Source organism: Eretmochelys imbricata, chromosome 4 (assembly GCF_965152235.1).
Source record: "Eretmochelys imbricata isolate rEreImb1 chromosome 4, rEreImb1.hap1, whole genome shotgun sequence".
NCBI lineage: Eukaryota > Metazoa > Chordata > Testudines > Cheloniidae > Eretmochelys > Eretmochelys imbricata.
In genome coordinates, this window is record NC_135575.1 from 123,012,335 (window position 1) to 123,156,513 (window position 144,179).

The window sequence follows — 144,179 nt, forward strand, 5'->3', positions numbered from 1 at the left end:
GACCAGGTCACCAGGTCTTTGCATTCCTCTACTGGCTTCCCCTTCTCTGTTCCAACAAACATAAGTTGTTTGTCTTCACTTTCAAGACCCTTGATGGTCTATACCCACCCTATGTAGATTTTCTCATTCACTACTAAAATGTTGACTCCCATCTCCAATCAGCCAATGATGCCAGCTTCCATTGCCCACTTTTTAAACTTCCAAAAAAGCATCTTCTTTCTTTCTCTCACATTGCCCTTATTCTTGGGAGGAGCTCCCAGTAGACATCTGCACGACATTTCTTTTCCTGCAAAGGTGACTGCTCCCTAATCTCAGGAAGAACCCTAAGAATACCAAGGTAGCCCCCAAAGAATAGAATGAAATTAAAAATTTGAGGACTATTTCTTAATGCATATGCAAATCATTCTCTGATTTCATATGAAATCCTCCCACATTGAGCAGTGAGCCTAGCAACAGAACTGAAACATGGATGGACAAGGCTGTAGTAAAGGCCTAGATTCCAAAGTATACAGGGAAAAACACAGTAAAATGGGCATGTCTGATGTGGGGAAAGCTCTGTGGCCACTTTATGCTATGCCTACCTCTAGCCACTACAGGCATCCCATTACGGACACACAAATTACAATTTACTTTCAATGTTTTTTTTAAATTCTAGATATGCATATTTATATAATAACCTGCACCAATTTTGAAAGTATTGAATTGTAAATGTAACCCTTCTGTCTGCAGTTTCAAGCAATAATGGCCAGGTTCAGGTGAAAATTCAGGTGAATTCGTGGTACCATGAAGGGGAAAGTGTGAAAACTGCCTAATATGACTTAATAAATTAGTTTAATCTGGGACTACAAACACTAATATGCATTAATATAATTGTAGTTGTTGCATGATATCGCTACAGGACAGTGAGGGTACCTTAATATGTTTACTGTCTTTTGTGTTTAATGTTAATGGTTTATAAGTACCTTCCTGGGGTGAAAATACTAGGTACTAAAGAACTTTTAATCTAGTGGAGACGGGCATAACAAGTTAAAGCCAGATGAATTCAAATTAGAAATAAAGGTAAATGTTTTAACAGTGAGGGTGATTGATTAACCAGTGGAGCAGACCACCAAGCGTGGTGGTCTCCATCCCTTGATGTCTTCCGATCAAGACTGGAAGATATGCATTAGTTAAACAAGTTATTGGCCTCAGTATAAGGGCAACTGGATGAAATGCTCTGGCCTTTGTTATGCAGAAGGTCAGACTAGATGATGGTCCTGTTTGGCCTTAAATATGTATGAAACCTTCCAAGCTGAATTTCCTGGGTTGATAATGCTTGTTTTGGTGATAATTACATAATTCCTATAACGTTTTTTCCTCTTGAATCAGTGATAAGCACTCCCAACCATAACTCCATCTAAGCTAGGGTTTTTTTTTTTTTGTTTGGTCTAGGAATATATCTGGGTCCCTATAGTCTTGATCCAGTTAGATGTTAGGAGGTGTTTGAATCCATAACAAAGAGCAAGTTCATTTCACAAACAGTACATCAATTAAAAAACAGGAGTATAGAGCATGGCAAGAGGAGAGTCCCTCTCGTGAATTATTCTGGTGGAGCAGACACTTTGAGCCCTGCATGGATGCAAAATTTGTGTCCACATCCAATCTGCAATCTGCAAAAATGGTCTGTGGATATCTGCAGATAAAATGGATACCTGCAGATTTGCAGGGCTCTGCAGATGCTGTCCTTTCTCTGCTCGCATTTTCCCTTTCCTCCTGGAGAGAGACAGACAGGACAGTCCTGCTGCTGAGAGGCAGGTATGTTCCTTATGTGACTCTCCAAATAAAAAGCATGGCTAGACTCACTCTCCTGATCATACTAGGCCAGATAGGAGGGGTTGGTTCTCTCCACTGCAGTGGTTGCTGGAGCAGTTGGGGGAGAAAGGGTGAACTGCGTCAGCGCATTCACCCTCCTGTATCTCCTTTGACTCCATGTGATCCATGTAAATGAAGCTTCCTAAAGCAGTGCAGGAGAGCTGCTACTTCCTGCGATGCTCCATTAAAGTTCAGCCTAGGATTTTTATATATATATTTTGGTTTGTTCTTCTCCACCATGGATACCACCATTGGCTGAGATGATTATGTACTGTGCGAAGTTGCACATAGTGAAATTGTGCTTCTCCCGTGGTGCATAGAGACACACAGAGCAAGTCAGAATCCTGCTTGGGCCATGCTTAGAGCAACACCCATTTACTGAAGCAGACACCCATCATAGAGAGAGTTCTAGGTGGAGCCAAAGACATGTATCTTTCATCAGCAATGTGCTATGCAAAACACATGTATCCTACCTACCTTATAGGAGTAGCTCACTTGCTGTGGCTAGCATGCAGAGTGGAGCCACCATTTTCTTACCCATGTACCCTCAACTCTTGCCTATATCCTCCCTTTCCCTGGTGCAGATTGTGATACCCTCACTCATGTTGAACAACAAGTTACTCCGAACTGCATCAACAGACATATTCTGTGAAATCCTTACTCCGACTATCTGGCGCTCAGCGATTACAGTTGTTGTATTTGGGAACAGCTGTTTATGTGGCATGACTCCTTTAAGAAACCAGAAAGTAGAGCCCAGAAGGGGAAGGGGAGGAGCCCTGGGGGTCAGGGAGAAAAACCTATAAAGACGGTCAGACCCTTGGAATAAAAGTTTGTTCTTGTTTGCATGTAAACCTGAGCAGCATTCAAATTAATGGAATATCAAAGTGAGATTTGTTCCCTAACTCTGTGTTGGAACAGAGCAACTTCTGTGTAACCTGGAGGATGTTCTCTTTCTGAGGGTTTTTGAAAGGTCAAAACAAACAAATTTTGAGTTCTCCCCCTTTGTGGGTCAAAAAGAAGTTTGCAAGTGGGAATATTCTCCAGCACACTGATATGTTTTTCCTGGCTGCTGCCTTGGAGTCACACTAATGAAATCCAGCCAATGCTCTGTTCTTAACTTCTAAATGTTTGAACATTTACAGTTGATAAGACAATGAAAAAGCCAAGTGTTTGTGTGGGATTTTTTTTTAAAACTTCATCTGATTAAAAATACTCAGTGAAGTATATTTCAGGGAGAACAATTTTAAATGGCACCAGCTGTTCTGAAAAGGAGACTTCAGAAATCTTGAACCAGGATTGAACAAAACCATAGGTTGTTTTTAGTCTTTCCTTTGGAGGAGTCGGAATCACACAGGCATTGCACACCCATCTTCTCAAAGCAAGTCCTTTGCTTAAATTACTCCTAAATGATTGACAACAGAATGGTTTTGTTTTGACAGACAATTTTCCATTTTTGGAGCAACAGATTAAAGAAGAGCTTTTATGTGGGACTAATCCAGGAATGGCTGGACAACCAATTCCTCAAAAGAGTAAAGTAGAGAGTCGCAAAATATTTGTGCAGTGACAGCCTGACATTGCAATTTAATGGTTTGCATTCTGGTGCTATGGTTGTCATGACTCAGTTGTAATTGACATGATCTAACGCACCATGGAACAAAATGTTAGGGAATCACATCCCAATTATTGTGTACCTTCAATTTTATGCATTTTTTTTCTCCCTGCTGTTGAGCGGGGAGTGTGGCTAGGAGCAGGTTTTTCTTTTCTTTACTTCCTGCCCCCTTAGAAAGAAGGGGAAATATTCTGGAGGCTTTTGTCCATTTCTTCATCATTAGTAGCAGGCAGCATGGGGAATTTCTCATGGGTTCTCCACTCATTTTTGTTGTACCTGAGACCTGGCAGGGAACAAGGGCTCATCAAACAAGAAAACTCCATGGAAGTTATATGCAGGGCACCTAAAAAGCTGAATGTGACATAGGTTGTGTAACACTGGTTTATAGTTTCATAATAGTTACTAAGAAAACTGCCTTTGCTTGTGTATAGTGTTTTCCTGGGAGAGGTAATTCTTGATGCCATTGCAGATTTCTTGAAATATGCGAGATGTTGGTCATGATTTGTATCTCTGCATAAATTATTCTACCAGAAGTATGTGTGTTAAGGGATCTATCCGGCAGGACAGTTGGTCTCTTGCTTGTTTTGGGCCATAACTGCTGATAGTTTCCATGTGTCCCAAACCCAATATTAAATGTAAGAAGGCTACAGTCTTTTGGCTGGAATAGGATTAGAATTATGGATACAGAGAGAACCTTAATCCTGAATTTTGTGTTGATGGATTTGTTAAGTAGTGCTTTATTAATACAAATTGATACTATTAAGTCAGGGAGCACACTGAGATTAAGAGTCAGCGTCTTCTCGAAGCAAAAAGACATTTTTAAATACCACCAGCATATTCAGTGCTGTACAAGACCTAAAATAAGCCATGCCCTGTACTAAGGCACTTATCTAAAAGATCTACACAGAGAAAAGAAAGGAGTAACTTGGAGGATTTGATTGTTAACTGTTGACTTGGCAGTAATGCAGCAAAAGCGAGTCTTTACAAGAGATGTGGAGGAGAGGTTGGTGAAGCAGGATGAGGACTTTCGGTGCATAGGGGGAGCAAGGAGCAATGCATGAAGATGAGTGGGTGAAGGAGATGATCCTCTATTGCCAGTAAGCACTGTGATTATTTAACAAATGTGAAGATACAGGAAATAGCAAAGATTCAGATACTTTGGGGACAGACATATCCTTAGTACTATGAGAATTTTTATGGCCATAATTTTTGAAGGAATGTAACAATGTGCACCTTCACTGGAAGCTGGTCTAGCCAGACACTGACAAATGCAGCAAATAAAATCCAAATGGAAGCACAGTTTGCTTGTGCCATACCTCAGTAGACAGACTCATGCTGTGTGAAGGCTGAAAAAACACAACCAGGCTGCAAATCTAACAGGAAAAAGTCACAATAGCCAACAGAAATCTTGTTCACAGAGAAAATTTCACCCCCTCTTCGTACTATGAAAGGAAAACTCCTATTGCATATTACAAATCTGTGTCTGTATAGCTTGAGGAAAAGAGACTCTGTCTGCTTCTTTTCACACTGAACTAGTTCTAAGCAGCCTGCTGTGATCACAGCTGACCTCACTCACTCTATCTCAGATTATGCTCAGTCACACACACATCTCATGCTCTGATGCTGAACTCCCTCTCGAGCTAAATAGGCTCCTTTAGCCAGTGAACCAAACCAAACAGATTTGGGGCCTCACTCTGATCTCCTACTAATGAGAATAAGGACAACTGAAATTTCAGTGGAGTCCATGACAGGCTGCTGGGTTTATATTTTGTTGTATCGAAAAGGATGCTCATCTTGATAAATGTACAATAAGTGTTTTAAATTTAAATATTAAATCACCCCCAAAGCCTGAAAGCACCCTGACCCAGACTGCATCCTCCTGCAGCAAACCCCATGGATGGGGCAAAAGAACAGCAAACTTTGCGAGTGTCACTTGGCAGAATTTATTATGAGCATACCTCAAGAGGGAGGAGCAGAGGTGACATCAGGCGAATCATTCCATTTATCCTTGGGGATGGAACCCACCCAGAATCCACAGAGATTGTAGCCCATTCTGTAGGGATGGTTGAATTTCCATTGGCTCGCTCATCCTTTCCCCTGGCAAATGGCAGTACAGCTGTTGTTGCCAAGTTTCCACTCTCTTGCAGCAAGGCTATTAACCTGCTTCAAACAGCACTAACTCCTGCTAGGAGAACCAAGTGTTGAATGGACACTCGTGTCTTAGACCCCAGAAGTTCCCATATTCTCAAACATGCTTCCTTCTGTGAGAGGGCATCACCAGAGAAGCTTCTGCATGGAGCAAAGGTGGGGTAGGGACAGGTATATTTGTGTTCTATGCAATAGTGTCTCACCCCTCCACTTGGGCAAAGGTATTGTGTGCGTAGTAGGCAAACTAGTGAAGGAGATGCACCCGCTCCTTGGGCAAATGGAATTTTTCAGTGCTGGGAAAGGGATATAAAAGGGCTTCAATGCTTTAATGGATTGTGCAGTCAGACCTGCAGAAAAAGCTTGTCACAAAGGGAATAGTTTTAAAGTGCATTTGGTATTAATTATTATTAGATAGTTTTACAGACAAACACAAACCAGGAAAATAGGAATAGCTTGGAGATGTCATGGTTATGGGGTAGGTTGTGCTTTAGACCCCTTTGTTCCCTCTTGAGTGAACCTAGCCCAAATATTTCTCTATCGTTGTAACATAACTGGCCCATTTAGTACCTGTAAACCCTCTTTCCCCATAGGCTTGTGACAGCTGCTAATTAAGTGACTCAAGCAGCTTCTCCAAAACAAAGCATGCTTTATTCATCAAAGGTACACAGCAAACACTAAGAAAGGAGACGATGAGAAAAGGCCTGGTTCTTACCCACTCTTAGGCTATGTCTACACTGGCAATTGAACAACAAAACTTTTGTCTTTCAGAGGTGTTTAACCTGCCCTTCCCCCCAACCAAAAGACAAAAGTTTTGCCATGACAAGCACCAGTGTGAACAGCATGTTGTCGGCAGGAGAGCGCTGATCATGGGGGGTGGTGGTGGAAGTTTTTTGTCTGCAGGAGAGCCAACAAACAGCGGCTACATGGTGTGACTTTTAGCAACATGGCTGTGTTGCTTCAGCCGTGCCGGTAAAAGCTGTGTAGTGTAGACATAGCCTTACTGACACTTTATTCTTGCCTTGTTAGTGTTGGATAAGTTCCACTAAGCCAGGGCTTCCCTCCAGCCCCGCCATGCTGCTGGTTCTCAGCCAGCGATATGCATACTCCTGGAGGTAGACAGAGGTCTTGCAGGGGATACCTCAACTCATCTCGATATTTGCCTAGTTTTACAACAGGCTACATTAAAAAGCACTAGCGAAGTCAGTACAAACTAAAATTTCATAGACAGTGACTTGTTTATATTGCTTTATAAACTGTACACTGAAATGTAAGTACAATATTTATATTCCAATTGATTTATTTTATAATTATATGGTAAAATGAGAAAGGAAGCAATGTTTCAGTTATAGTGTGCTGTGACACTTCTGTATTTTTATGTCTGATTTTGTAAGCAAGTAGTTTTTAAGTGAGGTGAAACTTGGGATACGTAAAACAAATCAGACTCCTGAAAGGGGTACAGTAGTGTGGAAAGGTTGAAAGCCACTGCTCTACAGCATCCTCTATGCCAGGCTCCTCTCCAGCTGCTGCTGCCCACTTTGCACCCTTCCCCCTAGGCAGGGATCTTTAAGGTTTTAATATCACCTTTGATCCTAAGTTCAAGCCTGGGAAGGATAAACCTTGCTAGCTTAGCTGCATAGTCAGGCGGGTGCATAGTCCCTCAGTTAATAGCTTCCCAACTGTTTCCTCAAAGACTATTAGTATCAGGGGTACCGGAACAGGGAGTATCAGAGGGCCATGGCCCCTTTGCTTTTTACTGGCCATAAAGGAAAATGATGTGGGGGGAGAGGGCAGAGAGGAGCAAGTGGAGGGGAAGAGGTGGTGCATGGGTGGGGCCTCAGGGGGAAGTGGCAGCATGAGGGGGTGGCATGGGGGGGCGGAGCCACAGGGGGCGCTGGTGGCCCCCCCACTTTTAGGGGGTTTCTGCCATTCCTGCTTAGTATTCTCTGTGATATTCTTATCTTTGCCATTGTTCCATTTGCTTTTGGCTTCCCTCTGCCAACAGCCTCCTTTGAGTTAACTCTGTGCAGTCAGGCAGAATAATATCATGAGTGCCTCAGGGCTTGTCTACACTGACACTTTACAGCGCTGCAACTGCTCAGGGGTGTGAAAAAACATCCCCCTGAGCGCAGGAAGTTTCAGCGCCGTAAAGTGTCAGTGTAGACAGTGCACCAGCGCTGGGAGCTGCGCCCCTCGTGGAGGTGGGATTTTTTTTTTTTTTTTTTTTTAGAGCACTGGGAGAGTTCTCCCCCAGTGCTCTGCCATGACTACACAAGCCACGTTGCCCGTGTAGACTAGACCTCAGTTAACTTGGCTGATATCTATAAAAAGTACTACAGATATTTTTCTTGTTCTCCACTTAAAATTACTTTGTTAGATGTGTTCAGAGTGAAAGTGGACAGATAGACTCCATTTCTACTGAGCCTTGGGGGTGGACTTTCTTTTCATAAAATAAAACATGCAGACAAAGACGGTCTTACAATGAGACATGTAGCCTGAGAACATAACAGACACACTAGATTTTTGCAGACTTATCCACAGGTACCAAACCAAGGCAAACACGTATTATTTAATGCCTTGTAAAAGAAGCAGAATGCTTTTAGCAACATTAAATGCTGCAGTAGTAATTGAGTCTCTGCCATGTGATTTAGTACAGGATGCCAAATTTCATTACATCTCTCCTTGCTGCCATTAAACTCTGTAAATTAATCTCTCACTTGACAGTTAATTCCAGCTACTCCCAAATGCTCCCTCCAAAAGATCTCCAGAACCATTGAATCTATAAGAAAAGGACATTCCATTAATATGAACATACAGCAACATTAAATCTAAAGAGATATCAGTCACTGCTCCACGTACTCCTAAGTTAATAGTTATTAAAACACCTACACAGAAACACTAGGACCCACATCCACAAAGGTACTTAGCCACCTTGACAATCACTGGAATCTTTAACCTTCCCTGCTGGCATGATGGAGGGTTGGTGGGGCCAAATTTGAGTGAGTGGTATTGCAACCTGGTGCTTGGGCTCCCTCCCTTTTGGAGTCCTTCCATTGCCCCCGCGTACAGGGTTAGGCAGCAGCTGAGTGGGGGTTTGTGGATTGCAGTAGCACCTAAATATAGGGTTTAGGCACCTTAGTATCTCTTGTCATGCAGTGGGTGTCGATTTAGCAGGTCTAGTGAAGACTTGCTAAATTGATGGCAGAGCGCTCTCCAGTCGACCCGAGTAGTCCACCTCTCCGAGAAGAGTAAGGGAAGTTGACCGGAGAGCATCTCCTCTTGACACAGCGCAGTGAAGACACTGGGGTAAGTAGACCTAAGCTATGTTGACTCCAGCTACATTATTCACATAGCTGGAGTAGTGTAACTTAAGTCGACTTACCCTAGTAGTGAGGACACGCCCTTAATGGTATTTAAGCACCTAATTTGCACTGAAATTAATGTGAGTTAGGTTCCTAAATACCATTGAGGATCTGGGTCTTAGTCTTACAAGTACCCACCAGCCTTTTTAACAAAATCTTATATACCAAACTCAGCAAACCACAGCGAGAAAGCAGATCCTTTCCATCCCTTACTGTATCCAGGAACTTACTACCTTCAACGGTCTCCAAAAATCCCTATCAAATTAATGGCTTTTGCAACATGCTGAAAGTCATCAAATCTGGGCTATTTCAGTGCATGTTCCATAATCCCAGGGCCCTTACAGAGAGCCTCCTCTTAAGGAGGTTTCAGCTCAAATGTTCTAATTACCCCTGCTGTGGCAGTATATCATGGGGGCGGGAAGGTGATCACTCAAATAGGTAGATTCCAAACTTCATAGGTCACATGCCCTTATGAAGGTGTTGATTATTCCCACAGCCTATGCATGTGTACCTCTCTGATCACCAATCCCCAAGCACCGGTCGTCTAAACCTGCTCTGCATGAATATTTGAACAAACCAAGGTTCCAGTACATGCTGTATATACTCCGAACAGTGATTAGGTGGGTTTTTAAAGCTTTTTACCCATCCTTATCCCCTTTTCATGAAATCTCCAAATGAGATTCATTTCTCAGGCTCTTTGTATGCTATACCTTTTTCTTCCCATGCACATTATTCTTTCAGTTTGCACATAATCCTTCCACCCATGTTTGAAATTTATTATTATTTTTGTCTTACCAACATGGTTTTGCGAAGAGGGTTTGCTAGGTGACTGTTGCAGCAGAGCCAGGTGGTGGTGGCCAAAATTACGGTCTGTCTCTTACAAAGACAGAACTATTATTTAGTTCGTCTTTTTTAATTTTTTTGGCCAGAGTGGTGAATTTTAAAAGGCTAACTGTAATATGGCTAATGGAAAATTTCCCCTAAGTCATATGTGCACTGATGTGATATAGCAAATATCAAGTTCCATGTAAAAGTGTTTACAGGGTGTACTTCAGTGGTGCCCATCTTTAGTGTTTTTTAAAAAAGTATTTCATGTTAAGAAGTCTGAATTTCAGTATATTTCATTTGGGGAGAGCTGATATTTAAAAGAAAAATCAGATCTCTCAAATGACCCACAGTTATCAAGTTATGCATATACTGTAGTTAATTTCTGTGGTTACACGAGTTACCGTATTTTTCCCCACTTCTTCCCTCCTGTTAGTTATGGTTTCACATTTAATTAAAAAATCTTCAGAGCAAGGACTATGTCTTCCTGTGACTTTGTCCAGAACTTAGCATGATAGGGTCTCAGTTCTGATTGGGGTGCTACCACAATACTAATAATAAATATATTAATAGGACCATGTGTTGGGGTATTTGTGCTGTGTGCTAACTGGCCATACCTTTGACATGCCCATTATCTCCCTCTCTTCTCTTGTGGAGACCAATCACACAGGTCACAATAATGGGGAGAACTGGGATGCACAATTCCCTTGGTGGTCACTCAAATATTTGATCATCAATGTAGCAGGAACACACAGCATTAATGTAGGCTTTTGATTCTAATCATGACTGGGCCTCTGCTGTATATTTAAAGTTAATGTAACATTTATACAAACAAAAATAGTCCAGTTGCAAGAGTCCCTGCCTTCCACGTGTATGGATCTAAGCATGGTAGTGCTGCGTCTGCTTCAGTGGAACTGTGTTAAAATTTTGTCTATGGGATGATGCCACCTATTGGATATTCTTAGAATTAATAAGCTGAAGCAATTCAAAGAAAAATAATTCTGATATGCATGAGGAGTTCTAATAAATCTGGCCATGTTTACCTCTATTTTATATAAACCAGTTGCTAGAAGAAAGTGTCTGTTGGGACACTGAATTTCGGTGTACTGCTACCAAAATGAAAGGATATTGCTAGAAAAAGCAGTTGGGAAAAGAGATCCTTTGGATCCTTTGCCATACAACTGGAAAGAGAAAATGAAGAACAGAAAAAAAGAAAATGAGAACTACAGGCAGGGCTTAAAATAAGAAGTTTTCACTTCGAGGCACTTTAAACTAATCTCTTGAATTGCCCTTAGCAACCTAAACTGAAATGTTGAAAGGTTTCTGCTTTGGAAAATGTACCTTGAGATTCTCCGAGAGCACACTGTTAAAAATGAAATGCCCTTTCAATGGCTTTTCCAGCAGTGAAACACCTTCTATGTTCGATTTGATTTTGGTGAAACTTTAGAAGGAGCAATATAACTACTTGATCATATGGCAAAAACTGAAAATACCACTTTATTTTTTACTTTGATTAAATGTATTCTAGTAATATTTACACACAAAAAACCAGCACAATAACAGTTATGTAATATTTGTGTCATAACACTATGAAGACTTACAAACTTTGGAATTCTGGCATAGAAACACTTCATCAGAATCATAAGTGTAGAGCTGGAACAGAATGGTGACAATTAAAAAAAAAAATCCACTAAGGGCCAGGGGTTTGATCCTGCTCCCATTGAGAGTCAATAGCAAAACTCCCATTGACTTTAATGGCACAGGATCAAGCCCTGAATCCTAGACACCTTCCTAACAAATAGTCCCCCTGGCCTGAACAGGACAGCTCATGTGAGTACAGTGAGCAGGATTTGGTCCTTGATCAGTTCAGAGTAACAGGGAAATCATACAGTATAGAAAAGCAGGCAGGATCTTTCCAGATTTTATTTTAAAAATATAAAATATTCAGCACTTCAAAAACTTACTAGTGCCTCTTCATTTGCAAAGGAAACTACTCATTACTTGGGGAATATTTACTAAACATATACAAACAATGGTTCTCCCTCAGCTGCAGTAATTATCATTCTACTTTCTTGTCCCTGACTAAATGTCTACAACATCTGGCAACAGACATCATTTTGTTTATTTTTAACAACCCACTTCCAGATTATTGGACTAAATTTGGACCTGAAGGAAGCAGGTGCAGCTCCAACATGTGTTAACTTGCACCGATTGATCTGTTGAGCTTAAAAGCTAACACTGTATAGAAGGGAAAACAATAAAACACTAACTACTGGTGAGGTTATACAATCATTTTACATTTGCATTACCATAAATTTAATATAACAATGACAAGTGAATGAGAAACTTTGAATTAGTGATATCTACAGTGATACAAAACTTGAGGGGATTAATCAAAACCTCAAACTGGAAGTCAATTTATCACATCTCTTGCATTGAGAGAACAATCAACTATTTTAAACGTTGTGGAACAGATAGTGTAAAGTAGACTAGCTTCATGGACTTCAAAGAGACTCTCTTACTCAATTCCAGGTTTCAGAGTAGCAGCCGTGTTAGTCTGTATTCGCAAAAAGAAAAGGAGTACTAGTGGCACCTTAGAGACTAACCAATTTATTTGAGCATAAGATGAAGTGAGCTGTAGCTACAGCTTAGTCTCTAAGGTGCCACTAGTACTCCTTTTCTTTTTACTCAATTCCAGTGATGCTATCCTAGTTTATCTCCACTGAAAATCCTGCCGGGTTCTAAATACCCCTTTGCTTTGCTAATACTCCTCCAGAAACTTGAAAAGGTAAACTGGCTTGTCTGTTCATAGTTCAAGGTAGACTTTTTTGCATGTTTAATTTTTGTAGCATGCCAGCAATTACAAGACTTTTAGACCCTATTTGCTCTCAGGACACTGATGAAAGTAATATTTAGTTTTATATGTACTGAAGCTGTGAGAAGCAATTAACTTTAATGAGACTTCTTTTTCTTTTAATCTGAGACTGATTAACATTAGCATGATTACTATGAACTGCATGCAGATGTGTTGCACTGTTCTTGCCATTATGTCAACAGTCCTTAAGATTGGTCATATCGGATTTCAAACTCATTCTATCTCTTGGCATATTCTGTATGAAATCTCCTTCATTTGCAACATTTGAAATATGTGCTCCTTCCCGCTCAGTGTCTGAAATATGTTCTCAATCGTTGCTCTATCTGGGCCACTCTTAAATGTTTGATTTACATCCTCGACCTCAGCTTGCCGACAACGGGTTTATTAACACAAAATTCTGCCCACCATGATGGTCTCTCCAGCACCTTGCTGCCTTGAAGGACTATTGTCCACAGATTTTTATATAGCTGCAAAAGAAGAAGAATGTAGATTAACATAAGCAGAAAATCATTTAAATTTCACAAAAGTTTAAACAATTTAAATAAAACCAACTGAAATGGAATTGCAATTGCAACTGTATTTCTAGGAATACAGAACAAGCACAAGGAATAAGCACAAAATAAAGTGCATAATTATGTGAAAGCAAGAACAAAACAAATTTGAGATCAGATCTTCAGCTGGGGTAAACTGGACTAACAGTTTGACTTAGCTGAGTGAGGCTGATTTGTGCCACCTAAGGATCTGGCCTTTTAACGTTCTAACTGCTATGAAACAATCACAAAGCAAAAGAAAAACAGTGAAAACACAGTTCATAGAGGAAAGATTAAATGAAGCTGTTTCATTCTGTTCATGCCTCTGAAAGTTATAGCTGAAAATACTGTTTTTACCCTTCTTTCTATATGTTTTTGGCAAGTTACAGAATTTTTCTCCCAGATGTGAACACTTCTGTTTGAGCATCAGAAATTCCTCTCCCATCAGCACATTGTTAATTCATCAGTCTTTCCCAACTTGTTATTTTATACAGCCCAGTTAAAAGCATTAAATGGGAAGTAAATTCTGCAAAAGGCCACTTTAATAGTGTAGATCTGTTGAGCACTGGTCAGGTTATATTTTTGGCTATTTGGAAATATTTGACAGTTTCACAATTAATTTAAACTTTTTAATACCATCCTAAAAAAATGGGAGGAGGTGAGGGAGACCAGATCCTCACCTGGTGTCAATCACCATAGCTGCAATGACTTCCATGGTGCGACACCAATTTACACCAGCTGAGGCTTTGGCCCTACATGTTTTAAATAAAAATTTCAAAGAATCTCCAAAATAATTAATACATTTGAACTTTGATTTTTCTGGACTATGGTTAGCTGAGACACTTGGGTCCATAAAAAAGTTGGTTTGACCTCCAGCATACAAAATGTTCGATTTAGTACTGAAAAGCTAACAAAAACTTTATACACTTAGGCTGAGATTTTCAAAACTGCCTTGGATGGGAACTGGGCATCTAAGTCTTCCAACTTTACTCTTGAATCATTCAGTCCTAAAGCTGCATAGTAAGTTCTAAAGCCTCTTTCCTGCATAGTTTAAGAACTGCAGATTCCTGACCCCACCAACCCCACCTTAACAGAACCTTGATTATCCAAATGAAATTCATTTCCCTGTTACACTCAGATGATCTGGCCTGTACAGTCCTGCAATTTGTACTGTATTTTTTCCATTGCCTTTCTACTCTTCATTCTCTTTATTTTTACCTCTGAAATACAAGCTGTCTGTAATTTATTAACCAGTTAAATCCACTCTCTGTTCAGAATACACATTCTTACTGTCATCAATTTCTTCTGCTTCTTATTGGATATTTTAACATTCACATTTACAGTCATTTGGATACCTTTCTTTCTAATTTTCTGCTTTCAGTTATTTTGTCTTTGGATTCTCTGACTCATAGCTGTGGCCCTAATCTTATTTTAAGAACCATAATTTCCCTTTCCCGCTCTGTAGGTGGTTCATGTTTTAGTCATTTTTTAAAATTATTCCCTCTAAACCACTTCCTCAGAAACATTAATTGGATGTTCAGATTCTGTAGGAAACTTAGCAGGCAATTGGGAGCCTAGGACTGTGACTGTCCATGGGATTTAGGCTTCTAACTGCATAAGGGCCAGATTTTTAAAGGTATTTAGGTGCCTAGAGATGCAGGTAGGCACTTAGTGGGATTTTCACAAAGGGATTTCACTCCTATAGGAGTTAGGCACTGAGGTACTTTTGAAAATTCCATTTTGAATGTGGGACTTAGGCTCCTATGTCACAGAGACACTTTTGAAAATTTGACCCCTAAACTTTAATAAAGGCAAGAATCTGTATAACTCCACCAAGTACCCTAAACTTATGAGCCACCCAGACAAGTGGCTTTACTTTAAGGACCTGTATGAAAATGAGACCACTGATTTATATGCCCAAATAGGAATTTAAGTACCTAAAAGCAGACATGCAAGTGTGAAATTCTGACCATGCAATTGCTGACACTTAGCCACAGGGTGAGTTTAGCCCTTTCCCCCCCTGAATAACCCTCCCATTGATGGGGAGTCCCATTCTTCGGAGGCCACCCCCAAAACCACCACATCTAGAAGAGTCTAACAAAGTCACAGGTAGACTGTGTTCAGTGCCATGAAAATGACCACTTCCTCCTTCTTTCTCCTAATTCTCATGTGTCTGACCCTCTTTGGTAATGACTCCCCTGCAATTGAATAAGTGAATTAGAAGCTGCTGCTTTCATTTTGGGTAGCTGCAACAGCTTGATTAGGAAGAAGGTGGCTCTTTCATTTAGATAATTAATTTTTATGTTCTTGATAGTTCAAGCAGTAAAGAAGGAAGTGGAACAAAAACTGTGTTCAGCATTTTGATGATGTGTCTAAAATCACATTTTAATTGGTGTCTGCACAAGATAAAGCTGAAAATGCAACTTAGGGTTCCTGGAATGGAGACATCTATTGGAATAACAGGGCAGATGAGTGATCTTTAGTCTCTTTTGTAGAAGGAATGAAATACTTTTTAAAGGAGCTTTGCTACCACATGATACAGGGCCAGATTTTGCCCGGCCCTTACCCAAGTACACAATATGGGTGATAAAGGGAACGATGTCAATATAGTACAGCATGGATCAGACCCAATATTCAAAGAACATTCTTATACCCTAGCATGGCCTGCATACAGGCCAGGCAGAATTGCCATGTGTCTGCTTATGAGCGCAGAGATTGTTCCATTCGTGCTCCCAGGAAGGGGAACACTGGGGCATGCAGCACCTCATGAAGGGGTGGGTATTGTAGTAGGTGCTCTCTGCTGCATACTAGAGAACTAAGGGGGGCATTCTGAATACTTTTCACTGTTCCTTCAGGGAAAGTGCAGCTCTGCACGACCCTGTTCTGTGAGCTGTGCCTATCAAGTGTATTCACTGTAGCTCTCTGAAAACAGTACATTTTGTTTTGTTCAGCCTCAGATGTAAGAGGCTAGTAAGATCCACTAAGAGGAATTTTTAGAACAGAAATCTTACAAGAATCATCCAGCTGTACAGAAAGACACTTTCCAAAGCCCTTCACTCTTAACTGGACTGAGGAAGAAACTGACATGCATAAAGAGAAGAACAGACTGCCTCTAGGGATACCTGCAAATGAGCAGCACTTCCAGGACCCACGGCACAATGGTATTGCTTAGGTGGTGCTAGAACTGACTGAATGGCACTACGATGAAGGCAGATACTGAAACGCTCTGGCCAAGATTTTCAAATGTGATTTTGGGTGCCCAACCTGAGACACGTTGAAGAGGCCTGATTTTCAGAAAGTGATGAGAATCTATCCCCTTCAAAATCAGGGCCTCTGAAAGGTGCCCCAAGTTGGGTACCCAAACCCCCCAGTCACTTTTGAAAATCTTGACCTATTTTTTTAAACCGAATTGGTTTGAGGCTCCGTTAGTTAATGTTTGTAAAATACTTTGAGATCCTCCCATTAATGGTGTAAAGCACAGTGGTGGTGGTGTTATTATTTCTGGTCTATAAGTGTACCTGTTACTTTTCAAGCTAAGGGCTGTCTCAATCCAGCCTAGAGAAAGGTGGGGTGAGTTGTGCATCTCTGCCATTTATACAACACACCAATTTCGGCAGCATGTCATGTATGTGTAGCTACACGCTGCAGTTTAAACGGCTGCAGCCACACTGCGGTGGGTAGCTACATGTGTCAGTGAAAGGCTCTGGCAGGGAGGAGGCGGCAGGGAAAGGATCAGCGTTTTCTCTGCTGCCTCCCCTGCTGCCAGAGACTTTCCCTGCTGGAGTCTTTCCCTCTGGCAGGGAAGGGCTCCAGTGTCAGGGAGTTGCTGGGGCCTTTTCCTGCAGAGGGAAAAGGCTCTGGCACTGGGATGCAGCAAGACTCCACACTGAGAGTCATGGCATGAGTGAGCAGACAGCATGTAGTCTATGTACTCCGGGTACATTCCTACACCCTTCCGGCATACTTTTACTTGCTTACTCCATGTCTCACGGTCTACACTACTATTAATGTCTGTGCTAGGAGGGCTCTGCATGTACATACACTACACACTGCTGAAAGAATCCTGCAGTGTAGACACACCCTTAGGGAGCAGCCTGCATTGTGTCTCTGTTTTTTGATTCTTGTGTGTTAAGGTTCTGGATTTTAAGAAATAAAGTAGTGGTAAATCTTTTTGGAAGGTTGCAATGTAATTTCTCTGTTTGTAGGCCATGACCATAACACTTCTTAATTGGAACAAGTTTTAATTCCACTTTGCTCTCATATTAGACATTTTCATTAAAAATCAGGAAAAGAGGGTAAATTACATTAACAGATGACACTAAAATGAGGGTGTTGTGAGCACCAATAAGATCAGAGGAATCATTCCTAGAAAAGTTAGAAATATAGGCAAGGAATAAAAACACAAGATTCCAACTGGTAAAATGAAAGCCATTACATCTGATGAGACAATAATTTGAAACAGCAACAGAACTAAACAAAAACAACGACCTAGGACGAAAACCTAGCCCAATTACAATCAATGGGAGTTTTGCTATTGACTTCACAGAGGCCAGAATTTCACCTTTAGGGTGATACTGGATGGCAAATTAGACTATGCTGGGCAAAGTGATAGAGAAGTAAAAAAGACCAGACCACCTTTGGAGTCTATGTGCATAGGCAGAGCATCACGGAACAAGAAGATAGTAACAGAGAACCCGACTCAATGAGTTTGGGAATCAGAAGGGCTGGCAAAGTTAGAAGGATGTTGGAGGCCCTCCAAATATTTAAATATCTAGAAAAGAGATCTTTCACTGTGGAATTATGGGATGTATAGTAGCTTCTTCAATCCAGGGTATGTACAGATTTCTACCAAAGCAATACATTCTGAACAGTAGCATGTGACTTCCCCATATACTGGAGCATATCCTCAGCTAGTGCAAATTGTCATAGCTCCATTGAAGTCAATGCACCAGCTGAGGGTCTGCCCTTTTCTTCTAGCTGTAAAGCTTCTTAATTTAAAATATTAGTCCGGTTACATAAATGCCTTTTTAATTATTAGCTTTACAAACACAGGAAGGTTTCTCTTTACCTCTCCATCAGCTCTGCCAATAGGTGAGTTCAGAATGAAGTCAGGAGGTGCAATGACATCCACCAAGGCAACTGCATCATCTTTCAACTGTTTAAAAACAAAGAGCATAAATTTGGCAGCTCTTCTAGATTTCTATGGTTACCTACGAACAACAAAGCAGTGCTTCAAGAAACCAGCCAATGGTAACTTAAGTTGTTATACTTTTAAAGATCCACTATCAACACACTGTCTATTCACACTATTTTTGTCTTTCTTCCAGAGCAATAAGAAAAAAAAGACAACTCTATTTTAGAAGTTTTCCATGCTTTCCTTAAAAGCATTAAGTTTTATTTTCACCTAGGCAGTACTGTGTATGTTCATACAAACTGATCAACACACAACTCATTCATTAACATACAATTTCCAGATTCTTCTTCTTTACAATTCATATCTTGCCTGGTCAAAATGTGTGCTAGCTTGAAAAGCTATGTGTTGAGAAAAAAATAACACAGACAATATTTATGAGCTGAGATGATAATGAAATAAATAGAACGGCACTGCTGCTCTCAAGTGTTTTATTGGCCTCCCATTTCATCCAATAAACACAGTACTTCAAATGACAAATGAAATCCAGAGCATCATCTTCCAAAAATTTCCCCTCAAAATATGAAATATTACTTTCTCTGAGCCCTTGTAGAATACTCAGGCTTTGACCCAATGCTACTAATCTTCCCCTTTTTAAACAGGCTATTCAACTGCAAATAGGATAGCATCCTGGTAATCTCCTGAAGTGCAGAGTAAGTGGTATGTCTTTCTTCTGTTACTAGCATGTTGTGTTGCTGTCCATCCACACCAAAATGATATTAGAGACTTACCTTGGAACAAAGCTCCAGAATAGCATGCTGTATGAATTGACCAGGCTGTTCACCTGAAACATATCCACCTGCAAATATATTTACAATGAAATTAAATGGTGACGCTAAGATTATGTTGCTATATTCCTTTTACCAATGGCATGGTTTTATAAATCTGTTTGGTATTTATGAAGATGAAACTTGTGAGAGTTGTGATGACTCTCTCACTCAAGAGGTAGACTTTAAACATTCGCTTCCTCAGGCACCTGGAGCCTTTTACATGTGTAAATCACAAGGCTTTTCTACGGTCCCAGGGTGTGTGAATTAGAGCATGCACTAGGGTGCTGCACTGTAACTGCCCCATGTGGATGCTGTGGGCATGAACTAAAAGGTACCTAGTTCACAGTAACATAGTCCTGTTTGAAAGAGAACTATGTTAATGCGAACTAAGTTCCTTTTAGTTTGCACCAGCAAATGTCCACATGGGACAGTTACAGCACAGCATGCTAGTGTGCATTACAGTTCACTCCCCCAGAGTCTGAACTGCAGGGCCGGGTAGACAAAGACGCACTTGCAGTATGGCTATATATCATCCCTACGCCAGGGGCTGGATCTCACAGAGGTGTATAAGTTCACTACAGCCCTTGTGCTAACAGAGCTGAGGCTTTTAGCTTAGCTAATAGAGTCTGACTCTCTTAGAGCCAGAGCTGAATCCCTGCTTCTGACAGCCTACCCAGTAATGCTGCATTACACAGGCAATAACTAAATGTTCTATCATATACTCCAGTCAAGATTCACTTTCTCCCTGCCAAAGTGCAATGCACTATATAGAAAAAATGAAGGTTACAATTAGGGCTGTTTAAAAAGTGATCCACACTGAAGATAGATTTGATCTCACCTTGGTACAGCACGGCCATGTGTTTACTTAAAGACCACAGTCCATACAGAGCACTAAGACGCTTTAGGACAGGCTGGAGTGTAGATGGTGTGTCGGGATCATGAGTGTATTCGTGATACCTTTGTAAGACTGTTTGCTCAATAAAAGCGATGGCTAATGAACGACAGTAGTATACCTTAAGAAATAGAAAAGGATTAAATAACATGTTGACAAACAAAACACACAAGGGCCAGATCCTCAGCTGCTATAAAATGACATAGCAACATTGAAGTTAATGGAGTTATGCCGATTTACACCAGTTGACAATCCAGCTCAAGTTTTAACAACTAAACAAGACTCTCTGGGAAGTGTGTGCCTAAGGAAGTGCTTTCAAAGTGTGCATTTCAAATGTCTGTTTGGCTAGGGACAATTAGGTTTTTCAGAAACGCAGTGGACATATCTACTGCAACTGGAAATAAGGTTCCTAATTCTCTACCACCTCCCAAATGGCAGGGCAAAACTGATGTATAATATGCTACCGTTCTGATCTGGAAGCATTTCATACCCACTTTGTACAGGTGTAAATGACTAAGGTGGAACACAGTTGAGAATCAGGTCCAAGATCTTGTTAATGCCCATTGAGCCCGAACAGAAAATGCTATAGAAATTAATATGAATGATACCAGTAGGGTTCTATGGAAATGATTATAAAATCTATAGTACTGAATAGAGACTGCTCTCCTTTCAATAAATGTTTTTAAACAATCTTATGGAATTCTGTAGCAGGGATAGAATTTTCTACTAAATTAGAGGAAAAAGAAGGGTCTGATCCTATAAACACTATTGGACATAGTGCTTACTAGACCCCATTGACTCTAATGTTGTTTGAAAGAATGACACAACTAACCCTTTGCTCTTACCTTATTAGCAAGGTAAAAAAAAAAATCACTACCTCTTACAATATTTTTAATACACAGGATAAAAATATAGGGTCTGAGTATTTGCATAGGAAGATTTGGTAGTCTTTACATATCCACTTGAACTGGAATACCATTTAAATTTGAAAGAGGATGTTATATGAATGAATATGTATATGAGAGTGAATCCAGAGCTGTATAGGAAGCTGTTTGTGTTATAACAGTTTGTTACACTGCTCTCAATTGTTTCATACAGGCACTAATTTTGTATTAATCAACTTGTTGGGTTTGTTCTATGTTCAGTAAATCACAGTTGGTTGGGTTTCTTTTAAATCACTGCAAAAGACGGGATATTTAATAAACCAAAGACCTCTTCCAAATAATTCCACTTTCTTTGTATAGTTCTTTGATGGCACCCTTGATTAGTGTCACAACCAGAGATAAGCTTGAACCACAAAAACCACATCTGAACACCCATAAACTTTGGGAGGGCAGAGAGATTTTTTTCACCCTCAATGGCTGGACCTGAATTTAGATCAGAATTTCATGATTAGACCAATTCTCTAGTCGCAATCAAATGTCTCTCACAGTATCCCTGTTGGAGCCCCAAGAATGAGTTCCCTCCTCCCCCCACTTCTTCCTATTTTATAAACCCAGTCTTGTAGTCCTGCATTTTCCCCATTAACCTTGTGGCTGAGAACAAATGGACAGGACTCCCTTCTGAGCCTGTTAATCCTGTTCAACCAGAATGAGACATCACAGATGAGTGATACAAAGCATTCCCTCCCCTGCTACCCTGGGATGTCTTCAGTGAACTCTCAACTCATAACAGCCCAGGTATAGGCCAGGAATCTGTCCCAGATCTCCTGCAGCATGACTGAACACTACATCATTTCTCTGCCAAGGGGTTGACAGAAAGTGCTTCTTCATGCCTGATGTTTTAAAATCAATTCTGCAAAGGTCTCCAAAGCTCCAGCATGCTAATAATTTTCAGATGTATTTAATGCACATTATTTACAAGAAGAAAAGGAGTACTTGTGGCACCTTAGAGACTAACCAATTTATTTGAGCATAAGCTTTCGTGAGCTACAGCTCACTTCATCGGATGCATACTGTAGCTCACGAAAGCTTATGCTCAAATAAATTGGTTAGTCTCTAAGATGCCACAAGTACTCCTTTTCTTTTTGCAAATACAGACTAACACGGCTGTTACTCTGAAACCTGTCATTATTTATGAGAAAAATCCTCCCCTGTGCTGCACAAGCATTGTAGGAAGGGAAGAGGGCCTAATGAATATAAGGAAGAAGTAGGGCAGGGCACCTCTATATTGCTCAGCTTCTTAACACACTTGGCTATGCACGACATTCCCAAAGGGGCGTAGTCATTGGGTAATGGGCCGTACCAGATGCAATTGTAGTTGTATTTATGCTGCTGTCAGTAGTAAGTGCCAGCCAGGGGACATGTTGTTGCTCTGATACTGACCCAGCAAAGTAGACATTTCTCTCTTATTCTAAGCTATTGCTCTGATGAAGGCTCTGATGGTGGTTACTTCTACCATAGCTTTTGCAAAGTCCAAACCAGCAGAGCTATCCTGGGTGGTGGATGCCTGGGTGAAGCCAGGTCTTCTCTACTTGGATACAGAGTTGAGTGTTTCTTGTTGCAAGTTTTCAATGTACTTTGCAGGTAAGGTTGGTAAGATTGGCCACCTTCAGAGCAGCAGATCCCCCTCAGGAGTGACAAATGCCAAGAATTCTGTGCTTTGGGTTCCAGCCAGTTTTGCTCACTGAGGATAGAGATGGATGGGGAAGTGCTGCAAGCTGTGATTTGGAGCCATGCCCTCCTTGGCTGTTAAAATCTTGTTAGGGGACAGTGGATCCACTCGTAGTATGACTGTCAATGTTTCCTTTTCAGTTTCCAGTACTGTCAGTCTGGTATCTTTCATGAGGGCCCTGCATTTGAATTATAGACATTAGAGACGGAAAAGACCTATTAGGTCATCTAGTCCATCTACCTGCCAGAGCAGGATTCTTTCCTACAGTATGTATTTGGCCATAAGCGCAGCATGATAAGCAGATGTAGATGTACTAATTAGGAATGGTAGTGGATTTAACAGTAGTAGATATAATGTTCAAAACAGGAGTTTAAAATTAAGATTAATTTGAATTTATTACACAACTATGTCTGCACGGTTCTGAAGGAAACTATTTTCTGAAATATTTTACTGATCATAATTGTCCTCCTTTAATACTGTTTAATACAACGCACATGAATGGGAATGCATTTTTATTAGTTACTATGATTTGCTGCTTTATGAATGACAGAAGGATACAGCAAACAAGATCTGGCAAACTTGGAGGAAAATAGACAGTAAATAAGGTAGGACTCTGAATAAAGTGTTACCTGGCTGTTGTTTCTTGCTTCAAAATCACTACTCCCAGACCGTTTCTCGTGGCTCAATTTAAGGACACTTTCTCGGAGCAAGTAACAAACCAGCCATTTATATGCAGCTAACGGAACTGCAAGACAGAAGAAATTTTCCATGTGGGAAAGAGAGGAAAACTGAAATATTGCATGTTGGTGCTCCCATTGCTAGTAATCACAAACAGAATCAACTTTATTCTAAACTCATGTTATGTGGGATGGACACTGGATTCCTATAGGAGGCTTACATAAATCAATAAAAATCTCCTGCAGCCATCACATCACAAATATTCAACCAAACAGTGTTGGGCAGTGTTATTCCCTGGACAAGAACCTCTGAGGGCCACCTAAGCACTGCAGCAAATGATTCTCCTTTCTCTGAGCTGACACTTAGCCAAGGCACCAGCATGGTCTTAGGGGACACTGTGTTGCTGGAGATGCTGGGGTAGATTCTCCCTTGTGGACAAGTTCTGCTAATTGCAGAGCACAGGGAAGGTTTCAGGGAGTCAGCTGTGACCCCCATTCCTCTGCAACCTGACCCTAGCATAAGGAGCTGCTCTAACTTATCCCTCTGAGGTAAGATCCCTGAATGACTTATGAGAGTGGAGGGCAGGCATAGCAAAGCTTCACTCTGCCATGACCCTTCCCTGCTTTCAGCCTTTTCCTCCAGCATCCTGGAGATGGGCGTGGGCAGCTTTCACAGGAGGAGCTATGCCACCTCCACCAGCTTGTGACCACTGGAGAGTTTCCCTTTGCTAGGGGAATGCTCTGCTGGCAACCCACTGCCACAAAACTGCAACTCTGAAGTGCCTGACTGGGGCAAAAAGAATCCTGACCATAGTCCTTGAAATAAGAATAAACAAGGTCTTGGCTACATGCATTCATTAAATGTCCCATGACACTTTTCACAAGAATGGGTTGTTTCCTGTAACAGAGTCAAATTCTCAGTTTATTATTTATATTCTGCCTCCCTACAGGTTCAATCACGTAAGGTATTTTCTCTTCCTCTTCTAAAGATCAATCCTGAAAGGTACTGTGTATCTCCTTGCATTGAGGATAGCCAACAACTTGTGGGTTGAGCCCTCAAACGTTGTGGAGTGATGGTACATGCCATTAAACTGTTGCCATGTTCCACCCAGATGTGGCTGCATTTAAGTGACAAGTGAAGTAACCACTGCATATTAGATTGTTAAATTTTTTAAGCACTCTGGGATTATTAGGGAAGCAGGTATTACAGAGTACATATGGGCATGTTTAGTGTTGAGAAAAAGAAGGCCGACGGGGCACTTTATAACCGTCTTCAAATATATTAAGGACCATTATTAAGAGGATGGTGATCAATTGTTCTCCATGTCCAGTGAAGGAAGGCAGGACAAGTAGTAATTGGCTTAATCTGTAGCAAGGGAGATTTAGGTTAGATATCAGGAAACACTTTCTAACTATAAGGATAGTTAAGTACTGGAATAAGTTACCAAGGGACATAGTGGAATCCCTGTCATTGGAGGCTTTTAAGAACAGGTTAGAAATACACCTGTTAGGAATGGTGTAGGTGTACTTGGTCCTACCTCAGTATGGTGGGGGGCTGACTAGATAACCTCTCAAGGTCCCTTCCAGCTTCACATCTCTATGATTCTTGGCTAAATCCTGGTGGCCTAAATCCTAGTCAGAGACTTAGTCCAGTGCTATTAAATTACTTCTAATAGAAAATTAATACAGATGAACAGATTTAGTGGGTTTTTTTTTTCAACTGTGATTTGGCTGCTTCAGTAGGTATTAACTGAGGAGACAAAAATGTGCTTAGTTATTAGTTTGTGCTGTCCAGCATGTCACAAGCTTGAGATTTACCACAAAGACAAAGCAAACATTTATTTCAGCAAGTCTTTCTTCTAAGCCTTTGCATTTTGAAGCTAATCAGATGTTAAGTTTTTGTCATAACTACTGAGGCATTATCTCACTTGGAGCTCTGCATCATTACCGAGACTTCAGTAATCCCAGGATTTCTTCATTCAATTAGCTGAGCCCTGAAGCAGTTATTTGGATTCCAGGAAATAACCAGATTGCCTGTTAATGACATCTATAAATTAAGGTTAAATTTCTACCCACAATAAGTTCTGAGTTTCATAGACTGACTTTTGTCTTAAATCCTCATATAGATCTAATTCCCTCTAATTTCCCCCTAGGAGCCAGTCTGGGTAAATAGCAGCAATAAAATCGTGGGAATGGCATGTACTGTCTTTCTTAATTTGATTATAGCAGAGAAAACTAAGACAACTGCTGAAGTTTTTTTCTCACTGTTTCTCCATTTTTTCCAACCAAACTAAAGACGATTACTACATCGTGACATACTTTGTCTGAGCCTATTGTACTATTCAAAATGTTGCCCTGCTCTACACTGTTCTAACTCACACGCATTTTCCTTATAAAGCTATTTCAAGGCCCCAACCTAATTACATCAAATGGAGATCTGGCCCACATAAGAGTCTCTGGCCATGTCTATGCTACACAGTTTTGTCAACAAAAGTCAGGTTTCATAGACAAAACAGCGGAGGTGTACACGCAACAATGTTCCTCCCACCGATTTAACTCTCCTGCTACGCCAACAGAATAAAACCACCTCGACAAGAGACAGAGCTTTTTGCGACAAAGTTACAGTGACACGGTGTCAGTGTAGACACTGCACTTGTTTATGTTACCCTCAGTGGGCTCTGGGAGGTGTCCCACAATGCCCATCATGACCACTCTGGTGAGCAGTTTCTACTCTGCAAAGGTACTCAGGCATGCACTCCTCCCACTTTAAAGCCCTGAGTATGTTTGAAATTCCACTTCTTGTTTGCTCGGAGTGGACAGCCCACATCGCATCTTCCCATGCCGGCTTTCCACAGCAAACAGGCTCCCGTGTGGAGTACAATGGAAGTTGCTGGATCTGTTGGGTCTGTGGGGAGAGGAGGATGTGCAGTTGTAGCACCAATCCAGCCATAGGAATATTGACACCTATGAGCAGACTGCTTGTGGCATGGATGAAAAGGGGCAAAAAAGGGACATGTAGTAGTGCCGTGCGGAGATAAGGCAGGTGTACCAGAAGGCACAGGAGGCCAACCGTTGCTCTGGCGTGGCACCAAAAACACGCTGCTTCTACAAGGAGCTGCACACCATCCTCAGCAGTGACCCCACCTTCCCCGCCAAGAACCCCATGGACACTTCGGGGGGACTGGAGGCAGCAGCCAGTGGGTCAGCCCTGAGGAGGTTGAGTTGAAGGAGAATGTGGGGCAGGCGACAGGCTCATCTGGTGGCGTGGCGAGCCAGGATCTCTGACTCCGGAGTGGTCTAGCCTGTTCCAGCAGTCTGGCTCTGGTATGCCTGAAGCAGGAGATGGGAGCTCTGGTGAGTACTCATTTTACTTTGATAGTGCATGGTTGCATAAGGTAGAGGTGTCTTTTAATTTGCTACATGGTGCATGTAGGAAAAGGGATTGAAATTAACAACACTAGGTACTGTTTGCGTCTGCTTCACATTTTCCTGTGCAGCCACGCAGTGGAGGTCTTGCAAAACAGTTTGTTAATGCACACGGGGATCTCCTGGGAATCCTCCATAGAGATAAAACGGTTACCCACCTTCTTGTAACTGTCGTTCTTCAAGATGTGTTGTTCACATCCATTCCAATCAGGTGTGTGCGTGTGCCGTGTGCACCGTCGTTGGAAACTTTTTCCCTTAGCAGCTCCCATCAGGTTGGCTGGGGAGCCCCTTGCGGTGGCGCCTTCATGGTGCTCAATATATGACCCTGCCGACCCAACCCCTCCTTCAGTTCTTTCTTACCATATATGGCGGCCGTTGGAACTGTCTCACTTGCCTTGCAAGTACTCCCTTAGCTTAGTTATCTAGTTCTCTTTTTTTCAGAATACTGTTACTAGGTGCTTGCAGTGATCCCTTGGGTCAAACCCTCGGGTCAAGCTCACCATGATTAGCGCTCTGGCCATGCTTGCCAAGGAAAAGTGAGAAAGAGGTATGTAACTTTTATGCGCTTATGATTCAAGACTATGAGTCAAATCACAATACTGACTCTGTGTACTGTTTCTTTTGTTTCTGCAGATGTGCTCTTGAGGGCCAGCTCCTACACACTGTCAGATAAGGAGGTGAATGAGGAAAAGTAAGGGCAGCTCTCATTTTGTAGTCCTTGTGCTGTAGGGCGGGTATGAGCTCTGCACAGAGTTGAAGGAAGATGGCTTTATGCACATGAAAGTTCTGCAGCCACTGCTCCTCATCCCATATCTGCATCACAATCTGATCCCACCACTCAGTGCTTGTTTCCCGTAGCAACAGTCCACCGTGTGCTGCTGTTCCGTGAATACCAACATCAATCTTGAATTGTTTCTTTCCATGGCACACAACAGCTCATGAAATACTGCAGGATCAGCAGTTCATAACACTTATCACTAGACTGGTGAGCAGTGCAGGATCCATGCTTTCAGGCAGAGATGGCAGGTGCAAAGTTTACAGGGGCAGTTGAAAAATGTCCTGAAATGCAGCTGGAAGACCTTGGAATTTTGGGATGGAGAAAACTCCCAGAACTCTTAGCAGGAGAAGGTGATGATTTGCATATTGGGATAGCTACCCACAGTGCACTGCTCTCTCTGTCAGTGCTAGAACACCAACTGTGGACGCACTCTGCTGACACAAGGAGCATTGTATGAACATGCACAGGCGATGTAATTATAACAGTTTATGATAATCGATGTAACTTAAGTCGACTTAACTCTGTGGTGTAGACATGGCCTCTCCTAAAAACAATACAATAGTGGAGGACAACTACCAACAAATACAACCTTAGAGGAACAAGAATAACATTTTACTTGAAGAATACATGCAAGCCAATATTGCATGAAACCATTCTGTCTAGCAATTTCATGCTAGAATTCAATTTGCACATTTTGTGCCAATGAGACATATTAAGAAATGAAAATTTGGTCCCTAGTAAATTGCAGTGTGCATCACACAACATAAATAAATAGTAAAATGCAATTTGATGGAGAATATATTATAAGAAGTGATGGTTGACCTGAAAAAAGCACTGGATCAGGTGAGAATTCAAATGTTCAGCTGTCAGCTTTTCAGATCTAGAGTTGGACGAATAATACAGAAAACTTTGTACATTTTTTATAGGATCTTTACATTTTTGAAAAATACCAACTCTATAAGTTGGTTGAAAAACAGCAAATATTTTTGCCAAAAAAAAATCATCAAAAATTTGAAAATTTTAAACCAGCTCTGTCTGATTCCTTTTGCTGTCTAGAAAGCAGGCTGAAACGACATAGCACTTCTCACGGCGACCCAGGTTACAAGTAGCTCAAGAATAGCACCTGTTTTTAGTGTGTCTGCTTTGGAATGAAACCAAAAGGTGAAGAGCTGTGCAAAAGTAGGAATAAAAACACCCAACAGATCAAGTTAATTCACATTTTAATCTGAATTAGTTTACCCATTCTAGTTCTCTTGCAGTCAAGGCTCTACACATATCATAATAAATACCAGAGGAAAAACATTGCTTATGAGGGATCATAGAATCATAGGGTTAGAAGGGACCACAAGGGCCATCTAGTCTAACCCCCTACCACGATGCAGGATGTTGTGTCTAGAAGGATGTGCCGTAATTTGAGCTCCCTTGAATACTGTGAGTTTGGAAGCATCACTCAGTCTCTAATGCTTATAGGTAAGCTGTCTGCTTACAAAAGATGGTGGAAAAATACAGAGCGGACAAAGAGAGAGAAGAAAAATCAGCTGGCTGGGTGGAAGGGACAGAGTGAAAATAACTATTTGTATCGAGAAAATAGAAAATGGCTACCTGAGGAGTCCATGCAGTCTTCAACACTAGAGGCTGTGAATTTCTGGCCAAGAATAAGACTGTAGTCTTCCAAAAAATTTACTGTTCCAAGAGGGGATGCAATAGGAGCTTTATCTGGAATACCAATGATGAATTGATTAGTTACAAAGTCGGTGTCAGACTATTTTGAGGTAAAACACTATCCTAGGGTTAGGTTTACTCTTTCTTGATAGGCCAGGTGCAGAAATGCCAAAATATTTAGCTTATTACTGCCTAGTGGGGATTCAGCCGAATAAGGAGAGGTGAATAAGTGCTGAGGAGCTGACCTGGCTGTTTGCAAGCTCCCAGTGGAGTGGAGATTGTAGATTCAATACCCATGAATGGGTTTTCCACACCTGGAAAATCTTGGCCAGAATCTTTGCCAGCAATTTGTCCCGTGATCTTTTATCCAGAAAACAACAAAAGGCTATAATAATAATTATTCAGTTCGGCTAAACATTCTGCAACTTGTACTCTCAGTGCCTAGCACCAGAGTTCATTTGGAATGAATGACACGGATTCAGATGCTATTTAATGCGTATAAGGGTGGTCGGAGATAGATAGCCTTTATATTATTTTTCAAGGACCACAGAGCCCCCCTCTCTGTGCAGAAAGCTTCCAATGACTTCCAGTGGACTTGGGAGTTTGAATCCCTAGCAGATACAACACCAAGCCCTACATTACTTTTTATCATGTTAATTTTTCAAAACCTACTTACAACATGGAATACAACTAGTTACAACGAGGTCCAGATACTGTGGAGATTGATGCAATAGAAATATATAGAGAGAGATCAAGACACTTGTTTATGAAGGTACCTAGCATGTTATTTATGATCTACAAATAATGATTAAATAAATTCTGTCAGTATGAAATGATCTCCTAATCTTGTTACCAAATCACCACTAAATCTAAAACAAGATATAGTATGACATGCTAACCTTGGTGTTTAGCATTCACCCAGCTCAGTAAGTAGTTGCTGGTTTGCTGAAGCAGAACGTTATTGTCTCCTTCATATGTGCAGTTTGGATCATTGTCATTTCGAATATCACCTAGACGATTCACTTTTAAAAGAAAAGTCACAAATTTTAATTCATAATGTAACTCAATCATTATAGAAACATGGGTCAAAAGAACTTGGAAACAATTATTCTGTGATTAAAAAAAATAAGAAATTGGAATCAGTTTCCAATACAATATAATTATTCTTATTAACAGATGACGCTGAAAAGTTACCCTTTGTTTACAAAACTAAATACATGGGAGCAAATTTTCAGAAGCATGACATCCATTTTATGAGGGCAATCTGCATGTGCAAAATCTGCATCTGTATTTCTCCTCCTTCATAGGAATTGCAAGGGCAGTCTGGATAGTTGTAACTGCCTGATGGCCAGTGCAAATATTCCACTTCGCACCTGAAATTCATTTTGTGGGTGCAGATTTTGCATCTGCAAATTGGATCTGTGTGACACTGTACCTCAAAGTAGCACCCTGGAACCCCCATCTTCACCACTGTGATATGATTATGATATGTTTTGTACAAAGAATGCCTTGTGAGCTATCATTTAAGAAGTTTTGATCTGTTGAACATTAACATCCTGTTGAATTGTATGTGCTATCATTATATGTGACGTTACGAAGTACTGCTCTGTATGTGTTACTGAAATATGTTGTGAAGTGGATTGCACAGTTAGCCTTTCAGTAGCAACAAAGGAGCAACTATCACTGGCCAGATAGGCGTTGATGGCCCATCAAGAAGAATCCACTCTTCCAGAGGCTTCTCGGAGAGGGCACGTATGCAATGAGGGCTACCTAACCCCCACCTCACAGCAAGTATCTTTCTAGCAGCTGGAAGAAAGTATAAAAGAGGAACAGTGACATCATCACTTGGCCTCTCTCCTCCCCCATCTCAACACCTGGGAGAGCATCTGGAAGACAAAGAGTTTGAACCAGGGAGATTGGTCCCAGGCTGGGAAGGGAATCTAGCCTGTGTATTAAGGACTGTGAGCTGCCTGTAACACCTATTAGGGTGAGAAGAGCTATTTGATTCAGATCTTGCTTTGGCCATGTCTACACTTACAAACTTACAGTGGCACAGCGGTACTGGTATAGCTGTGTGGCTGAAAGAGCACTTGTGTAGCTGCGTTATGGTGACAGGAGAGAGCTCTCCCGTCGACATAATAAAACCAGCTCAATGAGCGGCGGCAGCTACGTTGGCAGGAGAGGGTCTCCTGCTGACACAGTGCTGTGCGCATGAGCACTTATGCCAGCAACACATATGTTGCTCAAGGGGATATTTTTTTCACACCTCTGAGAGACAAAAGTTTTGCCAACATAAGTGCTAGTGTAGACATGGCCATAGTCTGTTAAAGTTAGAATTTAGACTGCGTTTCTATTTTTATTTCCTATGTAACCAACTTTGATCTCTGTCTGCTACTTATAATCGTTTAATATTTATCATTCTGTAGTTAATAAAACTGTTTTATATTTTATTTAAAACTGTGTGGTTTTGATTAAAGTGCCTGGGAAATCTCAGCAACGGTTTGAAAGGACTGTTGCACGTCCCTTTGTTGGCCTGACAAACTAATTAATGAGCTTGCACTATCCAATGGAGTCTTGAGCAGTGAAAGATGGTATATTTCTGGGGTGCAAGGCTGGGGTGATTGCTGGGTGTGAGTCTCCACACGCTGATGGCTGAGTGATAATAGCACCTGGGGGGTTGGCGGTTTGTCACTGGCATAGCATTGTGAGAGACCGCCCAGGCTGGAGGGTTAAGGGGGCATAGCGGTCTGACCGCTCCAGGTTGTACCCTGGGGACACCATCACAATATGTAAAAAGGAAGATGGGGCCAAAGCTCTTTTGAAAACTTACTGCCACTGATACATAACCTGTACCCAACAAAAACTGTGACAGAAATGTGTGCAAACAATTTTTGACTTTATCTATTCAGGAATTTGTAACTTACTGGCCAGGTAACCATGTCCTCCACAAGCTTCTCGACATTCCTGTGCCGCTTGCTGGGCAGTCCAGGAGGCCAGTGGTTTACCACCAGTAGACAAGGCATGAATCTCACGTCCAATTTCAGCCTTTGTAAAAAAAAAAAATAAGCTCATGGTAAATAATGTTTTTTAAACAAAACAAGTGCAAGAATACACACAAAAAGCTAAGGGTGAAATTCATCCATGCGACTGCCAAAGTCTTGACCAAGACCAGGGATTGAACCAAATACTAAAAACATGAATACCTCTTGAACAAAAAAGAGCCAGGCTCTCTAGCTGTGAGCTGTATACAGACCCACATCCTCTATGGACTGGTCACAAAAGGAGACACACTGACCGGGGTGCAAGGCCTACACCATTTAACTTGGCTTGCACAAAGCCTGAGGGTTTAAGTGAGAATGAAGTGATAAACAGTCACTGTGCAGACCTTGACACAGGGGTGAATTCCACCTTAAGTTATTACAAAAATAATTCTACTTACAAAAAGACTATAAAAAACTATATAGTGCACTTATGCTGGTCAGAGTCAGGCTCTGAAAGTGCAGAGAGATCAAAATATTTCCTTGACAGAGATTGCCAAGAAATTCATTGTACTGCTCATTTAACCCACATTTCATAAATGTTAATATTTTACGTTATTTTCAAATGTATTAACTTGAACTGCAAACTTGAGCCTGACTATGAAAATATATTGTTCTGGCGTATTACAGAAACTCTCTGACATGTATCTCATGCAGTGTCAACTTCAGTTGACCAAAACTGAATCTTCATTAAGGCAATGCAGAGAGGCAAGGGGGATGAGGTAATATCTTTTATTGACCAACTTCTGTTGGTGAAAGAGACAAGCTTTTAATCTTACATAGAGCTCTTCTTCAGGTCTGGGGAAGGTATTCTATGTATCACAACTAAATACAAGGTGGAATAGATTATTTAGTATAAGTAGTGAATATTGCAAGAGCCCATTGAAGGTGCAGTGACCAGTAATTACTTAGGCCTCTATTCAAGAAGAAACATCTCTGTTTAGGAAAGAACTCGAACGTATGCTTAAATCCCATTGAAGTCATCAGAACATAAACCCATGATCAAAGTTACCTGCTTTCCTGGTCTTTAACACTAATGTTTCTCACCACTCGTCCCCTCATTTCTGAGCCACTTGTGTATACAGGTCCTTGGTTTAACAATTGGAAGTTTACTGCATTGAAAACCCGAGTTGCAATTAAAAGGATATGTATAAACATTTCACCTGTCTTGGACTCTTATCCTTCATCAGAAGACCTATGTGAAATTCTATGAAGTTCATGAACAAAGACTTGGAGAAATGGTCTAAGGCATATGTAGCTGCCAGATAGGGAAGCAGGCGCCATTGCTGGAATGAAAATTAAATCTGTGTGAGGGAAGGTTGATATATACATATTATTAGGGGCTTTTCCAAGGATACTCAGAACCCCTGTGGTATATTTTTTCAGTTTCTAGAAAACTACCATATTTCAACTTCAATCTTCTAATTATTAAGAATTAATATAGTTATAATAAATTAATATTAATATTAATATAATTCTATATTATCCAAATATAGACTATATTGTTTGCGGTTATGTTCAATTAGTAATTAGAGGTGGATGGGAAACAATTTTCCGGTCCCACAAAAATCTGAGACTTCAAAAAAAAATTCCCATCCCAAATGAGGACAAATCAACTTTTCATAAACCAAAAATCCCCACCCCCAAAAAGAAAAATTTGGGTCAACTGAAATATTTCAATAATTTTGAAATGTTTTGATTCTGTTTTTGTTTTCTTCCTACCACAAGTAGTTTAAATTTCAAAATGAAAAGTCATTTTGTACCAGAAGGTGGAGTTTTTCATTTCAAAAATAATTCTGACAATTTAAAAACTTCTTTGGATTGAGAAATTTGTTGAAATCAACCCTCTCCAGTGAACAGTTATGGTTTTGACAAATTGGCATTTTTCAATGAAAAATGTTTCATTGAAAAATTCCCAACCAGCTATTTTTGTAATGGCCCTTTAAATCAGTAAAGTAAATAAACCTTCTTCACAGGAATGCTCATGGTGAAACCATCCAAGTTCGTGGTTCCTATTAATTTTTGATAAACATCAGATTAAACCAGGACACTGGTTCAATGAAATTCTTTGGGGGCAGAGATCATCTTTTTATCCTGTGTTTGTACAGTTTCTGACTTAGGCTACAGCAATACAAATAATTATTTCTATATTTTCAAAGGTTAATAAAGAGAAAAGGCTAAAGTAATGAACACAAACATGATAACGAACTGTGCATTGACAAAACCAATGGTAAGGTGGAAGGTATTCTTCTTATTGTTTTCTTTAATACCCACAATGTTGTAGGCAATGTTTACACACAAACACCCTACCCCTAAGAGCTTTCAATTGATGATGACAAGCCAAATCAAAAGGTGAGAAAGAGAAATATAATCAAAAGGGGTACAGTTGTTATATAAGTTATGCACTTCTTGGTTTGTTAAATAATTTACACTTCAATGGTATCTCACTGCCCCTAATTTATCTATGATTAGTTTGCCTGTTTCTTGACAGCCGCAAGGAAGAAGTGGGTCTTGAGGATAATATAGAGTACAGCCCTTATGGGTCAGTTGAAGGAAGGTGCTCCATGGATAGGGAACAGCATGGAAGTAGGTGCAACACGGGTTGTGGGAGATGTGGAAAAGAGGGTAGTCAGGGCGAGCATCACCAAGGGACTATGGAAGAAACAAAATGTGAGACAAAAGCAAATAAACAGAGAGGGGCAGAGCTGTGAGGACCTTGAAGGTCAGGATAAGAAATCTTGAATTTGATTAAGTGGAGAAGTAGAAGTCAGGAGAAGGATTCAGCAGATGGGGTTACATGTTCAGAACAATAGATGAGGAAGATGATCTTAGCAGCTACATTTGGAATAGACTGGAAGATGATGTCGATGTAGGGCAGACCAGCCCAAAAGAAAGCATGACGAAAGTTGATATGAAACCAGAGTTTCTGAAAAGTAACAAGTTCCCTCCCACCAATGTCAGAAAAGTGCTTCTAAGAGCTCAATAATATATTTGGGTTTCAGTATTCCAGGGTCTGATTCTTATTTACACAAAGCCGATTTACACCTCTCTGGCAGTGAGAGGTGGGTGCTTTAAGGCCTCTTTACATTGCCAGATTGATGTAAAGGGGCCTAAGGGCTTGTCTACACTTACAGTGCTGCAACAGCTAGTGCTTAGTGAAGATTCAACCTGTGCTGACGGGAGAGATTCTCCAGTTGGCCTAGGTACTCCATCTCCCCGAGCGGCAGTAGCTATCTTTGTGGGAGAAGCCCTCCCAATGACATAGTGCTGTCTACAGTGGGGATTACGTCAGTATAACTATATGGTCAGGGGTGTGGCTAGAGAATTTGGTAGTATAAACCAAGTCTTACTGAGAATCAAGCCTTCAGAACTCTATAGGGCCAGACATTCAGCTAGTGTAAACTAGTGTAACTTCATTGCTTTCAATGCAGCTATGCTGATTTACATAAGCTGAGGATCTGGCTTTATATTTGAATACATTCCCTAGATTTGAATGAAATGCCGTATTGTAGATTTAGTTAGTACCTGCATTTGGTATTCCAGGACTGGTATTTCTTTTTCATCTGTTGGTCCAAACTGACGGCGTGTGGCTGAGAAGCGAATGGCTATTGATAAGGCAAGTTTTAAATTAACCACAGACATGCCTATGATCATAACTCTACCACTGGACAAAGCCCCAAGAGATGCGCCAAAACGCTGCTTGAGATCCTGAGGGAATAAAAGACACACTAAATGGGCAGGTTCAGCCATTCCATAGCTTCATAATTGCACTGCCTGCAACATCAGAATCGTGGTAGTTATGCCAAATGCTATACTTTCAAAGGCTCACTCAAGGAGTTGGCACCCATTGACTTTAATGGCCAATGCATTACTAAAACCCCATTCAGATCTGAAAATAGAAGGGAGCAGTTAATAGGTTTGAAAAAAAAATACAAACAATTCCTTCATAGCATATTTGATAGACTGGATTCATTGCACATACAGTTCACTGCATACCTTAAATGAGCTGACGTATACCCCCTCAGCTGTGACATCTCCAGTCCTGTTCAAAACGTTTTCTTTAGGTATCTTGACATTGTGAAACATAGCAAACCTGTTCAAGTAAATAACTATATTAATAATAAAATAGGAAGATGCTTCACGACATAGCTTGGGTATATGCCCCAACAGATGGCCATGATGCATTAACGGCTGGCTGCATGAAGATTTCATGCACAACAGTGAACTGAAAACAATATCACACCACCGGTATCTTTAGAGTCAGATTCAGCCACAGAGAGGAGGATGCCTGCGAGAATACAGGTCTCCACATAAAAAAGTTCTATGAAACGCAAGCTGGGTACGTTTTCTGTTACTCTTTTTATTTCTTATGTTAAATTTGTTTTGGTTTTTCGAAATAAGTATGACGCCTCCAGGAAAGACCCTCACTGACTGCACCTGTATTTTCTTTCTGCTGAGTTATTTGACCAGCCAACATTTAAAATATCATGTCCTGTGATTATCTTTAAAAGAAAGAGATTTTGCAAAAAGAAGAGCAATGAGAGGAAGGACTGTCTTCTGGTTAAGACACTAGACATGGACTTCTGCAAGCTATGTCACTCTGTGTCTCTATATACAAATGGGGACAATGAAACCTTTGTCTATCTTGTCTATTTTGAGTCAGATTCTTACACTCATATTCAGGTCAAATCATGTGTTACTCCACAAATAATACCATTGAACTGAATGCCTCATTTGTGATGTAAAATACTGCTTAATATAAATAAGGAAATCAGAATCTGGTTCTGAGTTTGTAAATTCTTTGGGGCAGGGACTGTCTATTACTATGTGTTTGTACAATCCCTAGCACAACAGGGCCCTGAATTTGATCAAATATCCAACATCAACAAGAACAATATAGAATCAACACAGTGAAAGGGAACTAGAAAAAGGCATTATTGTACAGGAGCTCCAGCTATGATTTTTGCTCGCTGATACGATGTAGCATCTTAAAAAGAAATTAATATTGATAGAAGCTGCATAAACAGGACACATCTTTTTCAGAAAATCATGTACTAGTAATTTTCAGTCAATTAGACAATAAGGGCTGGCATAGTATCATAACAGCAGCTCCATTTCTGAATATCTCAGCATCTAATATTGCTTGAAAATCTGTATTAATAATCAAAGCAAATTCCTCATACTTGCCAATACAGGCAAATATATTTAATAGCACGCGAGAGAGCCAGGTCTTTTACATCAATAAATTATATAAGCTTTACAATGCTACATGTACTTTAAAAGTATGAGTAATTTCCAAGGAAACATATCTGCATATTGTATTTATTCTGCCTCAGAGATACAGGGCATTTTTTGACTGAGCAATATATACTCATACAAATGGTTGAAATGTGCAGACTAACTGAGCATCAGATTCTTGAATCCTTACTCTGCATATAGACTCACTGATTTTGGTGGGACTACTTACAGAGTAAGGTACTACACGGTGAGAGTGAGGGTGGTGGAGTCAAGTACAATATTTACAGAAATCCATCTTGGACAATGGTTTTGGATCCTCTACAAAAAATGTGGGTTTTTTTAAAGATAAAAGATCTTTTGGTTTATATGCAACCCTCTGCTTTCCCCACCCCTGAAATAAACCCATCAAAGCTAAAATAAATCCCTAACAGCCTGTCCCCGCCTAATATTTGATAGTGACAAAATGTACAGGCTAGGTACAACCACAGCATGCCTGTGATACTAGGGTCTCCTCTTGTAAACACTTACTGGGGGGATGTAATGCTTATTACTACTGCGAGCTGTCCTACTGAAGTGAATGACAATACCCCCAGTAGTAATTTCGGTGGAGAAGACTGTAACCTATCTCATGGACCCACACAGGTTCTTAATACCCCTTACGTCCCTATATGAGCTACCTGCATTCCTTGTGCGAGCACAAGAAGGAGGGCAAGTCCTAGAGGCTAACAGCTAGTTTCCACCCACAGAGGTGAGCAGGGACTTGGCAAAACATAAGTGAAACCATCTGAGATAGCTGAGCCAATCTCAGGGATGGACTCATCCAGTCCAGCTTCTTTCTCTCTAAAAAAAAAAATGGGGGACAGGGTGAGCAAAAGACCTATCACAGTCATGGCTGTTGATTCTAGAAGGAAGCTCCACCCCTGCTTAAGAGTTGCTTCTCACATCATTACCTGTGGAGAGGTAGGAGCAGGCCTAGAGGCAGCAGTTGCTACCTGGAGAAAGATGCCTCAGGCAGCAAGTGATTTAAAAAGTGATGGTCAATAAACTAGTATCTCAAACCATGCTTTGAAGCCAAGGACAATTCCATTGCTTGCATCACTTCTCCATTCATAAATCTGATATACTCTGCTAAATTTCACTACTAGGGAACTTTCTATTAGTTCAATCTTAATTGGAAGCCTGATATGCATTCAGTCACATGACCCTTTTAAAATCCAGCCTCAATATTAAAAGTTTAGTAAACAGAACCAATCTGATTTGTGTAAAATTAGCATATGGGTACAATTCTGCAAATACCTATGCATGCTAATAACTTTACTTATGTGCTGTTTATTTCAGTATGACTATACACTTGTGTAAAGCTACTCATTTAAATATTCTGAGCCTTTAATACTCAATTTCAAGTCCAGCGAGTCTCTTTTATAACACCATACTGAAGATGTATAGCTATTTATATGAGAATATAAATTACCCAAATATTCTCACCTACTAATTCTAAGAAGCAAAAAAAGAAATAACAAAATAAGTTGCGTGTTGTTGTAGTGAGTGCTCTTAACGGACCAGCTATAAAAACAAAATGCCAGACATACAGAGTATTGTTTGATTATTTCTATACTGCATAAAAGATTATCCAGAATGACCTTGATGGAAAAAAAATCCATACTATCACATTTCTTATAACTAGTGAACCAGAAAATTAAATTACATTTGCTTAACAGTAACTGATCTTCTCGGTATTATACTTTATGGGTTACAAATTTACTGCTTTTTCCTCAGCTAATATCTAAATAAATACATATAGCAAATGGTAAAACCGTTAAAAAGCTTGAATAAGTGAGCAGAAAGATAATTTACAAATTCACTGACAACTACCGTGACTGAAGAAGTGAGATTTATTGTTTATGAAGACTAATGATGAAAATAAAAGCAGACGCATCTAGGACTCTGGATTTGGATGGGCTTATGAAACTACAGCCAGTTCTCCAAGAACTGTTATGCTTTTAAAATCTTATTTTTTTTATAGTTAACCATACAAACCAATTGGAAGGTGATGTTGGAACATATTAAAAATAAATAAGATTTCATAAAGTTATAGATCACATTTTGAATGGCTATTCTCTCAGAAAACATAATAAACAGACACAGATCATATCTGTCAACAAGTTTAGGGGAAAATCCATTTAAATGGATGGAAGAGCACACAAGAACCTACGCAATGGGCAAGGTACATGTAGTGGTGACATTGGAATCCACCTTTCCTGTGGCCTCCAGAGCAGTTAGTGTGATCAGGGCTCGACTCATTTTGTGTTCTGACAGATGGCTCTTATCTGTAAATATACATTATTGGGATAATTCCATCGGGGTCTGCCTCTGGTTATGTGTTCTTCGTCATGGATAAGTTGACAAGTTCACAGATTTTAAGACCAGAAGGGACCACTAGATCGAGTCTGACCTCCTGTATAACACAACAGGCCATCAAATTTTACCCCATTAACTGCCGTAGTGAGCCCAACTTGTGTTTGGCTAATGCAAATCTTCCATAAAGGCATCCCATCTTGATTTAGACTTCCACCCGCACTATTAAAAAATTGTGCCTTACTTCTTGTGTTAAACATTGGACTGCATCCCAACAAAATAATGAATATACTGCTCTCCAAACTTATTTCACCCATCACCATTCAGCAGCCATTATCATTGCATTCTTGCATGCACAATCCCACTTGAGAAGGGCAGTCTCATCCCCACAATAGCCTCTATGTCAGGGATCTAGGGTTGACAGTGTCCCAGTGCTGCTGCATTGCTAATCAGTGTCCCACATACAATATTTTACAAATAATATACACAGGAAATGTTATAAATCTAGTACTCTGAGGTTTTCCACCATTCACCTGCATTCATCACTGATGCATAACTGGGCTACACGTATTCCTGCCTGGATCAGTTAGGCAGGGTGAAGTCACAATCCCACAGCAGCCTCTCTGTCAGGTCTGTGGCCAGTGGTGTGGAGAATATTTCAAGCAAAATTAATCTCTCTTCCCTTAAATCATGCTACAATCATTAATCTGGAGCTCAGTAACATGGATAAAAGTGAGCAGCTGGAAAAGCAGCACGCTCCCTTTGCCAGTACTAAAGTAATAAACTGTTACCTGCAGTGCAGATGGCAAGACTGTGCTTTTAGGGAATTTCAAACCCACTCAGATCTCTTTTGATGGCCAACTTCTGTTTTTGACTATCTTGAGAATGTTGAAGTGGCAATTCCTTTAATCCTCCTAGCCAGATGTAGCCGGCATGGGGATGGGATTGGAAGATTGGGGATCAGTGATGGTTACAGGGCACAATGATCAAGTAACGTTAGAGGCAGAGTAGACTAAGGGCAGAACAGGGGGCATAGAGGGATGATGAAAGCCTGCAGAAGACAGAAAGACCAGTCACACATTTTTGGAATCTGGAAGCTCACAAAGGGATGAGGTTGAAGAGGGTGCCGGGAAGGGTGCCGGGAAGCTGGGGAAAAGTTTTTAAAGAAGCATTTTAGGCCATATTGCCACAGTCAAAAGTAGAAGCTTGCATCTCTAACAGTAACACACAGTAGCTATGTTAATACACCCACCTCATTTTATAGTAGCTATAACTGTGCCAGGCATTTCATGGAAGAGACAGAAAGACACAGACCCCCACCTCACTGTGCTTACATTAAGGCCCAATCCTGCAATGAGCTCTGTGTGGGTGGACCCTTGCGTCTGCAGAGAGCCACACTGGTTCTGGTGAGACTCTGTGCGGAAAGAGGCTGTGGGAAGCTTACTGCAGGGCAGGGGGCTTAATTTTAGATGTTCCAAAATGAGCGGGAGCGACAAATTGCAGAGACAATCTGGACAAGGGCTACGATCACAGCTTAGGCTGTGCATTCCAGGAACGTTCTGTTTAAGATTTTTGTTATTTTTTAAGTATAAAATAAGAATTGAGAGAGAAGATGGAGAACATTAATAATTCACATTGCACAGCAACTAGTTCGACTTAAATGGAGACTTTAAAATATACAGGGCACACGCTGTGTGTGATTCAGGGTTATTAGGAGAACGGCAGCTTTGGCACTGCCTGACTTGGGTGTGTTCAAATTTGTAAAACTTCATGGAGACTGTTTTTAATTTGTTTAACACGTTAATATATTTCAATCTGTTTGCTTTACTACTGTTATTACTGTGAGCAGCCAGTCAGAGTCAGTGCAAACTCACGTTGTTTCACAAGACATCAGAGATTTAGATTTTGAGCTTTTTGGTCTGTGTTTGTGCAGTGCCTAGCACAGTAGGGTCTTAGTTCGTGACTGGGGCTCCCAGGTGCTACTGCAATACAACTAATAAATAAATAATAATGGATTTAAAAGGGGCCTACGAAGGATGTGAGCTTGCGTGACAGCTGCCATCTTGGCCGACACACTGGGGGTTGAATGGGTGACTTCCAAAACTAAAAGCATGAGCTATTACAACTTAAATGGAAGAGTAAAGTCTTCCTAGCTGGGGGTATAACAGATCCACAGAGGGGAGCTGTAATATATACAGAACGGGCAAAAAGCAAGAAATGGTGACCTACCCTCCTATGATAAAAGAAAAGGAGGACTTGTGGCACCTTAGAGACTAACACATTTATTTGAGCTTTCGTGAGCTACAGCTCACTTCATCGGATGCTGTCAAGTGAGCTGTAACTCACGAAAGCTTATGCTCAAATAAATGTGTTAGTCTCTAAGGTGCCACAAGTACTCCTTTTCTTTTTGCGAATACAGACTAACACGGCTGCTACTCTGAAACCTCCTTTGATAGTTTTTTTTTTGTTTTTTTTTATATTGGGGAGTATCAGGAACATTGTGTCTGCCCTGCCACAATTTTTCTAGAGAACCTCCAGAATATCTCAGAGCATGTCGTATATGGTGAGAGCTCACACCTCAGTGAAGTGGATGTTGACTCATTAACACACTGTATTTTTCCAAAGTTTTAGTCTGTCATTGAAATGAAATAGGTGTTAATAAACCCCTCCTCCCAAAAAAACCCAACCAAACCCATATGTTTCGGAAAGGGTACTAAACATAGTTTGCCCTTGGTTATAGCTGAACCTGCACTGGGTTCAGTCACAATACATTTTCAGGAATCGGAAATTTTGCTACTGTAGAAAAAGCCATAGAGCCTTCCAGGCAGACAAAATCTCAATTTCTAAGGTGAAAAACCAGCAGGAAAAAAAAGAAATACATGCTGTCCTACTACCCCCACCCCCAAATTCTCTCCTCCCAAACTCCTCCTTTTACACCTTTCTTATATATTACAGAGAAGCAAAAAAAGGTCACAAGCTATGACAATTGGGGAATCTGTCTGTACAATTTATGAATTCTGTTTATCTTGACCTAGCTGCAAACTCCATTTTGAAGCTGCAGCCTTTTGCCTTCTCTATGGTCTGTTAGCCTCCCTGTTGGGTTGAAATTTGAAGGCTGGTGACAAAAGAACAACAAAAGGTAACGGACTTAAAATGTTTGCCCACTGAAATGTAATAGCTCTGACAGGCTCCCAACTGCAGAATAGCAACAGACTGGCTCCCAACTGCAGAATTAGTCTAGCAGGGGAGAGGTTGCCTTGGCCACAAAGTCACTTGGCAGAGGTTTTTGCTCAGATGGGAAAGTTGGCAAGAACATCTCCTGACAAAGAGGGTTAAGAATTATAGACAGGAGTTGACCTATCTGAGGTGTTTGGCCATTTTGTCTCTGGTTGTGGAGGACAGAGAAACAACCCAGCATGTAGAGGCTGCATGAGGCAAGAGACCCCCAAGCACAGGGTGAGTTAGCGAGGGGTTTAGGATGTTACATTCTATATGCTCTGAGCTCTCCTGTGATTTATACAGTAAGTAAACAAGAAATAATGTGTCACACTTGTGAAACGTGTCTCTGTGTTAAATGCTTCACAATCAACACAGAGTTAAACTGTAACCCAGGAGCTGAACACCTTTGGGGTGGAGTTCTGAGAGAGGTGTGTGCAAGTATGGGAGAGTATGAAGGGCCACCATTGTGCCCACAGGTTAGGCCGCTGGAGCAGTTCTCAGAAGGGAATGCCAGACAGAAAGTCTGCAGCCCGACAGTGTACCTAGGGCCCCCAGGATGGTGGCAGTTTCTGAACTCTGTTCAGACCCTGGCAGCTTAAAGCATTCAGGGACCCAGAAGTTTGGATTCTCCCCATAGCAGTCTGGTGGGTGACCAGAAAGGAGGCACCTGACTAGATCTATATCACAAGCCCAGTTATTATTTTTTGAACGATCTCCATTTATAGAATGCAGCAAAGCAACACACACTCAGTGCTAGTAACAGGCGGATACTTTTATGCTACTCCAAACATTAAGGCATGACTGAGGCTCTGAAGCAATTACACCCTCTGGTGGCTACATTATGTTACTGAATGAGAAAGATGAATAACTTGGGAGGAAAGAATGTAAAGCCTGCAATGTGCAGAATGTGGTTTTTTTAAATACTACACAGTAATTTGTATGCACTAAATGTTGTGTAAATGGTAGACAAGAAAAGAGATTAAAAAAATAGGTCCTGATTTTTATTTTTTTTTTTAAATGGGTGCCTAAAGTTAGGCTCCTAGGGAGAGGTTTTCAAAAGCCATGTGCCCTTAGATCGTGAGGTGTTCATGTACTACAGGGATGGGGGGGTCTATAAGAGTTTGTTAGACAGACAGACAGAGTAGTCCATTCAATGACTTTCAAAGGGACTTCTGCTCCAAAAGCCCTTGGGTGTTTTTGAAAACCCAACCCCTGATAAAAACATCAAGGTCTACATTACCAGGAAACCAAACCTCGGCCAAGCAACCCAATCGATTCATAGTTTTCAAAACCAGAAGGGACCATTATGTACCTAGTCTGACCTCCTTAACACAGGCCATAGAATTTCACCCTGTAATTTCTGCAATTTCTCCCCGCGCACCAGTCCTTAATAGGTAACTAAATATGAATGAGTATTTAGGAGCCTAAATTTAGGCACTTGTTTTTAAAAATCTTGGCATTAGCCCCTTCTATTCCAGTAGCAAAACTCAAGAACAGAATGTAAAATTGCTTCATCACTTTCCTTATGGGCCTGCTTCTGGTCTTGCTTCCGACAGTCTTACATCAGTGTAACTCCACTGAATTCCATGGAGGATTTACAGAAATGGGATCAGAATCAGGCCTTGTGTGTGCATTCTTATAGCTGGCAACATCTATTAAACATAGTAAAGTTTTAAGTAACTGCATATTAGGGGTGAAACTTGCCCCATTCTCATCTCCACACACAATGGAAACTACAGCATACAAGAACTTCCCTTAAGTAGTCTTTTGCCTTCTAAGGAGCATATTGTGGAATATAACTATTGTCCTGAGTAGGAGGTGATGTACCACCCTAAGGGGAGTCAGGGAGGGTGTATGCCTCAGGGAGGACTCTCTCCTTATGAAGCCTGGTATGCGGGGACTGCACCATATGTACCCGCATCACTGAGAATACTACAGCCTGCCTGCTCTGCAAGCTGGTATAGGAAGGCCAGGTCACATCCTCCCCACTCCCTTTGGGGCTTCATGTGCTTCTGGGAAGCAGTTCATCCAGTCCCCTGACTACCCGGGCTGCATTTGTAACAGACCTTTGTGCTAGCTCTGCAAGATGTGTGTGGGCGGGCAGTGGGAAGGATCGGTTCTTCTGAACCCTCATCTCCGATCCCCACACATCCAAATAAAGACAGCCATTACTGATGTGACATGATTTATTCAATTTACAACATTTGGGAGGGTTAGGAATAAATTTACCCTTCTTGCTACCTGGGATGCACACTACAACCCCCGGCAGCAGAGGGGCAGCTTAATCTCCTGGGGACGGTCAGCATTCGCCTTCCTTTGTGGTTTCCACAACTGGAAAGCAATTTTAATTTTTGGTTGAAGCGCCAAAGAAACCCATATTCCAGAGGCTGCTCAGCAGATGTAGTGAATCTGCTACCCTGGCCATACCTATTCCCTCAGCTGGATTCTGTGTAGAACCAGCAGCTTCCAGGACTCTAGCAGACTTTGATGTGCTGGTGCCTTACTCTATTATGACCTCCATCCCAGCAGCTTTTCTGCCACTGTGGGTTATGCTGTCAGAAAATGAATGAAATGAAATGAATTTTCAGTTATTTTGTGTTTGAAGGATGTTGCTGCCTATCCAGGAGGAACTGAATTAGGGGAATATAAAGCAACCAGCTGGAAGAAGCCAGCCTGAGTCTAATCAGAGCCCCTGGGGAGAGGGCTGTGGGATCACCTCACCAGGGGAAAGGGTTTGGGCCTCAAGGGCCAACAGAAATGGTATAAAAACTTCATAAATCAGACGCTCCGGGAGGGGAATTATATTTTATACCTCTGGACTGTGGATTTTTTTTGGAGGAGCCCTGAAAGAAGGAGAAATCGAGGCAGGGTGCCTCAGAGCCCCAAGGAGACACTCGGGAGGCAGCCAACCCCATTACACTCTCCCATTTGTCTGTCTATATCCACCTGTTGTCTCGTTTTATATTTAAGCTTTTTGGGGCAGGGACTGTCTCTTTGTTCTGTGTTTGTACAGCACCTAGCACAATGGAGGCCTAGTCCATCAGTCTGGCTCCTAGAAACTGCCATAATATAAATAACTAATAAAAAATAACTTATACCCATTAGCCTGAGAGAGGGGGGTTAGGGAAAGCAAATTGAAAGAGTGGTTAGAATACCCACAATTATTTTAAATTAGCAGATGTCCTAACCAAGGTAGGGGACTGTCTCATGACATTTACAAAGCATGTTGTGTGCTATTTCTTTCTTCTAATGTACTGCATGGGCTTCCAATCTAAATGTACTGTATGCATTTTATCTCAAAGTACTGATTACTGCCCATACACTTGAAAATAAACTGTGTAATGAAAAAATGTCTACAGGGGCACAGGATTTTAGAATACAAATATCTATAAAATAATCTACTGTTTCAGCAGTGATGCACACACATTATGGACACACACGCCAGATTAAATGCTTTCTGTGTTTGTGGATCTGTACTTAAAAACTATTCTGCAGTTCAAATATAAATTTCAGTGTCATTGCATAAATGCGAAGCTGAATTACTCCATTCAGTTTATTTAGACACATACAACAATGCCACCTGCTGGACGGCAGCTTGTGGTACATATGCAACTATGCATTACATTTCAAAAAACAAGTGGAATCATTAGAAAAAAGTATTGTGAAAAGAAAGAAGGAAAACAAGAAAGAGCTCAAAATAACTGACTTCACGCTGGTGTTGTTATTAGGGGGAAATCTACCTGAATTTCCTATTGTATTTCTTCTCCCTGCACCCTGTATTTCTTCAAATGGTCTGCCTTATGGGACTTTCCTGGAGGTCAATGATGCCCGGAGAGAGTCTATTAATGAAGCTGTGAGTACTGGAAAACAGGCTCGGAGAAAATGGAATCATTCATCCATAGCTGCTTAAAATTTCAGATTTTTTTCTCTGAAAAGTTAGCTTGGTTGTCCCAATTTTGGGGCTGTGGCCTCATTCTCTCAAGTAACTTAAAATGAAATATTATTGGTGGTGGGATATTTGCCTGCTTTGTTTTGGACTGATGTGCTGGTGTTTCTCATCTTTATTCTCTTGTTTTTAATGCGTCTGACTCTCACTTCATTTTATATGGTTAGTTTTGTCCTTGCTTCAGGACCAGATTAACTCTCCTGTAGACCCAGGGCTATTAGATTTTGTGAGGCCCCTGTATACAAGTCTTTTTCCTAATTTAAAACAAAATGATCACAATTATGGCATCGAGGCTATTAACGCTATACTAAGCTTACCTTTTAATTAACATAAACCCATTCTGTGGTTACATTTGCGTCTTAAAACATGGAGAATTCAAAATAGCCTACTTCTTACCTTAGAACAGTTGTTATATTAGTTTCTTTCTGGGAGGGAGTTTGCGTGCAGGAGTGGGCTCCAGGCTGGGGCACAGTATTGGGGTGCAGGAGAGGGTGAGGGGTGCAGGAGTTTGGGTGCAGGAGGAGATTCTGAGGTGCAGGCTCTGGCCGGGAGGCACTTACCACAGGTGGCTCCAGGCTGGCAGTACAGCAGGACTCAGGCAGGCTGCCTGCCTGCCATAGCCCCACACTGCCCCTGGAAGCAGCTGGCTGCTGGCATGTCTCTGTGTGCCCCTGGGGGTAGGGGGACAGGGTGTTTCTGTGAGCTGCCCACGCCTGCAAGCACTGTCTCCACAGCTCCCATTGGCCGGTTCCTGGCCAATGGGAGCTGCAGGGATGGTGCTGGGGGCGGGGGCAGCGCATGGAACTCCCCCTCCCCCTAGGGCTGCAGAGATGTACCAGCAGCCAGCTGCTTCCAGGAGCTGCGTGTGGCCATGGCATGCAGGCAGCCTGCCTGAGCCCTGCTGTTCCGCTGGACTTTTAGCGGCCCGGAGAGCACGATCGACTGGCAAAGGCTCCAGGATTGACCAGTGAATTGCAATTGGTGGGTTGGAGACCACTGAATTGTATATAATTATGAATTTATTTTTGTGTGGTCCCCTTAGCCCGAGGCCCTGGGCTGCAGCCCCTAAAGTCCCTGCATTAATCCTGCTCTGCCTTGCTTTGATCGGAGTTAAAATGCCACTGCCACCAGTGGTCTGAGACTACGTAGTCACTTATTTCACACTGAAATAAACATTTTCATATCTAAATGTTATTATGGATAGTCTCTCTAAGGTCTGAAACCTAGATTTCAGCATTACTCTAGTCCTCCTCCACCAAAGGTGCCTGCTGTTGCTTCTGAGTGCTCAGTGTGACTGTGTCCACCAATGTGTGTGTTCCTAGTTCTCCCCCCTCAACAGTGTCTACCGCTGAGCCATTAACTCATATCTGCTTCCAGCCCAGGAGTGTGCTTTGCTCAATATACATGCTCGGGCTTGTTTTGATTAAGTTTGCTGTGGAAAACCCACATTCTACTTCTGTAGAGCAAGCGGATAATGAGAAAAATATCAGAAGAGCAAAGGAAGGTATCCAAAAAAGTAGGTGAGCTGGTGGCTAAAGGCTGTGTTAAATTGTACGTGCAACACTAGTTGTGGATTTTTGGGTATTTAATTGTAACTTTAGGGGTTAATCACGCCTTTCCCTATTAATTCATTCAATACCTGTGTAAAGTGACACAGCAGATTGCCATAATGGGCCAACTGTTTTCTTTAATCACTAGGCCACTAAGGGAAGGAAAAGCATGAAAACAATGTGAATGGTGTTTTGCTGTAGCCTGGTGAATCTGGCATCCATCCATCTGCTCAATGGAAGCTTCAGCATGTAGATCTGATTTTTCTCATCTTCTGTCCCTACCGATCCAGAAATGTTCATCCCTTCAGATTTGCCATCCCTAAGAATAAGTTTTTTGATATATGGGCCAAGATGGTCTCTCATTACTGCAAGTCTCTTTCTAGCTGTTGTAAATAATGATTAAGATTGTAAGGAAATACAAGGAGCCCACAATTTTTCTGGTTGTCATCCGCACTTAACTCGGATTACATCAGCCTTGGCTCAGTTTCTACAATATGTTCTTTTTGTGTGATGTTGTGTGATAGGGTATACTGACTCTTTGGACTATATGGAAAGAAATCTATTTGGCCAACAGTCCCCTGCATCAAGCTGATGTTTGGAAGAAAATTTTACCACCTTACCCTCTAATATAGGGGAGTTTATCTAGGAATCAGACAGGCTAAACAAGATGGTGAATTTGACTGGGGGGCTTGGTTAACCCTATATATTGGCTAACTATAGACTTACTCACCTTGCTTAGGTGTGCCCTGGGGGCTCAGAAACCAGAAAGACAGTTAAGTAAGGATTCTTGCCCAGAGAGCTGGGGAAGATAATTTGCGATTACATGTGACTATTTGTTTCGTTCATTGTAATTGTTGCTGGGTAAGTACAGTGTATATTAATATTATTATCAGAACACTTGGATGTTCACAGAGTATGAATGGTGCTATGTACAAAACAAATCTACTTCTGTAGAAGCTAGAGAATGGAAAAGCAATGGTGAGTATTAAAATAGAGAATACTAATACCGAAGGATCTTCAGTTTATATTTTGTAAATAACAAAATATCTTTACAGTCAGTACGTGCCTCAACAGAAACATGGAACAGACTTAGAACTTTTGCACCATTTATTTATAAGTAGCAATATAAGTATAGTGATTTTCTTCATTCAAATGTTATTGACTTACCCATTATCCAAACCATTCTGCCCAAGTTTCTTTCCTATGTCACCCACCATCACCCCTGGCATAGGAAGCAGCGTTTTTGTATCTCGAATCTATGTGCAAATTAAATGAAACATTATTTTAGTCCTGAGAAAAGTAAAGCTCTTGATGGAATCCTTTCAAACAGTGAAAAGTACTCCCAATCTATTTTGTTATTAGCATTTTAAAAAAAAACCTCACTATTTTTCCAAATACAGATAAATAGAATCCAGTCTTGGATATAGTTTCTGCTTAACACACTCTTTCGTCCAGGATACTATAAATTCAATAATGAAAGCGACTTGGAAATCTTTCACTTTCTTTGACAACATGCCACTAATTATACTATCATGCTCCAAATGTGCATCTATATAGAAGAATCTTCTAATCACAATTAGCATGAAAACCTTCTTTTGGTCTATGTGGACAGGAACAGGAATCAACAAAACTGATTAACTTTATGTACTAATTGTGTCCTGCCTTTCCCAGAGATATATGACGTGTTTCATCTGGTCAGCAACCCAGTTCGTTTAAATACGTGTAGCTTTGCCACTGCTTCTGCAAGTTTTCTACTGAAAATGGCTCCAATCCTGCAAGCTGATCTCTGTGGCTGGAACCCTGCTTCCATGCAGATTGGCTTGTAGGATCAGAACAAATACTGATACCCGAAAGAGAGGGCTTGAAAAATTGGCTCACCCATTTCAAGGGGGAAACTTTCCCATGAGAACGTGATCAATTTCTGCAAAGTCCATGCTTTCATTTAAAAATAAAATTTGGTAGCCCTTAAGATTACATAGATAACTCTCCAAATGTGCCCAGCATGTGAACTAATGCAGAGCCCATAGGATTAGACCATTCATTTGTATTTATTTTATTTTTGCAAACAACCTTCTTTACACATTAGGGTTTTTATGTTTACTGATTTTTAAAAAAAATTTCTTCATGTTTAATGCCCAGAAGTTCCTTTACATTGACTTTTCTATGACTAAGCCCCAGGAGGTCTCCCTCTCCCTGCTACAAGTATCATCTCTTCCTGGTTTAGGCTTGCCCTTCTCTCTTCCCTCTGTTGTGGTCACACAAGGACCAAAGGGCACTACTAACTACAGCAGGCTTGCGCTACAAGATGACATCCATGACCAGCCAGTAGGGAAGGTCATCCCACAGTGGATGTTGCAAGACAATGTTTTCTAAAAAATATCATGTTTCACAAATATGTCAAAGGACTGTTTTCGATCAGTGCTTACATTCCAAATGCAAGGGTACCCCACTGGTCAGTGTGTGCTAGGCAACCCTTTCTGTGCCCAAATCACGGACAATGTGAGTCTGTTACAGCCCCTGATTCTTTAGCGCGAGCTATAGAAAACTCGCTCTCTGAGCTTTTAGGTCCCTGGTTCAATCCCACTGTCGTCCAAGATGACATAAGCAGCTGGAATTTCAGCAGTTTGTAGCATCCTGCATACACATTTCAGTTGACATTATATGCTCAGGTTCTACCTTGCCATAAACTAGCAGTGGCCTGGCACAGTCTAGTAGTATGTCACAGTTGGAAAGCCAGTGTTTGCCTTTCATTTCACTTGCAATACATGCTGCCACTTGAAACGTCACAACTCACTCCATAAATTCCATTTTTTGCTTCATACATGTAATGTTCAAAAAACAATTGAAAAAAAATCTATCCCCACTTCATTCATCCCAGAAATCTGATATTTCAAAAAATGATGCTAGAATTAATTACCATGTTTTTGGCTCCTTTGGGAGATCCACAGAAGTCAATGCAGGTGCAGTGTGCAAGTGATGAGGATCCTCATTAGAAAACAGGACCTGATCTAATGGTCACTGAAAACAATGGAAGTGTTTCTACTGTTTGGCTTTGGACATGCATGACATCCAACATATGCCCTCACTTATTCTCATTGTATTTATTATTATATATCTGTCCAGTTTGTGTTAGGCACTTTCCAAACACTTAGGGACATTTTTTGCTCTGAGGAGCTCCTGACCTAAAGTATTTCACACTTTGTAGGCTATTTCAAACTGCATGTGTGATGCAATAATATGGAGATTCATTTCTACTTTCTAGTTATAGCAATTTGCTACTATTAATTCGACTGTATTCTTGCCTCAAAAGCACAGTGATCAAATAAATACTGAAGTTTGGTAGAAAATGTTAAAGACATTTTTACAGAAATTCCTTAATGGACATAATACAGTGACATGAAAAAAACATAAAGTAGTACTCTTTTCTCACCTGTACAACAAAGGAATGTAATCCGTGGCACTGCCCATCAGGAGTGTACAGCTGGGCGTAGACAACAGCATGAGTGGCATTTTTCCCCATGTTGCCAACCCAAAACTTGGCAGCTTCAAAATCAGGAGTGTTGATGATAAATTTCTACAAACAGTCAAAAAGGGGGAAGTCTTAAATCATACGAATCAATGTACATCCATCACTTCTTTTTGTTTGCTGCCACTGTAACATTTTGAAAATTGCCAGCATTTCATACTGTACTTCGATCCAACATGCTCACAACAATGAAAGTGAATTTGACAGGAATCTATCGGGCTGAGCTTTATTCTAGAACATGTGTCTAGGGAAAAGTCAGGGCAGAACAAGAGCGCGACTGTCAACCTGAGGCCTAAAATTCAGCCTCTCAACTTTCTTATAACATGAGGAGGGGAGGGAGTGCCATGGAGACACACAATGGTCTCTGGGTTTTTTTTTTTTTCGTGAATGCAAAACGCTCCTGACATTTGGGCATAATCAGGCATCTTGATATCAGGCCCTATTCCGCAATGTGCTCCTCACCCCACAGACCTCATTTGCTTCAATGGGACTTTATATGTGAGGACAAGTCTTCCGTCACTAAGCTGATTGCAGGAGAGGGACATGAGGTGTTATATTGCCTAACTGACTTAAACAGAGAAAATTATATCTGCAATCATTTGCTTTCACAAATATGGAGGCCCAGTGAAGGGCAAGCTGGAATTTTTGCCTAGTTAATGGCATATACTGTGCTTATGTTTTCAATCCCTAATTCCCATTGCTTAATATTTTAGAGCCACTTTATGACATACAAGATATGTCTACACTGAAATCACTGAGTGTGATTGCAGCTTGTATAGACATATGCACAGAAATAAGATGGATTTTATCTGAGACTGTACAACTTGCTGGACAGCTTCTGAGCAGCCTCCCTGGAGGGCTGCCACGGAGCCAGCTGCTTCGGGAGCTGGAAGCAGAAATTTAAAAAAAAAAAAAAAAAAAAAAGGTTTTGGTTCTTCCAACACAGAATTTTTCTGAAAATGTCCATCCCAGGGAAAATTTCACGTATCTGACATTTTGTTCCAATTCAGAATTAATCTTTTTTAAAAGCAAAATTTTTTTGTGGGATGGAAATTCCAGTTTCCACGCAGCTTTATTACTACTAAAAAGTGCTAGATATGAGCAAAGTATTAATTATTGTTAATCACAGAATCATTTTGGCCTGATATCTTTATAACAGATGTGATACTCTGTATCTTGGGGGAACTCCCGGACCCCCATGTTCATCCTTATAACATGATTGTGTGGTATCCAATGCAAAGTTTGTCATGTCAGGTCTTTTTTCGGAAGGCTCATGATGCACTGAGCATTGTTATTATAGTAATGTTCTAGGTTATAATTTCATGTATATAGTTATGAGGCTGAAAATGTGTCCTCATGGCTTAAAATAAGCCCAGGCAAAACTCTCCAGGAACAGAGGGGCAGTTCACACCTCATCAGGGCACGTATGGGACAAACTCAGCCCAGCCTCACAGGAACAAAGGACACTGGCCCATGCAGCAACAAAGGATTGGTTGGACTCTTGACTGAGTCACCCCTCTTCCCTTGGTCAGTTTGGGACTAGGATGAGGTAATGCTCACCTGACCCTGAAGTGGGTGGGGGGGCAAAGTGAAGAGGAAAGAAAGAACATGATAAAAGGAAGAGACGTTTGCCACCTACATCTACAGACACTACCACCAAGTGACTGAAGTGCTGATCAAAGGGGAGAGCCTGGCTGAAGGGCAACCAGCCAGCCTGTGGTGAGAAGCATCTAAGTTTGTAAGGGCACTGAAAGTGTTAAGACCAGCTTAGAATGCGTTTTGCTTTTATTTCATTTGACCAAATCAGACTTGTTGTGCTTTGACTTATAATCACTTAAAATCTATCTTTTGCAGTTAATAAATTTGTTTATTCTACCTGAAGCAGCGCATTTGGTTTGAAATGTGTCAGAGACTCCCCTTGGGATAACAAGCCTGGTACATATCAATTTCTTTTCATACAAGCTTGCAGCGTCCAGTGGCCATAACTGGACATTGCAAGACAGAGGTTCCTAGGGTTGTGTCTGGGACTGGAGATATTGTCATTCGGTTGCACAATCCAAGCAGTGGCTGTTCAAAAGTGCTCACTCATATGCTGGGAGCAGCTTACATGCCAGAGGCTGTGCGTGAACAGCCCAGGAGTGGGGGTTCTCACAGTGGAGCAGGATAAGGCTGGCTCCCAGAGTCGAGGATTGGAGTGACCTAGCAGATCACTGGTTCAGATAATGCCAGAGGAACGTCACAACAGAATGTAAACAATAAAGTACCAAATGTCACTTCTGTAGGTTACAGACTGACCTGTGTGCTGGAGTCGTATCTGGCAGTTGTCCGTATGCCCTTGGTATTGCTGCCATGGCTGACTTCAGTCAGAGCAAAACATCCAAAAATCTAAACCGTGAATCAGGAGGTGCAAATCAACTCAATGTTAACACGGTAACTCAAACATTTTAAAAGTCAAGAGTGTTACTCAATATGGTATTGCTGTAAAAATGAGAGTTAATAAAAATCCAACTGCTTAGTAGGAGGTTGCATTGGGCCAAATTCATCCCTTTTGTAAGCCAGCACAATTCCTGCAATAGGGTGACAGTGCTTTTCCACTGAGCCATCTTTCTGGCAGGTGTTGTAATCCTGCAGGGAGCTGCTGACTCATACTGGCAGGTGTAGATTATTAATTACACCCATCATATAATAAAAGTGGGACTGGCTCTTTGAGTAGAAGGAACTGTTGCCTACAAGACAGGAATGGTGGGTCAGTCTCTCTGTAGGGAAGTCATAGGAACAGCCAGTGCTTAATTTATGCCAGGGCTGAGTGTCGGCACCTTTAGGCTTGGCAGTTCATTTCTGCCCTGGCACTTCTGAGCTTCCTGCGTCAGTTATGAATATGAAAAATTGCTTGACCCTCAGCACCTTATTGATTGAGCCCTGGTATCTCTTTCATTACAAATTAAGCACTGGGAACAGCTAGTTTGGAAAAAGATTAGGCTGTCTACGTTTTATTGAAAAATTGTCAATAATGCAAACACTTGGAAGGGGTAAACTCAGACTAAATCCAGAGTGGGTAAATTCTTTTCTTAGCAAGGTGCGAAGTCCACCGGCTCGCAATTCTACTGCATTCAATGAATTGCATTCCCTTACACTAGGGCTATATTTGGCCTGTTATCTTTATTCTTGCGCATCCTAAAAAGGCAGGGTAGTACAATTGGATTGGGGTGTGATTGGAAAGCAAGCCCGCACCGCACTCAGTCCACAGCAGCGGCTTGGCTACTGTCCCATGAAGCTGGGCCCAGCTTCCCGCTCCAAGCATTGTGACCTGGTGTGTGGAGTCAAAGAACCACTCAGGTTTGACCCAGCTGCCCCTCTAGCATGATGGAGGGGTCCCTGGGCCAAATTTCAGTGAGTGGCACTGCAACCTTGTGTGCCAGGTCACAACACCACTCAGTTTGGGAGCCCTTTCGAAAAGGTGGAAAGATTAAACTGAAACCTAAGGCAAAACTACTGCAACAGATACAAAGCGCTAAGCTCTATTTGATGCTAAGGGTCTTTAATTGTGTCACTAATTGGATTCATATTGGTTTAACAGTGAGCCCATCTACATAATCAACTACTTGCTACATAACATGAGCTGATCAATAAATAAGCATTTTTTTAAAAAAAAGGAATGAAAGAAAAAGATCACTCAGTATTTCAAGTTAGTGGCAGTAAAATGTTGCCAGTATCGATTTCATTATGCTAGTCATCCTAAGGGAAAAAAATGAAATAAAATAAAATGCCTCTGATAAACAGGGAGTGCTCTTTCACAATAATTAATACTGTATCTAGATCTGTCACTAGTGTGATGTTTCTGGACTATGGAATGGAATGGATAATTCACCCTAGTGCTCTGACTGGGTGGCAGAGCCTGCCAATGTAAAGAAAGGTGAATATTAGAGAAGGCCTCCTCTCTCTAACAGTGTAATCTTAAATCTCCTTAAGGACAATGCCAGAGCAAGTAGCGTTAATGGCTCCAGCCCCTCCTTGAGGAGCACCCAAGCCAGTACGACACAGCATAAACAGGATGGGTCAGGCAGATTAACAGAGCCAGACACTAAGGTGGATCTGGGCTGGCTAGGACTCAGAATGTGAGTTGGTTCACTTCTGTTCCTGAAACTTAAGAGAAAGCTTAACTTGTAGTGAAGTGAAGAATAGATGAGAGTAAATATACATGTTGGCTGTCTTAAAATAACCTTTTTCTCTAATGCTTTGTTCTAATGGCTAAATAAAAATACTTTGCTTTAAGAAGTCTGTTGGTCAATATCACGAGTCACAGGTTCTGGCAGGGTGGAAATGCAGGTGCCTGAGATCCAGTCAGACCTGCAGGGTAATAAGTGGTTTGTATCCGGGCCCCAGTTTAATGATATGTCTAGACTCCAATCACAGGGTATGACTGCAGCTCAAGCAAATATTTCTGACCTACTTTTAACATCACTAGCTCAAGGCTAGCACCATGAGTAAATTACCTAGAGTTCTGGGCAGGCTTGTGTCACACTACCGTGGTTTCACTGCTCTGGCACTCAAGCTAGGCGGCTACTCGAGCTGCAATCACACCCTGTTATTGCAGACTGGACAGACCCTAAGAGTGGAAGAACTGCAAAATTCCACCCCGAGTCAGGTAATGGTGAAGGGCTGAACACCTGCATTCAGAGATCAAAAAGGGCCAAGAGGTGCTGCTAGCCCCTTAACCATGACAATAGCCAACCCTGAAGAGTTACCCCAAAATTACCTCCATGTTACTGGTTTGTTTCATGAATTCCTGATGCCTTTCAGAGCCAGTATTCGCAATTGCACCACCGAACACCTGAAAACAGAAAATGAGAGAGATGACTGTGAAATCTCTGTCAAAATGCTGGAAAGAGTGCTTGAATAAACACAACAATCACTAAGCATGACATTCACCCTTAGTAGGGGGCCAACAGAAGTGTCCAACACTTACGTCTCACTTAAACGCTATTTTCGGGGCTTAAAGTGGTGATCTGGCTTTGTGCTAGCTCCTCTGCACTGGACTGAATGTCATACAAAGTCAGAACACACTTTGCATTATACAGAAGAGAGGCCAAGGATGGAATGGGTCATGGAGACGTTGCTCCTCATGACAAGCCCAGCTTTTGGCAGCTGTAACGGAACACTCAGTGGGTTCACTTTCCACTGGCGTCTGTAGTTACAGGTGCAAAAGCCCAGTTTAGGGATGCAAAACCTTTGAAAACATACTAGCTCACTGCACGTAGTTTGGTTTTAAATGACTTGGGGTCTGAATCTGAAGTTGGCCAGCAAATCTATCCCAGATCAGCAGTAATTGAAAGCTTTTACAATCTCATGCTGTTCTAATTACAAAACAGTTGGTGGTCGTAATTCAGTTCCTGCTGGACAGCTATCTACGTCACAAAATCACAACCACAGCTGGTACTAAGTAGCAGAGCTGGCCACATATCATCAGTCAAATAGATCATTTAATGGACATAGAAATAGTCACTAAATAATACATTCAGCCAATGTGATTCAAACATCTCTATTGACTATCCTTACTGGAAGATTCAACTGAAGGACAAAGGATTGAGGGACAGATCCAAGGCCCATTGAAATCAATGGGAATCTTTCCACTAGCTGCAGTGATTTTGGGAGCATGCCCTGAATGAACAAGGCCAATTTCCCCTCTGACACAAAAAAGGGCTGGCCCCTCCAAGATGGAGGTGAGGCTCATGTGAGGAAGTTTTCAGTATCAACACCTCTGATGCACCTGTTCTATTATCCAAGAGTGAAGTCCTGGCATTACTAAAGTCAATGGCAAAGGTGCGTCCCATCGATTTCAGTGGAATCAGAATTTTGCACCAAGCCTGTCCAATTCCTCACTTTTAAACAGTTTAACTCACTTTTCTTATTTAAAAAGAGATAAATAGTTGTATCGAGATATTGTTTTTAGAAAATGTTCCTCAAAGAGGGGGAAAAAAAAATCTATGAAAATGCAGTGCGACACAGTAACAAGACTTTTCTCTGAACTGAACTTACCTGAGCATTTAACAAATATTTGGTACCTAGAGACCAATCATACATCCCTAGGCAGTTTATAAGAACCATAATTTTCAATGGCTTCTCCATGATATCTTCCAGTTTAAGAAACTCATATTCAAAGAGCCTTTTACAGCGTAGGAATGTCAGCTCACGATACTTCTCAAGGGTCACATCTTCTCCGGGGTAGCGAGCAAAGACAGGATCATTTTCAAAAGCAGAGAAGATTCTATTCTTGAGGGGAGAAGTTGGCAATAGATATTTAATACCAGAAAGTTGGACGAAGTTCAGTATTAAAGAATCAAGTTAATTTTCCTCCCTGGCTGAATTAGGCTTTCTAGCACAGCAGCTGTTTGTTCAGCCAAAATAAAGAAATAAATATCTAAATAAAATTTAAAAACACAAAAGGCTGAATTAAAACAACTGATATATGCAAGAGAAAAATATATTAAAATGTGGTTTTACAGATAACGTGAGTGCCAGATGCATCTTTCAAAGTGAGGCAGCCACACACTTAGCACTGCATGAGTCAGAAATTCCTGTAAATTGCCATTTATTAAAATTAAATCTCCACAGTATTGGATGAGTCAACATATCCCAGGAACAGTGTTAGGCCATAGTTGCCTCACATGGTTGCATTTTAGCTGCATTATTATTTGATTATTGGCAGGAGTCTAATATTGTTTTAGTGCTAGTCCTCCTTTGAGCATCAGTGTAGAGCACTGAGGGTCATATTCAGGCTCTTCGCCAACTAGCAGTGGCTGTGTAATGCCATTTCAGCCATTATGTGGCCACCTACGACTGCTCTCTTCCCAGAAGGGAGCAGTTGCACAGTCCATCTAGTCCAACTGCCAACTATTGCCACCAGGGCTGAGTTCTAGGAAGAGACTGCGCACCTTCTAATGGGCTAACTTGGAGCAGTTCCTTCCCTGGCTGACTGACTGACTTATAATCTGCCCAGGACAATTTTTAAAGGGAGCTTGTATCTGTGAAGATGTCTGTGTCTTCTTAGGCAAACAGCTTCATTCATATAATCTAAGGAGAAACACACAGTGCTTTTGGCAGAAGATGTGCCTTTCCCTGCTCTTCAGAGAGAAGGTGACTGGGAGGAAAAAGAGGGAACTCTCTCTCCCCCCATGAAGACTATTGTATTAATTTTGATGAAATAAATGGGCCCAAAGAGTGAAAGGTGTTAACGTGACCCTGAAACTGTCGAACATTGAACTGTTTAAACAAGGTTTGGCGTTCGGTATACAGAGATCTTTTATGTTGTCAAAGATCTCTGTATACCACACCCCAAACCTTGTTTAAACAACATAAAAGAGTGGACTGGAATGGACTTCGTGGAGACTCAAACACTGACACACAATCGTCAGGAGACAATTGGTTGATTGCTCATCAATGATGGTGCCCCAGTGACCAATGCACTTATGGGAGTGATGATGATGATGATGATGATGATACAGAGATCTCAACCTGCTTAGTCCCATGACAAACACACCATGTTTGTCACCTTTTATCATAACCCAGCTCATAACAATATGCGGTCTTGGCTGGCTAAGTCAGACTCTTATTATACAGAAGGAGAAAGGAGAGGAATAGGAAAGAGAAGAAATGAAGTAGGGAAGGAAAAGGACTGAGCAAGAGACAGAGACAGTGGGTGAGTCTGTCTGTCAAAGTGTCACATCCCAGATGGGTGTTTGGAATTCAGCCAGAGCTAGTGGAGGTGATGATGTCATGCCAGTCCCTTTCTTGGCCTGGTCAGGACTTCTCTCAGTAAATGACAAAGACCCAATGGTATTACGGGACATCCAAGGAGATGGTGGGGGTGGCAGCCATGATGGTAAAGCTTGTTGCAGCAGCTGCTGGCAGACAGCTGCTTCTTCTCCTTAATTTTCCCACCCCTAGTGGTTTTTTTTTCTTTTAAGACCCCAAAAGGGAGTGATGGGCTGAATAGCCCATCCCCTCAATATTTTGTTTACTAATTAGGCCAAATTTTTGACACCCCAGTTTTGGTCAAGGTAGATAAAAATCAATACTTTAAAATAAAATAAAAAAAACTCAATTTTTTTCATTTAAATTAAATACAGGTTTTTTTAAAAAAGTAAACCTAGTTAAAATTAGATTTGAAACTGACAATCTATGTTAAGGCCTAAACTTAATATCTATTAAAATAATTTAAATTAAATACAAAAAATAATATAAATTACTACATATTTTTGCCTAGTTTTAATGAAGGTCAAACCACTGAACTGGTAGAAGTGACTTACTAAGCACCTGGAACTAGATTTTGTTGAAGTGCTAAACCAGCTTTTGACAACAGTAGTCTTTTCTGCCGGTGCAGAGAGAATATTTTCTTCATTACAGTTTATTCAACGTGTTCAGTTCAATTACTAGATCATTCAAATTTAAGAAACCAAATGGAAGTTGAAAAAGCAGAAAACACTTGTTTTCCTGTTCCAATCTATGAATAAAAACTAGGTGTGAGAGGATGAAATCTACTAGTTCTAAAATATCGAAAGACATGGTGACCGGAAACAATCAGTTCAATTCACTAACTACAGATAATGCTTCCTCTGTTTCATAAATCAGCTAGTTTTAAATACAAACCATGTTTTGATTATTTTTTTTATTAAATAAAATTAGTTTTAATATGCTGAATACATAAAAAAAGTTAAAGTACTGTTGTGCATTTTTAATTAAATATTCCATCCAAATAGTTTCTCAAATCACAGGTTAAAAAAAAAATCTTCTAGTAAATAAGAAATGCATCATTCACCTTTTTCTAATAAAATACGTAAACACTAACAATCTGAATAAAGGTTAACTTAAGCTTCATAATTGCTTAAATGTACATAGATATTGTGTATCCTCCCGATTAGTGAAAAGAAGCACCAAATTTAGTGTAAAGACTATATTTAGTTGCAAATCAGCATGTTTTAATGGTTACCAGCCAATGAGAATAAACCTCTCTTTAGGAAAATAACTAAAGTACAAATGCAAAACATGATTAAAATCGATTATTTAAATCAAGATTTTCTGCATGCTGATTTAAAATCATGATTAAAAGCAGTCATTTAAGTCACTGATTTAAAATCAGTCCACCCTGATTTTGGTCCATCGATTTCTTGTTTCATTTTTTGGTTTACCAGGCACGATCTTAATACAGTTCTTTAATTATGGTAATAGGCTTTTTGTTTAGACTAATTTTTTTTTGTTTTTGTTTCCCCTTTGCAGTTTCTCTCATTTATTGGAACATTTGATAAACTTTTAATTAGTTTTTATTAGTTGAGCTTACAATTAGGGTCAATTTGTAGTCCCAGTTATTACAACAGTGTTATCTGCCTGTGCAGCTCTGCAACTCCCTGGTACAAAAGAGTATTTTTGTCCTTTAGCTTTTTAGTAGGTCAGCCAGACGCAGAGCAAGGTATTTACGATCCCTCTGATCTTTTAAGGTTTGTGTATCTAAAGCCCAGAGATACTTTTGTGATGCTAGCAGACCAGGTGCCAGCTCAAGCCAAAGTCCCCACATCTCAAGTGAATACTGGCAAATATATAGCTAGTATCAGTCTGGCTTGCCTGTTTGTAAGTATTGTTAAAATTGGTTCTAAGAAAGTGTTTAGACTTCATTGAATGCTTGTGACTTGATTTGTTGCATGTATTAATCTCACTTATAACATCTGTTCCCATATTGTATGGTAATATTTGAGTGGTTGTATTGTGAGCCTCTGTGACTCACCAAACAAGAGAGAGACATTAACTAGGGTAAAGTGCTGATCTTCAATAGAAGACGTTAAGTCCTGTCCAACAGGAAAGGTCTATCAGCACCAGACGCACTATTGTGGGACATTAAAGAGGACAAAAGACGTTTGTTCTGCCCTCCTCCATGTGAAGATGAGTCATGCAAGTGGATTCCTCCCATCAGGGCAGCTTGCAGCTCAGGGCATACAGCAAGAGGGGATAAAAACTCCTAACTATCCCTGCTTGGATTCTGGGGGTTGGGAGGAGGAAAGGGTTTTCTAACATAAGCAAGAAACCCCCAGATGTTTAGTCTGGGTTAGCCCTAAAGGACATATACAACTTTTTTATTATAGCAGCTTCTATTATCTTTTGAAACTTAAAATTGTAACTCCTTTGTGTATATATGTTTACCTGTTTTAACCTTATAAATAACTCTCGTTTCCTTTTCCTATTTAATAAATATTTATTAGCGTTTACTAGAGGATTGGCTACAAGCGCGGTCTTTGGTGTGAGATCTAAAGCGCAACTGACTTGGGGTAAGTGACATGGGGGTAACCTTAATATTGCTGTGATTCTTGGTGAAGGGATAATCTATCTCAAAAATATGATCACCTGGGGGCTGCGATCGATCAGAGTACCCAAAGGGACTGACTCTATGTTAATGCTTTTTATAGTGCCTGAAGAGTGTCCACATGATAACAGGTGGTGCAATCTAAGGGCAGGTCTACACTTAAAATGCTGCATCAGGACAGCTGCACCTGTGCTGCTGCCGTGCTAAAGTAAAGATGCTCCTATGCCGACGGGAAAACTTCTCCTGTTGGCGCAGTTAATCCACCTCCCCGAGACGTGGTAGCCATGTGGACAGAAGAAACTCTTCCGTCGATGTAGTGCTGTCTACACGGCAGGTCAGGTCAGTATAACTATGTCAGTCAGGGGTGTATATAGGGTAGACCTGGCCAAAGTATAGAACTCACCATTTGGGATTTGTGCCCAGTCTCCTAACAGCCTGCCCTGCGGCTGGTACTCCTGCTCTCGAGTCAGTGCAGGCAGCACTACATCTTCCATCTGGATAGGGTCTTATGCAAATATAGTAGGCCACTGCTTTGTTAATTGGAAATGGAGACTTTAATTTGGTGTCTGCTGTAATTTAGTATTGCTTCCCTATATTCATCATTAGTAGTTAAATAAAAAAAAGTGATATCTGATCAGTGCATTGAAAGAAGTATTATTTAGAAGTCAGTTCTACTCTAAAAAGTGACTACATAAAAATGGTAAACCACTTGCGTGCTGATAGTCCTCCAATGCCTCTCTCCTCAACACTGACCCCTCATTTATTACTTCAGCTTATGCCCTCCCCTTCAAAAATACCCTCACTTTCCCCAGACAACATAGCAATCCTTGGAAAAAAACATGAACAAAACTTACCTTGAATTGGATGAGATCTTCTTCATCTATAAACACTGCCATCTCCTTCCAGCTGAAGGAAGCCCTCTTACGGTACTCACAAAGTGGCCCCTCAGGGAAATCTGGTAGCAACATGTCCCAAGAACTTTGGTGGCAAGTGGCTTCTTTCAGATCACTAGTCGATGACATCTTGAATTTAAACACTTCTGCATCCAACAAGAACATATCTCCAATGAACTAAAACACTGAAAATGTCTATTTTTTTCCCCACAAGTACTTTTATTAGTGGATAAAAAAGGGAATTAAAGAGTGTGTCAGTATGTACCTCATCCTTTGAGGCCCCAGGGTCCCACTACACCCTGCCACAAAAGAAGAGCAGCAAAGGTGGGTCTCAGGTCTTCTTAGAGAGGCCTCATTCGAAGCAGCCAATCAGACCCCAGTAGGCTCTGTTAAAAGGAGCTGCAGGGGCTTAGCAGCTCAATTCCTGGCTAGGGCCAGAGGGACATGGAAGGGTACTCTGCTCTAGCCAAAGGGAGCTGGACAGCCTGCATTAGCTAAATCTGTGAGCAAGAGGAGCTGAGAGCTGTAGCCCTAAAGTAATAGGCAGAGGTAAAAAGGCTTGGTCCAGGAGCAACCAAGTAAAGGAAGCAGCACATTGCTTCTATTTATAGGGTCTCTGGGTTGGGGCCTGGCATAGCGGGTGGGCCCAAGTACCCCCATCAGCTAAAGGGGAAATGGCCCAAGCCCTGAGAAGGGGATAAGGCTTATTTAGAAGCCCAAACAAAGGGCTGGAAGTTAAGGGCTCAGGGACAGGGCTGAAAGACTCTGTTTGGTGGACTCTTGGTTACTGCACCCCTCTTTCCCCCCCTCAAAATCCCCCAAAAACAGAAACCCCAAACCTTGAGATGACCTGTCTGGAGAGTTGATGCAGAGATAACTGGTGAAGACAAAGAGGCTCCAGGGAGACAACCCTGGGGGCGGTGCTCTCTAACAGGGCAGGGAAGGACTTACAGTTAGCCCAGAAGGGTCTGAGAACGGAGCCCAGAAAGGGAGCTGAAGACACAACAAGGGTGCAGCAATAGTTCTTGTTGGGCCTTTGTTACCCCGGAAGGGGTTCATTCATGCCTACTGACTGTGTTTGACTTGACTGGAGGGTTGAGCCACTGAAGATCTACCTTGTGAGGTTGGCTGCCCACAGGGGTGCCTGGAGAAAAAGAAGATGGCGGCCCCACACCCAGCTCACAGCAGTAACTTCTGAGAGGTGAGTGCATCCCATCACAAAATTCTTCATTAAATCCATACATAATCATTCAGAAGGGACAGGGACTACAGACTCAACTGTTAAGACTGGCCTTCTCTTTTTCTAACTTAACTGATTTAGTACAAGTTAAATAACTGTTTTTGATCAGATACAAATGGCTTATACACTCTTATTAAAATGTGAACTGAGCAATGTGAAAAAAATATAATTTATGCATATTAATAAAACTAGATAAAAGGAAGATTTAGATAAAAGGAGCAGCAGAAGAAAGTGCTGTGATTTAAACATCAGTAAAAAGATTAGCTCGCTCCCAAATGAAACACTGTAATAAAATATCAAAGCATCTCCACACATGCAAAAAAAAACAAAGCGTAAAATGCAGGAGATGAAAGCATTTCTTTTCTTCCCTGACTTGCCAGTTAATGTTCAAACGAACTATTCCAAAGGGCATTTGTCAGTCAGCACTTTATAACCAAACATTTTATTCTCGCCGTATCACCAAAGTGACCAATGAGTGCCAGGAAGCCAAGGATCACACTGAAGCCAAACTAGACAGAAGTGATGTTGGCAGGGAGACAGAACTTTGGGGAACTGGCAGGAGCTCTGACCTCCTCTTCCATTGAGGTCATCTGCCCTTGTGTTATCCCGTACACCTATGCAAAATGCATGTAAAAATGACTGTAAAATACTACCAAATCAGCATGGTATCACTCTGTACCTGCAGTACACAGGTATAAAAGAGAAGGGCAGAATCACTACCCGGCCCTTTGCATCCACAGGCTATTTAGGGTATGTCTTCACTGCAGAGTTAACTCATGCTCTTACTTGGGTGTTGCTTCTATGGCCCTTCCCATCCACACACATAAGCCCTCATGCAATCCAGACTAGCTGAGTAAAACTTTCACTCCGGGTAGTAACCCACCCACTTTGCAGTGAGACCTCAAGCTAAACCACTTGAGTGCTGATAGTCCTCCAATGCCTTCCCCCCACAATGCAATGGGAAAGTCATAGAGCATCTCCTCTTACTGCATCACAAAGAACCATGGGAGATGCCCCTAGATATCCTACCAACACATGCTGGAGGGGGCACAGTACCAGTGAGGACACAGTAACTTGGATAGGGCTTTGCGGTGTGGATGTTCACATTGAAGGCAGGCTAACCTGGGTGCTGATCACCCAAGCTAACTCTGCAGTGAAGACATATCTTCAGTAAAAAACAAAAAACAAAACAAAAAAAACCCATCTGCAACCATTGTATCAAGACACAGTTGCATTGAGAATAGACTAGATTAAGCCCCCCGTGAAAGGGATACCCTTGTGACAGCAGGGACGGCCACTGCATTCTAAACTTGTATTTTCAGCCACTTAAAACTTTCCCCAAAATACTGACTTTTTAGGCTGCAATGACTTAGAAGCCTAACTCCTTTTTGTAATTTCTGAAGACCTCTCCCCACCCAAGGACTAAAATTGATGTGTTCTAACATTGCCCTGGATCCAGCAAACTGTGGGTAGAAGTCTCAATAAATACCTACAAATACAAATTGTTCATCTCACAGGATCCAGACAGCTATGTTAAAATGTTACCTTCTCATCTAAATCATTGCTTTCACTATTTCCATGAAAAACCCTTCTTTTCTACCTGCTTGTAACTTTTCTCAAATATTTTCCTTTAGGCTGAAATATAGAATCATAGATTATTAGGGTTGGGAGGGACCTTAGGAGGTTCATCTAGTCCAACCCCCTGCTCAAAGCAGGACCAATTTTTGCCCCAGATCCCTAAATGGCCCCCTCAAGGATTGAACTCAGAACCCTGGATTTAGCAGGCCAATGCTCAAACCACTGAGCTATCCCTTCCTCCCGACATCACATGCATTGAACAAGTGACTTGGAAGGGGGGAAGCCAGGAAAGCTCCCCTATTCTCCTCTCTAAATTATCTTGTTCCTGGTTCTTGTTACACACTGAAAAACTTCCTAGACAAAGAATGTACCTCTTCCCCTGCACGCTTCTTTTTTTGTTGTTGTTTATATTACCATTTTCTAGGTAGATTACAATGTACTAATGTGTTCAGACTGGCAGTGTAACCTTTGGCTGAGCACAGAGGTTTTGTTACCATGTCTTTCATTTGATAGACTAATATATGTATTCATGTTACTTTAATTGATGCACCTAGATGTGGAGGCAACAGGTGGCGTTGTAAATCCTTAAATAAACAAATAGCTCTCTCCATGGTTTTCAGGTCTTTACTGACTTCTGCTCCCCAGCTAGGAATTTCACAAATAAATCACTCCAAAGGTGTTCATATTATTATCATTTTGTAAGCAAACATGGAATTCACCCTCCCTCTGACCTTACGCTATGCTCATAGTCCACATATAAATTACTCATCGGAGACACTTAATGACAAAATACAGGGTCTAGAATTCAAACTCAGCTTTTGTTTAAAAGTGCACTGTCTAGTCAATGAGAGTTTGTTTTAAAAGGAATAACATTTATACTGCGGCATTTGGAACCCCTCCCAAATATTGCAGAATCCTGCTGATAGAGGTCTCCATCCTGCAGCTGGATCTGTACAGGCAGAAATCTGTGCCTGTGCGGAGTACCACTGAATTTAACAGGACTCCATGGGGGTGTGAAGATTTAGTTGCAGGATCAGGGCCATATAGCTCAATTATGCCCTACAGAGATACCATGGGGTGCACTGGAGAATCTCTGGAAGCATGCACAGAGTGCCTCCACTGTTACACCTTTCCACAGGGTGCAGGACACTCTCTCCCTGCAACCCGCCAGCTGCATCTTATTCTCCACCCCTTTTGAAATAGCTTGTGCCACTAGACCTACACAGTCCTGCTGCTGCAATTGTACCCAGTAGGGGGAACATGGGAGCAAAGGAAGGAAGTGTCATGGTCCAGATTCACTCAAATATTTAGGTACCACTGCGATCCACAAAATTAATCCTGCTTATCTTCCACCTAAACTGTAAGTGCCTAAACAAGTGCCTAAGGGACCTATAGTGTAGACAAAGCCTTATACAGCAAAAATGGAGGCCCTAAGTTTCTGCCCCAGAGAGGCAGCTGGACGTCTCTCATGCCTAAGCCCCAGCATGATTCTCAAACCAAGTGAAAATAGGTGTTGCCTGGCCTACCTTGCCTGCGGGGCCTTATCCAATAGGCATCCTTTGAGCATGCCTAACTGCACACACAATGGTTGGGGGGAGGGAACTTCCTTACTAACTTTAGTCCAGTTATTCGGGTAGTCCCCTAGGATGCGGGAGATCCCAGTTCAGTTCCTTCTCTCCCTAATGAGAAAGGATTTGAACGGGGTTCCCCTGCTCTCAGATAAGAGCCCCTGCAGGGTCTGATCCATTGCTTGGTGATGCAATACCTATGTCTCTGCTGATTTAGGCCCAAGTGCTCTTTCATCCCATTGTACACCCACACAGAGAGGGGGCAGATCCTCAGCTGGTGTAGACTATCATAGCTCCATTGAAGGGAACAGAGCTAATAATCACCAGCTGAGGATCTGCTTCAGGGACTCGACATAATCAGATTTATATGAATTTTAATCCTTTTGGTTTGTAAGATAACGGTACCCTGATCTCTACTCAGAGACCCATGGCCAACTCGTTTATTAACTTGATCTTGGATTAACTCCTTTTGAGTTAACATAAAGCAATCTTGAATTACTGTTACAATGAAAAGAAAAGGAGGACTTGTGGCACCTTAGAGACTAACAAATTTATTTGAGCATAAGCTTTCGTGAGCTACAGCTCACCTCATCGGATGCATTCCTGTAGCTCACGAAAGCTTATGCTCAAATAAATTTGTTAGTCTCTAAGGTGCCACAAGTCCTCCTTTTCTTTTTGCAGATACAGACTAACACGGCTACTACTCTGAAACCTATTACAATGAAAGTTTGAGTTAATCAAACTGCTGTTAGGTAAACTGTTTAAAAACAAAAGTTACCGCCGGGGCCCACCCCCCTCAAACACACATCAATTTTGGTCTTTGTTCCCCATCTTATGATCTCACTTCTCTCCTCATCCACCAGCCTACAGGCTGCTGAGGATCTTGTTCTTGCAATCAGCTCTTTTATATTGTGTTTCAAACCTGAACAGTGAGGGAGGACCCTCCCAATGTAATCCCAGATATGAGTAGAAGGAGGGGGGAATTCAAGCCATGCTGATTGAGGGGAAGAGATAGATGGGAAAGGCATAAAAATCAGCTTGCAGTGAGCCATAAAAATGCCAGAAATTAATCTGCATGCAAAAATGGGCAGAACCTACTGGGTGAAAATCTGAAAAGCCTGAGTTCCACTAAAATCAGGCCCATGGAGTGCCCACTTGGTGGTGTAGACAGAGGAAGTTCTCTGCTACCTCCTACTGCAACCTACTCACAGCTTACCAGAAGGTTGCATACTTGTTCATGTGGGCTGACATCCTGTGTTATCATGCAGCTGGAGGTGGGGGGACTGGTTGGAGTGGAGCGTGAGACCCAGCTGGGAGGGAAGGAGGCAAGGGGGCTGGCTGAGTGTATACCCTGGCCTACCTAAACGACGAAGGAGCAAGTGACCCTTTAGTTTACCAATAATGGTTTCACTCTTCTCCTTTCCCACTTCTCTCTCTTCTCTATTTTTAACCCCTTAGCATCTCTTTCCCCACAACCTGATCCTCTTAGAATGATGCCACAGCACAGCTTTGCAGTTGTGGGTGATAATGTTTTGGAAGAGGAGTGGGCAGTAGAATTTCTGGGTGCCATCCTTCAGACACACAAGAGAGTTAGCAGCCTGGCATTGGTGCAGTGAAGATGCTGAGGAACTGGCTTTAGAAGAGAAACAGAAAGTAACAGGCAATGGAAAAGAGCTTGAGCTGAAGCAGAAAAATAAACAAACTACTTTTCTGACACTCAGGCAGTAAAAAAAAGGGCAAGTCCATGGGGTGGTGAACTGGGCAGAAAGTCAGAGCCTCAAACCAAAGGATACAGGTTAGACTGATCTGAAGCAAGGAGGAAAACAAGATCAGAATCCTGCAATGAATGATGCAAGTGTGTAACTTCATTACATGGTAGCTCCATGGAGCTCAATGAGATGATGCATTTGAGTAAATTAATGCTCATATGTAAGCATTTGGAGAACTCAGGCCTTTTGTGTTTTTTAAAAATTCCATGACTTTCTTTACATCTTGGGATTTGTGTGTGGATGTGACTGTAAACAACTGGACCTGTTGCACGGAAAGCTGCCAAGTTAAAAATGGGGCACACGGGGGAACTCTTTTTAGTAGTGAAAATTCATAATTGCGTAATAATAGCTGCCGATAAATCAGTACAGAACCATTTGCAATATACTGCTGAGAAATAACAAGGCACAAATAATGCAGCCCAGACACTCGTGAGCGATCGGCGTTCAGGGAATGGCATAAAGTAAAAGAACTGTCACTTATCAATACCACCACAGCAGCCCGACATGCTCCTTGGGAAAGGCCCCTGCAGTATAATGCACAACCATCAGCGTGAAATAATTAAAAACGCGGTACAGAAATGACCCTCTGCTGTCCAGCCAGCCAGAAACGCAACAACAAAGAGGGAAGAGTAAACTACACACTGAACAACCTGTCGAGGTTTTATTAGAGAACCCTTTATATATATGGATTACGACCCACGAGGGAGCCTTTCAGCGGGGAATGACTATCACACTTCACCGCCCCAGGGCCACCACCTGGCCCGTCTCCCTCCCCGGCTGTGGGTGAGGAGAAGGGTCCCGTGAATGGGACCCTGGGAAGCGAGGGAATCAGACACGGGCACAGAGGAGAGCTCGCCATGGCTCTATACGCGGATCAGCTGCTTCTGCGGTTGCCTTTGGCTTCTCCCCTTCGCTGCCAGGCTGGCTCTGGAGTGAACCCCCCAGGACGCAGCCACCGGGAAGGGGGCAGCCAACGGGACCCCCGCCGGGGCGGAGAGTCCGTCACTCACTCACTTACCTGCCGCGGCCGCCGCCCCAGCCTGCCTCGCCGCAGGAACTGACGGCACAAGCCTGCGCCTCGCCCGCCTCCGCCCCGCCGCCGGTGACACGCTCGCTCCGCGACGCCGGCCGGGCTGGGGCTGGGGCCGGGGCCGGGGCCGCGGGGCACATGGGGCTGCTGGCGGGGGCGATCGCGCTGCGGGACAGCGCCGCGCTGCTGCCCCGGGGCTTCTGGGCCGCCGTCAGCGTCTGGCTGGAGAAACCCCAGGTGGTGAACAAGAGACTGAGCGGCTCCCGCATCGAGGCGGAGAGGAGAGTCCCCGCCCCGGCGGTGGCTGGGCGCAGGGCCGGGCCGGGCGGGGGGACGGGGGCAGCGGAGAGGAGGGGGGTGACTGGGGATGGGGGGAAGGGGACAGGGGATGGGAATGGGGGGAGGGGGATGGCTGGGGATGGGGGGAAGGGGACAGGGGATGGGAGGGGGATGACTGGGGATGGGGGAAAGGGGCCCGGGGCAGAGGAGGGGAGGGGGGTGACTGGGGATGGGGGGAAGGGGACAGGGGCAGAGGAGGGGAGGGGGGTGACTGGGGATGGGGGGAAGGGGACAGGGGATGGGAGTGGGGGGAGGGGGGTGACTGGGGATGGGGGGAAGGGGACAGGGGATGGGAGTGGGGGGAGAGGGATGACTGGGGATGGGGGGAAGGGGACAGGGGATGGGGATGGGGGGAGGGGGATGACTAGGGATGGGGGGAAGGGGACAGGGGATGGGAGTGGGGGGAGGGGGATGACTGGGGATGGGGGAAAGGGGACTGGGGCAGAGGAGGGGAGGGGGGTGACTGGGGATTGGGGGAAGGGGACAGGGGACAGGAATGGGGGGAGGGGGATGACTGGGGATGCTGGGAAGGGGACAAAGGCAGAGGATGGGAGGGGAATAACTGGGTACTGGGGGCAAGGGAGGGAAGAGGAGAGGCAAGTGACTGCTGGGGATGGGGCTGTCCCTCCTCACACAATGCTGGAAGCTCTCTGGAGTGATTTCTCTAGCATGATTGCTCAGGAGGATTGGGAAATGCCAGCCTTCATTAAAGAACTTGGGAAAGAGAATCAGCCTGAGACAGATGCTCTCGGCCTCGATGTGGTCCTCAGAACTCTGTTCCCTAAAAGTCACCGTCACCATTGTTCCACTGCACCAAGAAAAGAAATGGTCATAAAAGGTAATTTAACAAAGGGGATGAATGACAACACAGAGCCAGAGTTGTGGAAACTAGCTGGGGCTTTCATATGTGCAAATTTCAGCTGCCTCCTGGACCCATAGCAAGAGGGGATCATAGAATCATAGAAGACTGGGTTGGAAGAGACCTCAGGAGGTCACCCAGTCCCTTGCTCAAAGCAGGACCAACACCAACTAAATCATCCCAGCCAGGGCTTTGTCAAGCTGGGCCTCAAAAACCTCTAAGGAAGGAGATTCCACCATCTCCCTAGGTAACCCATTCTAGTGCTTCACCACCCTCCTAGTGAAATATCCAACAATACTATCCAACCTAGACCTCCCCCACTGCAACTTGAGACCATTGCTTCTTGTGCTGTCATCTGCCACCACTGAGAACAGCCTAGCTCCATCCTCTTTGGAACCCCAAAGCAAAGGATGATAGCAAAGGAATGAAGTCACCCTGGAAATTCCTGTGATGGTATCAAGGTCAACAGTGTCAGGTGAAAGGTAGTGAAAGGTATTTCCCACAGGTGCTAGCAGAGTGTGTCTGACTGTTTTGTCTTTAAACATATTAGTAAAATACTTCAGACACTACCTTTTTGCGGGGAGGGCAGTAGGAGAATTTGACTTTGAAATGTGAACATCAACCTTTTAGATAAATGGGCTGAGGGGTTGTCTAGTTTCATTGCAATGACACTGTTTTTCCTCTCCAATGCACCTTCCCAATCTTAATTATCTTTCCTCATAATCTCACATTTCTTATGGGAGTGGATAAAGTAGTACCTACAATAAGAATACCTCCGATATCTTCCATTGAAATACTATTTTCAAAATACTGACCATCAATAGGCCTCTGTGAATCAAACGAACACATCCTTCAACCTACAGAAGTATAGTAAAGCACTATGTAAATGCTAAAGATGGGATTTTCAAAAACACTTAACAGGCAGGCACCCAATTCACATGGAAAGTCAACAGGAGATTTTGAAAATTCCACCCTAAATATTTATTATTGAATTTGGTATGTCTGTTACCCTGATATTGGATCCAAGTGCACTTTTAAAGGACACTGACAGCCTCAAACTAGAATCCAGCCTTTAAAATACCATATTTTTTCAGCTCCTCTTCTAATCTTGAAAAACCTATTACCACCCAAAATGAAGCACTGAGAAAATTCCAGCTTCTACTAGATTTCTTCACAGCCTCATGCTTTATACTATTGCTAAATTTAGCCTGTCTGTTCCATTCTTGTGAACAAGGAGGATATTGAAAGAATGCTTGTCTATTTTAAGAAGAAAGTAGAAGTATGGTGGGGGGACTGGTTGGAGCTCCTACAGAAATAGGCCAAACAAAAACACAGCTGGCAGTGTAGGTGTAATGGTAGATTTACAAAGCTTGACAATAGCCTTTGAAAGTATAGAACTAAAAAAGGACATCTGCAGCTGTAGAACCTGACGTGGCTTGTAAGATTTTTCAAAGCAACTGGGGTCTCTCTGTCTCTTTCAAACTATCTTTTGCTTAATAATCCTGGTATTTAGGGTTGCCAATCCACCAGGATTGGCCAGGAGTCTCCAGGAATTAAAGATGAATCTTTAAAGGATGTCATATGATGAAATCTCCAGAAATACGTCCAACCAAAATTGGCAATCCTGCCTAGCATGGAATTTTAAGCTTTCCTGAACAGACACATATAGTAATGTGTTCTATGTACAGACCATCTTACTTTTTATGACCCTGATCCTGCAGTGTATCCATTCAGAGTGGATCTTTACACCTGTGTGTAATCCCATTGAAGAAATACGCAGGGTGTGGATTGAATTCTGATACTGGTCCTTGGAAAGGAACTTAAATCCAAAAGCGAGTAAAGTAACTGATCTAAGACACCAACACTGATAGCTGCCTTGAAATACTCAAATGTCTTGGAATTCTTACTCAGTACCTTTTCTGAAACCATTTACCGTGTGTATTGTACTTCTGAATAATTTTTTGAGGATGGAAAGAAAAATCACTTATCTCATGTTTTTATTAGTCAACAGCCCTGTGTCTGGTTGTTTTAAAACTTTCCCAGGGGATTCCATCCATACGGAATAGCTTGGTAGACGTTACAAAAAAAGAAAAGAAAATGATTTCGGAGCATTCAGTTTAGAATGGGTTTATATAGTCTCACATCAGATAGGGGACTGGGTAAAGATGGATTTTGTTTATTAAGGTCATGCTTACCAAATCCAGTGCTGTACAAAAGTGCAGTGCTATCTAAATGTATCCATACTAGTCACATCCTTTTCCTGATCCTCCATTCCTTGCTCACACAGAACTGCTGTTGAGATCAGTAGGAATTTTGATGGTCTAAGGAATGTAAGCGTAGGCCCTGACTTCCTATTTGGTGCCCTGTGACTATGTTGTTGTGTTGGAATGTATGTTTTGATGAAAATAAATAGAAAAGGACAAACAAATACTGACTTATTTTGTATTGCTGCCAACTGAAGGGTGTTGGAGAAATTCAACAGCAAAATATTTGCTAGAGGATACTTTTGTGGTTACCTTTATAAATTAATAATGCCAATGTAGACCAATAACAGCAGTGATAATTCTTTTATAGCAATGCCATATGGAACATATTAAGCAATTTAGGGTTATTTTATAGGAGGCTATCTGGATATATTGAAGATGTGGGAGGTAAAATCAATAGCATGTGAGGACTAGTTTATGTCATGCTATTTATGGTTTGTGGCCCTCCTCTTTGTTTTTCCTTGATAGGAAGTTTAAATGAAATACTGTTTAAAGTTATGTAGGAGTTAACCTTGGTATGCACACAATTCATGTTAGAAAATGAGACTTGATAGCTAGATGGTGCAGGCATTTCAGGGCCTGATCCTTAGCTGGTGTAAGTCAACATAGGGAGGAGGGATAGCTCAGTGGTTTGAGCATTGGCTGGGGGGGAGGCAAGGCTCAGTGGTTTGAGCATTGGCCTGCTAAACCCAGGGTTGTGAGTTCAATCCTTGAGGGGGCCATTTACGGATCTGGGGCAGAAATTGGGGATTGGTCCTGCTTGGAGCAGGGGGTTGGACTAGATGACCTCCTGAGGTCCCTTCCAACCCTGATATTCTGTGATTCTAACATAGCTCCATTGACTCTGTTTTGGGACCATGTTCTACCTGACATCATTTGAAGATTATAAATGTCATTGGACCAGTAAGATGGTGGTTGGGTTTTACTCAGTTTCCTTTTGTTTTAGAAAATAACACTAAGGAACTTGCTTTCTGCTATGCGAAGTCATCCAGAAGTATCATCTGGCTATTTGTGTGCTGTCTGCTTGTACCTAGAAGGTTGTGTTAAGAGCAAGGAGTGAGGTTTAAGAACACTAGGACATACCATTTGATGACAAAAAAGGGAAGTTAATTAAAGCCAGCCTTGTACAGTATATGTTAACAAGATTTCAATCAACAGCCAGATTATTTGACATCTCCCATCCTTGCATTAACAAGGAAAAATGGTGTGTGAAGGTTTTGTCCACCCTCGCCCACAAAAAGTACAGTTTGGGAGCTGTGTGGTTATGCTTCCTCAGTGCTATGTGTGTAATTAAGTGCCCAAGTGCTGCATTGTGCCTTTCAAACCTTTTTTTTTTTTTTTTTGGACACTGAGCTGAGTATTTATCTATCCTAAGTACATTTGCTGCTGATGATTCATTTTACTGGTGAGGTTTTTGACTGCCTACCTTGCAAAGAATCCCAAAGATCGTTGTTTGCAATTCAACACAAGGAGGCAGTTGTGATTGCTACAGATGCAGAATACAGCAGCCCATTATACCGCACTTCGTCAGAAGGAAGTTATCTTCTGAGAGAAAGAAGAAATGCTAACTTACCAAAAACCAAACAAGGATCCTGTACCTGAAATGTATGACAGATGCTGTTGGGGTTGGTATTCGAGGGGCAGATGGGAATATCTGGCTTTTACATTAATGTTTTATCATCACAAACAACAAACCAGTTATATATAAAATTGTATGTGATATCTTTCCTTCCCCCTCCATTTATATGCCACTTGTCTTCTTAGACCCATATCCTTCAGACACTTGGCACATGCATAAGTTTGCTCATGTTCTCAGTAAGAGTATTGGAGCTAATAGGACTGGTCAGATGTGTCAGTATTTGTAAGATCAGGGCATTAGGTCAGAGGCTAAAAAGTAGATGGAAATGAGAGGAGAGAGCTCTCACTCCACTAGCCGAGAGGGAGTGGTCGTGTAGGGGAGCATTGCTCGCTGAAGTTGTGGAGAAGAGAGAGTGCTCTTCTCTGATTTTTGGTCCCTCGCTCTTACTTTAACCCTTGCCTTGCTCCACAGTCCTGAAAACACAACTTCAGCTAAAACCCTGCACTAGGCCAGCTCGGAGATCCAACGGGTTCCCTTTGGGGCAGGGCCTTGTCTTTATGTGGGGGATCTGGATATTACTACAGTTGAAATATAATAGTAGTATTTTTTCCAGTTTTGAACAGGTTAGTTCACAAAATGGTTGATAGGTATCTTCCTGCTCTTTTGCATTACAACAGCTATGTACCACCCTTGGTAGTTGTATCTCCCTTAATTTGGAATTTACTTTCCAGGCTTCCAGTTTTAAAGAGACAGTGAATTGCAATGTTATGGTGGTAAATGACTTTCAGTAATAGATATCTGGCCACATATTGATTATACCACATGGTCCCTTAGAAGTCAACTAACATGTTTTCGAGTTAAGCACACATGCAAGTCTCTGCAGGGTCAGGGCCTTAGAAATGCTGCAAAACTGCAAACTGTATAAAGAATCAACAGTTTTAGATGGCAGAGCTGTTTCTTATACTACACCTCTCCTGAGCATTAGGTTCCTTTCTCTGCATCTAAATACAGCTTGCTTCACTAAGTTGTGCTCTGGTATAAGCAGCAAAATATTAGCTTCTTATTTTGCGTGGCTTAGAATTACCCACGTTTCTACACAACATAATAGTTTGAGCCAGTAATATTCCACAGTTTACAAAACTTTTCAGATACCTTTAATGGGACTGTGACCTTTCTACCATTGGAGGAAAATGATGAAGGAAAATATCAGGTTAAGAAGTGCAACATTTATCAAATTCGACTTACACACGCTAAAGATGATGAATGGTGAGTGCTGGGGAGAGAAAGGGTAAGCAAACCTCTGCATTGGCGTAAGATGACACCCTCCTCTTCTATAATGTGTCTGGGTGGCTTGATTTGTGTTATATAAGGCCTGATTCATGTGATAGAGTCCCCTGCTCCTTATTTAAGCTATGATCGTCCTATGGCAGTATGTGCACACCTGCATCCATTCACTTGATCTAAAATTGTTAGCTCACTGTTCTCAGAGACCTGAACTGAGTGCATCATCTTAGGGTATGCCTATACTACCCACTGGATCGGCAGGCAGCGATCGATCCAGCGGGGGTCGATTTATCGCATCTAGTCTAGGTGCGATAAATCGACCCCCGAGCGCTCTCCTGTCGACTCCTGTACTCCACCGGAGCGAGAGGCGCAGGTGGAGTCGACGCAGTGAGTAGATCTAAGTACGTCGACTTCAGCTACGTTATTCACGTAGCTGAAGTTAGGTAACTTAGATCGATTTCCACCCACCCCCAGTTTAGACCAGGCCTTAGTTAGGGCTTGATCCTGCTCCTTTGAAGGCAATGGGAATTTCACACTGACTTTAATGGGGGAAAGATCGACCCCTCAGATCCTTATTGAATGAATCATTCTGTGGATCACAGTCTCATCTTGCCGTAATAGAAAAGTAACCTTTTCATTTAATCAATTCTGCTTTCTTTTTATAATTGCTAGATGACAGTACTGAAGTGGAATTAGCTAGATATTAAATGTTTCTTGGTTAATTGAAAAATCCCAAATTTGTATCTGTACAACTAAGCCTGTTCCAGTTTTGCATGGATAGGATTATGAATTGTGCCATCTGACTTCCTTAAAAATGTTTATAATTTGGTCACAGTCACTTCTGAAGCCTACTCAGAGTAAAGTTAAGCACTTGTGTGTTTGCAGTATCAGGGTCAAAGTTGGAGATTTCTCCAAGTTGGGACATGGTACTTTAAAATCATGAAAATTAGACTTGGGGAATGCCTGACTGATCACCCAAAGCACAGTCCTGCAAGGTACTGAGCACTCTAGTTCTGATCCCACAAAGCACTTAAAGACACACTTAGCATTTAAGTGTGTGAGTAGTCCCGTTGACTACTCACATGTTTAAGTGCTTTGCTGGATCAGGGCCAGAGAGCTGAGCCATCGTGCAGTGTCAAGTTCCTAGTCTATACCTCGGCCAGTGCTGCAGTGTATACCCATGTGTAATGTCTGGTTTAGCTTTAAATGCCTTAAACAATGGGAATTCTACCACATATTCTGGGAGACTCTTCTACTGCCTGACAGAATTCATTGCTGAGATGTTTTTTCTTTTACTCACTCTGTTTTCTGTTATTTTCATGTATTACCTAGTTGTTTCTTATTCTGTCCCTTGCACCTCCCTGAATATCTCATTTTCCTCTTGGATCTTTATACCCTTCACATAGTTGTGTAATGTTATCAAATCTCCTGCATAGGCCCCAACCCGGTTAACAGTTATGTGATTAACATGATGCACATGAATACTCCTGTTGAAGACAATGGGGCAACTGAAGTGAGCAAAGTTATGTGTGTACTTAAGTGTTTGCAGGATTGGCGTCCTAGTCTCCAGATAGCCAAGCTATAAATATCAATTCTTCTGATCTTTCCTGGTATGTCAGTTCCTTTCTTCAATGCACAGAGTGGGATTTTCAAAAGCACTCATCATTGGGAGCCACTAACTACAATGGGAGCAGTTAGGCCAATGCTGAGTGCTTTTGAAAATCCGGCCTTATGATGTATGCAAAAGATAAAAGTAATAAAGCTTGTGTTTAGTGGCTTCTGCTGTTTTTTTCTCTTGACCGAGCCTTTCGTTCAATCATTGACATACACTGTATTTATTCAGATTTCTTATATTTTTAAAGGTCTGTATCTGTTTTAACTTCATCTCCAGAAAACTGGGTCGCAGATGGAATTGTATACCCCAAAACAACGTGGCTTGGAAGTGAACTATTGTCCAAACTGGCCAAATGGTCCACAGAGAAAAAGCAGAGTGAGTTTAAAAGTACACTCTCGCTCATTTCTGTGGCTAAATACAGCAGGGTTTATCAAGAGCTAAAAGAAAAATACAAAGAAATGGTAAAGGTAAGTGTGGCAATAAAATCTAGAGTCCCATTCTCTCATAGTGTTTTCTGCTTCCTAGTGAGACTGGGGTCTTAGTTAAAAAAGAAGAAATCTATTTGAAAATCATTAAATTAAAATTTGTTCTTGATTTTAAAGTTCCCTGTGTATGTGAAGAGAGTTCAGTGTTATTACATAGTGTTGGTGGTAGTTATGAGTCAAATTGAAATCTGCATTATTAATTCGTAACTGGGAGAAAATGAAGAGCAAGATCGCATCTGAGGTGCAGAGCCTTGGTGTGCTGCTGATAATATTTTCAAAAGCATCTGAGTGACTTAGGAGCCTACGTCCCATTTTTCAAAAGTGACTTATGCACTTAGGAGCCTAAATCTCACTGAAAGCCATTGTTGCTTTAGGTGTTTAAATGCCTCTAACAGCCTGGCTCTAAGTGACTTGGGAAAATGGGACTTAAGATCTTAAGTGACTTTGGCACTTTTAAAAATTTTACCCTCAGTGGCTTGCTTTAGGCCTCTGCTGCCGATTTTTTACCATCAGGTTTCCTAAAAATTTCCACCCTAGGCTTTGATAAATCCTGTGTGCATTCACATGTGTGGGAATGTTTGCTTGCCAAGCATTTGCTCTTCAAGAATTATTTTTTGAGCTCCAGGGATCCTTCATCTCTATTGAGGGTGAATTCCCCCCAAGCCAGGGAAACCATCTCAACTGTCCCTTCAATCTGGGGGTGGCATTTTAACAAGACTTTCCTTTCTGTGTCAGCCTATTGCTGTGGTTGGTGCATAGTATATATGTAGCTGCCCACTTCATGCTCCTTTCAAGGGAGTCACTGCCTTCAGCCGGCCCAACAATGCTAGGTAGGCTTGACATTGTGTACTGCCATCTCAATATCCTAGACCACCGGTTCCTCGCTGGTTCCCTTGAAGTCAGTGTGGTGAGAATTAACAGGGGCTTGAAACACACTGTCCCTGGCCGACAGCTCTGAAATGGACCTCTGATTGGGACCAGTTGGGTCAGATAGATTCTCCTATGGCATTTGTGTACGAGAGGAGAGCTTTAGCACCCCATTTCCCATACAGTTCCCTCGAATGATATGTTTTGTTCTATCCCAAGTCCTTTGCTTCCAGTGCTTTTCTCTTCCTTCCCTGGTTCTGCACAGGTGTTAGTCCAGCTCTAGAAAACAGGATACAGGTACAGTAGGGCTGTGATTCACCTTACTTCCTGGCTCCCCAAGTAGCTCTCCTTTGGTGAGTGACAGGGCAGACCTAGTTCCCTCTTCTCACTCACTTAGGGCCTGATCCAAAGCCCATTGAAGTCAATGGGAGTCTTTCCATTGACTTCAGTAGACTTTTAATCAGGCTTTAGGCACCGGAGTCTGATTCTGTGAGGTGCAGAGTGCCCTCTATTCCCACTGAAGTTAAATGACTTCACCCAGAACTTTGAAAGATTAAGCTATGAGTCAGTCATCCCAAGGATCAGTCAGCCCAGTACACAACCAGTGGATGCGGTCTTCTGGGCCGTGTCAGCTCCATGAACTGTGGCCAGGATTGGTCACTACGCTGCCAAAGATTCAACAAATCCTTTTATGAACAAGTGGTGTAAAAATGTTACAGGGATATTATCTTCCCCATGGGAGAAATATCAGTATAAATAAGAGGGGGCTGGTCTTGTGGCCAAGACCTCTGACTCATGAGATCTGGCTTTAGTTCACGGCTTTGCAATAAGCAAATCACTTAGTCTTTCTGTGCCTCAGTTCCCCATCTGTAAAGAGGGTATAATGCTTATTTTCTGTCTTTTTTATTTAGATTGTAAGCTCAAGATTCCATTATACTAAGTTCATTTCCTGCTGTGACCTATAGGCACCTAAGTTCCCTCTAAGGTGCGTGGCCGTGCAGCAGGCTATCAAGGGCCATGCAGGTAGGGAGAGGCACCTCTCCCCTGGCTGCTGTGGTGAGACAGGGCTGGGGGAGTCCTTTCTCTCCCCACCACAGCGCCGGCAGCCTGCACCCAAACCCCTCATCCTGGCCCCACCCTAGAGCCCACACCTCCAGCCAGAGCTCTCACCCTCCCGTACCCCAATGCTGTGGCCCAGCCCTAAGCCCCCTCCTGCATCCTGAACCCCTCATCCCCAGCCCCACCCCAGAGCCTGTGCCCCCAGCCAGAACTCTCGTCCCACCACACCCCAACCCTCTTCCCTAGCCCTGAGCCCCCCTCCTGCACCCCAGACCCTTCATCTCCAGCCCCACAGCCAGAGCCCACATTCCCCCGCACCCCAACCCTCTACCCTAGCCCTGAGCTCCCTCCCACATTTCGAACCCCTCGGCCCCACCCCCGCCACACATCACTTCCATATTGGTGCACGTAACAACATTAATTCCGCACATGGATGTAAAAAATTAGAGGGAACATTGATAGGCTCTGCTGTAATACAAATAATAATCTTTCCAGTGGCAGACGTAACCATACCAATGGAGGTGAATTTTCCTGAGTCACATAATAAGCACCTGCAATGTACTAGAGAACATGTGGTGGGCTTTGTTCCATGTGATTTGCACATCTGGAACCATAACTGGTCCTGAAACTTAGCTTGACTGAATGACTGCAGATGTTCTCTATCCTAGTGTGTGTACACAAGTTAGTTTATTGTGTGACTCACAAAAATTTACGCAGTCTTTCATATTCCTTATCATGGGGCAAGATTTTTTTTTAATTAATTGGAAGGTTAGAATTCCATAATGTTCAGTGATAGGTTAAAGATGGGGTGACTATCATAGACTCATAGACTATCAGAGTTGGAAGGGACCTCAGAAGATCATCTAGTCCAACCCCCTGCTCAAAGCAGGCACAATCCCCAATTTTTTTTTTCCCCAGATCCCTAAATGGCCCCCTCAAGGATTGAACTCACAACCCTGCGTTTAGAAGGGCAATGCTCAAACCACTGAGCTATCTCTCCCCAAGGCCAGTCTAGTTGAGCATGTTCTTTAAAGAGGTGTGGTTAAAATGATAACGCAATTGGTAATTTTACCTCTGTTTATCTGAAGGTGTGGCCTGAAGTAACAGATCCCGAAAAATTTGTATATGAAGATGTTGCCATTGCTACTTATCTGCTGGTAAGTGTCTGGTAATAGACTAGCAGAATTTTAAAAAAGACTAGATTACGATATCTGGGGTAGCAAAAATGGAATAATGGTTAGAGCAATAGACTTGAGAGTAGAAATCTGTATTGTATTTCTGGTTCTAACACTGACTTCCTATCTAATCTGATATGAATTACTTCAGATGAGATTTTCAAAGCAGTTTAGGAGAAGATGTAGGTGCTTTTGAAAAATTCACCCTTAAGTCCCATTTTCAAAAGAAACTCAGGGCCAGATTTTCAAAGGTATTTAGGCATCTAAAAATGCAAATTGGTGTCTACTTGGATTTATCTGGATCTTAAATACCTTTGAAAATCTGGCCTTTTAGGCTCCTTAGTCACTGAGGCATTTACGTTTTCAGAGGAAGTCTAAATGCCTTAGATTGCTCTGAAAATTTCAGTCATAACCTCTGTGATTCAGCTTCTTCATCTGTAAAATAAAATATTAGTGAAGATACTCCCGCATGGACCGTGCTTTATAATGCAATATGATTGCTTACAATTTTATTTTCAAAGGTAACATTTGTAGATGGATACCAATATTAGGATAATACAGTCACATTCTTTAGGGGTAAGATGATCACATCTTGTGGAATATTCTTAACAGTTTTTTGTTTTTAAATGTACTTTGTGACAATGGCTGTAAGTTTAACCTGTTGTGTTCCTTGAGATAATGTATGTCCTATGAAGTGACAGTAATTCTTTTAGTAACAGTTGTTAAAATGATTGTTATTGGTTACAAAAGCTACTCTGACATTACCCAGGGTACAATCTGGACTGTCGAACAGCTGTGTCCTCTCAATTCTCCAACCTGGGGTGCCTTTTACACTGATTTGCTGTGAGAGCCACCACTCCTGGTTTGCTTACAGACAGCTTCCAGCATGTAAATTATTCCCAGCTCTATAGTGGCCATAGCCAGCCACTCCTGAATTATACTGCAGCGTAACACTAGAAAATTCCTCGTCCCAAACTTGTCCCCAGAAATGTGAATGTTATACTGCCCAGACTGCTCTTTCCTTCTGGACAATATAAGCTCATAGAAAGTCCATAGTCTCATAGAAAGTAAGCTTAGGAGGTTTTCATGTCAAGGTTCCTTCCCCACTCTGAACTCTAGGGTACAGATGTGGGGACCTGCATGAAAACCTCCTAAGCTTACTTTTACCAGCTTAGGTTAAAACTTCCCCAAGGTACAAACTATTTTACCCTTTGCCCTTGGACTTCCACTGCCACCACCAAACTTTATCTGGGTTCCTGAGAAAACGTTGTTCAGAAACGTCTTTCCCCCCCAAAATCCTCCCAACCCTTGCACCCCACTTCCTGGGGAAGGTTTGGTAAAAATCCTCACCAATTTGCATAGGTGACCACAGACCCAAACCCTTGGATCTTAGAACAATGAAAAAGCATTCAGTTTTCTTACAAGAAGACTTTTAATAGAAGTAAAAGAGAATCACCTCTGTAAAATCAGGATGGTAAATACCTTACAGGGTAATTAGATTCAAAACATAGAGAATCCCTCTAGGCAAAACCTTAAGTTACAAAAAAGACACACAGACGGGAATATTCATTCTATTCAGCACAGCTATTTTCTCAGCCATTTAAATAAATCATAATCTAACGCATATCTAGCTAGATTACTTACTAAATTCTAAGACTCCATTCCTGTTCTGTCCCGGCAAAAGCATCACACAGACAGACACAGACCCTTTGTTTTTCTCCCTCCTCCCAGCCTTTGAAAGTATCTTGTCTCCTCATTGGCCATTTTGGTCAGGTGCCAGCGAGGTTACCTTTAGCTTCTTAACCCTTTACAGGTGAAGGGATTTTTCCTCTGGCCAGGAGGGATTTTAAAGGTGATTACCCTTCCCTTTATATTTATGACACCCCCTGTGACTGGAAGGGCCTCCCTAACCTTGTTTGCCACATGACCTTGCTCTCCTCCTTCAGCACTTGCTTCACTCTCCTGATCTGTCAATCTTGTAACCCTTGTCCTCCTTGAGCCACTTTTATTATCCCTAGTCCTGTTATATCTCATTTAGGTAGTTAAGCTGATCGGGGCAGGATGTGTCCCTACTACATTGGCCCAGAAAGAAACATTTATCCTTATGGCATTAGGCAAATAATAAGTAATTTATGTTTATAAATTAATTGCTCTGAGATCATCCAATGAAAAGTGCTTTCTAAGTAAGGTCCCGTGTGCAATATGGCGAATAAAGACCTATGTTATGTGACAAGGCCAGCTCTGACATACGCGGCTGAGCTGCACTGTGCTGCAGCAAACTCAGCATCCTGCAGCAGTGCTAGGAGACTAGGAATTGTTCGACATCTTTCATTTAGTATTATTAAATAATGCTAGCAATGCCCCCACTGTATGAAAATAATATACAAGCAGTGCATATGATTTATTTGCATTGTGTCAGAAGGATTCCACTTCTATGAGGCTTAGGAGCTGCCCAGCAGAGTGCATGGTTGGCAGAGGTGTGCGGTTGCATGAGGGACAGAAGAAGTCAAAGTGTGGTTTGTGTTAAGGGAAGTAGGTAGAGGTTTCCCATTCTCTCTCCTAAGTTGTGCGGGAGTTTTACTCCATTTGCGTAGGGCTTGTGAGTGCCTCATGGTAGCCACTCTCCTCAACTACACAACTTCCAAGATGCACAGAATTCTAGCTGTAGCTCACAAAAGCCTATGCTCAAATAAATTGGTTAGTCTCTAAGGTGCCACAAGTACTCCTTTTCTTTTTGCGAATACTGACTAACACGGCTGTTACTCTGAAACCTGTCAAGACAGTGCTCCATTGAAGGCAGCAGTGGATTAGGCACCATTTGAGTATCACTGGATTCTACCCCCAGCACTGCCACTGGACTGATATGTGACTGTGACCTGGTTATTTTCCCTGATTGTGCCCCAGTCTCCACACTCATGAAAGGTAGCATCTTAGAAATCTATGGGTAAAAGCAATAAATTAAGGTCTAAGTAGTAATACTATCATTCAGACTTTTCTGCCCACCACCTATGGGGAAAATGGATCAGTAGGGCAGATTGCTTCTGAATCACAAATGATCTACTTTCACTACTTCCCATTGTGTGCCTTAAAGGGCATCAGGAAAGACACAAACAAAATACCCCTGTGGAAAAGGGAGGCAAAATGGTATATGCACTAGCTGAGGGGTTGGAAGACGGCCATTTTTGTTGATTTATGTGGCGCAAACCAAGATTTTTGATCACCTGTCGTGTGATCCCACAATTGTGTTATTTCTGTCTAACGTATTTACATGGGCCCCCTTGCCATGGTATCTCAGCCCCTCACGCTCTTTAATGTATTTATGCTTGCAACAGCCCTGTGAGGTAGGCAAGTGCTGTGATCCCCATTTTAGAGATGGGAAACTGAGGCACCAAGTGACTTGTCCAGTGGTACACAGGAAGTCAGTGGAAGAGCAGGGCACTATTTAGAAAAACTGGACATGCACAAGTCCATGGGGCTGGATGAGTTGCATCTGAGAGTGCTAAAGGAACTGGCGGCTGTGATTGCAGAGCCATTGGCCATTATCTTTGAAAACTCGTGGCGAACGGGGGAAGTCCCGGATGACTGGAAAAAGGCTAATGTAGTGCTAATCTTTAAAAAAGGGAAGAAGGAGGATCCTGGGAACTACAGGCCAGTCGGCCTCACTTCAGTCCCCGGAAAAATCATGGAGCAGGTCCTCAAAGAATCAATCCTGAAGCACTTACATGAGAGGAAAGTGATCAGGAACAGTCAGCATGGATTCACCAAGGGAAGGTCATGTCTGACTAATCTAATCGCCTTCTATGATGAGATTACTGGTTCTGTGGATGAAGGGAAAGCAGTGGATGTATTGTATCTTGACTTTAGCAAAGCTTTTGACACGGTCTCCCACAGTATTCTTGTCAGCAAGTTAAGGAAGTATGGGCTGGATGAATGCACTATAAGGTGGGTAGAAAGTTGGCTAGATTGTCGGGCTCAACGGGTAGTGATCAATGGCTCCATGTCTAGTTGGCAGCCGGTGTCAAGTGGAGTGCCCCAGGGGTCGGTCCTGGGGCCGGTTTTGTTCAATATCTTCATAAATGATCTGGAGGATGGTGTGGATTGCACTCTCAGCAAATTTGCGGATGATACTAAACTGGGAGGAGTGGTAGATACGCTGGAGGGCAGCGATAGGATACAGAGGGACCTAGACAAATTGGAGGATTGGGCCTAAAGAAATCTGATGAGGTTCAATAAGGATAAGTGCAGGGTCCTGCACTTAGGACGGAAGAACCCAATGCACAGCTACAGACTAGGGACCGAATGGCTAGGCAGCAGTTCTGCGGAAAAGGACCTAGGGGTGACAGTGGACAAGAAGCTGGATATGAGCCAGCAGTGTGCCCTTGTTGCCAAGAAGGCCAATGGCATTTTGGGATGTATAAGTAGGGGCATAGCGAGCAGATCGAGGGACGTGATCGTCCCCCTCTATTCGACATTGGTGAGGCCTCATCTGGAGTACTGTGTCCAGTTTTGGGCCCCACACTACAAGAAGGATGTGGATAAATTGGAGAGAGTCCAGCGAAGGGCAACAAAAATGATTAGGGGTCTGGAACACATGACTTATGAGGAGAGGCTGAGGGAATTGGGATTGTTTAGTCTGCAGAAGAGAAGAATGAGGGGGGATTTAATAGCTGCTTTCAACTACCTCAGAGGTAGTTCCAGAGAGGATAGTTCTAGACTATTCTCAGTGGTGGAAGAGGACAGGACAAGGAGTAATGGTCTCAAGTTGCAGTGGGGGAGGTTTAGGTTGAATATTAGGAAAAACTTTTTCACTAGGAGGGTGGTGAAACACTGGAATGCGTTGCCTAGGGAGGTGGTGGAATCTCCTTCCTTAGAAGTTTTTAAGGTCAGGCTTGACAAAGCCCTGGCTGGGATGATTTAATTGGGGATGGGTCCTGCTTTTGAGCAGGGGGTTGGACTAGATGACCTCCTGAGGTCCCTTCCAACCCTGATATTCTATGATTCTATTAAACCTAGATCTCCTGAGTCCCAGGCTAGCAGCTTAATCACTTAAAACTATTCTTCCTCTCCATCAGTGCACTTGGGCATGAACTTTTATTGTTAGCTTATGCAACCTCTCATTTAAACTTTTTGCTTGAAAATGTATTATGTGCTTCCACTTGCAAACCCTTATTCATGTTGAGTAGTCTTTACTCACAGGAGAAGATCCACTGAAGTCCATATCTCTACTCATGTGAATAAGAGTTGCAGGAATGGGCCACAAATATTTTAGTCATTGAGAAAATGCTCTGAGAGATTAAAACTTGTTTTAATTTTTGTCTTTACTTAGATCCTTTGGGAAGAAGAGAGAGCAGAAAAAGGGTTTTCTAAGAAACAGTCTTTTGTAGACCTAGGATGCGGAAATGGTCTGCTGGTTCATATTCTGAGCAATGAAGGGGTAAAAACAATCTTTTTTTTTTTTTTTTAACAAAAGTGGAGGTGTTCAGTATTCTGGTTCTCCTTTCCTTTATCTGGCATGTTTGATAGCTGGAATGCGCTTCATTAATATCATTAAAGCAAGGGTTTGAATCTCTGCAATTATCAGGAAAAAAAAAAAAAGAACTGATTACAAGCTTTTTGTTAGTATAAGTGGTTCTCTGTGAAATGAACTTGTTTCCTGCTCAAGGCTAATGTAGAGGAAAATAAACAAAATGTAATTATGCAGCCTAATCATGGTATGGGTATAGAAAGATGGGAAATAACTTAAAATCAACAAAATCTTCAGGGTCCTGAAATGAAATCTTTTTTGTAATCTGTTATCTGCTAATCATCAAAGACACAGTGGGCCAGGGCTTTAAAATGGAGTTTGTTTGACTGCATCAAAAAAGGTAACTAGGTAATATAATGTGTACTAAATGTATCGTAGACTGTACTTTATGGCACAGTCTATGGGTTTAGTTGTTGCCTGTACTGCCTTTTTGGATTCCGGGGGAACACTTCTGGACTGACAGCACTCCACACCAACTTGATCCTTGGAAAGAAAACTAACTAGCTCTGGTTCACTGCAGGATTTATCCCTTAACAGTAGTGATTAAGCTGATTTCCTTGGCAGCTGGCCTTGTTACCCTGCCATTTAACCCAGCAGGAAGTAGCATAACAGCTGACATTTACTGACATTAAAGCTACAAGATATTTTTCCTTACCATGACAAATGGTCATGTAATTGTGAAAAAGACTACCAGTACGTGGTGCTTGTGTGCATGGAGCATAACAAAATGTAGGTCCTCGAGTCTGATTTTTATCAGAAATGTTTGGAAACGAAAATGTTAAAGAAGAGTTCTATGTGATACAACAAAATCCCATGACTTTCAGAGTCTGTCTGTTTCATCTCAGAACATTTTCTTTATCGTTTTTAAGAACTTTTTGAAAAGGAACTTAATAGTTATAAAAAATTTTTATAGGACTTTAGGCATTTAATGAAAAACGTTTTTAAATTTCATGGAAATGTTTATTTCATCCATCCAGTGTAACAGACTCAATCTGAAAGTCAAGTTGGTAATTTATTCCTTTTTTCTTAGCTTAGTGTGCAGGCATAGCACCTTATGGTGAGATCCTGTCAGATACATGATAAACAAGCTTGGGCAGAGTCAGTACTTGGATGGCAAAGGAACAGATTTGTGCTGTAGGTAGTGGTGTTTGGGAATGATTCAGTGGATGAGTGAGAGATGAGATAGCTAACCAAGATTCTGACTTGTTTATGCTCAGACAGAGAACCAGGGCATTTCCCAAACAGGCATCAACCATCATAGAATCATAGAATATCAGGGTTGGAAGGGACCTCAGGAGGTCATCTAGCCCAACCCCCTGCTCAAAGCAGGACCAATCCCCAATTAAATCATCAGGTCCAGGTCCAGGTCCAAACTGGGTAATTATATTCTGACTACCTACATTTCCCCTGCTCTTTCCATTTGACATGATATTCCGGATCTAACTCCACCTGTCGTGCAGTGCTGCTGTGTTTCACAGAGGTGGCTGCATGTCAGTGTGGATCAAGTTATCCCTGTATTTGGTTTGTGTCTTGATTTGGCAAGTGTGTATGAAGTTTTTGGATGAAATACGTGCTTATAAATATAAGATATTATGTTTTATTTTTTAATCAATTATTAATCCAAATATTTCAGTATCCAGGTAGGGGAATTGATGTCAGAAGAAGAAAAATATGGGACATGTATGGACCACAAACCCATTTAGAGGTATTGTAAAAAACAGACCTACAGTATCTTTATTTTTATTTATTCATCAGTCATTGCTTCAAATTATTTAATTTAACTTGAATATATGAGTACTGTTCTGTCAGCTGCAGGGTGATGGTTCAGCATAGTCATGTTTGTAGGTTGTTGGCAAGGAAGGTTGGGGTTAGGATGTCTGTTTCTTATTGTATGCATGCATATGCTCAATTTCCCCCCAGTTCTCAGTTACAAGAACCAGCATGGGTAACCTCCCCGCCATCACCCTTCCCCGCCACGCACACAAAATAAATACAATCTTTGATCTTGAAAGATCAGAGCTTATATAGTGGTGGTGCAGCAACACCACATAGTGCTATCCTTAAGAAAATAGAAGTTCAAAAGCGTTTGGCTTATTCTTGAGAAGTTCATAATAGAATCACTCTGGAAATGATTCCAGCCACAATCCTCCTACAGTGCTGTATGCCATTTTGGAGCAGCATTATTGTTCGGTCCTAAAAGGAACAATCACCTGCTATGCTTATTTTGTAATAAGCCATCACAATAATAGCCTGCAGCAAACTGGACAGGAAAATGGGTCTGAAAGAGGGATTATCTTTCAAATTCCACATTAGCATTTTTATGAGAACAGAAACAACTAGAACACAGGAACATTCACTTTCAATCCAGCTGTGCATAGTCTTCTGTGTATCAAATCCTCATGTTGATTGATAGTTGCCTTGTTCCTTAGTTTCCTCGTTTTTTTTCACTAAACTCCTGAAATTGACTTTTCCTATTTCCACTCTCTCAAAAGTACTCTAAGGTTTCCCCAGATTCAGCTGCTTAAAAAAAAACAAATTCCCTATATAGTTGTGTTCTAGTTGAGGCTGTTGATTAACATATGTCAGAGTTCAGTATGACTTTTCCCCACACTGCTTAAAAAAACAGGAATTTCAAAGTCATAGAGTTGAAGGGTTGATATTAGCTTCAGTCAGGCTAGCAGAGTTTGTACAAGTCATTGAAGTTTAAGGTACTAATTTATTACATGCAACTCTGCAACTAATTCATTTCAGTGCTGGCATGCATCATCCCTGCTTTTCCAGTCCCCATCCTCAAGTACAGAGACCGCCAATTGCATCAAACTGTTTAGTGGCTCTCAAGTGTGGACAAATAGAGACTGAATGTGACTATCACAGTTGTTTTCCCACGCAGTCCAGAGCCAGAATTTAAGCCAAGGGTTTGGGAAGTAAAAGTCTAGAGTGGCAAGACAATGTACTACTTCAACTCCCATATGCTATATATATCTAGTCACTTCTGAACTAATTAGTCATGTTCTATTCTCTCCTGTTATATATTAATTCATTTAGGCCCTGCTCCATGAAAGTTATTGGACGTTTTTCCCATTCACTTTTTTGGGCTCAGGATCAGGCCATAATGCACCATCTGGTGAGGTGCTGAGCACCCTCAACTCTCATGAGCTTTTTTAGGAGCTGAGAGCACTCAACACAGTGCTTTGCACCATTGGACCCTTAATTGTATAACAAGGTGACAAGAAGGAAAAGTATCTTCCTTTTGCCCTTTAATTTTTATTAGTCTTGTGTGTTTTTTTTTAAATTTGCAAGTGCAAGTAATTAGGTTACAGTCGTGGTTAAATGAACATAGAACGGTTACAAATATGAACATAAGCTATGGGAATTATACATAAACGTTTGAAATAAATGCCTTATAAAAGCTGTTTGGTGGAGGAGCAGATTTCGAAACCTTATTTCATCACATGCATTTGTGGCTAAGGGAATTTTAAATTACAGGGTTTGTAAAAGAAGAAACCACCTGTTCATAGCATCTTTGTGTTACCCTGAGAGGTTTTTTAGCTTGATTTTTTTTTTAAAGCACAACTTGTAGTATGAGTATTGCAATCTGTGGCATGCAGTGCCAATCCTAAAATTATTCATTAAATGTGGAGTATTGCAGCGCCAATCTGCTGTCAGACGTGATGAATACAAATCTGCTTATGGATGATTATTTAAATGCAGAATACGGCATTGCTAATCCACACGGTTTCAAAAATGAACAATCAAAATTAAAATATAGTGTCGGTGGTAATTTGTTTATCGGAACATAAAGGCATTTACCAGACATTTTGGTTTAGTATATTTGGATGAACTTACATGGAGCATTTTGAGGAACGTGTGTGTGCGTATGCAGCATGTGTGTGTCTGTGTCGTGTGTGTACGTACATGCATGCACACTGTATATAAAATGAAGGCATTGATAGTGACTCCAGAGTTAAGGCTGTATAGCGATTTTCATTTAAAGAAGGATTAAAATCTTTCTGTGTTCAGTTTCCATCTCTGGCCCAGTAACTTCAGGGGACTGTTAATTTTTCCATGGAAATTCTGAGAAAAAATATACTAACTTTTATGAGGAAACATTTTAAAATGCCTCCTTTTTAAAATTTAGCTCTCTTCCTCACTGTTCTTTGGGTTCCTCTCGCAAAATAGCCACAAACTCCAATTTTCTCTCTCTCACATGTGCTGATAGCATCTTGGGCATTGGCCACTCTTGAATTTTTAAATTAAACCAATAACAGTTCCTGCTGTTCAGGATACCTTATGGAATGTCCCCAACCGTAGTTATTGCACAGTCTCAATGGCAGTAGCGTGGAGGGAAGGTGTCAGGTGCTAGTGCCTCAGTGCAGACATGCTGAGTGCCCACACAGCCCAACCCTCTCTAATTAAAGCCTCCCCCCCATCAAAATCCTTTTCCCCAGTTCCCACGCCCATCCTAGCAACTCCCTGACTTGGTGTGTGTCAGGCGGCAGCTCCGTGATAAGTTGAAGGGGCAAAGAATGGTGGCTGTGTCGAGGTGTGAGAGGGTGTACACAGATGACATCAGGGTGAGTGGCCGTGGGGGAAGAGAAGAGCAGAAGGAGTGGAGAGGGGGAAAAATTGGGATTTAATCTGAGGTGGACCAGGGGATGGGAAGCAGACCAGAGAAGCTGAATTCTGATGAATCACCTGCAATAGATGCTGTGCAAACATATGGAGACACAGTCCCTGTCCCAAAGGGTTTTATGATCTAAGACCCGGATCCTGCAAATTGAAGTTACTGGGGCTCTCTGGGGACACAGGAGTCTGCCCAGGCAGATACAGATTGCAGGATTGTGGTCTAAGAGGACAAGTGGCACAAGAAGAGTAGTGGGGGAGGGATACAATCAAATGTATATAATTTTATATTCATGTTTTTGTTGTTGTTATAGTCTCTCTGTCTAGCTTTACATCTGACTTGTTTTATGTGTTTCTATTATCTTATTTACGCTTTGCACCAATAAGACATTGTTGCATGGCAAAAGGATTTGCTTTTGGTTCAGATCAGAAAAATATTGGTAGTTCACATTCGCTGTTGCTGTTCCCCTCAAATCTATTTTAGGGTTTATACTGCTGCGCTCACTGTGTCAAATGCAATAATTCTAAAAAATGTGGGAATGAAATGTATTTTTATTTTTTAAGGAATGTGCAATCAGACCAGACGACAGTTATCTCTTTTCAAATGTTGACTGGCTAATAGGAAACCATTCAGATGAGCTAACACCATGGATACCTGTAATTGCAGCTAGGTATGGAAAAAAGTTTTTGCTAAGCTCTATTATATGCATGCCCTGGGATAACTGTATACTTTTGCCTCCAATGTTCATGAAACAATGTGGTAGTCTGTGATCTCATTGCAGGACTTGGTGGAGTTGGTGTTTAGCAGAGCGATGGCTACTCACAAAACATTTATCTCTGTAGGTATCCCATTAGGAAGCACGAGAATAGGGTTCCTGTGTAGAGGCATTTCTCCATCACAGAAAGCTGCAGTAGCATAGCAGCTCTCCAGTTTTTTTGGCACAAGAAATCGAACTAGATTTTATTCTTAGATTTAAGTCCTAATCCTGCAAGCACTTACTATCCGGTCTAGTGCTTACTGCCTTAGACTGTCCCACTCACTACATCCAGCAGCAAGAGTTGGCAGGACTTGGTCCTTTGGTATTAAATTAAACTGGGATGATAAATCTCTAGAGCAAACCCTCAAAACAACCAGTGGCTATTTCACTCAGAGGAGCACGAAAGGAGGAACATATTTATATTGCTTGACCTAGAAGCTCTGTCGCGCCATTAAAATGATTGTTTATTGCTTGTATCTGAAGTGGTATTGACTGTTTCATACAGCCACTTAATAAAATTAGCCTTCTATAACTATTATTCAGTAGCCAATAATCCTTCTTGCAGGTCTTCCTATTCTTGTTGCTACTTTGTACTGCCTTGTTGCTTCTTTGATTTCCATGGAAAATATAACCGAAGGCAAAGCCAGAAGACACAGTACAGAGAATATCTTGATTTTGTTACACAAGTCGGATTGGAATGTGGCTTCACTGTGGAAGAAGATTGCCTTAGAATTCCCTCAACAAAAAGGGTAATTTCTGACGACATTTTAAAATGCTGCTAGCTCTTTATAACACATGTATGTTTGTTCATTATGCCTGTATTGGAGAAGCAGGCCACAACAGATTAGTACATAATTGCAGACAATATTTTCCATACAAAGGCTAAAACCATTCATCTGTCTCCTGCATAGTCTGTCACGGCCCACTTAGTGTCACGAAAAGGGGTCTAAAGGAAGCAAAAGGGGCTCTATCATTTTATAGTGCTACATAATCATATGCATGTTAGTGGAATGAAAATCTTATGGTATATCTGCTTTTCCCATATAGTCTCCTACTGCCTTTGTTTGTCCCATAGCATTTAGGTTGTTTGTCCCTTGCTGTATCTCATAAAATTCACACTGTAAGATGCTTAAAGTAGGGACCCATTTTTGGTCCTGATCCTGCCTTTTGGGTAGGGATTGTAAAGATGCTGTAAAGCATCATGAACACCTTTGGTGCAGTATAAATAGTAATTTTATTTATTTTTGCTAATATAGGTATGCCTCATTGGGAAGTCCAGAACATATCCACCTATGCAAGAGGATCGAATCAATAAACAGAGAACACAGTATATTAACAACCGTCAGTCCTGCACTGAGGTCACATCAGACAAAACAGTTAGATCTAATCAGTGTGACAACCACCATGTTGTAAACTGTGTCATTGACCAAGCAGCAGTGTTGGAGCGTGCTGCAAATGAGACAAAGACAGATGGTGGCAGGGTCTGGTTATCTGGATTTCAACCCAGAGAAAAAGTAGAACAAGTCAGGAACTGTGCTGCTCTCCCTCGGGATTTTGTAGATGTTGTGGTTTTGACCGTGGCAAGCTTACTGTTAAATGCAACCCAAGAGAAACCATGGGATCATACACTTGACGTACGTTTGAACACCTGGAATAAAGGAGGTAAGATTGTTCTTTACATGCAATGTACGTTGCATACAACAGTGCTTGCTATTAAAACTTACAGTTTTGCTGCTGTCAGTACATACCATGAAAAGTACTGTAATGCTATTTCCTATGGCAAATATACAGAATATTCTTAGGAGTCTCTTTACTGCTGTCATCCCTGTAATTGGTACACTAATGTTAATTAGTTGCAAAGTCATTTGCAAAAATTTCTCTGCTAACCTCCTTAGAGGCCATACCATTTAGATTTTTATATCATCTATTCACACTCTATTTTTTTATCATTTGCTAGATTCTTTTTTTCACATTTAAATACTGGGTGATAGTCTGTATTTTTACTTTTAAAAAATTAACTCAATTTACATTTCATTGTTGACAATTTTAAGGCTACTTTTTGAAAGCCTGTCTGCAAATGCTTATATCTATTTCTTAATTTAGTAAGTTTTTTTTGACACAGTCCTGCATGACATTCTCATACACAAACTGGGGAAATGTGGTTGAGAATAAATTACTATACAGTGGGTGCAAAACTGGTTGAAAGACTCTACTCAAAGAGTAATTATCAATGGTTCACTGTCAAACTGGGGGACTTGGATAGTGAAGTGGAGAGTATGCTTATAAAATTTGTGGATGAAACCAAGGTGGAAGGGGTTAGCACTTGGGATGACAGGATTAGAATTCAAAACCACCTTGACACATTGGAGAATTGGTCTGAAATCAACAAGATGCAATTTAATACAGTACTACCCTTAAGAAGGAAAAATCAAACGCACAATTACAAAATGGGGACTAACTGGCTAGCTAGGTGGTATACTGCTGAACAGGCCCTGGTGGTTATAATGGATCAACCAGCAAAATATTTCTGCCACTCTGGAGAGAAACCATACAAAATAACTCCAAAAATATCCTGTAGCTTCCTGTAACTGCAATGCTGGGATACCATGCTCCAGTGTATAGATTTTGCTTGTAATTATGCTGGTCTGGTGAACTGACATTCCTTTTTTAATGGCTATATTATTGTTCGCTGCAGAAAGTCTTTCCTTGAGGGAAGTAGCAGAACATTTAGACAAAGAGACTTTAAAGAGATTAAAGAATGAATATGGAGGCCTGCAGACATTGCTCAGGAACAATCATCAGGTGTTTGAAGGTAAAGAATAGAGAGATTTTCATTGATAATCTCTCATTTATATTTTTCTGAGTTGATTTATATATAATTGAAAGATCACTGGATTAGATCTTCAAAATACTGAGTACACTTCCTTGATGAGCAGAATTTTCCTTATATTTACTCCTATTGTATTTCCTAAAATGTCATTTGTAGATCTTTCCTTTGAAGGGTAGGGCAGAATGAGATTGATGCCTTGCTAATTAGTCAGCTGGTAGGGATGAGCTGTGAATCTGGCATGCTTCCCTATACAAACCATTTCCCCCTTATTTACCTGTTACTGTAGCAGGATGCTACACTTGGACTAGATTGGAGAAAACTTTCCCCCCTCCTACAGTGGTGACAGTGTTGAAGGAAGTCAAGTGCAGATTAAGAAAGTCTTCTGGAGCCTCTCATTAAGACTTAGTCTGGACTTAACAAGCACTCCAGAGAAAAATGCTCACACAAAAGACAACTGGTCTAGAGTGGAGCCTCTAATTATGCGAGGCTTGACAGATTTATACAGGCTGCAGTAGCCTGGCAGAATAGGAAGCTAACAACAAAATAATTTTTTTTTTTTAATGTTCTGTTGATTTTCTTCGGGTTTTCTTTTTGCTGCTGTCATTGTAGGATTTTTGTGGCATTGATGCCTAGCTGCTGAATAATCTCAAAATCAGCACTTTCAAACGTTGGTGCATAGGTTTGTATAATGTGAGTGTGTTTTATAAAGAGTTTTCAGTTCTTGGATCCAATGGTCCCATGTTAGCAGAAATATGGGAGGCAACTGACCCATGACAATTGTCCAGAATGTCACCACGTACCAGTGGATGAACTGGTAGGTTACCAGAAAACGTATATTCTTCTTGTTTTATTGAGAGGAAGTAGGTAGAAGCTTCGTGGTAGTTCCAGACTGTAGTAGTCCTGAGGAATAATATAAAAGCCCAGACAATGTTACATCTACACGAGGACTTTCTATGGTATTAGTCCTAGCCCTGGGAAGTGTTAGATGCCACGGAGGTTATAAACATGTGTGCCCTCTGTTGCTACCAACCATGGAACTGTGTGACCATCATTAGGAAAAGTGCTGGTTTTGACACGGTCGGATATGGGTCAGAGTTAACACCCACTGAGAAGAGTCAGTTCACACTTGTCCTTCGGGTTCATGCTGCCCCTTCCATGGATGATCATCTTGTGGTGGAACTAGTGAAGTTCCACTACAAAGCAAGGCGGGGCAGGATTTGGGACCCCCAGCAGAAGGCAAGTTCTCCTGTTTTCCTTATGCCAAGCTCCTTGGGGGCTGTCTGCATGCTACCTGAGCAGAGGAGATTTGGATATGGGGCTAATTGAATAAGTGGCACTGAAGTTACTTCACCTGTGAGGCTTCAGTAGAGACGTCACTCTGCTATTGTGACAGGGCTAGGGGGAGAGGGGATTCTTACCACCAGCCACCCTTGGAGCGAGCTTAAAACTGGCCACGCCAAAGAGGGCAAAGAGAAAATGGGGTCATAGCTCCTCTGCCTTCTCCATGCCAGCAGAACTGGGAGCATGCTGCACCTTTCTGTGGGAAGGGGATGTGGGTGCTCTCTCCTTTTATACCAGCGTGTTCTGGAATGAAGTGTCCTTCAAGCCACTCCCAACACCAGTGCACAATCAAGGCCATTAGCAACATTGCTTGAAACAGCATTCACAGAGTTTGTGACGCGAGACTGAATGATAGTTTGGGACATCTGGTAGCTCGATTTCTTTTTCTGACAAAGAAGATCCAAAAAGGCGGGGGTGCAAAAAGAATAATTAGCCAGGAGCTTAAAATTACAAATCTGTGCTGGCATTTTATAGTCACATATTTGGTCCAGTTTGGGACTAATATCCTGGAATGATTGAACCTGATCTTACATGCTAACATCCCTCTGTTCGATTCTCTTTGAGTTTTGAGAGAGATGGTAACACAACTGATTTCGCTTTTAAGAACTGGGATAAAATGCATTTATATATATTAGCCTATCACAAGGCAAAATAATCCTCTATCATTGGTAGGAGCACTTTCTCTCGGGCCTAAAGGAATGATACAGAGATGGGCAAAAAATGCAGATTTGGGTTAACCAAAGCATGTTGTGAATTTGTGACAAATTGTTTTGATTGGGGGGAGGGAAGGGGCAGGGAACAGCTTTTAAAAAAATTCCAGAAAAGCTGAAACATATAATTTTCACATTTTCTAAACATTTTGAGTTTTCTATTTGAAGTGACTTTTCATTTTAAAATTACCTTTTAATATGTTCTTTTAAATTGAAAAAAGGAAAGAAAAGCTCAGTCAAAATGAAATTGTTTCATTTTGGATCAAACAAAGCAGTTTAGTTTGTTTAGTCCAAAACAATTTTTTTTTCAACTTTTTTCACCAAAAATTCTGGTTCTGGGTAAACCGAAAATGAATTTTTTTTTTTTTTAATTGCAAGTGAGCTGAAAAATCAGTGGTATTAAGATTATATTGCACTCCATAGGTTTTAAAAGTGATTTTCAGAATACAGAATAATGTGGATAAATTTTTAAAGATACAGGAGCAGTCGATAATTACATGGGCTAAATGGCATAAAGACAATAGCTCCCGGAAACTTGCCAGTAATTGTTTATCTCCCCTTCCTTCCATCCTCTTCTCTTCTTCCTCTCTTGTGTATTAACTTGCTTTCTATATGGTTTCTTTATTCTTATACATATAAAATTCAGTATAAAGTCACAGATGTGTATGTACAGTTTCTGGCCCTGATCCTGCTAGTGCAGCAGTTCTCAAACTGTGGGTCGTGAAGCTGAAGCCCGAGTCCCACCACCCAGGGCCAAAGCTGATGCCCAAGGGCTTCAGCTGTGGGTGTCGGGGCTCAGGCTACAGGCCCCCTGCCTTGGGCTGAAGCCCTGGGCTTTGGCTTTGCCCTTCCTTCCCTCCCAAGGGCAGTGGGGCTCAGGCTTTGGTCCCCCCCCGCCAATTTTTGTTGTCAGAAGGGGGTCGCGATGCAATGAAGTTTGAGAACCCCTGTGCTAGTGAATATGGCCAAGGCCTTTTGTGCCTGATGCAAAACTCCTTTAATTTCAGAGGCGCTCCATGCAGGCACAAAGATACATTCACATGATCCAATTGGAGGCTCTAAATCTCTTCTCTGTGGCATACTTTGGTGCACCATTCTCATTGCTGAAGATTCTCATTTACAGATCTCAGAAAGAACACCCTGCTTTTTATTGCCAATTAATTTTTAAAATGTGGAGTAATGCAATATCAAAAGAAAGAGAGAACATGTGCAGGATTACAATATATAGTGTTTAGCTCCTAGCAAAAAGAAGGTTTAACCTGCAGAAAAATGTTTAGGGTAAAGCATTAGTAAAGAGGATTACTTGCAAATACCAGGTTTCTCTATATTACTAATACTCATTATATGTACTATCGCACCTTTTTACTTGGGGATTTCAAAACACTGTACAAACCCTTAATTAGACCTTGTGATACCCGAGTGAGGGGGATACGTGACATATACTTTGCAGGTAGATGGTTGAACTGGGGCACAGAAATTTAAATGATGCTTTGCCCATAAAAGAATAAATTAGTATATTTGTAGAGCCCTGCAAATCTGCAGATATCCGCAGGTATCTGCAGACCATGTTTGTGGATCGCGGATCAGATGCAGATACAAATTTTGTATCTGTGCAGGGCTCTGTATATTTGCATTCCTTTATTCTGATGTTGATAGTATTGTATTTATTTAAATGTCTCACTCCGTGTGTGTACACGCGCACACACACTCCTCCATATGCTTTTATATGATTTATGTACAAAAGAATCAAAATTAATTTTAAAAAGATGTTAAATGACGTCCCTGAAATCACATGGTATTAAGGGAACGCGGTGGAAGAATTAACTCCTCATTTCTAGTTTTCTCCTTTATTTGATGGACACTTCCTTCTCTATAGCGGCCCTGATCCAAAACCCAGGTAAGTCAACTGGAGTCTTTCCACTGATGATAGTGGACTTTGAATCAGGCTCCAAAAGGTTAACTTATTTGTTTGAAAATTTCCCTTTCCCTACAAATAAACAAAGTTGTTTTCCTTTTATAAATAGGTGCCCAGTGTTTGAAGCCAAGAGTTTTCATTCCAGGGCTAACTCCACCTCTTGTTTGGGTTGGGCTTTCCCAAAATTTATGTATTATTTATGCCATTTAAAGAGAGGGATGTTACTTTCCAGTATCTGCATCTCTTCGAGGGGTACCTCTATTTCTACACACAGGGTTTTATTTATTATATAGTTATTTATTTGCTATCCCCTGTAGGATAGTTTAGATCCTAATCCTGACCGCTATCTACAAATGTCAGTTCAGCACAGACTACATAAGGTGCCCTAAAACTGTCCAATATAACAATGACATCCCCTATAAGTCCTGGTCTACACTAGGAGTTGAGGTCGAATTTAGCAGCGTTAAATTGATTAACCCTGCACCCGTCCACACGATGAAGCCTTTTTTTCAACTTAAAGGGCTCTTAAAATCGATTTCCTTACTCCACCCCCGACAAGGGGTTTAGCGCTGAAATCGGCCTTGCCGGATCGAATTTGGGGTACTGTGGACGCAATTAGACGGTATTGGCTTCCGGGAGCTATCACAGAGTGCTCCATTGTGACCGCTCTGGACAGCACTCTCAACTCAGATGCAGTGGCCAGGTAGACAGGAAAAGGCCCGCGAACTTTTGAATTTCAATTTCCTGTTTGGCCAGCGTGGCAAGCTGCAAGTGAGTGCAGAGCTCATCAGCAGAGGTGACCAGCATGGACCGAACGGGAGGTACGGGATCTGATCGCTGTATGGGGAGAGGAATCTGTGCTATCAGAACTCAGTTCCAGTTTTTGAAATGCCAAAACATTTGTCAAAATCTCCCAGGGCATGAAGGACAGAGGCCATAACAGGGACCCGAAGCAGTGCCGCATGAAATTTAAGGAGCTGATGCAAGCCTACCAGAAAACCAGAGAGGCAAACAGCCGCTCCAGGTCAGAGCCCCAAACATGCTGCTTCTATGATGAGCTGCGTGCCATTTTAGGGGGTTCAGCCACCACTACCCCAGCTGTGTTGTTTGACTCCTTCAATGGAGATGGAGGCAACACAGAAGCAGGTTTTGGGGACGAGGAAGATAGTTCACAGCAAGCAAGCGGAGAAACCAGTTTTTCTGACAGCCAGGAACTGTTGCTCACCTTGGACCTGGAGACAGTACCCCCCGAACCCACCCAAGGCTGCCTCCCGGACCCGCCAGGCGGAGAAGGAACCACTGGTGAGTGTACTTTTTAAAATACTATGCATGGTTTAAAAGCAAGCATGTTTATCATAAAATCATAGAATAACAGAGTTGGAAGGGACCTCTGGAGGCCATCTAGTCCAACCCCCTGTCCAGAGCAGGACCAATCCCAACTAAATCATCCCAGCCAGGGCTTTGTCAAGCCTGACCTTAAAAACTTCTAAGGAAGGGGATTCCACCACCTCCCTAGGTAACACATTCCAGTGTTTCACCACCCTCCTAGTGAAAAAGTTTTTCCTAATATCCAACCTAAACCTCCCCCACTGCAACTTGAGACCATTACTCCTTGTCCTGTCATCTGCTATCACTGAGAATAGTCTAGATCCATCCTCTTTGGATCCACCTTTCAGGTAGTTAAAAGCAGCTATCAAATCCCCCCTCATTCTTCTCTTCCGTAGACTAAGCAATCCCAGTTCCCTCAGCCTCTCCTCATAAGTCATGTGTTCAGTCCCCTAATCATTTTTGTTGCTCTTCGCTGGACTCTCTCCAATTTTTCCACATCCTTCTTGTAGTGTGGGACCCAAAACTGGACACAGTACTCCAGATGAGTCCTCACCAATGTCGAATAGAGGGGAACGATCACGTCCCTCGATCTGCTGGCAATGCCCCTACTTATACACCCCAAAATGCCATTGCCCTTCTTGGCAACAAGGGCACACTGTTGACTCATATCCAGCTTCTCATCCACTGTCACCCCTAGGTCCTTCTCTGCAGAACTGCTGCCTAGCCATTCGGTCCCTAGTCTGTAGCGGTGCATTGGATTCTTCTGTCCTAAGTGCAGGACTCTGCACTTGTCCTTGTTGAACCTCATCAGATTTCTTTTGGCCCAATCCTCCAATTTGTCTAGGTCCCACTGTATCCTATCCCTACCCTCCAGCGTTTCTACCACTCCTCCCAGTTTAGTGTTATCTGCAAACTTGCTGATTAATTAAATCATTAATTTAATGATTAATTTACCCTGCCATTCGCTGCTCTCCTGGATGTACTCCCAAAGCCTTTGCAAAAGGTTTCTGGGGAGGGCAACCTTATTCCGTCCACCATGGTAGGACACTTTACCACTCCAGGCCAGTAGCACGTACTCAGGAATCATTGTAGAACAAAGCATTGCAGTGTATGTTTGCTGGCATTCAAACAACATCCATTCTTTATCTCTCTGTGTTATCCTCAGGAGAGTGATATCATTCATGGTCACCTGGTTGAAATAGGGTGCTTTTCTTAAGGGGACATTCAGAGGTACCCATTCCTGCTGGGCTGTTTGCCTGTGGCTGAACAGAAATGTTCCCCGCTGTTAGCCACGGGGAGGGGGAAGGGGTGAGGGGCTAGCCACACGGTGGGGGGAGGGAAAATGTGGCGTTGTAACGAAAGCACATGTGCTATGTATGTAATGTTAACAGCAAGATTTACCGTGAAAGAGTGTACACATTGTTCTATAAAATGTGGTTTTTTTTAAATACCACGATCTCTTTTTTTTTCCTCCACCAGCTGCATGTGTTTCAAGGATCACAGGATCTTCTCCTTCCCAGAGGCTAGTGAAGATTAGAAGGCGAAAAAAAATGCACTCATGATGAAATGTTCTCTGAGCTCATGCTGTCCTCCCACACTGACAGAGCACAGACGAATGCGTGGAGGCAGACAATGTCAGAGTGCAGGAAAGCACAAAATGACCGGGAGGAGAGGTGGCGGGCTGAGGAGAGTAAGTGGCGGGCTGAAGAGAGGGCTGAAGCTGAAAGGTGGCGGCAGCATGATGAGAGGAGGCAGAATTCAGTGCTGAGGCTGCTGGAGGATCAAACTAATATGCTCCAGCATATGGTTGAGCTGCAGGAAAGGCAGCTGGAGCACAGACTGCCATTGCAGCCCCTCTGTAACCAACCGCCCTCCTCCCCAAGTTCCATAGCCTCCTCACCCAGACGCCCAAGAACGTGGTGGGGGGGCCTCCGGCCAACCAGCCACTCCGCCCCAGAGGTTTGCCCAAGCAACGGAAGGCTGGCATTCAATAAGTTTTAAAGTTTTAAACTTTTAAAGTGCTGTGTGGCCTTGTCCTTCCCTCCTCCACCACCCCTCCCGGTGCTTCTCTCCTCCACCACCCCTCCGGGGCTACCTTGGCTGTTATCCCCCATTTGTGTGATGAATTAATAAAGAACGCATGAATGTGAAGCAACAATGACTTTATTGCCTCTGCAAGCGGTGATTGAAGGGAGGAGGGAAGGGTGGTTAGCTTACAGGGAAGTAGAGTGAACCAAGGGGCAGGGGATTTCATCAAGGAGAAACAAAGAGAACTTTCACACTGTAGCCCGGCCAGTCATGAAACTGGTTTTCAAAGCTTCTCTGATGCGTACCGCACCCTCCTGTGCTCTTCTAACCGCCCTGGTGTCTGCTATGTGTAACCAGCGGCCAAGTGATTTGCCTCAACCTCCCACCCCACCATAAACGTCTCCCCCTTACTCTCACAGATATTGTGGAGCGCACAGCAAGCAGTAATAACAATGGGAATATTGTTTTTGCTGAGGTCTAACTGAGTCAGTAAGCTGGGCCAGCATGCCTTTAAACGTCCAAATGCACATTCTACCACCATTCTGCACTTGCTCAGCCTGTAGTTGAACAGCTCCTGACTACTGTCCAGGCTGCCTGTGTACGGCTTCAGGTGCCATGGCATTAAGGGGTAGGCTGGGTCCCCAAAGATAACTATAAGCATTTCAACGTCCCCAACGGTTATTTTCTGGTCTGGGAATAAAGTCCCTTCCTGCAGCTTTTGAAACAGATCAGAGTTCCTTAAGATGCGAGCGTCATGTACCTTTCCCGGCCATCCCACGTTGATGTTGGTGAAACATCCCTTGTGATCCACCAGTGCTTGCAGCACTATTGAAAAGTACCCCTTGCGGTTTATGTACTCGCCGGCTTGGTGCTCCGGTGCCAAGATAGGGATATGGGTTCCGTCTATGGCCCAGCCACAGTTAGGGAATCCCATTGCAGCAAAGCCATCCACTCTGACCTGCACATTTCACAGGGTCACTACCCTTAATATCAGCAGATCTTTGATTGTGTTGGCTACTTGCATCACAGCAGCCCCCACAGTAGGTTTGCCCACTCCAAATTGATTCCCGACTGACCGGTAGCTGTCTGGCGTTGCAAGCTTCCACAGGGCTATCGCCACTCGCTTCTCAACTGTGAGGGCTGCTCTCATCTTGGTATTCATGTGCTTCAGGGCAGGGGAAAGCAAGTCACAAAGTTCCATGAAAGTGCCCTTACGCATGCAAAAGTTTTGCAGCCACTGGGTATCATCCCAGACCTGCAACATTATGCGGTCCCACCAATCTGTGCTTGCTTCCCGGGCATGAATAGCCCATTTATAGTCCATATATGTATGCGCAGATGATCAGTGTAATTCCCACTGACCTCTAGTAATGGTTTGTGTGCTTGCTTTTTTTTTTTTAAACCCTCAGTTCTAAATGGAAGAGTTCATATTCGTGACTGGAGAGAAGAGAAACCCTCAAAGCGAACCAAGTCAGAAGTAAAACGAAGATTTTCTGCTGAAGCTTTTAAAACACGTCTCTGTTGGTTTTTCATCCACCATCCTGATGGCTGTTCTCTGACTTCTGAATCTTGTCCATATGCTCATGGGACTGAAGAGCTGAGGCAGTCTCAGATTATGAAAAAGAAAAAGCACCGACAGTAATGAAGTACTGTTGGTTACTCTTAACAGCACAAATAAATGGATTTCTGATTAATTGAATGGACTTCTGAATGCATGAAGAATGTATAAGATTAAGTCTCTCTCTTTATTTATGTGTTCATTGTATTTATCCAGTTTCTTATAAGTCCTTTTCTAATTTTAACTGATTTTTTTTCTTTTTTAGGGATTTTTATGGACATGAAAATGTCCATGATTTATTTTTTTATTTTATTTTTGGTAACATCCTTAAAGTATAGGGTTTTACATTTTGAAAACAGTTGTGGTCTGACTGCTCACTGTTTTTTATTGTGTTTTGTTCAAACAGAAAAGTAAAACCAGCTTTTAAAATCTCAGCACAGTCTTCAAGCTCTTTGGCTGATTGGTGAGGCCTCATCTGGAGTACTGTGTCCAGTTTTGGGCCCCACACTACAAGAAGGATGTGAAAAAATTGGAAAACGTCCCGCGGAGGGCAACAAAAATGATTAGGGGACTGGAACACATGACTTATGAGGAGAGGCTGAGGGAACTGGGATTGTTTAGTCTGCGGAAGAGAAGAATGGGGGGATTTGATAGCTGCTTTCAACTACCTGAAAGGGGGTTCCAAAGAGGATGGATCTAGACTGTTCTCAGTGGTGGCAGATGACAGAACAAGAAGCAATGGTCTCAAGTTGCAGAGGGGGAGGTGTAGGTTGGATATTAGGAAACAGTATTTCACTAGGAGGGTGGTGAAGCACTGGAATGGGTTACCTGGGGAGGTAGTGGAATCTCCAGCCTTAGAGGTTTTTAAGGCCCGGCTTGACAAAGCCTTGGCTGGGATAATTTAGTTGGTGTTAGTCCTGCTTTGCGCAGGGGATTGGACTAGATGACCTCCTGAGGTCTCTTCCAACCATAATATTCTGTTATTCTAAGGGGTATCGGGGAGTGAGGAAAAGGAGAGCTCCTTGGGCCCTGTGGGGGAACCAATATGGAAGACTCCAAAGCATTTGTTCTGGGACCTTCTAAGTCATGACCGGCCTTCACTCTTCATTAAAGGTTCATTAAAATTGATCGAGTCAGCACAAACTGTGTTTAATGATAACCTTTCTTAGATTGACAAGACTTACAGTCGTCATACAACAATGGCATGTCTTGCATCCTCCAGTTGGTTAAGCTCCTCCCTGCTGGAACATGTCATTTTCTTTAAAGGGCAAAAGTCTCTGTAATAATTGGTGTCATCTTCAGTTAAGTGATCTTAGAGTTGAAGGTTCACTATCCAGTCTCCAGTACAACGAGTCATTTCAGTCCTGGCCTGACAGCATTGTTCCATCCAGGATGTGTTGAGGCACAGAGCCTTACATTGTGAAACCATGTGGGAGGAAACTCACTGAGACAGGATTTTGTATGTAACTCCACTGCTAGTTGGAGCAGCGGCATGAAGCAAGGCTGGAGAATGAAGAGAAGAAATGTGTGGCCAGGTGAGCTAAGCAGGTGGTGAAAGCAATGAGGTAAAGCTTGGTTGCAGGAATGGAGGCAGGATCCAGGAGTGAGAGTGGGCAAGTGTGGCTGGTAGAAAGGGGAGTGGAAGGTACAGCAAAACTGAATGCTGGCAGCAGTGCAAAGGAAGTGAGAGGTTGAGAAGGAATGAAGCATGGTGAAGATGGAAGAGAGAATGGAGGAGGAATGTAAGTGATGACAATTTTTTGCAAAACTGCTCTGAAACCACTCCCAGCTTTGCTTTAATAGTCACGGTCCATTGTAGGCAGAAAAAAGAAGTAAGGCAGCAAGGATTGATTCCTCCGCCTCCATGGCAGAGACAAGCTGGCCTCAAGTCACTTTTCCCTTGCTAACTTCTGTATCACTGGCCATCCCCCTCTGACACACACGCTAGAGTGTGCACCTTGGCCTTTTTATAACCAGGTTTAGCCTTGGCTACATACGTGCAGAGCAAAAAGGAAATATAAAGTCCTGTGCTTGGGCTCCCCAACCTGCACTTCTGCCACACCATGGGGGTAGGGTTTGATGGAGAGGGGAATCCTCTAAAACAGTGGTCTCCAAAGTGGGGTGCGCAAGACCATCCCTGGGGGTGAGCAGCAGGAGGACTGCCACCAGAGTGGCAGGAGGGTCGCTCCTGCACCTTTTGATTCTTTGGCGGCACGCCTGTGGCAGCTTGGCTCTTCCCTCTCTGTCTTCAACCACTGCTCTAAAATAATGCTTTCATTGCAAGAAAATCCACAGGGGTTTGCATGGATATGGTGGGGCAAAGCCACTCAACCATGCCCCTCAAAGGCACCACTTCAGGAAAGGAATTAATTTTGCGCTTAACTTGAAGCATGTGCTTAAGCCCCTATGCACAGAGCCCCAAAATGTGGTATTCATGCATAAGGGGCTTGTGTAGGGTCAGAGGGGAGGGTTAGAATGCCAATTTTCCACTCTTTTATTTCCTCTCTAGCAAAATAGATAGGGCATGCTGAGGCCCCATCGGCTGGTCTAGTCATGTATATATTTATATCCTCGACCAGTCTCAGCTATTTTTACACATAGCCTTTTCTCCATCTATTGTGGAGTTTTCTTATAATTGGTGTGCCACACAGAATGACTTCCTCTATATAACTCTATTTTCTGCATTCCCCCACATACCATTCCAGCAACCTGTCATCAAGAATGCATGATTGCTTTCCCTCCTTCCCACCTGCCATCACTGCGGGCAACAAACCGGTCAACAACTCGCATCCAATTAAAGAAACTTCCCTGTTGACTTTAAAAGATTGGAAGAAATATCCTCCCTTTTCATGCTCTTTCATCAAAATGTTAGCCTCATAAATAATTTCTAGATGTAGATGCAGGGTTAGATGTGGAGGAGGGTTACTGTATCTACCCTGTCACTTTGTCTATGGTCTACTACCTCAGAATAGTATTTATACAACACAACTTTAACAAGTGCAGAGGGTGCTCAGGGAAAAGTAATCCCACTTCTAAAAATTAAAGGCAACTGAAAAAAATGAAGCGATACAGAGCCCCGTAAACTGATGGGGTATTTTTTCCATTGTACTTCCTGGTTTTTGAGCATCACCACTTGCTTTGATAACATGACCTTATTTGACTTTTATCATTAGGATGAAAGAACATTTAAAAATAGAGTTGCACACACCCCTCTCCCGGACAGCGCATGATGATGGATGTTTTGACAGAAAAGTGCTAGGTGATTGCTCCTATTCCCAGGCATGCTCTGGGTTGAAGATGCCTGCTAAATAGTTTCCATTTTGACCAGTTTTACAAATATGCATGTAAAGTTGGTATTCTAGGTACAAATAGTGTGTTAAAATGGGTGCCAGTGATTTCTCTATTTTAGGACTCAATCCTGACTTCACTGGGGTTGATCCCAGCTTTGGATCAGGCCCATAAACCAGACGAGAGCAATAAATGGCTGTTTATAGGTATCCTGTGAGTAGCTTACTTAATGAAACATGTTCCAAATCAATGAAAGCTGTGTCATTTTGAAGACCTATGTTTATGGTATCACTATCAGCCAATCGTCTACTGAATGATGTGACACATTATTAGGTACACCAGATTTAGAGGCTGTGCTTCCAGGAATGATTACAGCCAATTTGGCAGCTAGACTGGCTTCAAGGTAGGTTGAATAATGAAAAAATGCCACTGTGATATCAGACTGTGTTTTGCATCAAATCTCACCGCCTTTCTCCCCCAGCCAAAAACCGTAACTCGGTTTAAGTCTGATCATTAATGAACTTTGAACCATGATTTTGTGGGCTGAATATCATTAAAATGCTACATGGTGGATGATTAACAATTTCAACAAGGACATTATAAAAGGAAGTGTTTCACAATCAACAGAAATTCAGGATAAGAAGAAATCAATGTCAAAGCGGTGTATATGTATCAGGTATTTGTGTCCCACCCCTACAGCTAAGTAAAATGTTATCAGCACATATGATCCTGGTCTATCTAAAGTTGGATGTCTGCCTCCTGTAGCAGGCAATGGTTCCTGATAGGTGGTTGTTAGTAATTTACTGTACGCGTGATTTAAGAGGTACTTTCGTACAAAAATTGCAGTTGTTTGTGAATGCCTCAAAAGCAATTCTGTCAGGTCATTAAAAGCGGCACATTTCATGGTCATCTACATATGCTATTCTAGTGTACAGAAACTGGGTAGTGCTCTTTAAATAATTTGTTAACCCTCTAGTGGTGCTCACTGTCGTCTGTTTTAGAAACCAGCCAGAGCAGCAGTGTGCGCATATGTAACTAGACCTTGTATACTGTGAACAATTTTAGTGAACAGTGTTATGCGTGTGTGGTTGCTTTATATTATGCTTATTGTATTAAGAGCAAAATATACCATGGCTATAGCGTTCAGTTACCATCTTCCCATCACTATATCACTTTGAGTAATGTCTAACTGACTTGTATAAATACGCTTCAGGATGAAACATGGTAGATAACGGCAGCCTAGATCCACTCCCCCGATCCCCTGAGCTTTATTGTAACTGGTTTCAACAACTTTAAATAGATGAGGCCCAGTTTCAGGGTTCTTTAAGGTGTGTAGCAATATTCTAAAAATTTCTTGAATGGATGGACATGATGCATGGTGCCAATTGTTCAGGAATTAATGGATCCAGGTTAGCTACAATGTCGTTACTTAATGTTTCATACTATGGATTGGGACAGAACAGCATAATGGCTCCAAGCACCAGTCATCTCAATGCGTGCTGTAGGGCTGAGTTGTGGTCTGCTGTATCTGGCTGCAGCCCGGCACCCTTTTTAAGCAAACCCTCATCCAGCTCCTGTTGAATATCGCTGCCTAACAACTAGCTAGATACTTGCTATTGAACAAACAAAAGGCAGATAACCAGAATTCTGAGGACTCTGAGGGGTGCGTTTCTGTTTAAATGGGAAATCTTTCTAATTGCGAACTTGTATCTCCTGAAGCATGTGCAGAAAGACACCACTCTAACCCCAAGAACCGCTGTGAGGTGACAGCCTGACTGCAGCCATACTGTACGTGTCAAAATTTTGTTATTCAATGAGCAAACACGGATCTGGGTGACATTTGCTTGCTCTTTTTCCAGGGGCCAAACATCAACAATTCACAAGGTTTTAAAGTTGTCTATTCATTTGAATTTGTGACCCTTCCTATCACAGTGTGTTTTTCCTCACTAAAACCAGGAGAGACAGACTGACACCAACAACAGCAGTCTGAAAAATCCCCTTATTTCTAACACTGTGATTGAAATGCTTATGGAATACCCTGGGCATGAACATTTTGGTCCTGAGCTTTAATTTTTAAGTATAATTTAGTATTTTGGCTCTTGCCAGGACCTCAGATGGTTAAATAAATATCTTGTTTTGAACATCCTAAATGTTAAAATGAACATACAATTTTTAGCATAATTTTATTAGACAGTTTCCCACTCTCCATCCCAAAATTCCCACATGTTGTATTCACATTTTAAAAAGTAACAGATTATTTTCAGCAAGATTGCTTTTCTATTTCTGAAATACTTTATGCGTCAAATATGTGCAACCTTGCTCTCAACAGCCTTTTGTCTAGATCTTTTGGGACCGATCCTGATCTTATTCACCCTGGTGTAAAGCTGGAGTAATTCCACTAAAATCAATAAAATTACAGTGGTGTGAGAGAAGAAACATCCCTTTCTCCAAAGAGGTATTTTCACGTTGATGCTGTGCTGTGCTCCAGTATGACCAGCAGGTGGTGCAAGCTAAGATGATGCTGTAATGGGCTTCCCCTCCCTCATTAGCTGGGCTGTAGGTGGATATCATTTGAGCGGGGGAGGGAGCAGGCAGTTGCAGGGACTTTTGGGGGGGGCAGGAACAGATACGATAGTTCTAGTTATGTTACAGTTTGTGGCATTTTTAGGCAATGTGGTCTCTCTTCATTCTTTTTGTAGCATCAAAGGTACCTAGAAAATCTGCTATAGCACCTTTTGTTTTCTTACCCACACCCCTCCCTTCCTAAACCACCCCCTTTTTAAAAAAAATCTTCAAGGTGTTGCTGCTAAGTAGAATTTCTGGTAACTGGTATAATTAGCTGCTTTCAGTGTTTTCTGTGCACTGGTGATCAGATCTGGGGGAAATGTAAACTGGCAGCGTAGAGCTTGACATCTGAAAGAATGATACACAAACCATTTCCCCCAAGATGTCACTTTTTTCTCTGAAATGTTCTGCAGACTCATAATGGGACACACTCCAACGGCCAATACAGCCCACGGTGAACATCACATTGACTTAGATTAGTGTCTCCTATGAGTCTAGTGTCTTTATGTGAAATGGAGAGCATGTCTCAGTGGCAGAGGTGGATTAAGGTCTCCTGGGGCCTGAGCAAGTCTTGGGGAGGAGTGCTGGAACTGTGGCCCTGTCCCTTCTGCCTGCAGCCCTGCCTATAGGCCCACCCAGTTCTGCCCCTTCCCCCACAGTCCTGCCCCTGTTCCTCCCATGGTCCCACCCCATTCTGCACACACACACCCTGACTGCGACCCCATTTGCTCCTTATGGCAGCCGCGAGACCGGAGAAGCTCTTATCCCCCCGCCGTCATGGACCACATCCCTGGACCACAGCGGGGAGTGAGAGCTCCTCCAGTTCTGGGGCCACAGCCGGAGTCCAGGTGCTGGGGCTTCCCCTGCCCTCCCAGCGCTTCTGCGGGGGACCGGGGCTTTGGGGCTTCGCCCATGACGCCAGCCCCACACTTCTGTCGGGGACTCGGATCAGGTCTCCGGGCTTCTGCCGCCCTGCAGTGGATGTCTGCTGCGGGACCCATTTTTCTGGGGGGCCCTGGGCACAGGCTCCATGGGGCCATTGGATAATCTGCCACTGCTTAGTGGAATAATAGAAGCTTCCTCACCTACTCCTTACTACTCCATCTCTTCTTCCTTCTATGCAACATCCGAGGGTAAAATGGTCATTTGGGTGGGATTGAGGAAGACTGGTTCAGATAAAGTAAAACCCAACTTAAACCACAGCAAAACTTTAATGGCGATTTTTGACAATTGTTTTTCTTTTTAATTTTTTGTATGATTTTAGTGTTCTTGGACAGTGATGAACTGAAAGCCCTGGCACCTGAAATCCTTTATTTACCACTGAACAGGAATAGTTTGGGTAGCTTCCCTATGCTGCCCTGCCAATATGCCGCATCCCTGACCTGGAGGGACCACTTACAGGGCTGAGAACCTCCAAGGCCTCAGGGGTAACTAGACAATAACTGCAAAACAAACTAAAGGGATGCTGCTGGTGGAAAACAAAATATTCCAGTGAGCAACTTCATTTGAACAGCATACTATTCGATGATGAAAACTAGTTAAATTTTTATATTTCTATAGAAAGGAACTGTTCTCCTTTCTGTCTCCAACTCTCTCTTCCCACCTTCTTCTTCTTCCTCTGTACATCTCTCCCCATGTCTTCTTTGTTTTCTTTCTACTCTCATCATTTCACACTCTAGTCTTTCCTCTTTTGCCTTCTGTCAGTGGAGAAGAAAAATTGACCAAGGCCATTCTAAGGCACTCTAGAGTCTGAGTCAATGGTAATCTTTCCACTGATTGAGGTGGGAGTTGGAATGGGCCCCACCCCTGTCTTTCCGCCACACTGAAGACAGCCAGAAGAAGAGGACTGGATAAGACTGCAGTTTCATCTAGAATATTTGAGAGCAAGTATGGCGCAGGAGCATGGCACTAGTCAGTCCCATGTTCAGCTTCTTCTCTTTCAGTAAAAACACCAAAAGGGACAGTGGACCTGCAAATTTCATTAAGGATGGGACACAGATGTTTGGCTACTGTGCAACCACGGTCACCCTGATTAGGTGTGACCCAGTCATGAAATTACCAATTTCTAAACATAAGGGATAGGAGAGTTTGTCATCTTTCTTGCACTTTCCCAAAGGATATTTAACAGTGTTCTGCACTGATACCACTTGCAAAGCTGTTTTGCATGGTGACTCAGTCGTTGAAACATCTCGCTCTGTTTAAACACTGCAGCTTTTTTACAGTAAATATTTATTCTTTGGATTTATATTAAAAATGCTTACTCTGTTTCTGGATCTAAAGATTGATGAGTGTAGGCTGATCTATGTTACATTGCCCTATCAAAGATGATAAATTGGAAATCATCGTTATGCTAAGAGAGAGAGAGAGAGAAAACTGGCTATGGAAATGAAAAAGGTGGACTTCAAACTGGCTACAGTCAGAGAGGCTAACAAGGTAGTAATTCTCAAGGAATATTTACAATATGCTTGTGTTAAACCAAGCTATTTTCCCCAGACACTTCAGTCAAAGGGACACTGCTTTAGATTAAAACATAAAACAAGTTTCTTAACTACAAAAAGATAAATTTTAAGTGATAGTAAACAGATCAAAGCAGATTATCTAGTAAATAAACAAAATCACAAACTAAGCCTAAAATACTAGAAAGATTGGATGTGAATTAGCAATTTCTCACCCTGACTGATGATACAAGCAGGTTTGTAGATTGTCAAGGCAAAAGCTGCACTTGCTTTGCAGCTTGGGATCTCCACCCCCGTTCCAAGTCCTTTTCTTTCGGAGCTTTTCTCAGGTGTTGAGTTCTGGGGGAGTGAAGAACAACAGATGATGTCACTCCCCACTTTATATAGCTTTAGCATATGGCAGGAACCCTTTGTTCCAAAAACAGTTCCCAGCCCAGTTTGTGGAAAAATACAGGTACCCAAAATGGAATCCAGAGTCATGTGGTCTGGTCACATGTCCTTATAGGCTGTCTGGAGCATTCTCAGGAAGGCTCACCAGGTGGGGGATAAGCTTCTCCTAAGGCCTGTTGTTTTCCTAATGGCCAGTTACCCTGAATAGACCCTTCACAACCAGCTGTCTAGGCTGGAAGCATTTTGCCTACTGGGTGTCACCCAGGTATAACCACATTTGAAACACAGATACATAGTCAATATTCATAACTTAGATACCAAAATGATACATGTATACAAATAGGATAATGATATCAGCAAATCGTAACTTTTCCACTGACACCTCACACGACCCATCTTGTACAAAAAGCATCACAATTATGCCATAATCATATCATAATAACATTACTAGGATGAATATGGGTCGTAGCGTCACAGTGCCATTTTGCACATAGCCTCCTCATGAGCATAAGGGGGCAATAACAAAGTGATGCCCCCCAGTGGCCCATTTAGTTTTGATAGACCTTCTTGATGGGCAGGAGATGATCCCTCTCACCTCACAGTTTCAGAGCAAACATTTTTTTTTACAATTACAAAGCAAAACTTACCTATTACCTTACAGCAAGGGATAAAGATGTTATAAGTGAGATTAATGTATGCAGCAATTTATAAGTATTGCATACAGTCTAAAGACATTGTTATACCTCCAATACCAACCTTAACTATACTAACACACAGGGGAAACAGACTGGTTTCCAGTAATGAATTTGTCAGTGCTCAGCTGAGGCCTAAAGCCTTGGCACGACCTGGCATCTGGTTTGCCAGTGTCCCATCCCCACCACACTAATACTGATTGTCTACATTTAATAAGTTCAATTGGACTTGAGACTATACACCATTTGTATGAAGGGGGGATGGATGCCTTTTATGGAAGGGGAATACTGTGTCACAACTAGTTCTTTGAAGCACTTTCCCCTGTTGACCAGCACGACTGAGGTCTTACCTAGCCACTCTTCGTCCAGGAGCTGATTTCTTATAGATGTTGTGACATGTTTGTGATGGCAATGGTTGCATCTGTGGAGAATGAGATATCTAGTCAGGAGACATTGGCATATTGTTGACAACAGAGTCTATGGGATGTCACTACCTCTCCAAATGATCTCATGTAGATGTTGAAGAGGAAGGGAGATCAGAAGGATCTGAGTCAGAGAGCTGTAATGAGAGCTTTTAGGGATAAGGGAAGTGGTTATCCATTAACACTGCCTGGATCTTATTGGAAGAAAATTACTGGAGGCCCCTCCCCCCCAAAAAGTAGCACTAACAATCCTATTCCAGCTTTCGCTCTGGCTAGGGATGGTTAGAAAACCCACTTTTTCTCCTCCATTGAAAATTCTGCCTAAAACTCAGCACTTCATAAAGACAATGAAGTTGAAAGTCTGTCATGCTAAAAAACATCTTTGTGCAAATAAAAGTTTGTATAGATAAAAACCTGGAGTGATTGCAGACTTCTTTGTGTTTATGGACAGCACAGACATCTACGGTATGGGATTACTGTACCTACACCCACTTGCAAAGGGTTTTACACCTCGGCTTAGGGGAGTTACTTCCTGCAGCTGGCAATATGGAAATCTTTCCCTACTAAAGTCTAGCAGTGAGGTGAAAAATAGAATAATGTTCCTTTAAACTGTCCTTGGGGAAAAATATACAGAAAAGAAGGGAAAATTACTATTGATTTTGATTTTGATTTTTTCCTAAGGGTATAAATTTAGTTTTATGAGTCATAACCTCCCATTTTCAAAAATGGTCCTGACCTATAAAATGCTAACTGTTGTTAATATCTGTAATGAAGGTTAAAAGTTGCATTTTTAGAACCATTCACCAGTAATTGTGCAAATTAGGTAGTACAGTGTATCCATAGGAATAATCCTGATTGCAGGCAGAACATAGAAAAATGAAATGCTGTACTCTTCATTACTGAATATATCAACTACAGCTCCATTTTTTCGGTGACAGAGGTAAGGTGTGCTGGCACACATGAATGCCATGTGTGCTTGCGTGCTTCTTTGCAAGATTTTTTTTGAGCATAAGGTCAGCATCTGTCTTGGACAATTCCCTTCTATTCATTGAAATACCTGAAGCAAATATTGACTGGCGATATAAAGCTGAGGTTATTTTATTTAAATAAATAAATAGTGTTGCAATACAGGCTTTCCCATTTCACACACAAATCCATGTTTACATACAAGTAGGCACTGAGCTGGTTATTATTCCTCTATGCACTATTGTTGTAGCCATGTTGATCCTAGGACATTAGAGACAAGGTGGGTGATAATATTTTTTATAGGACCAACTTCCATTGGTGAGAGAGAGAAGCTGTCAAGGTTACACAGAGCTCTTCAGGTCTGGGACATTTTGGTTATGTCTATACTACAAATTTGGTATAATTTACATCACTCATGGGTGCAAATAATCCATATCCCTGAGTGACATAAGTTAGGGCTTGTCTACTCTATTGCGCAGAGTGTCGATCTAAGATATGCAACTTCAGCTACGTGAATAGCGTAGCTGAAGTCGACTTACTTAGATCTACTTACCGCAGTGTCTTCACTGCGATAAGTTGACAGCTGATGCTCTCCCGTTGACTCCGCTTGTGCTTCTCATTCTGGTGGAGTACTGGAGTCGATGGGAGAGCACTCAGTAGTTGATTTATCATGTCTATACTAGATGCAATAAATCGACTCCCACTGGATCGATTGCTACCCGCCAATCTGGTGGGTAGTGTAGACAAGCCCTTATACTGAACTAAATGCCTGGGTGGGCAGCACTATGTCGGCGCAGAGAGCTTCTCCCGCCTCCATAGCTACCGCCTCTTATGAAGGCAGGAGGTATTAAAACGATGGGAGAGCAGCTGTAGGGGGTTGTTAGTGGGTTAGAGGTCAGTGTGATTGGGTGTCCACCCCATATGAGGCCTGAAGGGGTAAATTAGGCCATATATTAGGTAACATATAGGCTGCACCTGGAGGAAAACCAGAGCCTGCTAAGGCCTAATTTCTAATGAAGTCCAGCTGGGGCAGGAACAGGCAAGGTTTCTGTAAAGCCTAGGAGTTGAGGCTGAAGGGTGCTGTGGTGAGGAAGCCTACAGTCCTTGATACAAGAGGGAGTATAAGATACAGGAAAGGGAAGGTGTGGTAAAGTCTGAAAGGGAGGAACTTGAACTGTTGGTTTGAGGGTTCCTGGACTGGAATGTGGTTTAGTGGGTGGGCCTGAGTTCCCCTCAAGCTACACAAACAGTATTTTATCCTATTCATTACTCTACATAACCTGACGGCATACAGCCCCCCTGTTTCAGCACTGATATGTACAAACTCCTTCAAAGTAAGGCATCTCTAGCAACTCTACTGAGTTGCTAGGACAACATCAGGAAACTTATGAGTTCTTCTTCCCAAGAAAGAGTGTCTCTTGTGGTGTTGCATTAATTTATCTTGCTCTATATTTATCACAGGTAGAGAGAAAAGTGACAATTAAACTATGACCCTTCTCCAGCTGACACAGAGGTTGAATCAGGGATCTCCGTAGGTAAAAAGCATAAGCAGACTTGCATCCTCTGCAGATCAGGCACAGAGAGGGACTTGTAATGACCCACTGCTGAGTGTATGTAATCAGAGCATCTAGGGAGGGAGCAATTCACTGGCCAGCAAAGCTGAGCGGTTGTGTGGGGTACCTTAATTTACTTCTGTTTTGAGCTAGCACAAGACTACTCTTCCCTGGGAGCTGGGAGAAGCGGCAAGGGCATTGTGCCACAGATGGTATCTCCAAAGCTCAGTGCCTCCCAAGGCTACTGGTGTAGCTTATGTGCTCAGGGCTATGCCAAGGGGTGCAAGTTAGCCCTTCATTTGCAAGCGGTACAGCAAATCACGGCTAAATACTTCCAGGGATATTTATGAATTTAAGCCATCCGTTCAATGAAACTGAGTTCAGTCCCATTTGGTAGCCTGTAATAAGAACAACTGTAAAAGTAACTTTAAGTGAAATTGCTGATCTCTCTCAGCTTCAGATCATGTACCCCTCAACCAGCAAAGCCATCCAGGAAAGGGGAGGGGCAACAAAGTCTGGGAGAAGACTTTCTTCTAATAAATACTATATCCTAATCTAGTCCTATCCATTTCATACCAGAGAACTTCCCAGATATCCCATTATCATGGTATTCATGTGCACAAGTTCTACTATAATGAGTGGTTTGATCCTAAATCTTACAAGAATTCAATTTAAATTGCATTATGCATTCCCAGTCACTGGACTGACTGCGTGGAAACACCATAACTGAGGAATAGTCCTCAGTTACATTCTGTTGAGAGTAAAGTATAATAAACCGTCTCTGAATGGCTGTGAGAAATGAGGTTTTTCTTTTTCTTTTCTTTTCTTTTTTTCCCCTCCCACTTCCTGTCTCTTCAGGCTGCACTCATTAAACCAAACTGTGAAGCAGAATAGATGAGGCCTGGTCTACACCAAACAGTTAGGTTGAGCCAGCTACACTGCTCAGGGGTGGGAAAAATCCATACCTATGAGCACTATAGTTAAGCTGACCGAACTGCTGATGTAGACAGCACTAGGCTGATGGAAGAAGTCTTCTGTTGACCTAGCTACCACCTTTCAGAGGTGGATTACCTATGCTGATGGGAGAACTCCTCCTGTTGGTGTAGGTAGTGTTTACACTGAAGTGCTACAGTTCTGCAGCTGTCGCATTTTAGGTGAGGACAAGCTCAAAGAACAGCAAAGTCTGATAATCAGCAAACTAAAATGCATCTACTAATTTGGTCTCAGCTGTTTTAGTTTCCTAAAGGCAATGGTTGTGTTTTGTTCTCAGTTTCAGGTTGACGTTATGCAATGCAAACCAAAAGGCTTCTAAAGCGTGTCTCAAAACAAATGTGACCTTTGCAGCATATGTTGGTGTGTGGAAAATTATAAACTTTGAAAGAGAACATAACTGCAAGAAATGAGACTGGATCCACTAAGTAAATATGCTTTCAATAATTACAAAATGTTGGCCCCAAACTCTTTCAACATATGTGCTGATAAATTAATATGCTGCTGTTTAAACGCTTTGAATATCCTTATTTTGTGAAATAATTTGAACAGATGGTTAATATGACCCCAAAACCTCAGAGTGTCAACCAAAGCTTTGCTGTACTAGGCTAAACGGATCCTTGGTGTCATTTTGGCTTTCGTGGAATTTTACCAGGGAAGACTGTGGCCTATACAAGCTCTGTCATTGTATTGCTCTTCTGTTCATGTCTACAACTTATGTGCACTTAGTTTTTCTATACAATACTCTAACAAAGTAATCTGACATTCACTGCAAATATATTCTATACACTTTGAAATGAAAGATGCTCCCTGCATATATTTGTAACAAATACAAAAACCATAGTATTAGGGAAGCAAGTAAGGAGAACATAACATAAGAGAGAAATAATTCAATAGGAACCTAGAGAGGTTCAAAATATGTACAGAAAATAAGAGAAGATTTGATGTGGACAATAGATACAGTTGTGGAAATGTAAATAATCCAAAGTATAGATAATTCAGTGGAAGGGAGAAACTTAAGGAATAGTGCAAAACAAGATTTAGTTATTTTATTCCTAGACTTTTCTACAGTGCCTTTTGCATTAGTATATGTGCACCTCAGAGGCGTTAGTGAATTTATCCTTGTAACATATGCTGCAAAAGCAGGATAATGGCATTATAATACCCATTTTACAGACGGGGGAAAACTGAGGCACTTCTTTTTTTTTTTTTTTTTAAATCTTCAATCTTGCAAAGAGCTGAGCATTCTCAAGAGGAGTAATTTGCTGGTCTTAACCTCCTGAGCATTCCTGAGGGATGTGGCATCTTACAATTTGGCGCATTCCTGCCAGGTGCTGAAGGTTCTCCTCAGCACAGGAACAAGGATATAAAGACACTGGAGGGAAGAGCCAGGAAAAGAACCCAGATTGTCTACCTCTTAGTCTAGGGCTTTAACCATAAAACCATCCTTCTCTTCTAGGAAAGAGTAGATAGCAAATTATGATCCCTATTCTTTAACCCTTCAAGTCTCTTCAATGGGTTGATTCTCAGGCGCAAGAATCACTTATGTGAATGAGGGTTGCAGGATTGGACTCTATGTGCAGAGCAGTAAGGCAGCATAAAGGCTAACGTACGGTTTGGGGCTGATTATACAGGCCATTAAGACAGAGATCATGGAGATATTCCTTTCATTATGGCAAGGATGCTGCAATCATTTCTGGGTGCCTTAATATCACAGAAAGGTAGATAACTTTACTGTAATCCAAGAAAAGTAACAATGCTGAGGGGGCTAGTCAGGAGAGATGAACTATATGGCCAAGATTCCCAAATAAAGGTGCCTAAACTCAGGCTCTTAAATCAGTAGTTAGGCACCTCAGGAAATTACCTGATTTTTTTTCAAAGGCGCTGAGCACCCAGCAGCTCCCGCTGATGTTATAGTATTGAGGGAGCGCGTTGCCCTATTCATGTCTCTCTAGGGACTATTAGTAATAGTGCTCACCATTGCCACACTTGGGACTTGAGTTGAGTAGCAGAGTTGTGCCCTTGACGGCAATGCAGCCATGATTTCACCCAGGGTGGTAAGCCCTGAGAAGGCAACACATTGCATCACCCTACGCTAACCCTTCTGGTAAATTACAAAGCAGCCATGAAGGATGAAACCCTTCCCCTGTCAGAAGGTTAGGGGCCACAATAATGGAGGAAATCAGATGGCTGTTAATTCTTCAGGCATAAGAGGGGATGATGAGCAACTAACAATGAAAGGCAACTTCTCCTGTTCTTTTCAACGTGCCCTAACACTGATTTGCTCTACTTCAGAGCTATTTACATGGAAGCCCTCCAAAAAGGAGAGGCTAGTCTACACACTGCTTTTTTTTCCCCTCCTTCCCTTTCTCTGGAGACCATTTACTAGCTGGGGATTGCCAGAGTGGACCAGCCCCACCCAGTGCCTTGCCTTGACTTCTAGGTTTTGTTGGTCCTGCCTCAGGGTAGGGGCCCGGACTTGAACTCTCCAAGTACCTTCCTGCCCTATGTTTCTATGATTCCCTGTGCCCAACAGGCCCCTCCCTATCCCAGAAGCTCCACTGGTTCTGTTCCTGGTGGGGCATCCTCTACCCAGGTAGTATCCCCAGAAGGGTAGTTAGGGACAATAGCCCCTCCATATGTGCTATCTGAGCAGCGCAAAGTGGCCAATTCATGCATGTTTGCCTTTTGACTCTAGATTTCTGTATCTTTTGTTGCTTAAAGAAGAGCAAATTGACGGGATAAAAATTTTGCCCAGATGGGAACTTCACAGATGAGAAGATGCTGCATCATCTTACACTCAGTTCTGTTAAAAGCTTCCTACTCATCTGCTGCTTCAGCTTCATCTCATTGGCATTTCCTGATGAGCCTGGTTCCCCCATATGTGAATAATCTTTTTCTAGACCATGATAACACCTTCAGGAAACAAAACATCGTTCCCCATGTACTCAGAGGGAAAGGGCTTTGGTTTTGATTATTTATTTTCAGTTGTGATCAGTAACGCTGGCTTTATTAGGCATGCTCCTATGTGGAATTCCTCAGGAGGGTCCTAAACTAGCATAAGGCCATCACACTGGTTCCACTCCTTTTCATTATAATTAAGTGATGGTGCGTCACCGATCCAGGATCTCTTCCTGGCATCCAGAACACACAGTGCCTCTAGCTCACCTCCTACAGAATTTTTATTCTGTTCATGCTGTTGTCCATCAAAGCCAGAACCAGGAGAACCAGTTTGTTCTCAAGTTCCTGAGACACAAATGTCACCAGGTTTTGTGCACAAATGTGGATGAGGGGCTTGGATCACTCCAGAGACCATGAATACATAATCCCAATAATAAACACTAAATCAAGTCATAAAATATGCACTACCAAAATCACTAGTAAAAACTCCAAATAAACAGCATAAAATCCCTTTACTGAGAATCAGTCCAAAGGGCTAGCGGCTAGCATCACAAATAGACATAGGCATCTAAGCCTAGGGGGCAGGTGCCTAAATCTCATATTTTTAGGCACTGCTGTGATTCGCAAAACCCCTAAGGGTTCTGCCACCTAATCCTGCCAATGCCTACATTCTCTTGGCACCTAAGTTTTGCAGTAAAAGTTCCCTAGGTGCCTGTGTTTCTGCCTCTGAGCATGCGCGCTGCTGCCCCGCTCTAGGTACCCAGATGCCTATATCCTGCCTAAGCACCAGAGCAATTCACAAGCCAGGTGAAGACAGGTGGTTTTTTACCTAACTTTTGTGTGTGGGGCCTGATCCAGGCGGAAGAAGGGTTCCCCGACTACCCTAACCACTGGGCCAGAGCTGGCACTAGGCATAAGCAGACAAAACAATTGCTTAGGGCCTCAAGCAGCTCAAGGGAGCCCCTATTAATTATTAGGGTGTGTGTATGGGGGTGGGGCAAAATATTCTTGTTTTGGGCCCCCAATGGGCTAGCCCTGGCACTGCACTGGGCTAAAGACTCTCAGCTGGGATGTGGGAGACCCTTGGTTCAAGTCCTCCTTCCACCTCATGAGAAGAGAGACTTTAAACAGGGATTGGGAGACTGCATTAACTGCTGAGCAGGTAGGGGATAGTGTGATTGGGGGAGGGAGTTTCCTCAGTCTCTGCAATTGAAATAATAATTGGGCCAGAAACAGTGAGAATGACTCTACAGCCCAGTGGTTAGGGCACTCTGCTTAGAGGTGGCACATCCCAGTTCAACTCTCTTCTTTTAATCGAGCAGGGATGGGACTTGAACTGGGGCTCTTCCACATCTTCAGTGGGTACCCTAGTCACTGGGCTAAAGGTTATCAAGGTCAGCGTAGCAGCAAGGAATTAGGTTATCTCTGAGCATTGGATCAGGCCCCACATGTAAGTTACACAGAAGAGTGCCTCTTGTCCCCTGGTTCATAAATTGTTAGCAGAGATAGACACCTAAGTCCAGACTGCAGGGAGGCACCTATCTCCAACAAAGAGGTGAGGGTTAACATACCTCCCTCTTTTCAGCATCTCCCATTGGCTAGCCTGCCTACCATGCTGGCTATGTGAATGGTAGTCTGAGGTGCCTGCCTCTCACCATTCATTGTAATGTGAGCCTAGGCGGGGCCAGCCCACAACATTTTGGCACCTGAGGTGCGGAGCTCAAATGACTCCCCCACGCCCCCTTGCTTAGGCCAAAACTTTGAAAGGTCTCAATTCTGCCTTCTCCCTGTTCTACTCCTCTCATGGTACTGCTCTGCTACCTACCCCAATAAAGGAGAACTAACAACTTAAAATGCCTTGTTCAAAAATGTGAAGTGACACTTAACTTTCAAACTCCTGAACAGCAAATGTAACTTTTCTTGTCTGCATAGTAAACACTGGCATTTTTATCTGTTTGAATAATCAAAGTGGTGCTTTCTGTGCCTTCTTGGTTGCAAAGATTTGAACTGCTTCCTGCTGAAGGTCCACAGTCTGGGCCAGCTCATGATCTATTGACATGGTTGCAAGGCCATCAGTCTCTCCTGTGTCATTGTGGAGCGTAGATGTATTTTTATTAACTTCAGCTTGGAGACGCTGCGTTCTCCACTGGCAACTGTTACAGGAAGCGTTAGAAGTATGCGCAGAACAACAAAAGCATTTGGAAAGAGGGTGGTCATCTTATTTGTGCACATATATTCCAGAACAGCCTTTGGAGTTGATCCTGCTGAAATGTATCTTGAAAGGGCTTTCCGTTCTTCACCTAAATCATTTGCATCAATATCGCGCATGTCATCATGTGTCAACACTGTCTCTAGTGCCCCACATTGCTGGTGTAGGTCTTCTTCAGGTATAGTGCGGAGTTTTGGAATATCATACAACATCCCAAATATACTGCTGTGTTCCTTCAGCTGGATGAAACGTTCTTCAACTGACTGTATTGCACAATCTAGCACGTGGTTAAAGAATTCAACTTTGAATTGTTGTTTGGGGTCTCTTATGGGATTATCCCATGCCTCATAATCAAAATGTCTTCTTCTTCGGTGACTCTTGTATTCTTGAATGGGTGGGAAAATAGCTTCAGTGTGAAGTTCCTCTGCCAACTTCTGTGCACTCTTTAGAACGTTTTGAAATTCCTCATCTGACTTTGCTTTGTCCAGTTGTTCCATTGCTCCAGATATATCAAGGTCAACACCTTGGAGTCTCTTGCTTACAACATTTATTTCAAACAGTATGTCATGCCACAATACTAAGCCACACAGAAATTTGAACAGGTTTCAGAGTGGTAGCCATGTTAGTCTGTATCAGTAAAAATTTGAAGTTATGTATGTTTCTGGTAATTCCATTTCCCTCTGCCACTGTTCCCCGCTGAACAGTTCCTATCATAGCATTATCCTCCATAACGGCAACTATGGCATTGTCTGTCTTCCCAATTTTGTGTTTGATAGGCTTTATCGCCTACACTTGACTTTCCCATTGTGTGGCACTCAGTGGTTTCCGTGTCAGAGAGGATGTTCCCAGACATTGCTTCAAAATTTGCCATCGATGAGTTGATGCAGAGAAAAATACATAGATGCTTTGAATTACATTAAAAAATTCAGCAGCCTCACTAAGCTGATGCTGCGTCACTGATTACCAAGTTCAATGAATGAGAACTGCATGGGACAAAAAAAGCTCGAGGGTTTAACTTTTGGATCTGTGTCTGCATTCCTCTGTTCTTTCCTCTCATGTTGACACCATTATAGTAGCCCTGACCTCTCATGTCAGCTATCGCAATTCCCATATCTTCCAGCTTTTTAAGAAGCACATTTGTCATACCAGCTCCTGTAGTACCATCAATGTCAATAAATTCTAGAAGATGCTCTCTGACAGTCACCATTGCAGGGACATTTTCACTAGGTTCTGTTGTTGTTACAAAATGCACCATTAAAGTAATTTGTTCCGTATGGCTGATGCCAGGTGTACAGTCCAGAATTACAGAGTAATGTCTTGCTGACTTCAGATCTGCCATAATCTTCTGTTTGACTTTTGTTGCCAGTAACTGTATGATCTCATTTTGAATTGTTTTTCTAAGGTAGTGGTGTACATTTCTTGGGTGGCGACTCTTCTTAGATGCTCCTGGGGTACAGCATCAAACTCAGCCACCAGCTCCACAATTTTAAGGAAGTTTCCATTGTTTGGCACATACAGCTGATCTGAAGTGCCATGCAGTGCTAGATTTTGGGTAGCAAGCATTCTCACAATAGCAATGAGCCTTTTCAGAACATTTTGCCAGTAAAGAGACTCTGATGCAATCTTCTCTTGATGCTGATCATCTATGGTGGCCTTTCACCTTAGTCTCATCTCAAGCTCTTTCCACCTAAGGAATGGTCTCTGGTGATTTGCTGCCTTCCCATGGCATGCCAGATTTCTAGCCAGATTTTTCCAGTCCTTTGTTCCTGTAGAACCCAATGTGGCTGGAACTTTAGCCTGGAAGAGTTTGCAACAAAAACAGTATGCAGCATTCTGGGTTTTTGAGTACATAAGCCATGGCCTCTCCACTTTGTCACCATTGGGGATTTCACGCCAGTAATGTGTTGGATGGAAACTTTTATTTTCATTGTCTTTGGGGAACATGAAGTTTTTCACTTGCTGTGGCCCATCATGCAGTACAAGGAAGTCCCTCAGGCTACTGCTCAAGTGGGTCCACAGTCCTGGATCATCTAGACTTAAGGAACTAAACTCAGCAGCAGCTGTCTCTTGCACCTCCTCCACACTCTTCTCTGATCTACACTTTTCTTCAAGAATGTGCACGGTTACATCCATTTGAGATGGAGATATGGATTCTGCAGTAGCTGCCAGGTCACCTGCACTCTGACTAACTGGAAGACCAGGCATCTCCTCACCATTCACATCCTCACTGGGGCCTTGGAAGGCTCACCATGAACATTTGTGTCTATGTATCTCAGGAGAGCGTATTCCTGCTTAGATAGAAAAGCTTCCTTTGCTTGCTTGCTTTCTTTCTTTCTTTCTTTCTTTCTTTCTTTCTTTCTTTCTTTCTTTCTTTCTTTCTTTCTTTCTTCTGAATGCTTCCCCCGGGGGATGTTTTCTTCTTTCACTAAAGACTGCTGTTCTGTGCCAGCCATACTGGCTCTCAACACTTAATTGAAGGGGACAAATAAGCAGGGTGGTAGCAGGGCCTGAGTGAGGGAAGATATCAGTGTCTTAAGGGCCTAACTGGCTCCTACCACTTCAGTTGACTGCTGTTCTCCTCAAGTGGGTTCAGGGAAGCAGCAGGAAACAGGAAGCTCCCTGAGAAGCTGGTGTTAATCAGTCCAGGCTCCTGGGGGTGCTAAAGAGGTACATAAGAGGCTCCTCCTCCTCTCTCTCTCTGCAGCTCCTGCTGCTTTCTGTTATTCCCTCTCACCTTTTCTCCTGCCTGCCTGTTATGTCTCTTGTGCCCTCCTTCCTCCAGCACAGCACTCCACCATCTCTGTGCATCTAGAGCAGAGAGAATACATATGCACCAGCAGCAGACACAATTTTTTACACTCTGGGTCCTAGTGGTGCCCCCACCCCCACCCCCCACAGTCTGGCACCTGAGGCGGCTGCCTCAGTTCACCTCATGGTAAGGCCAGCCCTGAGCCTAGGCACCTAACTCAGGCCTTGTGGATTGTGATATTCTAGGTGCCTAAAAGTTGTGTGTTGTGACACTCAGTATCTCAATACCTAAGTCCCTATGTGAATCCAGACCTAGGTGCTTATGGGATTGGAACTTGTAACTGCAACTCCAATAGATGACTTGACAGAGAAGGAGACATGGAAGGAAGAGTTTACTAAGCTAGTATGGGGCATTAAGGAAGACCCATAAACATTGCACATAACGATTCTGAAGGGGACCTGTAAAGTGCAGTGTAGTAAAGTGGGCATGATAGGGTTGGCTGGGTTACTCGGAGTATTATAGGTTGCAGCCATGTTCCACCCCTCTCTTACTTACCATTCAGTCAGTGGGAATTTACCCTCACTCTATTGCGATGCAGCTAAATAAAACAGCAAGTTCCTACCCTGCACACCTGTGAGTAGACATAGTTTTATTGCACTGAGTGGTCCCTTTCCAAAATGCAGGCTGCTGGGATTTCACATGTTAACGTGACTGTGTATCTTCCTCTTAAACTGTTGGGCTCCAACTGAGATCAGGGCCCCTTTCTGCTAAGTGCTGTATAAACACATAGTAAGAGACAGTCCCATCCTGCAAGACTATGGTCTAAATAGACAAGACAAGGGAGAATGGAAGGATTGTCTTCCCCATTTTACTGATCGTGAACTAAGAAAACTAAAGGCCCAAATCCTCAGAGTTATTTAGGCACCTAACTCTTTTATGTGCCTGAATACCTTTCAGGATCTGGGCCTAACCAGCTGATTCTAGGTCACTGAGGACATCTGTGGTAGACCTCCCAAATGACCCTAGGTCTCCCAAAGCCCTGCCCAGTATCTTAACCACAAGATGATCCTTCCTTATTTCACATTATTTGTGTGTGTTCTTCCATCTATATTGTGGAATGGTGGGGAGCATTTGACCTCGTGATGTTCCCCATGAGTAAAAAGAGACCAGACTCTTGGTGATTTTTTTTAATAAGGCTGCTGGACTCACACAGACATCAGCTCTCTCTAGCTTATGGGTTGGAGAACACAGTGTCACCACACAGAATCTGTCTAAATCCTGGCGCAGCTCAAACCAACATGCAATGGATTGCTGGTTCCATTTTCAGGTCTTTACACATTAAGGAATAAGAAAAATAGTTCTTCAAAGAGTCTATCTTTGATGTCATTTGAACGATGCTTACCGTACTTCCCCCTTCTACTAGGGATTCTACTTAACATGAGGAGATATTCTAATTATTGTATTCATTTATAGTAAAAGTAAATTAATATTGTAGTCTCTTGGATAGGTTAGATGCATAGGAAGGCCTAGGAATACAATACTCAATAGTAGTACTGGAAATTGTTCAGATTTTCTCAGGATATGAATTTTATGGTGAGGGACTGAGGGTGAAGGTTATATATTAAACAGTTACATTCTCTTTCATCTAACCAGTTTCATCTCTCTAGCTTTCAACATCAAGGACCAAATTCAGGACTAGTGCAGCTCCATTGACTGCAACTGAGCTGCGCCCTCTTCCACCAGGGCTGACAGTGGCTCTTGTTGTTTGAAGTAGGGTGACCAGATGTCTTGTTTTTAAAGGGACAGTCCCTTTTCTTGGGACTTTTTCTTATACAGGCGCCTATTACCCCCCACCCTATGTCCCATTTTTTCACAGTTGCTATCTGGTAACCCTAGTTTGAAGAGGAAAAATAAAGAACACCAAACTGTGCTTTGCTTGGGTAAAGTACTTTCTACACTTATACCAGTGCTACCAAAAAAAAAAATTATAGGATAATGAGATTTTTATATAAAGGGTCTTAAACGTGAAGCAAGCATACAGCAGTGAAAATTTATTGGCTATGTATTTAACTGCTATCCTGACATTCTGGCCAGACCACACTTGAAACTAGAGAGACCAGGAACTTGAATTTATTTTATTTAGAGCACAAAATAAATCAATAAAAGAAATAGGACATCTCTTACAGCTGCAGGCAGCAAGACGGCTGGCTATTGGAAACTCTGCTGCTTGGTTTCTAAGGATCCAGGAGGCCACAGAAGATCTATTGATTTCAGTAGGAGCTTCCTGTCTGAGTAACCATTATGATTTCTTCTCTCTGCCTAAAGTACTTGGGCTCTTGTCATTAATCATATTCATTCAGACTAACAGGGTAGCTGAAAATATGCTTCTCCCATATGCATATACATGGAAATTAGGCCACAGCAATGTTAGGCCACAGATATGTAAGTCCTTAGGCAGTTAAAATCTCATTAGGGATCCACCCACAGTTCAACACCAAATGGGTTTCACTTTCTCACTGAGAAAAGCTCAGCAGTTCCTGGCTGATCACCTACATGGGGCAGATCTCAATGCTGGGCATATGGAAGCCTTGGAATAGCAGGTTTGACTAGTGTGTGGAGCACAGTGCAACTTCCCTACCCCACAACTCTGAAATACTTTTCTTGCAGCCTATCCCACATTCACTGAGGTATACCTCCTCTCCTAATACACTGTAGCTTCCTTTGCTGTCCTTTCCTCAGCTGCCATCTGTCTCCATCCAAAGGGAAGACATAGCATTTCCTTCTCATTCCCTCACCCTCCCAGGACACTACAGGTTTCCTCATCAGGCACTCGGGTGAAGAAAGGCACAAAGAGAGTAGGTTTAGTTTATTTATTGTCTCTCCTTCATTAGTTGCTTTTCCTCTTACAATCACTCCCTGAGCAAGGTCACCTCATAATGTGGCCAATAATGGACTCTCAAGGTGGTAGAGATCCAGTAACCATAAACATGGATGAAACATTGTCATGGTGCAGCACTCTTCTCAAATGGTGACAAGGGTGTCCCGTAGATTAATGCTTTCTTCTGAGCCAGTGTAAAATATATCTCTTTTCACCTCCATGTCCAAGTGCCAAGCAGTGGTGTAGAGAGTAGATAACACAAGAGGAAATCCTCACCTCAGATCTGAGATGGTCTTATGCCGTAAGCATCACTGATGCAATGTTGCTGTCCCAGAGGGACTTACCTAAGGTGATGGAGGACTTGGAACATCAAACAGACCGGCACCTGACTATCGTTGAATCTGGCATGCACCCTATTGTGCCAGCCAGACAGATGGGCTTGAATACATGCAGCCATAAAATAATGCATGAGCATCAGAACTGCTTCATGAAAGCAATACATCTCTCCTATGAAAGGCAAAATTGCAGTCTGTGAGGAAACCACCCATCTGAAGTTGAGGGAATATGCTATTGCTGTTCTAGTTCTTTGCTTGAGGGACTTCAGTAAAGTAAAAAATAGCTTCATAGCCCAATTGAATGACATTTTAGAATGCATGAATAAGGATGGTGAGTGTAGAGAAAAATGTTGTAACTTGTCTACTACAGCTGCCAAACCCTTACAAATTTTGTAGCGCATCAGAGCCAGTTCACAGGCCTAGACGTTTGAAAGGGTTCAAGTTAGGACAAGCCTCATTTTCAAAACTTGTTTCAAACCCAATATCAAGGTTTGTGCACCTTGCATGGACTCACACTGGGTTGGTTAGAAGAGGTGACCCAGTAACCGTGATCTTTTCCAGCAAACCCGATTCAGATTTGAAATAGACCCATCGACATCAGCCTCAAAATTGTAAATAGCTGTCATAATATTACAGACTGTCAGCAGGAGGCATTTATTAAAGAAAACTATACACACAAAGAGGCTTTCACACAATCTGAGTTCAGTTGTTATCCTCCTTATTTACCAGGGACCACATCCTGTCTGAAACTCATCACAACAACCAGAGACATCTAGTAGCTGAATGAAATGCACAGATAGTCTCTCTAGTTTACAGGTCATGCTTGAATTGGGACGGATTTGGGGTACATTCAGTGTTCAACATTAATGTTAATCCAAACTAGCTAAACAACAATTGCAGAGGATGGCCAGCTTTCTGCTGAACAGCTAGGAGTGGCCCACCTGTGTGTATGCTTGTGAAAAGCCTCATGTGTCCTATTTCTGTTGGATTCATCCTTAGGGGCTAAAGCAATAAAAATATCACTAATGTTATGTAGTCATCAGGATATAACAGTAGTCCTCAAAATATGGTCTGTGAAGCACTTACTGGTGGTCAATGCAGAGCAAATGGGTCATATGGCACCGGCTCCTTCTCCTTCTTTCCAGCTGCTAAATAGCATTGAAAGGCAGCTAAATGTATACAAAGTGCTATGCTAATATTAATTTAACATTAGCAGTCACTGCAGGCTGTGGTTTTCAAAGGAAGCTAACAGAGATAGGTGTTCAATTCCTATTGAATTAAATGACATTTGTGTGCCCAACTCCCTTAGTCTCCTTTGAAAATAACAGCCATTTTGTAAGGCTTTTATAATGCTTCCATCACTGTGATATCTGAGTGCCTCATGCTCTTTGATGTATTTACCCTCAGAATACATAAGAACATAAGAATGGCCATACTAGGTCAGACCAAAAGTCCATCCATTAACAGAACAGGTAATCATCAAGTGATCCATCCCCTGTCACCCATCCCCAGCTTCTGGCAAACAGAGGCCAGGGACACCACCCCTGTCCATCCTGGCTAATAGTTATTGATGGACCTATCCTCCATGAACGTATCTAGTTCTTTTTTGAATCTTGTTATAGTGTTGGCCTCTACAACATCTTCTGGCAAGGGGTTCCACAGGTTGGCTGTGCATTGTGTGAAAAAATACTTCCTTTTGTTTGTTTTAAACTTGCTGCCTATTAATTTCATTTGATGACCCCTAGTTCTTGTGTTACGAAAAGGAGTAAATAACACTTTCTTATTTAGTTTCTCCACACCAGTCATGATTTTATAGACCTCTGAGTTTTATAGACATCTGTGAGGGCTTGTCTACATTACCTGCTGGATCGACGGGCAGCGATCGATCCAGCAGAAGTCGATTATTGTATCTAGTCTAGTATTGCATCTAGTCTAGCAATAAAATCGACCACCAAGCGCTCTCCCGTCGACTCCAGTACTCCACCAGGGTGAGAGGCACAGGTGGAGTTGACGGGAGAGCATCAGCCGTCAACTTACCACAGTGAAGACACCATGGTAAGTAGATCTAAGTACATCGACTTCAGCTATACTATTCACATAGTTGAAGTTGCATAACTTAGATTGATTTTCCCCCCTCCCCCAGTGTAGACCAGGCCTGAGTTAGAGAAGTATAGCTATTCCCATTTTACAGATGAAGAACTGAGGCACAAAGAAACTAAGGCCATGTCTATACTACCACTTATGTTGTTCAGGGGTAAAAAAAAACCCTGAGTGACATACACTTTTCCAGCATAAGCGCTTGTGTGCACAGCATTATGTCAGCGTGAGACGCTCTCCTGCTGACTTAGCTACTGCCTCTCGTTTAGGTGGTTTTATTATGTTGATGGGAGAGCTTTCTCCTGTTGGCATAGAGTGGCTACATGAATGATCTTAAAGCAGCACAGCTGCATTGATACAGCTGTGCCACTGTAAGTTCGCTAGTGTAGTCATGGACTACGTCTGATTGATTTGCGCAGTGGCACAGAGGAATGCCATAGCAAAGTAGGGAATCAATTCCAGCTCTCCCAAGTCCCAGCGGAGCACCGCAACCACAGGACCATTCTTTCTCTTTAGCAGCTTTTGGTACAGAGATGCTATCTGACCATGGGTGGGAGGGGAAGCTGTCTGCATGACTGGGAAGGGGTGGGGAGGTGGGTCCAAAGACTATATATTATGTTGAGTTAGGTTTTCATAAACCTTGGTATAGAGCAGTGATACTCAGACCTCAGTGGTTCAGGAGCCAAAGTAGTGATCAACATTACCCAAAAGAGCCACAGTACTGTGAATTCATTGTTTCATTTACTATAGTACTATCTATTCATGTTTAACCAGTATGTCAGGGGAAATAATTTAATGCGTGTGATATATATAATCCTATTCTCACAGCAAAATGACTGACCAAATATTATTATTTTACCAGCTACAATTGGTTAATAACATAGTAGAAGCATCCTGATTGGTTAATAAATTAGATGGTTACTAATTAAAGAGCCACTTGTGGCTCAGGAGCCACAGTCAGGGTGTCACTGGTGTAGAATATATCATAGAGGTTAAGTGAAATCTAGGTAACTGATTAAAATGTTTAGTTTTATCTACATTTGCATCTATTCAAGTAAGTCATGTGTAAATTGACTGCATGTTTTGTTTCCTGGTATGAACATTAATCCCAAAGTTCTGTTTTTATTTAAATATGATTTTAAATCTACTGGCGTATAATTTAGCTCTACATGTGGTAAACATTATATCTCAGGTTATTATAGGATAAGGACCTGTGAGTTTCTCCGACAAGTAATCATCCATATCCACTGTAAAATAAGCTATGAATAAACTGGCGTGCATTCTGAACTCAGAATATATATGGTTAGGAAATCATATATGTGTGTTCAGGCTTCTTCAAATAAATATTTTCCATCTTGATGGGATCATTAGTAACAACTATATTTTTATTTTTTTCTTCACAATGCCAAACAAAACCTGATGGATTTCCACCTACCCTTATCAAACACAGAGCATATTAAGCAAATATCCAGCTTTGAAAACTTTTTTTCAGTTTTCTTCTGAGTCGCACAAATATTTCTGTGGCATTTACTGCACTGCTTATTGTAAACCAATATCTATCAACAAACATTAGCTATACAATAATGGAAATCTCATCTCACAGAGAAAAATCTTTAGGAAATGCAATACAAATAGTATATACTTTACAATAACTATCTCCTACACAATATTTTTCTAACCCAATCTGAACACTGGTAACACTTAATTTGTGACAAACCAAACACTTGGACTAAACTTATGCATATGCAATCACAGGATAATACATAGGAGAAATAGTTGAATTAGGTTTTTAGGCCCTGTGAATAAAAGATTAGACAAATTTACCTGATTTTCTGTTTGTGACTTGCAAAGTTTGGACAACTATTTTTCATCCTAGGACATATATACAAGCCACTTGACCCTATTTGTTATTCACTGCTTGTTATTCATGCTCTGCAAATGGTTACCTAAGACACATGGCCCTGTTTCTGCTCCCCGATTGGATCTTTTTAAAAAAGGAGAAAAAAGAATGTAGATAATGGATACTCTTCATAGAATCATAGAATATCAGGGCTGCCGCAGGGTCCTCCAACTCCACTGCCAGAGCAGACTGACTCTGAGCCTGCCCTTCCCCCTCAGACCCTTCCCTTTTCCAGCAGGACCCTCCACCAGCACAGGGGGCCCCTCCACCTGCAGTCACCGCTCCTGCCCCATGCTGGGCAAGGGGCAGCCCCATCCCTCACCCCCAGTGAGGCTACAGTTGGGGCAACAGCAGGGGAGGAGGTGCATGTGGCCCGCCCCGGCACCCACCACAGGGGAAGCGAGGGAGATTCCTGGGCCTGAGGGGCCCTAGGAGCACATGCAGTGACAGTGATGGGGGTGAGTGTGCTGCTGAGGGGGCCGGAAAGGGGGGCTCCTCCCCCAGAGCTCGCTGCTGCTGGCAGGGAAAGGGCTGGGGGGAGTCCTCCTCTCTGGCCCCTGTCCCGGAGCAGCCTGTCTGCACCCCAAACTCATCCCCAGCCCTGCCCCACCCCAGAGCCCATACCCCCAGCCAGAGCTTTCAGCCCCCCACACCCTCAACCCTCTACCCCAGCCCTGAGCCCCTCCAACACCCCAAACACCTTATCTCCAGTCCCAGCCAGAGCCCTCATCCCCCCGCACTCCAACTCTCTGCCCCAGCCCTGAGCCTCTCTAACCCCCACACCCCCCAGCCCGAGACAGAGCCCTTACCCCCCACACTCCTACTCTCACCCTGAGCCCCTCCCACACCCCAAACCCCTCATTCCCAGCCCCAGACAGAGCCCTCACCCTACACCCCTACTCTTGCCCTGAGCCCCTCCCATACCCAACCCCCTCATCTGCAGCCACACCCCACAGCCCTCACCCCTGCGCCCCTCCCTCTGCACCCCCTTCCATCCCCATACTTCCTCCCAGAGCCTGCACCCCAATCCCCTGCCCCAGCCTAGGACCTGCACCCCAGACCTCCTCCCCTATCCAAACTCTCTCCCAGAGCCTTGGGCAGGTGGTGGGCGGAGTTTGGGGGGGCAGAGTTTGGGTGGGGTCAGGTTCTGGACACCACCAAAATTTCTACAAACCTGCCACCCCGGACAGAACAGTGAATGCAGTTGTTTCAACTGAAAAGTGTGCGTGTTGACGTGTACTGGGGAGAGGGGTCACAAAACCCTCCAAGTTGGAAGAAAACATAAAACAGACAGAGGAACTGATTGCCCTATGCCCTGCACTTACATCTGTGCAAAGTAGCTGGAAAATGCTACCATTCTGATCTGGAAGTATTTTGCACTGGTGTAAATGACATGCTGTGCAAGGGAGGAAACACTCCGTCTCTGAAAGGTAACCTCAGGTTGCATGAGCCACTGCAACTGCCTCATGCTGCAGAAAGTTACCATCCCTCCTATAGGCATGGACAGAAATGGAGAACGTAACATACATTTTGTCAAAGTGGTTTTGACTCTGAAGAAAACCTGGAAAACATAGGTGTTGGAACTAGGGGTGCTGCTGCACCCCCTGGCTTGAAGTGGTCTCCATTATATACAGGGTTTATAGTTTAGTTCAATGGCTCTCAGCACCCCCACTATATAAATTGTTCCAGCTTCCCTGCTGGAAAATATAATCTTTTATCAGCTTTAGGCAGATTTTGGGGACTGAAACAGCAGCAGCCGTGACTGGCAGCCTTGTCTCGTCAAGGAGCTGACAGCTGGAAGCTCTGGGAGTTGCTCTGGTCCCCACAAGTATGGGTAGAAAGTAACTCCTGTTGGTGTAAGTGGGTAGCTACCCTCTGTATTCGCAAGCCTTGTGTATTCATTCCAGTCACATACCAGGCCTGTGGGCCCCTAGAGTGGGTTCTATCACAGCTGTAGAGAAAATGAAGGTTTGCAAATACATGAAGAGAACTCCATTCAGCAGCATTTAAACAAAAAAGCTCTCTGGTGGTGTGATGCTGCCGCTGCTGTGATCAAGTGAGTCTTGACATGTCTTTTAATTTTCATCTCTGCAATCCCACAACACTGAGAAATTCAAGCTGACAGAACAATACAAAGAGTTCTCTGAGACACAGGCTAGCCTAATGTGTTAGTGTCAAATGAAAAAAAAAAAACCCCAAATAAGCCTTTGGAGGGATTTGCCTGCTACAGAAAAGAACTGAGAGGGTTTTATAGATGTAGCTTTGCTGAACAAGGGTTTGGGGGCACGTATGGGAAGGTGAGATTAAAATATTGTTGGACGCACTGAATGGATTAAAGGATATTAAAAAATAAACTCATAGGTCTGTCTTACATAATTAGTGACCGCTGAAGTAAAAACTAAAGTCTGATGTGAGGCAATGGCTTCAGAGAGGTGTGTGCGCTGGGGCATTTACTCACTAAACCGTCAGTGGTGAATCATTGACTTCAGAGGTCTGGTGTGCCATGACACAACAAGCAATCTTGTGATGAACAGCTGGTTTCACAGAACCATGTGTGCTTTGGCATTAGCCAAGCAAGCCACCCTGTAGTGAAGCCATGATTCCACCAAACCTTTTGCAATTTGACTCCAGCGCATGAAGTTAATCTGTATTGATGTCTTCACACATTCTGGAATGAAGGAAACAAGTCTGTGTTGATGGCAGGTGGGATTTTCATAGGAGATGTAGGAGTGCAAATCCAATTTAGGTACTTCTAAAACTCCCATCTGCTCTACAGAGGCCTGTGTGCATGACAACAGCCCAACAAACAGACCTGTGACGAGGCAATGAAGGCACATGGGTGTGTGTGCCTTGATGTCTGTCCTGCAAGCTGGGATGTGATGAGTACATGACTTCAGAGGCTTGAATTCAATCTTGTCAACTAGCCTGTGCTGAGCAAAATTCGGCACAGAGACCCACCCATCCAACAAACAAATGAGTGAGTGGTGAAGCCATGATTCTAATCAAAACCTTGGTGTCAGCATAGGAAGGTAGCCTGTAGTGAGATGGTGACTTTGCCAAGGCTTCTGGGCCTTGTCATAAGATCAGCAAGTTAGCCTGTGATGAAGGTCTGATTCACAGAGGCCTTGCTGTTCTGACATGAACTCAGGACACTAGTCTTTGGCTCTCCCAAAATAATTAGCTATCCAAATAAAGAATGGGTTCTTTTGTTGCATTGGTTTTTGCAAATAAAGAAAGACATGTTACCTACCTCATGCTTTTACTAGGCCTTGTCTACACTACAAATGCTTTGCTGGTATAGCTCTGCTGGCAAAGCCACTTAGTGTAGATACAGCATATGTCAATAGAAGGAGGTTTTCTGTCAAAATAGTAACACCTTCGTCCCAAACAATGTTAGCTATGTGAATGGAATCACTCTTCTGTTGGCACATCTGCATCCACACTGGGAGTTTTGCTGGCATAGCTAAACTGGCTAGAGGATGTGGCTTTTTCGCACCCTTGACTGACATACTTATGTTCTCAAATCTTTGAAGTGTAGACCTGACCTAAAGTTGGGGAAGATTTTCAGTTCATTTCAGAGAGTTGGTTCATTTTTTGTATTTCTGTGGTAGAACTTCTGAACAGGGACACTTATTGTAAAGGCTGTCATTCTGAGTATGTAGTTAAAAGAAGATATTTAAAAACTGTACAAAACCTTAAACTGGAAAAATAGTAATGAGTCAAGATAACTCCGTGCACTTCATTTTTATTTGAGATTTTTTTTCCTTTAACCTTCATTTATCCACTTACACATTAAAAAAACTGGAGTTCAGAGTTTCACAGGTAGTTAACACTTGATTGAACATCACTCAACCACTAGTAATTAACAGCATATGTTTCCAAATAGTTTCTCTGTTACTGTATTCACTGGCAAACAATTTAAAGAGACAAGGTAGATGAGGTAATATCTTTTACTGGACCAACTTCCGTTGGTGTAAGGGACAAGCTTTTGAGCTACACAGAGCTCTTCCTCAGGTCTGGAGAAGATTATTAGAGTGTCTGAGATAAATACAAGATGGGACAGATTGTTTAGCATAAGGGGTTCACACGTGCTGTAAGAGACTACTTAAAATGAAGTAGGCAATTAAGGGTTAGCAGGATGTATGGTGTGTTACAAATTGTTGTAATGAGCCATAAAAACCATTGTCTCTTTTAAATCCATGATTTTTTGTACCCAGCAGAGTATGAATTAAAGTTCCCAGGCTTGTCTTTTCAAGATGTTATGCAGATTTCCTTTGAGGACAAGGTCTGAGAGGTCAGATATGAAGTGATTACTTTGTGAAAAAAGTGTTCACCCACAGGCGATATGGTGTTTTTGTCTTATTGTTTTTCTGTGTGTGTTCATTTGAGAACATAGTGATTGTCTGTCTGTTTTCATCCATGTTGTTGTTGGAACATTTGATGCACTGGATGAGGTACACCACATGTAGTAATAGGCATGTGTAGGACCCATTGATCTTGGTGTGTTGTTGGGGATATTGATCATCATAGCAGTGGAGGTATATCTGAATATTTTGCATACGTTGTTCTGGCAGGGTCTGGTGCTGCTGTGAGTTAGTGTGTCCTTGTCTTTGGGGAGTTGCTTCTGATGATGAGGGTAGAATGGCTGGGAGGTTGGTTGAAGGCCAGAAGAGGGGGTTCAGAAAAAGATTTCTTTCAAGATGTGATCCGCATCAAGTCTGGGTTTAAAATATTTGATGACACCTTGTATGGGTGCTAATGTGGGATGGTAGGCGTCAACTAGGGGAGTATGGTTAGTGGGTTGGGTTTTTTTTGTATTGAAGTGGGTTCTGCTGGGGTATTTGGTTGGCCCATTGCATGATGCAATCTACTTCTCTGGTGGAGTGCCTTGTTTAATGAAGGTTGTTTTAAGTGTGTACCCGAGACTTTCTCTTCAGAGCATATTCTGTGATGTCTGAGTGCCTGGCTGTAAAGAACAGGTTTCTTTGTGTGTCTGGGGTTGTGGCTGGATCTGTGAAGGTAGGTGTGGTGATCCTTGAGGTTTCTTGAATATAGTAATTTGTAGAGTTCCATTGTTGAAGCTGATAGTGGTGTCCATTAAGTTGATGTTCATATGAGAGTGTTCCAGAAAGAGTTTGATGGATGGGTAGTGGTTGCAGAGGTGAAAGTAAGCCGGTGAGCCCCAGTACGGCGTACCGGTAAGAGCCAGTGCGCCATACCAGGACCGGCTTTCAGAGAGGGCAATTTAAAGCCCAGGGGTAGCGGCGGTGGGGCTGCAGCAGGGATTTAAAGGGCCCTGGAGCTCCAGCCGCCGCTACTGCCCCGGTGCCCTTTAAATCCCCGCCTGAGCCAGGCTGCCCAAGCCCTGGGGTAGCGGCAGTGGGGCTCTGGCAGGGATTTAAAGGGCCTCGGAGATCCAGCCGCCGCTACTGGAGCCTGGCTGCCCAAGCCCTGGGGTAGCGGCAGTGGCTGGGCTCTGGCGGGGATTTAAAGGGCCCCGGAGCTCCAGCCCCCGCTACCCTCCCGGGGCACTTTAAATCCCCGCCTGAGCCCTGCTGCTGAAGCCCTGGGGTAGTGGTGGCGGGGCTTCTGGGGGGATTTAAAGGGCCGGGGCGGTAGTGGCAGCTGGAGCTCCAAGCCCTTTAAATCCCCGCCTGAGTCCTGCTGCCCGAGCCCTGGGGTAGGGGTGGGGGGGCTCTGGCGGGGATTTAAAGAGCCCCGGAGCTCCAGCCACCCCTACTGCCCTGGCCCTTTAAATCCCCACTGGAGCCCTGCTGCCAAAGCCCTGGGGTAGTGGCGGGGGGCTCCGGTGGGCATTTAAAGGGCCGGGGCAGTAGCGGCAGCTGGAGCCCCGGAGCCTTTTAAATCCCTGATGGAGTCCGGTCACCGCTACCCCAGGGCTCGGGCAGCAGGGCTCAGGTGGGGATTTTAAGGGCTAGGGGCTCCGGCAGCTGCTAGCACAGTGGAGCCCCAGGCCCTTTAAACCTCTGCCAGAGCCCAGAGCCGCGGGGTAGTAGTGGCAGCCAGGAGCCCCCAGGGCTCCTCAGTGATTTACCACAGTGGAGCCCCAGGCCCTTTAAAGCTCTGCCAGAGCCCAGAGCTGCGGGGTAGCGGTGGCAGCCGGGAGCCCCCAGGGCTCCTCAGTGATTTAAAGGGCCCGGGTAGCGGCAGCTGGAGTCCTGCGGTAGCGGCAGCTGGAGCCCTGGGCCCTTTAAATCGCCCTCGAGCCCTGGGGCTTCCAGCCGCCTCTGCAGCTGGTAGCTCGGGGGTGATTTAAAGGGCCCCGGGCTCCCAGCCGCCGCTACCACAGCTGGATTTAAAGGGCCCAGGGATTTAAGGCCCTGCCTCTTCCGGTTGAGGCCACACCTCTTCCGGTTGAGACCATGCCCCCTGCTCAGGACTCCAGCGTACAGGTAAGTCCTCTAACTTACTTTCACCCCTGAGTGGTTTTAAAGTTGTGGTGGAAATCTACGAGTGAGTTTAGGTTGTCTGTCCAGAGGATTAAGATATACTCGATGTATAACACTGGTTTCCTGGTACATTTTCCCGGAAATTCTTCCTTGGGGTGGCTCACGAAGAGGTGGCCATGATGGCATTTTGGGGAGCCATCTTAATACTCATGGCTGTCCCCATGGTTTGAAAAAAGTGTTTGTTGAATGTAAAACTTTTGTGGGTGAGGATGAAATAGATGAATTTGGTGATGTGGCTGGGGTGGATTTCTAAATATTGCATATTATCTTGTCAGTATTTGAGATAGGCAGCAATGCTATGGGGGCGAGGGATAGCTCAGTGGCTTGAGCAATGGCCTGCTAAACCCAGGGTTGTGAGCTCAATCCTTGAGGGGGCCATTTAGGGATCTGGGGAAAATATTGGGGATTGGTCCTGCTTTGAGCAGGGGGTTGGACTAGATGACCTCCTGAGGTCTCTTCCAAGTCTGATATTCTATGATTCTATCCTGGTGAGGAATATTGATGTATAGGGAGGTGACATCCATGGTGGCAAGGATAGTGTTCTGAGAGAGGTTATTAATGTGGTGGAATTTCTGGAGGAAGTTGGTTGTGTCCTGAAGAAAAATGGCCCTTTGTATGCTCTGTGGTTTGAGGATGGTTATTATGATATTCTTGGTATATATTCAGTAAAGTGTCATGGCAAGATATGATGGGTCTCCCTGGGTTCCCTGGTTTATGTATCCTGGGAAGCATGTAGAAGGTCCCTGGGGTGGGTTTGTGTGGGATGAGGTTGTAGAGTTTTTCTTAATTGTTTGGGGAATGATTTGGTGATGTCTTTAAAATCCTGTGTGGATCGTTGTGTGGAGTCTTCTTTTAGTTCTCTAGACTAGGTGGTGTCAGAGAGTCGGCCTTGTTGACATAATCATCATAATTAAGGACTATCATGGTGCCCCCTTGGTCTGATGGTTTGATCACTGTCTGGCGGTTGGATTTCAGGGACTGTATAGCTATCCTCTTGGTAGTGGAAAGATTGTGGTGGAGGTAATATTTGTCGAGGATTTCACAGTTGTTTTCTGACGCAATTGAAGTAAAATGATCCAGTGTGTGATTTCATCTTATGAATTCAGTCAGATGATTCTTTCTTATGACTGTCGGTGGGGATGTTGTCATTGTGGATGGTGGCATCTTTGTATTATGTTAGTGAAAGACTTCTTTTAGTTATTTACACGTTAGTATGGTATCAGGTTCTGTGGTTGGGCAGAAGTTCAGTCCTTTGGAGAGTACAAATACTTCAGTCCCAGTTAGGGGTAGTCTTGATAGGTTGGTGACATTGGAGTGTCCACGTGGTGGGCCCTGGTGTTGTGGTTTCTCTTAGATGTGGTGTTTTGTTCATTGTGGCATTGTTGTAGTTGGGTCCCCTTTTTGTTTTTGTGTTGGGTGGCTGCCATCAGGTTTTTTGATAGTTCCTTTGGGTTTCCTGCATGATATAAAATATATTACTTCACCTAGTGTCAGGAATGAGGGCCCGCAGTGTCACCTGCCCAGTCACCGGGCAGCCAATCAGCACAACTGGGCCACAACAGAACCACCTCATAGGCTAAGGCAGTCAGGTGGCTTTCTCTTAAGCCCAAGAACTTTAGAGGATCTGTTGCTGCTTAATGCCTTCGCCCATGGATTCTCTGTTTCCCTGTGCTCACCTCACTTCAAGCTCTGCTCCTGCTCTGCTCCAGCCTAGACTTTGCCTTGCACCCAGCCTTCTTCCAGTCCTGTCGTAGCCTTGCTCCTGCCTTGGAGCCAGTGCTGCTCCTATCTTCCCTGACTCCAGGTAATCCTGTTCTGACATTCAGCTCTGATTCCTGGCTTTGGACTCTGTCACTAGGCCTAACTTCTGCTCCAACTACAAGGCATGGCCACCTACAATCCAGTCTCTCAACACCTACCTTGCCTCTCTCAGATCTGGGGACTGCCATGGCTAGAACATCATTGTGAAAAACCTTTTAAATGATTTTTAAAATACCCTGTATTTTTGAGGTTAAAAACGTGAGAGCCAGGTTAAAGTTGAATTATCAATCTCAAATCACAGAATCATAGAACCATAGAATATCAGGGTTGGAAGGACCTCAGGAGGTCATTTAGTCCAACCTGCATTGAATGACTTCTGAGTATGAGAATGACTTTTGATTTCTGAGCCTTAACATTGCATTCATGCTAATTTTTTTTTGTTAATCTGTGTTGGTAACTCCCTGTATTCAACAATTTGCAAATGGAGGTCAATTCAGATGGAGAATCCCTGAACTCCACACACGGAAAACTCAACTCAGATCCTGGTTTGAACTTCCCAGTTCAGGCTTCAGGTTATAATGGAGCTCAGCTTGAACCCTGAGTCTTCACTCCAATGAGTCTTGAGGGAGTTGGTTCCAAGTCAGAATTTCACAGCTTTTGTACTGTCAACAGCTAAACTATCAATTGCTTGTTTTATAACAGAGGAAGCCCCATTTGTTGCCAAAAGGTAAAGCTGTTTTTTAAAAATCATCAAATAAAACACTAGTATTCAGAAAGTCAACTGGATATTGATGTATTTTTATTACTATAAGTTCCAAGTGGTAGTCTAGTGCTACTTCCACTTCAAAACTTTCAGATATTGTGTTTTGAAAAAGCACTCTGCATGTTCATATTTTAACAGTCACAGTCATCATACCATAACTAAATGATATTGTACTTCAAGGTCTCTTTTTGTTTGATTCCGCATAGGTCACACAGTAGTTGTAAAATGATTGGACACTTGGTATTTACAGAGCTTTTCAGTCAATAAAGGGGGTGCTTTTAAACCTTTTTCAGAGAGCAACTTTTGTGAAAGGCAATAGATAAGTACGCAAAATATGGCTTTTAGTACTAGACATCAAAGTATTCTAACAACGTGATGGCATGCAAGAGCTAATCTCAGTTGGTTTATGATGTCACCAGAAAGTGAAATCTATAGGACAGCCTTTTGCAAATAACAAAGACTATTTTTTCCTTGGATTATATGGATTCAGAGGGCCCAATTCCCCTCTCACTTTAGTGTAAATCAGTTGTGCCTCAACTGAAGTTGATGGAGTTGCACCAGTATGAGAGGAAGAGAATGAGGTCCTAAAACTCTACTGTATTTATATTACAGAGAAAATAAATCAAACCAGAGAAGATGCTCTGCCATCTACTGTGAACTCTCTTCTGTTAGCAGAAGACCATTTCCATTATTCAACCAATTTTTTACATTCCCTTTAGCTGTCTTTTGGTCTTTCAAGATAGGTGTCGCTATTAATCCACAGCATACCATGCTTATGATTGATTTGAATTATCTAGATATTCCTTGGGTAAGAAATATGAATATGCATCAAAAAGGTTCTTACATTATGTAGGGTCTGACCCTGAGAATGGTGGTTGTGCAAGAGAAGTAGTCACTGGCAACCCAACAAGAGTAAGAAGCGACTGGACTAGAAGACCTCTCGAGGTCCCTTCCAGGCCTACAATTCTGTGATATGGAATTATTCAAGGCCTGTAGAGGGGAAAAAATGGGTGAAAATTGGTCAAAGCAGAATGAGTCAATATTGCCCAAATGAGCTAAGAGGAATAAGAGGAGCTCATGAAAATATAAAAGGGAGAAGAGACATCCTAGAAAGACAGACAGAAAGGACATTAGTAAATGAGTAGATGGGTGTTTTTAAAACATTCAGAAAATCATGGTTAATTTTGTAAGTATGTTTTTAAACATTGGATCCAGAGACTCATTTTATTTTTTTTTCTTGAGAGGCCATTTCCACTTACGGCTCAGCAAATGAGGAATTGTCTAGCTAGCTGGTGTGCCAATCTCGCTGAGCACCAAATATAAGAGTTAAAAGGTGTCATTGTTATCAAGGAAAGCCTGTTGTTCTCTGGCCAATCTGTGGTGGAAGGTTTATTCCTTCGCCTAGAGATATAACTTGCCTGTCAGCTTAATGCTACTTCTGTTGAAAGAATGCCTTTTCATTGTGCTATAAAGGAGGATAGACATGAACTCATTCTATTTTTTGCAGGGCATTCTAAATTATAATTGATGAGAAAGTCCACACATGGGAAATGTTAAATCAAAACACATTCGGCCAAATTTTCAAAGATATTTAGGTGAGTAAAGATGCAAATAGATGTCTCTGTCCTTTTGAAAATCCCACATTTAGGCATCTTTATGTGCCTAAATACCTTTTGAAAACATAGCCCCCATGGGCCTAATTCTGAGTTACTCCATTGCTGAGCTTGAGGCAAATGGGGGCAGGGGAGGTCCAAGAAAGTGACTTTAAACCACTCCTAGTATTCTGGGGCCATTCAGGTACTTGTCTCGCCACCTGATGTGAATTAGAGAAGCCTTATAGCTGCGCTAATTTATGCTTTGCTTTCCATGGCTCTCACTGAGCTCTGGAATCAGAAAATAGCTAAAGTATAGTGCTTTTCAACCATGCTACCTCTTCATTAGCTTCATCATACCTTACAGTGGTTAGCCAATTAAGGACTGTCAAGATGAGGATGAGGAGCTTAAATTGGATTTGGTATTGAATGGGGGATACAGGGAAGTTAACTGAACACCAGAGTGATATGCTTAGATCTCCCTGTTCCTCTCAAGAGACGTGCCACTGTGACTGGGACCAGCTGCAGTTTGTATGTCTGTCTGAGTCAGCCACAA

General features: G+C 42.5%; 2 protein-coding genes across 4 annotated transcripts; one reads left to right on the forward strand and one right to left on the reverse strand.

The window, feature by feature from the left end:
- Positions 1 to 7,770: 7,770 nt before the first annotated feature.
- ACOX3 (acyl-CoA oxidase 3, pristanoyl) lies at positions 7,771 to 70,559 on the reverse strand. The gene is made up of 20 exons (XM_077815883.1): positions 70,493 to 70,559; positions 63,281 to 63,465; positions 58,115 to 58,348; positions 56,835 to 56,909; positions 54,374 to 54,463; positions 51,983 to 52,126; positions 49,720 to 49,808; positions 36,241 to 36,337; positions 35,770 to 35,952; positions 33,408 to 33,530; positions 32,131 to 32,251; positions 30,106 to 30,228; positions 29,147 to 29,260; positions 23,293 to 23,408; positions 19,997 to 20,171; positions 19,120 to 19,187; positions 18,266 to 18,352; positions 13,073 to 13,134; positions 11,394 to 11,445; positions 7,771 to 8,384 (listed from the first exon to the last, which is right to left on the reverse strand). The coding sequence occupies exons 2-20, from the start codon at positions 63,446 to 63,448 to the stop codon at positions 8,340 to 8,342; spliced, it is 2,166 nt and encodes a 721-aa protein (XP_077672009.1). The 5' UTR covers positions 63,449 to 63,465; positions 70,493 to 70,559; the 3' UTR covers positions 7,771 to 8,339.
- An 863-nt stretch (positions 70,560 to 71,422) lies between these two features.
- TRMT44 (tRNA methyltransferase 44 homolog) lies at positions 71,423 to 105,165 on the forward strand. 3 transcript variants are annotated; one of them, XR_013346008.1, is made up of 13 exons: positions 71,423 to 71,681; positions 76,694 to 76,811; positions 78,692 to 78,911; positions 81,944 to 82,012; positions 87,357 to 87,464; positions 89,188 to 89,259; positions 92,742 to 92,848; positions 93,501 to 93,684; positions 94,192 to 94,597; positions 95,631 to 95,747; positions 100,649 to 101,033; positions 102,540 to 102,750; positions 104,498 to 104,629. XR_013346008.1 is itself a non-coding variant. In XM_077815885.1 (12 exons), exons 1-12 carry the CDS (start codon positions 71,480 to 71,482, stop codon positions 104,728 to 104,730), a joined length of 2,055 nt encoding a protein of 684 aa, XP_077672011.1. In that variant the 5' UTR covers positions 71,423 to 71,479; the 3' UTR covers positions 104,731 to 105,165. The 3 variants fall into 3 exon arrangements, 2 of the variants coding, with proteins under 2 accessions (XP_077672011.1, XP_077672010.1); XM_077815885.1 differs by lacking the exons at positions 100,649 to 101,033; positions 102,540 to 102,750 and adding an exon at positions 75,342 to 75,560 and having other exon boundaries at positions 104,498 to 105,165; XM_077815884.1 differs by lacking the exons at positions 100,649 to 101,033; positions 102,540 to 102,750 and having other exon boundaries at positions 104,498 to 105,165.
- The last annotated feature ends 39,014 nt before the right edge of the window (positions 105,166 to 144,179 follow it).

What these genes read in the sequence shown, in the direction of transcription:
- ACOX3 (XM_077815883.1), bottom strand. Translation starts at nt 63,448, where the DNA reads ATGTCATCGACTAGTGATCTGAAAGAAGCCACTTGCCACCAAAGTTCT. An exon ending in AACAAACCAGTAACATGGAG is followed by an intron (nt 54,464 to 56,834) that starts GTAATTTTGGGG and finishes TTCACGGTTTAG; the next exon opens with ATTTTTGGATGTTTTGCTCT. An exon ending in TATACGTCAGCTCATTTAAG is followed by an intron (nt 35,953 to 36,240) that starts GTATGCAGTGAA and finishes TTATTCCCTCAG; the next exon opens with GATCTCAAGCAGCGTTTTGG.
- TRMT44 (XM_077815885.1), top strand. Translation starts at nt 71,480, where the DNA reads ATGCTGGAAGCTCTCTGGAGTGATTTCTCTAGCATGATTGCTCAGGAG. An exon ending in GACCACAAACCCATTTAGAG is followed by an intron (nt 89,260 to 92,741) that starts GTATTGTAAAAA and finishes TTATTTTTTAAG; the next exon opens with GAATGTGCAATCAGACCAGA. An exon ending in GAACACCTGGAATAAAGGAG is followed by an intron (nt 94,598 to 95,630) that starts GTAAGATTGTTC and finishes TGTTCGCTGCAG; the next exon opens with AAAGTCTTTCCTTGAGGGAA.